General features: G+C 44.4%; 5 protein-coding genes, 1 long non-coding RNA gene and 9 other non-coding genes across 16 annotated transcripts; 11 read left to right on the forward strand and 4 right to left on the reverse strand.

The window, feature by feature from the left end:
- The first annotated feature begins 6339 nt into the window (after positions 1 to 6339).
- VSTM5 (V-set and transmembrane domain containing 5) lies at positions 6340 to 11658 on the forward strand. The gene is made up of 4 exons (XM_009906128.2): positions 6340 to 6542; positions 9456 to 9785; positions 9886 to 10026; positions 11615 to 11658. Exons 1-4 carry the CDS (start codon positions 6458 to 6460, stop codon positions 11656 to 11658), a joined length of 600 nt encoding a protein of 199 aa, XP_009904430.2. The 5' UTR covers positions 6340 to 6457.
- A 7502-nt stretch (positions 11659 to 19160) lies between these two features.
- MED17 (mediator complex subunit 17) lies at positions 19161 to 32079 on the reverse strand. The gene is made up of 12 exons (XM_009906130.2): positions 31819 to 32079; positions 31282 to 31448; positions 30673 to 30892; positions 28944 to 29080; positions 28759 to 28843; positions 27264 to 27416; positions 26389 to 26519; positions 25115 to 25299; positions 23778 to 23915; positions 22231 to 22348; positions 20195 to 20354; positions 19161 to 19411 (listed from the first exon to the last, which is right to left on the reverse strand). The coding sequence occupies exons 1-12, from the start codon at positions 32048 to 32050 to the stop codon at positions 19206 to 19208; spliced, it is 1932 nt and encodes a 643-aa protein (XP_009904432.2). The 5' UTR covers positions 32051 to 32079; the 3' UTR covers positions 19161 to 19205.
- A 552-nt stretch (positions 32080 to 32631) lies between these two features.
- Positions 32632 to 42522, reverse strand: C10H11orf54 (chromosome 10 C11orf54 homolog). Its single transcript, XM_009906131.2, has 9 exons — positions 42431 to 42522; positions 40710 to 40831; positions 39490 to 39588; positions 38302 to 38375; positions 37666 to 37767; positions 36584 to 36760; positions 35592 to 35741; positions 34879 to 34995; positions 32632 to 32980 (listed from the first exon to the last, which is right to left on the reverse strand). Exons 2-9 carry the CDS (start codon positions 40765 to 40767, stop codon positions 32807 to 32809), a joined length of 951 nt encoding a protein of 316 aa, XP_009904433.1. The 5' UTR covers positions 40768 to 40831; positions 42431 to 42522; the 3' UTR covers positions 32632 to 32806.
- A 2976-nt stretch (positions 42523 to 45498) lies between these two features.
- On the forward strand, positions 45499 to 48184 carry TAF1D (TATA-box binding protein associated factor, RNA polymerase I subunit D). The gene is made up of 5 exons (XM_009906148.2): positions 45499 to 45745; positions 45848 to 46307; positions 46731 to 46906; positions 47606 to 47663; positions 47976 to 48184. The coding sequence occupies exons 1-5, from the start codon at positions 45507 to 45509 to the stop codon at positions 48069 to 48071; spliced, it is 1029 nt and encodes a 342-aa protein (XP_009904450.1). The 5' UTR covers positions 45499 to 45506; the 3' UTR covers positions 48072 to 48184.
- A 1431-nt stretch (positions 48185 to 49615) lies between these two features.
- LOC128897507 (small nucleolar RNA SNORD5) lies at positions 49616 to 49687 on the forward strand. Its single transcript, XR_008462427.1, has one exon. It is a non-coding gene; the product is annotated as a small nucleolar RNA SNORD5 (small nucleolar RNA).
- A 1116-nt stretch (positions 49688 to 50803) lies between these two features.
- LOC128897506 (small nucleolar RNA SNORA40) lies at positions 50804 to 50930 on the forward strand. Its single transcript, XR_008462426.1, has one exon. It is a non-coding gene; the product is annotated as a small nucleolar RNA SNORA40 (small nucleolar RNA).
- A 336-nt stretch (positions 50931 to 51266) lies between these two features.
- On the forward strand, positions 51267 to 51406 carry LOC128897499 (small nucleolar RNA SNORA8). The gene has a single exon (XR_008462419.1). It is a non-coding gene; the product is annotated as a small nucleolar RNA SNORA8 (small nucleolar RNA).
- Positions 51407 to 51511: 105 nt separating this feature from the next.
- LOC128897463 (uncharacterized) lies at positions 51512 to 56215 on the forward strand. Of its 2 annotated transcripts, XR_008462399.1 has the most exons (6): positions 51512 to 51568; positions 52383 to 52420; positions 52764 to 52827; positions 53855 to 53909; positions 54815 to 54879; positions 55944 to 56215. It is a non-coding gene; the product is annotated as an uncharacterized LOC128897463 (long non-coding RNA). The 2 variants fall into 2 exon arrangements; XR_008462398.1 differs by lacking the exons at positions 54815 to 54879; positions 55944 to 56215 and having other exon boundaries at positions 53855 to 53995.
- On the forward strand, positions 51775 to 51906 carry LOC128897500 (small nucleolar RNA SNORA1). The gene has a single exon (XR_008462420.1). It is a non-coding gene; the product is annotated as a small nucleolar RNA SNORA1 (small nucleolar RNA).
- LOC128897497 (small nucleolar RNA Z40) lies at positions 52569 to 52639 on the forward strand. Its single transcript, XR_008462417.1, has one exon. It is a non-coding gene; the product is annotated as a small nucleolar RNA Z40 (small nucleolar RNA).
- LOC128897503 (small nucleolar RNA SNORA18) lies at positions 53674 to 53804 on the forward strand. Its single transcript, XR_008462423.1, has one exon. It is a non-coding gene; the product is annotated as a small nucleolar RNA SNORA18 (small nucleolar RNA).
- Positions 54574 to 54712, forward strand: LOC128897498 (small nucleolar RNA SNORA8). The gene has a single exon (XR_008462418.1). It is a non-coding gene; the product is annotated as a small nucleolar RNA SNORA8 (small nucleolar RNA).
- Positions 55547 to 55666, forward strand: LOC128897502 (small nucleolar RNA SNORA32). Its single transcript, XR_008462422.1, has one exon. It is a non-coding gene; the product is annotated as a small nucleolar RNA SNORA32 (small nucleolar RNA).
- Positions 56216 to 57158: 943 nt separating the features above from the next.
- On the reverse strand, positions 57159 to 103824 carry CEP295 (centrosomal protein 295). The gene is made up of 28 exons (XM_054164520.1): positions 103695 to 103824; positions 101580 to 101780; positions 100341 to 100465; positions 99300 to 99393; positions 95130 to 95231; positions 93187 to 93327; positions 91962 to 92145; positions 90913 to 91104; positions 89774 to 89995; positions 88325 to 88431; positions 86214 to 86426; positions 85357 to 85454; positions 84174 to 85251; positions 82814 to 82985; positions 82537 to 82689; positions 81811 to 82023; positions 72851 to 72957; positions 70759 to 70897; positions 67717 to 67950; positions 67169 to 67302; positions 66144 to 66306; positions 64804 to 65435; positions 63172 to 63342; positions 61920 to 62031; positions 60066 to 60266; positions 59491 to 59599; positions 58189 to 58288; positions 57159 to 57185 (listed from the first exon to the last, which is right to left on the reverse strand). Exons 1-28 carry the CDS (start codon positions 103800 to 103802, stop codon positions 57159 to 57161), a joined length of 5532 nt encoding a protein of 1843 aa, XP_054020495.1. The 5' UTR covers positions 103803 to 103824.
- On the reverse strand, positions 71140 to 71224 carry LOC128897505 (small nucleolar RNA U2-19). Its single transcript, XR_008462425.1, has one exon. It is a non-coding gene; the product is annotated as a small nucleolar RNA U2-19 (small nucleolar RNA).
- Positions 103825 to 121401: the final 17577 nt, after the last annotated feature.

Here is a 121401-nt window from a genome sequence, read left to right on the forward strand (position 1 = left end):
CTTCAAGTGCCACCCCCAATCCCCTCTTGAACACCTCCAGGGACGGGGACTCCACCACCTCCCTGGGCAGCACATCCCAATGGCCAATCTCTCTCTCTGGGAAGAACTTTCTCCTCACCTCCAGCCTAAACTTCCCCAGGTGAGTTTGAGACTGTATCCTCTTGATCTGGGGCTGGTTGCCTCCCTTCTAACAAGCCTCAGTGCATCCTCAGAGACACATTTCTGCACCTTTCAAGGTTGAATTTCACTTCATTCCATTTTTTCCTGCATGTTCCTAACCTCCAAAACCACAGGCCAAAATCACAAGGAGACTGAGGCAGTGCAGATAGCTTAAAGAGAGGAGGATTGCTGACAGCCTAGGGCTGCCCATGGCCTCTCGTCTTTCAGCCATTAATTGATTTGGGGTAAGAGAAGAGCTCTTTGTACTGTGCCTCTGCCAAAAAGAAACAAAAACAATCACTGACAAATAAAGTGCAGATTTGGCCAGTTTCAACTTCAGATGCTAAAAAAAAGACTTTTTTTCTTCTTATATGGCTCAAAGGAATGTTTTCAGACACCAAGCCCTCCCAATGGATGTTGCTTTTACTTCCAGGAGACCAGAATAAGGTAAGTCTGGACTACCAACTTAGACTAGACTAGACTAGACTAGAATTAACCAGGTTGGAAGAGAACTTTGAGATCATCGAGTCCAACCAATCACCCAACACCATCTAATCAACTAAACCATGGCACCAAGCACCCCATCCAGTCTCTAGCCTAAACACCTCCAGTGATGGTGACTCCACCACCTCCCTGGGCAGCACATTCCAATGGGCAATCTCTCTGGGAAGAACTTCTTCCTAACCTCCAGCCTAAACTTCCCCTGGCACAGCTTGAGTCTGTGTCCTCTTGTTCTGGTGAGGGTTGCCTGGGAGAAGAGACCAACTCCCACCTGGCTACAACCTCCCTTCAGGTAGTTGTAGAGAGCAAGGAGGTCTCCCCAGAGCCTCCTCTTCTCCAGGCTAAGCAACCCCAGCTCCCTCAGCCTCTCCTCACAGGGCTGTGCTCCAGACCCCTCCCCAGCTTTGTTGCCCTTCTCTGGACACCTTCCAGCAACTCAACATCTTTCCTAAACTGAGGGGCCAGAACCGGACACAGGACTCAAGGTGTGGCCTAACCAGTGCTGAGTACAGGAGCGCAATGACTTCCCATTCTCCACCACTCTCTGGGCTCAGCCCTCCAGCCCAACTTCATGTCAAAAAGGAGAGCCCAGCATGATGTTGCATAATTCTCTTCTGTAGCTGTGCCTGCTGTACATTTCTGTTACCATGTCAGAAGCCTTCAGCTCTTTCCTCTGCCAGCTGTTTGCCAGCTGACTGCACTGACCAAAAGCATCTCAAGGCAGTGGTGAGCTGCAGGTGAATTTTCTCCCACAGCTTCTCACAGGATGAAATTGCCTCTAAAGTGCAATTGCAGGTCTGGAAGCTCTGTGAATTTTGAACTCTGGGGTATTTTTTTCTTTTCTTCAGTAAAAGTTGAGTTCCAAAAGTCATAAAAGGAAAAGGCTGAAGGAAAAAAACAACAAAGCAAAACAAAAAGAAACCCTTCCCTATAAAGCGTTTCAGACTACTCATGCAGCATATTAGAGAGCAAAAAGGGCTTTCTGGCTCCTATCTGGCTGTTGTTGCAGTTGTTAATGTGGTTTTGTTACATTATTAATACACCAGAAAGAGAAATCAGGCCTTCCAGACAAACATGAGAGAATCTCAGCTGACAAAGAGAAGGAAGGGAATTTTAAAAGCTTAAAATAATGGGAATAAGCAAAGGAAAAGAAAACTGAAAATGCTGAGCCTGCAGCAGTAACAATCTGTGTATGCCTAGAGAATTGTAGGGGTGGTGAGCCAGATCTTTCACAAAGCTTGCAAATCATCCCCAGGCCCTGCTAGTTTAAGGGCACTTAGTAATTAAATAAGGAAAAACTGATTTCTTACAGCCTGGACTGTATTGCTGGATACATCTGTGTTTCCTAGAGCTGCTGTTTGACAAGCAGAAAGAAATCAAACTGGAAGAGCAGCATTAATGGACAAAATGTCTGCAACCCACAGCAGCATATCACTGGCCTCATCTGAATGTGGTTGGACAGGGTTTCAATAAAAACTTTGTAAGCAAAATGCATCATTAATATGTCACAGTGAGCAGTCTCAGGATTTACAGTGGGGGCTGGCTCTCCTGTAAAGTCACCCTGAGTTAGACACCAAATGAGCATCCCTGCAAAAGAGCCAGGCCAGGCACACCCATTGCTCCTGCTTGGCAGAAACAGGTCGACTGGTGAAGCCTTGCACTGTGATACTCAACCACTCAAGCCCAGGACCCACAACCAGCTTGTCCACAGCACCCTCTTCAAACACCATCCCAGCAGCATGATCAGTCTGCTTAAGTTCATTCCCCATTGCATTTGGGGGGCTGGGAGATGCTGGGGGGACTCAAGGAGGGCAAGCATAAAGGGTAAATTTGGTTACACTGGCTGCTAATTAATCATAGAATGATTTGGGTTGGAAGCAACCTTTAAAGGTCATCTAGTCCAACAATCCAACAGTGAGCAGGGACAACCTGGTTTATTCTATTCTATTCTATTCTATTCTATTCTATTCTATTCTATTCTATTCTATTCTATTCTATTCTATTCTATTCTATTCTCTTATCCTATCCTATCTATTCTATCTTATCCTATCTATTCTATTCTATTCTATTCTATTCTATTCTATTCTATTCTATTCTATTCTATTCTATTCTCAGAGCCCTGTCCAACCTGACCTTGAATATTTCCAGGGATGAGGCATACTCCACTTGTCTGGGCAATGTGTTCCAGTGTTTCACTACCCTTATTGTAAAAAACTTCTTCCTTATGCCTAGTCTGAGTCTTCTCCCTTTGAATTTAAACTGTTACCCCTTGTCACAACAGACCCTGATAAAATTACTATCCTCATAATAATTTATACAGCTATCACCTGTACTCCTTGAAGTCAAGATGAGGCTACACCCCATGATCTCCAACACCAGCCCCCAGGCTGCTAGCAGGGAGCCTGCCCCCAAGAGACCCCCCCGCCCCCTGCTGCCCTGCCAACAGGCTCCCAATCTACCTAAAGCACTCACCCAGTGCTGCTGTTTCACATCCCACTGCTGTTTTGCTCCTCTCTTGCAGAGGGGTTGTTTGCAGTGTGCTTTCAGGGAGAGTGGAACCAGCCAGCTTTCAGATAAACAGGGTTTACAAAACCCTGATGAAATACTTCCCTAACATTGTAGCTATTTCTTGAGATGTAAGTTTATACTAAAGGAAAAAAAGGAAAGGGAAAGGGAAAGGGAAAGGGAAAGGGAAAGGGAAAGGGAAAGGGAAAGGGAAAGGGAAAGGGAAAGGGAAAGGGGATGAAAAAGGGGATGAAAAAGGAGATGAAAAAGAAGAAGAAAAAGAGAAAAAGGAAAGTGAAAGAAAGAGAAAGAGAAAGAGAAAGAGAAAGAGAAAGAGAAAGAGAAAGAGAAAGAGAAAGAGAAAGAGAAAGAGAAAGAGAAAGAGAAAGAGAAAGAGAAAGAGAAAGAGAGAAAAAGAGAAAGAGAGAAGAAAGAGAAAGAGAAAGAGCAAGAGAAAGAGAGAAAGAGAAAGAGAAAGAGAAAGAGAAAGAGAAAGGGAAAGGGAAAGGGAAAGGGAAAGGGAAAGGGAAAGAGAGAAAGGGAAAGGAAAAAAAAAAGAAGAAGAAAAGGAAAGAAAAAGGAAAAAAAGAAAGAAAAAGAAAGAGAAAAAGAAAAAAAAAAGGAAAAGGAAAAGGAAAAGGAAAAGGAAAAGGAAAAGGAAAAGGAAAAGGAAAAGGAAAAGGAAAAGGAAAAGGAAAAAGGAAAATGAAAATGAAAATGAAAAGAAAAAATAAAAAGAAAAGAAAAGAAAAGAAAAGAAAAGAAAAGAAAAGAAAAGAAAAGAAAAGAAAAGAAAAGAGAAAAGAAAAGAAAAGAAAAGAAAAGAAAAGAAAAGAAAAGAAAAGAAAAGAAAAGAAAAGAAAAGAAAAGAAAAGAAAAGAAAAGAAAAGAAAAGAAAAGAAAAGAAAAGAGAAAAGCCTCTAGACATTTCATAACTTTTAATAAGAAGGGATCTGACATTAATTATTGATGATGAAAACAAACTCTTGTTTCTTATCCCTGGGCTGTACATCTGACCTATGCTGCAAAGCCCAAAGTGCCAGTGTTTGGGAAGAACTCCAGAGCTGGAGCTCAAGTTCATGACTCACGTATGGCTTTCGGACAGAGTGGATTAAATCAGTGCAAAGCCTGTGATACATTCTGAATTACTCAAAGATCAATTAGTTTTGTACGAGCCTATGCCTCATATGTTATGCTGCCAAAATAGGTCACTGGGCCAAGAGTCGAAATGAAGATTTAAATAGGTGAAAAGGGGAAAATTACATTAAGTTACACTACCATGAGACTTCCTTCAATGCTTTGAGGAATAAAACTAACATAAAGCAATGAGGCAGGAAGACATTTTGCCACTGTGGATCTCAGACACAATGTTGGGAGAGGGAGAGGGAGAGGGAGAGGGAGAGGGAGAGGGAGAGGGAGAGGGAGAGGGAGAGGGAGAGGGAGAGGGAGAGGGAGAGGGAGAGGGAGAGGGAGAGGGAGAGGGAGAAGAGAGGAGAGGGAGAGGGAGAGGGAGAGGGAGAAGAGAGGAGAGGGAGAGGAGAGGGAGAGGAGAGGGAGAAGAGAGGAGAGGGAGAGGAGAGGGAGAAGAGAGGAGAGGGAGAAGAGAGGAGAGGGAGAGGAGAGGGAGAGGGAGAGGAGAGGATTAACCAGGTTGGAAAAGACCTTTGAGGGGAATTAATGAAGCACCGGAGCCACTCAGACAGACAGGAGGGGTGGAGGGAAGCACTTCGTAGGATGCCTTTGCACTTGAAGTGCAATCATGCTTTCAGGAATTGCCAGCACCACAGCAGGCTGCAAAACCTACGTGAGATCAAGTAGTTTGCCCTATATTTACTGACCTCTCCTCCTGTGAAGCTTCAAGAAATGCACTGAAAGTCAGGGAAGCTGCAGATCTTATTGCATGCTGAATAAAAGATGCATGCTGGGGTTCATGGGGATTGCACCCTCTCTTGCCAAGGCCTGACCTGAGTCCTAGGGAGTCTCCCCTGAGGTATTCACAGAGGCTTCCACCTGCCTGCATGTGACAGTGTCACACTTGTTGAAAAGCCTGAGTGGGAGCTGGTCCCCCACAGCTGAACCCCGAGTAAGCCTAGCACCTGCTCATTCTCTGCCCCCTGCTCAGTGCTGTGCTTCAGTCACTCAGACCCCTGCAGGGCTCACTTGTCACCCTTGCAGACTTATCCTTGCAGAGAAGCAGTATGTAGAGAAACCTGCACTAGCCCAGAGAGTACAGTAAGACACATGGTTGTCCAGTAGCAGGCCCTGTGTGTCTCTCCTTGCCCTTTCCTCCCACCCATCCCCGAAGCCTGTGCTGATCAGCAGACTCAGACGCTTCTCTTTTATCCACACCTACTGAAGCAAACTTCAGGAGAGGGGAATACAAAGAAGGGGAAGGTGGAAGATTTGCAAAAGTACCACCCTGGTGTGTAACCCTTTCACCAGTCAGAGCAGTGGTTCTCCTGGGGGTACACATGGCCTCTGGCAGCATCTACTCCTGAGCAAAGGTGAGTTTTCAGGATTGGGACACCTGCACGTTTGTTAATCATGTTTCCTTCAGCTCACACGGTTTCATGCTTTCTGAAAGGACAGGAGTCTCTGGGTACTGTCTCTGGAAGACGATGGGAAATGAGAGGAGCTCTCAGTGCTTGTGCTGAGTACGGTGGGAAGGGAAACGGGCTCGTTTGCCTGCGTGGACGTCTGAGATGACCCCTGGGAACACCGAGATGCTGCTGCGCAGCCCCGCAATCTCACCAGCAGCATCACCAGACTCCTGTGGGCAATAAAGTTCTTTTTAACACCCCGAAGGCAAATTTCCCTTGAGGCTGCACGTTTCCTTAGCGATCACACGCACACAAAAAGCATTCTTTGGCCAGCGCCCCCATCCTTTGGCTCGGTTCCTCCGCTCCGGCGGGGGTCAGGGGGACACGGCTCATTATCCTGCTGGGGAGCGGCACCGCTGGGCAGGGCTGAGCGGCCCCCCCGGCTGGCCATTAGCGCTCATTTCCTGGCTGGGGCGATGGCAGACTGCCGGGCAGCGCCTTCTCTTCCCCAGCCAATTGCATCTTCGGTCCCTATCGGAGCTCCGATCGCGGGCTGCGAGGCGTGGGAGAGCCCGGGGCCGGTGCGGCGAGCACCGCGGGGGTGCTGAGACCAGCCCCGGAGCCGCGTCAGGAGGGGGAGAAAGAGAGGGGAAAGTAGTGAGGAAGAGCCTGGGGCGGCCGGCCTCGGGGTCAGGCCGCACTGGCCGGCCTCGCCGCTTAAATGCAATCCCCGGCGCATCGGATTCCGTCTGATGAGACCGCTCCAGGGCTGCCGAGGACGGGGTGTTGTCGTGGGGACTGTCACCCTCTGCTTGGCCGCCGGGTGGGCTCTGCAGAGTAAGTGTCCGCTTCTCCCCTCCGCTTCCTTCCTCGGCCCGTTCTTGCTCCTCGCCGCGATACCCGCAGCTATGCCCCAGCATCGCCCTCTGCGCGGGGCAGTGCGGAGCAGGGAGCCCGCCCGTCCTTCCACCGGTTCCGGCTGTTATGGAGGGGACGGGGAGGAGACATGCGGGGGATCACGGAATCACAGGCAGGCATCGCTGCTCCCTGCAGGCTGCAAATGGTCTGGGAAGGCTTGTCCCCGCCTCTGCTGCTCGGAGGATGCGGGGGAACGAAGCCGTGCCGGCCGGGGACCGCCACCGCCGTTCCTTTGCATTCCCAGCAACAGAGAAGGAAAAAAATCGCGGTTAACAAGCCCGAAAGGGAAGGTGGATTTCAATCCCGCCCGCGATGGGGCGAGTTGGGAGCGGGAAGCTCGCCGAGACCGGCCGGTGCTCTCCAAGCGAGAGCCAGAGAAAGCTGCAGCCAGCCCCGCGCCCGGGAACTGGGCTGGGCAGTGCCACCAGTGGGTTTGGTTCGGACACGCCGCACCTTCTCATTCATAAAGGTGACGCAGAACTGGGACACCGAAGGGTGTCTCCAGACTTACAGAGCTGTGTCCCGTTTTGGAGCTCCTGCGCCAAGGCTCCTGGCTGCCAGCCCTTTCCCACGTTGCCACAGCCGGGGCTGGTACACAGAGCCGTGCTCCCACCTCTGACTCTCGGCTAGGCAAATGCTTTGGAACGCAGTGGTGTGCCGGGGACAGCAAACTCACCACACCTCAGCGGCACCGGTACCCTCTTCTCGGTGCGTGTTTTACTGGGCGTGAAGAGTCTGGTTGTGCAAGCAGCAGAGCGCAGAGGCCCTGCGAAGGGCGCTGGGGTGGGTGTGATGTTTGCTCTTCAAGCCGATGTGGCTCTGCTCGGATTGAACCGGTTCAGGTGATCGAAGGGGAGGGTGTATTTGAAATGTTTTTAAATGGTTAGACACCCCACTGCCCTTTTTGGTCTGTGTGTGCTGGACAGGGGCAGAATGCGTTTGCAGATAATTTAATGGAAGGATTTTATTTAACTCTTTGCATTTACCTCGCAATCTGATATTCAAAACAAAACCTCTATCACAACATAAAAGGGTCACCGTGGTGAGACATTCAGCTCCTGTCTGGTCAAAAACAGTGCAAAATGCCTTTAAATAAACAGACGGAGCGGAAAACAATCAGAACAATTTGTAGCGATTACCAGAGGTTCCCGTCTGTTCTGTTTCTCTGGCTGGAACAACCTGCTTTTTCACAGCTCTGCTCAGTGTCTCCTGCACACAGGCTGAGCAGCAAACCGCAGCTTAGCTGGGGGGGCAGGCACTGGGCTACCCAGAAAGCGTGGTGCCTCTGCAAGGAGACTGGGCAGCACCAGAATGACGAGACAGCCACGAAGAGGGAATCCTGGAATTTTGTTATCTTGGGGGAAAAAAAATCTAGATCCTGTCTAGCTGGAGCAGGGGGAAGGCAAGAAAAGCAAGCGGGGGGAAGGCAAGAAAAGCAAGCAGGGGGGAAGGCAAGAAGAGAAAGCAGGGAGGAAGGAAAGGAAAGAAAAGAAAGTGGGGGGGGGAAGGAAAGAAAGCAGGGAGGGAGGAAAGAAAAGAAAGCAGGGGGAAGGAGACAAAGGGTATGTCCTCAACTTTGGGACTAGCATGGGAGAAAGCCCCTGGAATCTAACTGGCTTCAGGAGCTTCCTACCTTCCCTTGACCAGCAGAGTTGCTGAATTCTCCTTACAGAACCCACATGACTGATGTCAGCTTGGGGGGTTTAGCCATAGGGAGGTTCTTAACTTTTATAAGGTTTTAAAACCAATTTATTTCCCTTGGAGATTGGTTTTCTTTGCCTTTTGAAATAATGCTTTTCTCTGAAGACTGCAGAGCCTCCAAGAGCATCCCCAGGGGTCCTGCTTTACACTCCTTCAGTGCAGCTGAGGATCTTGTCCTCTCACCTCACCAGATTACAGACATTTGCAGCTCAACATTATTTCTCAGTACTGCTCTTGTAGTCAGGCTGTTGCCACAGGATGGGAGGAGAATGGGTGAGCAGCTCCAACCCCAACCAGGAAAAAGCACCCAGCAACGAGGCTTACTCTGTGCTTTACCTGATTTGATTTTTGAGGGTAGATAACAGGGTTTCAGTCTCAGGCCAAGTGTCCCAAACACACCCCTAATGATAAAACAGCATGCCACCCAAAACTCAGCTGTTTGGCTTCCATCCAAATCTTCATGCAGAACTACCCCCACGCAAGCAAAAGAATTCTTGCAGTTACACATTAAACTAAATGGTCAGTCCAGTTTCACACTGTTGTGAACAGCTCCATAACCACAGCAGCAGGAACTAGGCTAGAATTGTTGGAAAAGGCTCTTCCAAACTCTCTCCTCTTAGGTACCAAAACATATCCATGTATGGTGGAAACATTTCTCCTGACTTAGCATTGATTTAAAATGTGCATTTAGTCTTTAAGTATCTCTGTTCCTTTCGTGGTCAGCAGCAAGAGAAACTCCAAAGCATTATCCAAGAGGACACAGTCTCAAGCTGTGCCAGGGGAGGTTCGGACTGGATGTTAGGAAGAAATTCTTCACAGAGAGAGTGATTGGCCACTGGAATGTGCTGCCTGGGGAGGTGGTGGAGTCACCATCTCTGGAGGTGTTTAGGAGGAGACTCGATGGGGTGCTTGGTGCCATGGTTTAGTTGATTAGGTGGTGTTGGATGACAGGTTGGACACAATGATCTTGAAGGTCTCTTCCAACCTGGTTTATTCCATTCCATTCCATTCCACTCCACTCCACCCCACTCCACTCCATTCTCTCTTAAAACAAACCACTGGGAGTTCCTATCCTGCCCAGGACAGCTGGGGCAGCATCACCTCCACACTCATCACCCTCTTGTATTTCAGCTCCTGGAGGAGTGTCATTAGTTGTCCCACAACACAACATCAATGCGACAGTGGCACAAAACATACTGCTCTCCGTGGAATACTCTTGCAGAGGTGTTGCCACCGTTGAGTGGAAGCACGTGTCGAGCTGGGGCACCACCAAGATCGTCGAGTGGAGAAGTGGGAATTATGTCAACATCTCTGCAGCCTACAAGGACAGAGTGACTACATTTGAAAATGGCTCTATCCAGCTGCTGAATGTAGGCATGAGAGATGCTGGCTACTATTTTGTCACTGTGACGGAGGAGTATGGGACCAACACCTACGGCACCATCATAGTCAACATTTACGGTACAAACCAGATGGGAGCTCTTGGCTTTAGCCTGTGTTTAAACACTGCTCTGCTCATCATCAGTTTTATAATGCCAATGTTCTTCTCTCCTCCCTGCAGAGATCATCTACGAAGATCTACATTTTGTAGCAGTTCTCTTTGCCTTCCTCGCTGCAGTGTCTGCCATCTTGATCTGCTTCATGTGGCTGTGTAACAAATCTCTGCATCTGTTTCAGAAGAAGACAGCACACAAACTAACAGGTACCAGCTGGCTAAGAATGCAGTCAAGGCACAGGGTTTTCACACCTGAACTTTGAGCCTAAAATTCACTTTTGATACGAGCCATAAAGGTACCATGGCAAGGACAAGATGTTTCTCTGCTAAGAGAAACAAGACTGGGAAGTGCTGAGTTCAGTCATCCTGCTCAACTCTTTAGTAGCTGAGGGAACCGAGTAATAGGTATGTAGCTGCAGAACAATCCACGTGGCATCTGGTTTATACACTGTACTTCAGAAACCACAAAGCACTTCACAGCATTGCTGAATGCAGAATTTAGGGAGCTGCAATAATCCCCCCTCAGAGGGCAGGAGACAAAGTCAAGAGCATCAGCAGTGCTCTCAGGGACTGCACCAGAAGGATGTCTTTTATGGGAAACTACGCAAATGGGCCTTGGGAGTGGCCCCTACATCACTTGTTGAAGGACTGTGCCCATCCCTCTCCTCTCAAACCACCCCTTTATACTATCCTCATGTTTGATGTAGTTGTGGACTCAAAGGAACACTGACTGATATAAACCCCAGACTCCTACTATGTGCCAAAGACACCAGGCATGGAAAGCAGATCAAGGGAGCAAGAGGGCTATGCTGAACAGAGCATTCACATATTAGAGAAGAAATTTCCCAGCCACAGCCAAGAATATTTGACCTAGGCAGCAAGACAAGGTGCCACGCCACAGGCCTGGGCTCAAGCTCAGGGCACATCCTAACCTCTGCCCCAATTCCACCCTAGAAAAGCCTTCTTTTCAGAAGTCATGAAGAGAGATACAAGGACATAAGCTCCTATAAGGACTTTGGTTTTCATAGTGAGAATAGAACAGAATAGAACAGAATAGAGTAGAACAGAGTAGAACAGAACAAACCAGGTTGGAAGAGACCTTTGAGATCGAGTCCAACCTGTCACCCAACACCATCTAATCAACTAAACCATGGCACCAAGCACCCCATCAAGGCTCTTCCTAAACACCTCCAGTGAATCCACCACCTCCCTGGGCAGCACATTCCAATGGGCAATCTCTCTTTATAGGAAGAGCTTCTTCCTAACATCCAGCCTAAACCTCCCCTGCTGCAGCTTGAGACTGTGTCCTCTTGTTCTGGTGCTGGTTGCCTGGGAGAAGAGACCAACCCCCACCTGGCTACAACCTCCCTTCAGATAGTTGTAGAGAGCAAGAAGGTCTCCCCTGAGCCTCCTCTTCTCCAGGCTAAGCAACCCCAGCTCCCTCAGCCTCTCCTCACAGGGCTGTGCTCCAAACCCCTCCCCAGCTTTATTACCCTTCTCTGGACACGTTTCAGCAAGTCAACATCTTTCCTAAACTGAGGGACTCAGAACTGGACACAGGACTCAAGCTGTGGCCTGAGCAGTGCTATGAGCAGAAATCCCTGTAAAGGTCAAGAGGGACTCTTAAGGCAGCTCCATATTTTAAAAAGGTGTCTTTAAAATGTAACTGTAGATGAGTTAACTTGAGCTAATACTAAGTTCAGACTGTCTCACCCATTAACACAGCAATGTCTATTTTGGAACACTGGCCTTCTAATCCATTTGCCAATCAATACCAATATCCTTTTCTTTGCAGCAAGCACCACTGAAGAGATTGAACTGGAAACCATCGAGTGTTAGCCAAGGACTGTCTCATAACAGAAGTAACAATTCTACCTCAGGAGAAAGAAAGCAGGAAGCCTAAAAGGTAAAATGTGACTACTGTAGAAACATCCTGACTTGCACACTAACTGAACATTAAAGCAGCAGCATCTGATGGAGCTGTTTTGACCTGGGGTTGGCTCTGCTAGCCAAGGTGCAAGTGAAAATCGGTGTGCTTCCATGCTGAGCATGAACACATTTTTGTGGCTAATTAATATGAACCAAGCAAGCAAGCCTGCAAGATCAACCTGTAAAGAAAATGATGATGGCCTTGAAGGACACCTGTATTTTGGTTACAGCAAGTTTGCTATTACAGAGCAGCCATTAGCATCCTTCAACATAATAAAATCTAATGTCTAATTGCAGTATTACATTAAAAAATTAATTGCAAGAATTGAATCCTGTTTATTGCACCTAGGTTGCTACTTTTGGGTGTCAGTAGTTTCCTGAAGCTCTGAAGACAAACTGTAATTCTTCATGAATCATAGAACTGTTTCAGCTGGGAAAGACCTCTAAGATCATCAACACCAACCATTGACCTAACATCACCACAGCCATTAAACCATGTCCCAGTGTGCTGTGCCTACACTGTTTCTGAACACCTCCAGGGGTGGTGACTCCACCACCTCCCTGGGCAGCCTATTCCAATACCTGACCACTCTTGCAGGAAAGAAATTTTCCCTGCTATCCTACCCAAACCACCCCTGGCACAATTTCAGGTCATTTCTCATAGGTTCTTAGAATGGTTTGGGTTGGAACAGATCTTAAAGATCATCTAGTTCCAACCCCGCTGCCATGGGCAGGGACACTCTCCACTAGACCAGGTTGCTCAAGGCCTCATCCATCCTGGCCATCCATTTTCTTCTTGTTCTGCTGCTTAATACTAGGGAGAAAAGACCAAATCCCACCTCACTCCAACCCCCTTTCAGATAGTTGTAGCAAGCAATGAGGTCTCCCCTCAGCCTCTTCTCCAGGCTAAACAGCCTCAGTTCCTTCAGATGCTCCCCCTAAGACTTGCTCTCCATGCCCTTCACCAGATTCATTAGCCTTCCTTGGACATGCTCCAACAACTCCATGTCCTTCTTGTAGGGAGGGGCCCAGCCTCACCGCTGCCAAGCACAGGGGCATGATCACTCCCCTGGTCCCACTGGCCACACCAGCCCTGATACAGGCCAGAATGCAGCTCAGCACCTTTCCAGCCACAGCTCCCCAAGCCTTTTGTGGGGTTGTTGTAACCCAAGGGCAGGACCCAGCACTTGACTTTGTCAAACCTCATACAACTGACCACAGCCCATCAATTCAGCCTACCCAGGTCACTCTGCAGAGCCTTCCTACCCTGAGGCAGATCAACACTCCCACCCAGTTTAGTGTTGTCTGCACTGAATCCCCCCCAACAACGCACCGAATCCCCTCAGTCAGGTCACTGGTAAAGATACCAGAGAGAACTGGCCCCAGCAAACACCACTTGCAACCAGTCACCAACTGGCTTCAACTTCATTCACCACCACTCCTTGGGCTCAGCCATCCAGACTTCTTTTGAACCCAGTGGAGCATCCACCCATCCAAGCCACGAGCAGCCAGTTGCTCCATAGAATCGTAGAATCAATAAGGTTGGAAAAGGCCCCAGAGATCATCAAGTCCAACCTATCACCCAACACCTCAGGACTAGCTAAACCATGGCTCCAAGTGCCATGTCCAATCCCCTGTTGAACACCTCCAGGGATGGTGACTCCACCACCTCCCTGGGCAGCACATTCCAATGGCCAATTACTCTTCCTGGGAAGAACTTTCTCCTCACATTGAGCCTAAACTTCCCCTGGTGCAGCTTGAGACTGTGTCCTCTTGTTCTGGTGCTGGTTGCCTGGGAGAAGAGACCAACCCCCACCTGGCTACAACTTCCTTTCAGGTAGTTGTAGAGAGTGATAAGGTCTCCCCTGAGCCTCCTCTTCTCCAGGCTAAGCAACCCCAGCTCCCTCAGCCTCTCCTCACAGGGCTGTGCTCAAGGCCTCTCCCCAGCCTCGTTGCCCTTTTCTGGACACATTCAAGTGTCTCAATGTCCTTCTTAAGTTGAGAGGGATGATGTAGGAGTTCGTGCCGAATGCTTTACTAAAGGCCAGGTGAACAATATTCACAGCCTTTCCCTCACCCACTGCACAGATCACTCTGTCATAAAACTGACTTTGAAAGAATGCCATGCTGGTCAAAGTTCCCCCACTTAACCTCTCCAGTTGTTTACCCTGCCCCAGGATATCAATGCACATTTTATGACATTACCTGAGTAGATTGTTAAACAAGGAACCACACACAGGCACTGTGTTGTATACAGAGAGTCACCTCACACCACTGGGGTGGCAAAATACTGATGAGTTTCGTTGTGAAAGATGTGAGTCCTTTGCAAACAGCCCACTGACCAATCCTCTATCCAAGGGGGGAAGTTAAAACAGCATTACTTTGCAATGCAGTAATTACAAACACTGCAATTGCTCCTGTTGAGACACCACCTTTCCTATGTTGTAAAACACAAAGTGATCTAACTCATGTTTTCCTCAGTCTGCATATTGCACCTCCATTTTCCACCTGAGCTGGGAATTACTAAGCTAATCAAGATTCAGGTTATCCTCTCCTGCTTTTGTAACAAGAGGAGTTCTGCAGTGTGAAATACAGCATCAGAATTTAAGAGACCATGGACTAGCCTGTGTCTGCAGGTTGTCACGTAGCCAGACTGCTGCTGCTGGCTCATTCTCTTGCATGTCAGCTCCTGTTTTTACAGGACAAGCTGACAGAGCTTCCCCTCTGGTCAGGGATTCCAATGCTCAGGTGCAGAAGTAGTGTGGGTCAGATTTGGAAAAACAGAACCTCTCATCAACTGCCTAATGCAGGTAGATGCCAAACAGGCTTTTCCCAAAGCACCCTGTGCACACTACCTTTACAAAGTCCTCCCTGGATCGAACTGGCCCTTTGGGCTACAAAGTAGTAGGAAATAATCTTCAGTTTAAGAGGCATCATAGTATCAGGAAGAATTTTCTGACTAGCATAGTTCATAGATTCATAAAATGGTTTGGGTTGGAGGGGCCTTAAAGAACATCTAGCTCAAACCCTCCCTGCCATGAGCAGGGACTCCTTTCACTCTCTCAGATGGTTTGAGGCCTTATCCAATCCAGCTGTGAACACCTCCAGGGACAGGGCATCTGCTACCTTCCTGAGCAACCTGCTCCAGTGTCTCACCACCTTTACAGGAGAGAATTTCTTCCTAATGTTTAGTCTAATTCTGCTCTTCTCAACCTTCAGTCCATGCCCTCTGACCCTACCAAAACAAGCCCTTGTAAAAAGTCCCTTCCCAGCTTTCTTGAAGGCCTCTTCAAGAAGATCCTATAAAGTCTCCAGGAAGCTTTCTCTTCTCCAGGCTGAACAGCCACAATGCTCTCAACCTGTCCCTGTAAGGGAGGTGATCCAGCCCTCTGATCACCTTCATGGTCCTCCTCTGGACAAACTCCAGCAATGTCCTTCTTAGGCTGGAAGGCACCAGAACTGGATGCAGTACTCCAGGTGGGGTCTCAAAAGAGCAGAGCAGAGTGGGACCAGCCTCTCTGATCCTGCTGGTCCCACTTCTGATGCAGCCCAAGATACAGTTGCCTCCTGGTCTGCAAGCACACATTGCCAACTCATAATGAGTTTTTGTCAACTGACACCTCTAAAAGTTGTTTTACCCCTCTCAGCTTGGCCAAAGACACAGCAACTTCAGGCACCACTCTTGGCAGGTTATGCTGGTGACAACCCTGCTTTCAGGTGGCAATATTCTGTATCATGGAAATAATATTCAGTGTTGAGACAGAGTACAGTTAGCCTACATACTGCTTTCCTTTTAGACACTTCCACACCCACAAATTTTACCTGGAGCACCTCTCCTATGAGGACAGACTGAAGGAGTTGGGGCTGTTCAGTCTGGAGAAGAGAAGGCTCCAAGGTGACCTAATTGTGGCCTTCCAGTATCTGAAGGGGGCCTACAAGAAGGCTGGGGAGGGACTGCTCAGGATCTCAGGTAGTGATAGGACTAGGGGGAATGGAATGAAGCTGGAAGTGGGGAGATTTAGGCTGAAGGTGAGGAGGAAGTTCTTCCCCATGAGAGTGGTGAAGCCCTGGAATGGGTTGTCCAGGGAGGTGGTTGAGGCCCTGCCCCTGGAAGTGTTTAAGCCCAGGCTGGCTGAGGCTCTGGCCAGCCTGATCTAGTGTGGGGTGTCCCTGCCCATGGCAGGGGTGTTGGAACTAGATGATCCTTGTGGTCCCTTCCAACCCTGACTGATTCTATGATAAGTGTTTACTCTTCAGAGGAAGGGTCACTTATAAAATGCATTCTGAAAACATTAGCCACTATGGATCATTTGTGGCAGTAATATTGGATACACAGAATAGGAGGCTAAGCTCCTGTAGCAGTTTCTTGCTACACTGGAGATGCCTTAAGCATCTGAAGTCTTCACTAAGCTGCTCAAGTGGATGTTTAGAAACCAATAGCTCTTCCTACTGCATGTAAAAGAGCAGCTAATTTAATGCTTAGAGCATTCCTGGTGATCAAAGGGCTTAGGGCATCTTTTCATTTAAACTTTAATTAAAGATGTCCAATTTCAAAAGCTTGGTTTGGCAATCAATTGTAAAGGCCTTAATCATCTACTGGTATCTGTATTTCATGCTCAGGGGTGCACTACCAAGAACAGCAAAACTGTTAGAAGCCTAACCAGTCTGTCTGCCATTAAAATCAGGGACCCCTCTGTATTCAATACTAAAAATCAGACTCTCTGGCTCCCTAACAACTATTTTTTACCTTTTTTTATTGGTTTTTTTTGCAGGTAGACCTGGAAGCTTTGACAAATATCTTCACTGCTAATGTGCAGTGCTTATGCTTTCTCAACCCAAGGAAAAGTCCTCTTGCATCCATTGCTTCTTTTCAGAAGGGAAAAAATCCTGCAACCATGGGACCCTAGCTGCTCTGCAGTGATCCTGCTGCTCAGTAGTGAAGAGCTGAGGGAGCTGGGGTTGCTTAGCCTGGAGGAGGCTCAGGGGAGACCTTCTTGCTGTCTACAACTCCCTGAAGGGAGGTTGTAGACAGGTGGGGATTGGTCTCTTCTCCCAGGCAACCAGCACCAGAACAAGAGGACACAGTCTCAAGCTGCACCAGGGGAAGTTTAGGCTGGATGTTAGGAAGAAATTCTTCCCAGAAAGAGTGCCAAATTTTGTGCTGCCTTTTGATAACCTAGATTTAATTGGAATGTGCTGCCCAGGGAGGTGGTGGAGTCACCACCACTGGAAGTGTTTAAGAAGAGACTGGGTGGGGTGCTTGGTGCCATGGTTTAGTTGATTAGATGGTGTTGGGTGATAGGTTGGACTCTGACCTCAAGGGTCTTTTCCAACCTGGTGAATTCTGTATCCTGTATAAAAAGGCTGTCACTAGATGCAGACCTGTCAATTTAGGTCAAGGACAGTGAAGTGTAAAGGCAGCTGAAGTTTCATATATTGATCTTCTTATTAGCAAGAGATGTGTTGCAAGAAGTCAAATGAGACTTGTATAACTGGATGCACAGATGCATCAGGCTGTTGGCTGAACTGTTCACCAAAGAACAAAACCCTCTGCCTTATAATCACAGTGTCTGCTATCCAAGACCTGGCAGTACAGGAGGTGCTTAAGGTTGACCCATCTTTGAAGAAGATCAAGAAGCTATTCTCCACTAGTATTTTTTCATTTTTCTAAAGTGTTTTGGGTAGCTCATCATACCCTGAAAGGAAAACCTTGTCTCTCTCATAGTTAAGCTGCAAGAAGCAAGTACTTCAAGGAACCTGAAATAACAAGAGGCTCCATGCTGGCAAACACCAACTTAAGTACAATAGTTGCCTTTGGATACACACTGAGCAGCAGCTTGCCACAAGCAGTTGCTTAATAGACATTTCCTACAACTGTTCTTTATTGCTCAAGAACACAGCAAAACAACAACTCTCACCTTACAAGTATGATGTCCAATTCAAACATGTTCTGTGTGCAAGAAGTTCTCATACACACACACATATATACACACACACCCCTCCCTCATAACACAACATGGAATTAAGTCTAAACCAGTGCATAGAGACAGGTTTCAAAATGACCTTTAGCAAATTCATCACACAAAAGAAAGGCTTTGGGCAGCACCTTAGTAGAAGCTTCAAGGTTACAATTACAACAACAGCAAGACAAAAATCATGGCTTTAAAGAACTCAGAAGAGCTGAACATCAGGAAGGTAATTAAAGATTTCCTGGATGATAATCAGTGACAGTGTGGGGAAAAAGGAAAGGAAAAAAGGGGGCAAAAGGGGAAAAAGGAAAAAGAAAGAAAAACAAGGGGAAAAAAAAAAAGACAGTAAAAGAATAGGCCAAGTGTGAAGATCTAAGGTCCACTGTATGAGTTCCCTGCTTCTGTCCAGGCATGAATGTGTGTGCCCCATAAACTCAAGCTGTCAGGATTCTGCGAGCACAGCAAGAGCCTTTCTTTTACCTGCTTTGAAAAAAGGACAGAAAACACAAGCCAAGTAACCAACACACTATAGGCTGACCTGCAGTCATCAGAGAGGAAAGAGGATTGCCACAAGCTGTGCCTTTGGAAGGCTCTGACATTGCTAAGCAAACCTGTCAAAAAGCAATGGGTCACACAGAAACCACGTGGATGTGCAAAATGCACCTCAAGAATGCCACACAGTGAAGACTGTTGCTTGATATGTCACAGAGATGTGGCACTGCAAATGTGCTGTTTGAGCAAAGTCAAGGGCCACAAAAAGAACCACTTGTCTCTGCCTAAAATCTCAGCCCTTCTGTAAAGCAGCTCAAGCCCCTGCTAAGAAGCCTGGCCTCACTGGGAACACCATGCACAAGGTCAAGTCCAGGAGCACTTTTTCAGTCTCTGTTGGCTTCTTCTGAGCTTTTGCTTAGAACTTTTTTTTTTTAGCTACTGTTTGGTTTTCCACTATAGATTTAAGTATAACAAATAGTAGAGAGATTCTTGACAAGGGACCTCTCCTGTCTCACTTCTCAAGCCCACTAGCTTCCAACAAGGATAGCCATGCCCTGTGGTATAAGCCACCAACAGCTTCATCGACAGCAGCTGATAAAGGCAACAGAGTTAAACTCTGGTGATTTTCACTGTTCAGAAATACTTGCAAAGACCTACTGAGAAAAAAAGTAGTAGGGGTGCAAGGGGAAAGGGAATGACTGTGAGCGAAGACCCTTCACGGAGCAAAGAACTACTGAGTTTAATCTTAGAAAAGAAAAATACATGGATTACTCAGCTGTGTTACTCTGGCTAAAGCAATCTGCACAGACACAGAGGGTTTTATCCCAAAAGTTGCATTTTCTGTCATTAAAACCCCAGCTGTCTTACAAACACTACGATGCACATATCTGCAAGAGGAAATACCCCTGGGGCTGCTTTCTGGTGCTGCCGCACGGGTTCCATTCCCCCCCTGTTGCACGGGCAGTGATGATGCAGCACAGAGCTGATGAAGGAGGATCAGCAGGGAGTCAGGGCAGCCATGAGCAGTTCCATTTTGTACACAAAGTTACGCCCCTCCATTTTATTCCACTGCACCTCCTTGAAGGGCCCTCGCAGGTGGTTCCACTTGCTGTCCTGCAGCACGTCGCCCTTGGGGAGATCCTTGCACTGGCTCCGGGGAAACTGAACCATAACTTTGCTGCCGCTCTCTGGACCGTTGCGGACTGTGAGGAACAAGAGAGAGGTTTTTATGAGCAGTTTTACATTGCAGGAGTTTCTCATATTATTTTAAACAGCCTTCCTCGGGTGTGCTATACATTATTCTCATTACTACATGCTGAAAGCAAGGATGAGGGGGCTGGGGTTGCTTAGCCTGGAGAAGAGGAGGCTCAGAGGAGACCTTAATGCTCTCTACAACTACCTGAAGGGATGTTGTAGCCAGGTAGGGGTTGGTCTCTTCTCCCAGGCAGCCAGCATCAGAACAAGAGGACACAGTCTCAAGCTGCACCAGGGGAGGTTTAGGCTGGATGTCAGGAAGAAATTCTTCACAGAAGAATTTGGCCGTTGGAATGTGCTGCCCAGGCAGGTGGTGGAGTCACCATCATTGGAGGTGTTTAATGAGAGACTGGATGAGGCACTTGGTGCCATGGTTTAGTTGGACTTGATCTCAAAGGTCTTTTCCAACCTGGTTAATTCTATAGTTGTGATCCTGTTGTTTGCCTTGTTCCCCCCTCTCAAGATCTTAGTGGTTTCCATAATCTGTTTTTTCCTACTCTAATTCCAAGAAACAATTTTCAAGCCTGTGACACAAATCAGGTTTATACTAAGTGGCTTACTAGGCAAAGTATTGATTCTATTTAGGTGTCCATTCCATACAGGAAAGAGAGGGTTTATAGCAAAATATCCTAGAAACAAACATTACAAGTCTCTCTCAGAGACTTCCAAACCCTGTAGAACTCTCTTCAGAAGGCTAAGATTCTCCTTAGGTTGGCAATAGGAAACGCTACCTGAGATGGCGTAGTCTCCATTTGGTGATGCTACAGTTATTGCTGAGGCATTGCCAATGCTCTCCACTGGCCCCAGACCAACATGGTTACTGAAGCTCAGCACATGCCAGCCCATAACTTTAGCAAGCTGCTGAACTGCATGCACTTGGTGCTGTGACATCTGAAAGACAAGAGGTTGGTTTTCTGTTCAATACTTTCACGCCACACAAGGAACTGTTTATTGGTTTCACCAGGCAATTTTCTGCTGCTGCAGTTGTTCACAGAAGTGACTCTCTCAGTTCTCTAGTTGCACAGGAATCTTTGTAAGATATGTCAAGTGATAGCAGAGCTTTGTGGTATTTGAATTTAGACTAGCTCCTCTGCAGAAAGAAGACCACTGTATTAAGCATACCCCAGGCAGCTAGATGAATTTTTCATATGGGTATGGGTTTATGAGTTTAAGTAGTGCTTGCCAAGGACTTGGGGATACTGGTTGATACTAGGCTGAACATGAGCCAGCAGGGTGCCCAGGGGGACAAGAAGGCTAATGACATCCTGGCCTCCATCAGGAACGGTGTGGCCAGCAGAGCAGGGAGGTCATTGTGCCCCTGGACTCAGCACTGGTTAGGCCATGCCTTGAGTCCTGTGTCCAGTTCTGGGCCCCTCAGTTTAGGAAAGATGTTGAGTTGCTGGAAGGTGTCCAGAGAAGGGCAACAAAGCTGGGGAGGGGTTTGGAGCACAGCCCTGTGAGGAGAGGCTGAGGGAGCTGGGGTTGCTTAGCCTGGAGAAGAGGAGGCTCAGGGGAGACCTCCTTGCTCTCTACAACTACCTGAAGGGAGGTTGTAGCCAGGTCTGGGTTGGTCTCTTCTCCCAGGCAACCAGCACCAGAACAAGAGGACACAGTCTCAAGCTGTGCCAGGGGAGGCTTAGGCTGGATGCTAGGAAGAAATTCTACACAGAGAGGGTGATTGGCCATTAGAATGGGCTGCCCAGGTAGGTGGTGGAGTCACCATCACTGGAGGTGTTTAGGAAGAGCCTTGATGGGGTACTTGGTGCCATGGTTTAGTTGATTAGATGGTGTTGGGTGATAGGCTGCACTCGATCTTCGAGGTCTCTTCCAACCTGGTTAATTCTATTCTAACAAGTAATTTAAGTGGTACAAACCAGATCTTTAATCCTGTCTTTGAAATGAGATCACTGCTGTAGTAAAGTAGATAAAATCTTTGAGAGTTATTACCACAGCAAGGAAAAAAGGACTGAAGTTCTCAGATGCAGTATCATCTCCATTAACAGTCAAAGTGCAAGCAGGGAGCTTTAAGAACAGCTTGAAAGTTTGAGTGCTAATGGTTTTTGTTTAGCAAGACTTAACACTTGTGACAAGGAAGTGACAAGTACTGTTCAACAGCTCTCTGTGAAGAAGTCTTGAAAACACTTGACCAAAGGGAGGCACCCTCAGCAGAATCTGTTTCAGCTTGTTTTCTGTCTTGGGAGTTTAATGCAACTGCAACAGGCCAACTGCTGTTATTAAAGACCTCTATTCTGGCTATTTATATGCCTAGTAAGGAGCCTGTCACTTCTGACTATAACCAGGCAGCTTGCTCTAAGCAATTCAGAGAGCAAAATTCATTCAAATATCAGCTGATTTAGTAATGTCTGATGCAAAGTGGACAATGTTGAAATGGCAGTAATTGTGGACTCATTAAGATCCCCATTCTAGATAGGGCTTGGTTACAGCCAGTTTCATATACTGAATTCCTTATTGTCTGCAGTGACTCACACTGACTTGTTCTGAAGTAAGCAAAAATCTGAAGTGCTCTCATAATGAGGAGCATAAATATATTTTAAATGGAAGGGGGGAAAAAATAGTATGACTAACCCTAGTAAAAACTGGCATATTTTAGTTACAGTTACTACACATACTTAAAAATGCAGTCATCCTCCCTCCTATTTTCACTACCTTTACTTGAAGTTGTGTAATATTTTCTACATAAAAGGAGATTCTAACTGCTGTTTCTCAAACACCACAAGAAAGGGAAGAATAAGGTGCATGAATCTACCTGAGATAAGAGGAAATCCTGCAGTTCTTGCTCTTGATGGGATAATGTAATGACTCTTCCATCTCTATGCACAACTCTGATCTGTTCCACCCCGATGTTCAGCTGGAGCTGGATGGACCTTTGAAGACAAGACACTTATTTATTCAGAATGCATTGCAGCACTTGAGAAAAAAGGAAACCAAGAACACAATTCCTCTCATTCACTGACAAGAAGTCTAAGACAAGGATGGTGTGAAGTCTATGGAACACAGTGGTTGCTCCAAACATTTCAGTTTCATCACTCACCACAACTGCTTCCTCTATACATAGAATACATAGAATAAACCAGGTTGGAAGAGACCTTCAAGATCATCGCGTCCAACCCATCACCAATCCAACACCGCCCAAGCAACTAACCCACGGCACCAAGCACCCTGTCAAGTCTTCTCCTAAAAACCTCCAGTGATGGCGACTCCACCACCTCCCCAGGCAGCCCATTCCAATGTGCAATCACTCTTTCTGTATAGAACTTTTTTCTAACATCCAGCCTGAACCTCCCCTGGCGCAGCCTGAGACTGTGTCCTCTTGTTCTGGTACTGCTTGCCTGGGAGAAGAGACCAACATCTGTCTGTCTACAACCTCCCTTCAGGTAGTTGTAGAGAGTAATAAGGTCACCCCTGAGTCTCCTCTTCTCCAGGCTAAGCAACCCCAGCTCCCTCAGCCTCTCCTCGTAGGGCTTGTGTTCCAAACCCCTCACCAACCTTGTTGCCCTATACTGCAGGGGACATTCTGGGCCATGTCCCAGACCTGGTCTACTGCTTGTTCAGCTCAAGGAACCTTCTGAGATGCCTCACAGCTTCCCTGCCTACCACTGTACCCAAGCTTCCTCCCAGAGGTGCTGGTGGAAAATGGTGCATACTCAGGGCATGTTATATCTCATAGAGACAAGACTTGGGCAGCATCTGTACTTTGGAACCGAGGCTGCAAAGTGCACCTACTACCACAGCCTGCTCCACACTGTGGACACAAGGAGAGGACTGCTCAAAATGGAAAAAAACAGCTGTGTCATCCACTATCAACACAGTAGTTAATTCACTGCTGGTCAGCATGCAGAGAGTGTCATAAAACCAGGAGATTGTGTTCCAGAACAATGTGTATAACTAAGAGCATGAATCACAGAAGTTCCACATTTCTGCACCCATGCAACCAAGCTAGGACTGAGCACTGACCAGCTCTCCCTGACACTTTAGAATGGGTAGAAATACCTGAACATGAAGTGTCAAAGTAAATCCCCCACATTAAACGGCCCCTTTGACCTTCAATTCCTTCTCTGAATGGAGCTTCCCCTCGTTAATGACTCACTGAGTTTCTTCATTAAAGCGTGAAGTGGTTGAAGAGTGCTCTTAGAGTGGCTGTCCCACCCACATCTCAGGATAACAAACACACAGATATTGGGCTCCTCCTTGTCTCTCTGAAGGGAATCTAAACCTGTAAAAGGCCACTTGAACACACTCAGCCAGTGCTGCATGCTCCCACAACCAGAAAGACACATGCATTTTCACACTTACTTGCAGATCTGCTCGTATCCTTGAGAAGTTATTAGAACTTTAACACTGGATTCATAAACATCATTTATATTGGACCAGTGAGCCTGAATCTGGGGATCCTCGATACGACTGGCCAGACTGTCAATGGTTCGAGCAGTTCTAGAAGATAAAGACACATTCTAAGCACAGTAAGCTAGACGGTTTGTGCTGTTACATTGTTCAAAGGAAGCAAGGAGGTTATTAGTTTGGGTGGGGTTTTTTGTAGCACACACATAAAAAAGGCAAATGTGGATCAAAGTTCCATTTCAGCACAGCTGTGGTGCTAATGAAGCTTACTTTTTCACCCTGTGCCTTCAAAAAAGACCCACTTCAATACAGCTGCAGAATATATTACTCAATACCAGCTGCTGCACAGCAAAGGATACCCAAAAAAGAGTATGCTGTTTAAGAACAGTAGGGACAACTATTGACACCTTATGTCACAACTCTCACAGATATATGGAAGAACTAAGAGTTTAATTTTGTATTAGCTGTTTGCTCAGATTTCACAATAGTTTATCACTTACTAGTACTTATGAAATAGACTATTTTAAACATTAAGAAGAAGTTGCTAGTTTTAAGAACACTGAGAAAAGTTGAATTGTGTTAGAATAGAATGAACCAGGTTGGAAAAGACCTTTCAGATCATCAAGTCCAACCTATCATCCAACACCATCTAATCAACTAAACCATGGCACCAAGCACCCCATCAAGGCTCTTCCTGAACACCTCCAGTGATGGTGACTCCAGCACCTCCCTGGGCAGCACATTCCAGTGGCCAATCTCTCTTTATAGAAAGAACTTCCTCCTAATATCCAGCCTGAACCTTCCCTGGCACAGCTTGAGACTGTGTCCTCTTGTTCTGGTGCTGGTTGCCTGGCAAAAGAGACCAACCCCCACCTGGCTACAACTTCCCTTCAGGCAGTTGTAGACAGCAAGGTGGTCTCCCCTGAGCCTCCTCCTCTCCAGGCTAAACAACCCCAGCTCCCTCAGCCTCTCCTCATAGGGCTGTGCTCCAAACCCTGCCCCAGCAAGTCAACATCTTTCCTAAACTGAGGGGCCCAGAACTGGACACAGGACTCAAGGTGTGGCCTAACCAGTGCTGAGCCCAGGGGCACAATGACCTCCCTGCTCCTGCTGGCCACACTATTCCTGATCCAGGCCAGGATGCCATTGGCCTTCTTGTCCACCTGGGCACACTGCTGGCTCATGTTCAGCCTACTATCCACCAGTACTCCCAGGTCCCTTTCTGCCTGGCCTGGTGCTCTACATGATGGCTCCTTTTGCTGTAACTCCAACAAGAATAGCTTGTGACCTACCTGCGTCTCAAGAAGATGTGTTTTGCCTGCTTTATTATTTTTTCCAGAAGCCCTTCATTTGACTGCAAAGAACTGATCTCATTTTTATCAAAAGCTTGGGGCCCTGCAAGTCGCATTCTCTTATGGCCAAAAGGAGCACTAGCTGGATGTGGCATCACTGTTGAGCTCAGGGTTTGCTTGTGACACTGCAACAGGTATTAGAAAAGAGAATCACCAAACAATGCACCAGCAAGACATAAGAAGTGTACTGCAATATGCTGCTTCCTACCAGAGCTTTGAAAAGGACACACTCTCAAGAAGTGCAGCTTTTTTTACTGTATAAACTGGACAGCACTTTAAAGCCAGTTCTACACATACTTAGAATCAGTCAGGGTTGGAAGGGACCACAAGGATCATCTAGTTCCAACCCCCCTGCCATGGGCAGGGACACCTGCATCCCTCTGTTTATGCAAGTCTTTCAAGCTTTATGGAAAGTGCTTTTTCAAAGCAGGTGCTAGTTAAACATGTGGTAGTGTATCAGGAGCTCCTACTAACCAGCCTGCCTTGAAGACATCTCTGGGGACAGACAGAATGGTCAAACAAAACCAAAGGAAGGGCTTTAGGGATAAAAAAACCCCGAGATACAAAAAGATTTATCAACCTGTTAAAAGTCAAGAAATTAAGTTCCCAACAGAGCTGGGCACCAAGGCAAAGATTCATGAAACCCAGTGCATTGTTTAAAAGACTGGACTATTCCACATGGCTGTATGTGAGCAAAGCCATGCTCTAAGGAGATAAATTGGAGCGTGGTTTCACAACTGCTTGGACATCAAAGATTGTGCTGCTCTCCTAAAGAGACACAAACTCGACCTTCTGCTCCAGGTTGTTCTACTAGATTATACAAGAATCTGGAACAATGAAGCAGAGAAGTGGACCTCAAAAGCAGCAAAGTTCTTACAGTCAGGGATTGTTCTTTTTTCCTGGCAGTACAGTCTGAACAGACGCTCACTTAAAGTCGTTTTCAAGCACTAATTAGACACAAATAAAAAAGGGGACCGATGAGCTGTACTGGAAACACCTGGCATGGCTTTTTTGAAGTGAGCAGCCGGGCCTCAGGTTAAGTAAAGAGCAAGCATTCCATGAAAGCACCTCTGCACGGTAAAACTGAACGGTAGGCTGCCTTACGTGAACGGGTAGGAAGTGACTGGCCTCTAGCGGCACGCTGCTGTTACAACAGCGTGCAAACTACGGAAGCCCAAAAGCTCTTCACTACTTGACCACTACTAATGCATTACCTCTCTGATAAGCTGATGCAAATTATGTTCCAGAACATAGAGATGATCCTCTGGGTTCTGTTTCTCAGAAGCAGACTTCTGTGATTTCTTGTCATTGGAAGAGTGACACAGAGAAATGGACAACTGCAAGCCTGAACAGAGCAGATTAAACAAGAACAGCAAATGAGGACACAGACAAGCATCAAGGAGGCTACTGAGAACTTTTTCTGTGTGTTTTGTACTCAGTTAATTCTACAAACCAATATGCACCACATCAAAGAAAAGTCTAAGAATGAGGCCAGAGAGCACAGCAAGCAAGGCCTGCTACTCAGTGAAGTGTTGACAGGCTATTAACTCATTAGGTGCATTTCACACCAACTTCTCAGACAGAATCCCACAGAAAAAGAACAATCTACAAGATCAGACTCCTTCCCCGAAGAAGGAATAGTTTACCATCATATAAATGTTAAGCAATCAGAAACATATTCCTCATGTGATGCAACAAGCTGCGCACCCCGGTAAGAAGAGAGGCTTCATCAGCCAACCCTCAGTCATGCTCTTTAACTATCCTTACAGTAAAGCATGATCCTTCCTTCTTCTGAAGGCCCACTAACTCCAGGAGCAATGATTTATGCAATTGTACACAAAAACCACCACCAAAGAAAACCAAACCAAACCCCACACAATGAAACAGGAGCATTTTAAGGAAATCAAAACGTGCTAGTTGAATGCTTTTATAATTAGCAAGAAAAACTCCAACACTGGGAGATTCTGTTTATCAAAACCTTTGAAAAACAAGATTATTTTTTCTAAGAGCCTTAGAGAAGGTCACACAATCAGAATTTAACCTCACTTCAGTTCACCTTTCAACAAGTAAGCCTTTAAAAGCCTCCTACCTGGGAAAGGCTGCGAGATGATCTGATTCTTCACAACGATGTGAGGAATCTGGGATTTGATTTGAACAGCTTCTCGGGACAGCTGGGCAAAAATTTCTTTACACAGAAGAACATTCTGTGCAGTCTCCAACTTTGTCTGCCAGTGTGGAGAACCTGAAAAACATAAATCAGCATTTGTACAGTGGAAGAGTAAAGAGAAGCTGCCTTTTTGTTTGGATACCGGATACTGTGCGGCAGCCATGAGGAATCACTAAGGTCAGGTAGTCAGTAGCCTCCAGAGAAGGGCAACAAAGCTGGGGAGGGGTTTGGAGCACAGCCCTGTGAGGAGAGGCTGAGGGAGCTGGGGCTGCTTAGCCTGGAGAAGAGGAGGCTCAGGGGAGACCTTCTTGCTCTCTACAGCTAACTGAAGGGAGGTTGTAGCCAGGTGGGGGTTGGTCGCTTCTCCCAGGCAACCAGCACCAGAACATGAGGACACAGCCTCAAGCTGTGCCAGGGGAGGCTTAGGCTGGATGTTAGGAGGAAGTTCTTTATAGAAAGAGTGGTTGGCCATTGGAATGTGCTGCCCAGGGAGGTGGTGGAGTCACCATCACTGGAGGTGTTTAAGAAGAGACTGGATGAGGCACTTAGTGCCATGGTTTAGTTGATTAGATGGTGTTGGGTGATAGGTTGGACTTGATGATCTCAGTGGTCTTTTCCAACCTGGTTAATTCTATTCTATATAAGCTAAGCATTTTCAGAGTTGTATCTCTTAAGTGAGCACTTTAAAATAATACTAATGCATTTTACATATATGTGTATTGTGAACTGCAGCTCCCTGCCTATTACATTCTCAAGCCTTTTGTGCACTTTGCTTCTCAACTTCTGTTTAAGTTGCAATTTACTTTCAATGACACTTCTTGCTTTACTAAATTCACTTTAAAATGAACCAGTAGATAGTAGTAAGTTCACTTATGTGCTTCCAGAGCATTTGTAAGCCCAACAAGGTTGACAGCTTCACAAACAGGCATGTATCAAGTGAACCAATCCACTGTCTGCCAGGCAAGCTGTTGGTTACTAATGCACATACTGTCAACACAGTTTCAGGCTCAGAGGAAACATACAAGCCACAGAAACAAATTATGGATTTTGGGCAAAGTGAAGAGACTTTTGTTCAGTTGAATTAACCCAATACCTTGGGTTTGCTTTCACTTGCCTGCTCAAACTTCTCCTAACTAATAAAAGGTAGTCCAGAATACTTAAAAATACTCAAAATACTGAGATACAGGCCTGAGAACTCTGTTTCTGAAACTGAGTAAGCACATAAGAAAAACTAAAGGAGTGTGCTTTGAAAGCATCACATCTCCAAAGTCCAAGAGGTATCTAAAGAGAAAAATTCACTGAAATATAACTATTCTTATTCATACTCTTTTCTCAAGCTATATCCACTACAACTTTCAAGTAAGTATCATATGCAAACCCATTTCTTGAAACCATGCTCAAAAAACCAACACAATACCTGGTTTTGATTTTGGCATAGGTCTTTTAAAGAGGTTGACCGTCCCAATGTCACCGATGTCTGGAGCTTGTTTCTGAATAGAAACCTAGACAAAGAGAACATCATTTGATGATTGTTTTTTTATTGCAAGCATACAAATACAAAATCAAAACCCATGCCACATTATTCAAGTTTCTCTGGCAAACCTTGATATAGGCTGATCCCTCTAAGTCACTTGGGATTTGAACATCCAAAGGACAGTAATCCTCAGGTATCTTTTTATCCAGGTCGATGTCAGTGTTCTTGATCACCTCAAATGTGCCATGATGAGGAAAAAGGGAGCCTAAGAAAGGAAGGACAAAGACATACACACTATATAAAAAGCTTTTTCTGCAATTTATGAAGCTCCTATTTTTATTTCAGAAGAGCATCTAAGCCTAAAAACTTCCACAGCTGTGGTAACAACTTCTTGAAGCAATGGGCAAGTGAGAAAACTCGTTCCACCACATCAGCATCTCGGGCCTCTAGAGTGTGACGTGTAATATTTTACAGCAAGTTGGTAAGAAGTACTTGATAATTTTGTAAGAAAACCAACAGTGTTTTGAAATTGTATCCATAGATGCAGGAAAGTGAAGAAAAAAAAATTGGTTAAAACAATCAAAGCTCTGCACCCAAGTACCTTAAGGTGCAACACCTTCACCCATTTAAAGGAATGATGACGTTTGGCTTGCAGCCTTAGAACTGTCAATGTTGTGTCTGTAAAACACAACTGTACAGCCAGTCATTCAGGTGGGACTGATAAAAGCAGATGTCCACATCTGTCCTAGCTGCATTCCTTTTATATTCAGAGCACAGCTCATATAGTTTAGAACAAATAATCTAGAAGATGGCATGTCCTGGGTTACATCTTGTGTTCATGAAGAAGCTGTGGAATAACCCTAAATTCATCCTCCCTTTCCTTCTCTGATAACAAGAGTCTCACACAACCAGTGTAGATGCTTGCTTTGTATCTACATCTTAAGTTTTGTAAGACTCTGCATTCAGTCTTTTGCTCATAATAGGCTCTAAGGTTATCCTCTCTTACTACAATCCATAATGCATGTTCTCAGAATCCATTCTCACAAGTGTAGAAATAATAGGCGTAATAAACTTATGTTTGGCAAGACTCTGTAGCCATATGGTTAAGTTTTATGTAGTCACCCAAGGAGTTAGACATGGTGATCTTTAGGAGTCCCTTGATGCTGTGATCCTCACTTGGAAAAATACTACAGACTTCTCCATCTCAACAAAATGTTTTACACACCAAATGCAGATGAAAGTTGAAGATTTACAAGACCAAGCTGTCAACAGTGACCTAATTGTGGCCTTCCAGTATCTAAAGGGGGCCTACAAGAAGGCTGGGGAGGGACTTCTCAGGATCTCAGGTAGGGATAGGACTAGGGGGAATGGAATGAAGCTGGAGGTGGGGAGATTCAGGCTGGACGTGAGGAGGAAGTTCTGCACCATGAGAGTGGTGAAGCCCTGGAATGGGTTGTCCAGGGAGGTGGTTGGGGTGCCATCCCTGGGGGTGTTTAAGCCCAGGCTGGCTGAGGCTCTGGCCAGTCTGACCTAGTGTGGGGTGTCCCTGCCCATGGCAGGGGGGTTGGAACTAGATGATCCTTGTGGTCCCTTCCAACCCTGACTGATACTATGAGACTATCAATACACAATTGCTTCTGTACAGCATCCTACACAGTCAGCCTTGAAAATCACTTTCCAGATTGAATACAGTAATGTATTTTTCCTGATAACAAAATAAGTTTCCTCCTTTTAGAATCCTGTATCGTAATTAGAATAAAGTTTTATTATTACAGACTGATTTTCCAGCCATAAAAAATAAAGTTCATAAAATCTAAGTGTCCACTCCTGAGAAAAGCAGAAGGCCCTGTTGTTTACCTGCACTTCTGTAGCTCAGATCACCAAGAATTTTGTCTCCCACTTTTCTCAGCTTCCAGTGTTGTCTCAGCCTTAGCAGTTCAGAGTTGAAGTCTCTTTGCCGCTTATTCTCCTGGTTTTCTGCAACTGATTTGGATAATCTTTCTGCACCTTTCAACAGGATTTGAGCTGCCCCAGCTAAGGATTTCTTTTTTGAAATCAGCTGCAGAAACTGAGGATTCTGGCAACAAAAAAAAAAAAAGAGAAAAATAGATCTACAATCTCAAAAGAATATTATTAGTGGAAATTGACAGTGAGTGATTGACTTGGGTTTGCTGCATGTTCAGGGACTTACTTAGAATTACTTTCACACCAGCATTAAGAGTCACCAGTACTACTCTGACTTAAAGCTTCAGGAAAGTGGCCTTTCAGATCAGCCTCACCTCCCACTCTCAGTTTTAACCAGACCCCTATGACACTGCATTACACAGCACCAAGAACATTTTAGTACATCTTCTATGTACTGTACATTAAAAAAAACCCCAAACAGTGAAACAAAACTCTTAGTACTACCCTACATATTACACTTCACATTACGCCATATAAACTATTCAACTAAGTGCAATATACCTGTTTTGGAGGAAGGGGATCCTGCACGACTGGATCTAGAGTCATGAACTTTTTATCCTTAACAATACTGAGAACATCATACAGCACACACATCTCAGTCAAGGCGCTTCTTAGGTTGTTCCTCACTGAATCCCAAGGCCAGAGGGATGGCTGAAACTTTACCAATGCTAAAAACAAAACAGAATAAGGGGAAACAAAGGATTGTAAAAAACCTACTGTGTGAGGCTCATTCACAAGAGACATAGAGAAACCGTAACAGCATGAAATACAACATAACCGCTTGATACTCGATTTTTTTTTCACTCTGCCGCTGTAATTCGCTGTGAGTCGATCACGAATATCCTGACCTGATCCACGCCCGACCACGGGAATCCACGGGGGAAGAAGGCAGCCAGGGACAAGCCTCCGTGGGTCTGCAGGCCGGGCACCGCCACAGCTGCAGCAGGCCTCCATCAGCCGCAGGCCGGCGTGAGGACTCAGGCTCTGGGCCTACCCGCGGTCGGACTGACAGAGAGCCGCGAGCCAGCCGCTCCTCACCTTCCTCATCCTCCGCCTCGCCTGGCTCTGCCCAAGGGCGGCCCGCCGATCCCGGTTCGTCCTCCTCGGAGCCGGAGCCCTGACTGAAGTCGATCCGCTGCGCCAGGCGTGCCAGGTTCTGGGACATGGAGAGCGGCTGGAGGTAGGTCTCGCTGCCATCCAGCCCCACTTCCTGCACCTGCTTCTCGCACGCCGACTCGATGCTGATACGCACGGCCGGGCCACCCGCCATCTTGCCGCGACCTCCGACCGCCGCCGACTGACCGCACAAGCGGCCCCGCGCTAACTACGGGTGCCGGCCGGAGGCGTGGCCAGCCGGGGGCGTGGCCAGCGCCGGGCGGGCTCTGCTGTTTCCGGAGGGCGCTCAGGAGGAGGAGGAGGAGGCGGAGCCGGCTCTGTGGGGACGGGCGGGAACGGCACCAGCGCCCGCCAGGCTCCCTCGCTGCGCTGCTGAAAGTCATTCCCATGCCCGCTCAGCGGCCGCTTCCCTGCTCACTCACAGCCCCCGGAGGCGTTCAGGATAGATGTGGACATGGCACTTGGGGGCATGGTTTAATGGCCAAGGTGGTGTTAGGTTGACAAAGACCTCTTCCAACCAAAGCAATTCTATGATTCTATAGTAACTGCGTGATTCCATCACAAAGAAATTACCATTTTAATTCGGTTGTAACCATTGTAATTGCACATACACTCTGAATGTCCCGCTTTAACACAATTAGGAAGCTGGCAGTTTACTGCTGTTATATATTGTTCCTGACTCTGATAAATGTGCATAATTAAAAAGCATTATATCTATAAAAAAAACCCACATAATCAGCATTTTCATTTTAGAAAGATTAAATTGCTGCGCCTTCTGCAGAGCCTCCCTGTTCAAAAAGGGATTGGAGGTGGCACTTGAAGCCGTGGTTTAGTTGGTCACGAGGTGTTGGGTGAATAGGTTGGACTGGATGATCTCCGAGGTCTTTTCCAACCGTATTGGTTCTATGATTCAGTCCCTCCCGACGTGGTGTGTCTCCAGGGGTCTGTCGATGCGGAACAGCAGCTCAGCGGGCAGGAAGTACCCCAGGTACTGCACGCTGTCAGGGCTGGTGTCCTGGTGGTAGTGGCCTCCTTCCCCGTGGTGGCTGAAGCAATGGGTGTGCTCCACACGCAGATCAAAGCCCTGTCACCAGAGAAACACCTGTAACCTGTGTGTTCGTGTGAACAGTGGTTAGAAGTCCTGCGATGGTCTCTCCTTCATACTGCATATTTCCATATGCCTGCTCCAAACCATTAAGCAGTGAAAACTTGCAAGATGCTTGTGACAAAACCTTGTACAGCTCCTTTCTTAACATAGGACAATCTCCCAGAGATTTCCCTTTTTAAATCTTCTTTTCCCATTCTTTCCAATGGGATTAAGTAAAGCAGTCACACCAAGGAACCCTCACTGGAAATCAGAACCCCTTTGCAGTGAATGCCACAGACCCATGTGGTAAGTGGACAACCTATGCCCCAGTTCTGCAAGCTAGCTTACATGAAAATGGGAAGAGCAGCAAATAAAATAACAACTAGCATATTAAACCATGAGATCACACCCACTGGTTTCATGGAGTGTTTTGGACTGGAAGGGACCTTCAAAGATCATCTAGTCCAATCCTCTGACATGTGCTGGGATGCTTTCCACTAGGTCAAGTTACTCAAAGCCCCATCCAGCTGACCTCAAACACCTCCAATGATGGAGTATCCACAGCTTCTCTGGGCAACCTGTGCCACCACCCTCAGCCTTAAAAAAAAAAAAAGTCTTACTATCTACCAATCTAAATCTTCCCTCTTTTAGAATCATTGCCCCTTCTGCTGTCACCATAAGCCCTGGTAAAAAGTCTCTCCATCTTGAAGTACTGAAAGGCTGCAATAAGGTCTCCTAAGAACCTTTTCTCTTCAAGGCTGAAGAACCCCAAATGTCTCAGACTTTCTTCACAGAAAAAGCATTACAGCCCTCTGATCATATTTACGGCCTTCTTTGGACCTGCTCTAACAGGTCCATGTCCTTGGGGTCCCAGAGCTTAGAGGCAGCACTCTCGGTGGAGGTCTCATGAGGGTAGAATCACTTCCCTCAACCTGCTGGCCACATTATTTTCATTGCAGCCTAGGATACAGCTGGCTTTCTGGGCTGCAAGAGAATACTGTTATGGCACAGGAATGCCACTTTGCACTAACGTCTCTGCAAGGACACTCATTTACAAAAGCATAGGCTTAGCCAAGTGCTTTTGAGTTTGCAGCATAGACAGATGGGAGTAACCCATCTGCATTCACTACAGGTCGCATTGGTTCCGAGTGGAGCAGCTGTTGATGGCTGTTTTCAAAGTGCTTATCAGTTCTTTCTGGGACGATGCACACAATTTAGCCTTAGGCCAAAGGCTGACACACAATGACACAAAGTCACACCCTTGGAAATATCCAAGATTACAGCATGTCCCACTTAATGCTGGAAACAATGTTGGGTTTGGTTTCCTTTTCTTTATTTCACTTTACTTATAACTGTATTGTTGCTTGTTTCTTGTTTCCTTTTAAGAAAACAGTCTAATTATGAACATCTTAATGACTTTTGAAACCAAAAGGGTTTTTATCCTGAACTGTTTCCTTGACTTTAGTGCTTGTGAAAGATGCTAGATAACTTGCCAGCATGAGGCTTTGCGGACTTCAATTTGCATTGGCAGTTATGAGACCACATGCTTCAGGTATTTCAACACAGCATTAGCAGAGGCAGTTCTTATGGAAGTGAGCTACATGAAGATGGCTGAACAAACTTCCATGCTCTTGACATTTCTCCTGGTGTGGCCAGCAGTGAATGCAAACTGTGCTGCTGGGTTTGGGATGCAAACACTGCCACAGTTGCAACTGAAACTGACTTTGCCTCAATTCAAACCAGTGACAGAACCAAGAAGCTTCTATTTCATTATACCACCTCTGGAAGAGTTTAACACCATATATGCACTCTCCTGTTCTTAAAAAGACAATCACATCCAAGACAAACTTCTTTACAAGTCTCAGTTTACACTTAGAAATGAGAAAAAGACTCACTGGATCCCTGGAAACTATTACTGGCTGACAAATCAGCGGAGCCTTCATCTCAAAGAATTTGAGCCAGTTATTCACATCCTCGTCGGTATTCAGCGGGCAGGCAGAAAATTCTGGAGGCTAGAGCCAAAGTAAAAGCTTTCTAAGTGATAGAAAGACACTTTTATCAAGATACTTTTTCCTCTAGCAACTCTCCTTCACTTCTCCCCACACATTTCTTGCTGCCTAAAGGCAACTCACCACTGCCCATTACTGTGTTTCTGCCAGAAGCAGAAGTGACCAGAATATTCCATCTTTCATTGTGCAGGTAGTGGGAGAACTACTGAAGTGAGAATTCTCCTCCTGGTACCTTTTAGGAGATCAGCTATTTTGAGGAAGTCTGTTCTTGCAAGTAACATTTCAGTTCATGTATTTCATTTTAAATCATTTTACAATATTAATTTAAAATCATTTTACAATAGTTCTGTAGTTCTGTAGCTGCCCACAGATTTCAAAACAGAAGAAAAGGGTATTAAGGCCAAGTAATACAGCACCACTAGTTTTGTAATAAGAGTTTTGTAATGCCAGCTCCACACTTTAATACCCTGCTTATCCTATAAGTTTCTGCATACATTTGACAATATGAAACAAAGTCATGGCACAAAGATGTTGCACCCTGATCTACACTCCTCTTTTCAGAAGGATGAAGAAAGTCATATGAACTGAGAACAACTTACCATAATGTGGATCTTTGCTTTCCCCTTCTGAATGACAAATGTACCACCCATGCCAACTGGCTTTTCTCCATAGTGTTTCTCTAAAATTTGCCTCAGGCAAGACACAAAGTTAAGTTCCCCAGTTCTTCCATTGGCTTTCACTTCAATGACCTGGAGAATGAAGTTAATTTACTGCTGCTGTCTCTCACCACAACAGTCTGCAAAGGTCTGTGAAAGATGCTTTGAAATTCTCCCAAGCTTACAGCCCAAGATTACTTTTTGAAAAGGTGAGTTTCCCTGCAAGATCTGCTCCACTTGTGTCCCTGCAGTACCTGAACAGCTTCCTTCCTTTCTGTTCAACACTAGCTTTGCCTGTGAAGGATGCTGGGCAGCAAGTCATTTACTCATGTAAGAGACAATACATAGAATAAACCAGGTTGGAAGAGACCTTCAAGATCATCGCGTCCAACCCATCAACCAATCCAACCCACCTAAACAACTAACCCATGGCAGTAACAATGATATAAGCAAATCCCTTTCTGTCCACCAGCTGGCTTCCACTCTCTTACAAACTCACTCTTGGAAACAGAGAAGAATGCTCAGTTTCCACGCAGTAGGCATGTTTTGGACTGCTCTGCCAGCACCTTTGTGCTAGCTGCATCGGGGGAAGCAATTCTACAGAAAAACTAGACAAGTGCCCAGACCTGAATTACACAAGTACATTGTACCACTGTTACCCTGAATCACTGCTACTTTGGACTGCATTTGGATGGATGATTTATGATGGAAAAGTTTTAGTAAACCAATACTTATCCCTCAAAAATCCAAATTCCTCTGTTTCCACTAATTCTTCCCTTCATTTACTGCCATCAGTTCCTAATGTTTTGACATTACTTTCATGGAATTGCTGCTGTACTATTATCAAAGAAAACTGATGGGACAACATTGAAACCTGCATTTCCCTTCAGCCACAAAGCTTTACAAGCAAAGCCACCTTTCATCCAAGTACTTACCTTTCCAGGTTGGCCCTCACTGGCATAAAGGTTGGCCAACAGCCCAAACTCACAGTCAGAATATTTACTGCTGTACTTCTCAAGCAGGCACCCTTTATCTGCAGGATTTATCTGAGCAACATAGCTCCCATTTACAGCAGGCTTTTTTTCACTCTTTGTTTGGACAATAGGGATAAGCTGAGAAAAAGAGTAAGTCCTGTAAGTCAGTAAGGACAAGTAAGGCTCAGTTAAATGAACAGAACTCACATAAATGCAATTCAAGCTTGGGACCATGACCCTGAGAAATAATCCTCCTAAACACACAACTCTGTCTCTCAGGATGAGGACTATACTGGTGAAAAAATAATGCACTGATATTGTAATGCAATTCACAACTGCAGAGAATAGTTTCACTTTTTCTGGATGGTTAAATTTAATGTTAAGTGAAGATGATGCTAGTGTTTAAAAAGAAGAAAAAGTGCAGCCATTGAGACCTGAGGCCTGCATGCAACTATTGGAATTCTATGTAGTACTTTCACAGTGCACAGCAACAGCCACTGCTGGAGTGGCCTAAATTTCATGCTGAGATAGACTATCCCATTTGCCAGTAAAAGCATCAAAAGGAGATGGTAAGACCAGAGGTTTATGTATGAAAAGACTCTGACTAAGCAAAGCCTCCAGAGGCAGCAGCTTTCACCTCCTGCCTCTCCTGCAGGAGATCACCTCGTGTGGGGCACCTTTGGTAAGACAAAGCCTTAAGGCGCTTGCCAGCGGCTTTCACAAGCATTTCTAAACCCCATCATTAAAACCCCTGGTCGAGTCTTTGTCAATCAGTTTCAAAAACTCATGTTTCTTGCATGCTTCAAAGCAATCACATGCTTCCTGGAGAATTACAGGTTAAAAATTAATCTTCATTATTTCAATCGCATGCACGTCATTGGACAGCACTCCCGTGAATTCCTCCTGATGTGTTTAATGTGCTTTCAGCAGGAATGGTGTTTATTAAATGATACACTATAAAGGGGAAATACCCAGCAAGACACTGCTCTGCTATTATGGTACTTCCATGAATTCACTGGGAGCCATCACACTTGTTTACTGACCTCAGCATTTACTCCAAGAATCCTAGATGAAACCGCTCCAGCTCCAAGAATGAAAGCTCCAGGCAGCTCTATGTCTTTTGCAACTGTATTTAGATCATAAACCTGTCAAAAGAGAAACATCTTTTGGTTTTGGTGTGCTGCTCTGACTCAGAATTGTCACTCTGTTCCCTGTAACTGAAAGCCAACGAGGCTGGTGAGAGGCCTCAAGCACAAGCCCTATGAGGAGAGGCTGAGGGAGCTGGGGTTGTTTAGCCTGGAGAAGAGGAGGCTCAGGGGAGACCTCATTGCTCTCTACAACTACCTGAAGGGAGGTTGTAGCCAGGAGGGGATTGGTCTCTTCTCTTAGGTAACCAGCCCCAGAAAAAGAGGACACAGCCTCAAGCTGTGCCAGGGGAGGTTTAGACTCGAGGTGAGGAGAAAGTTCTTCACAGAGAGAGTTGTTAGCCATTGGAATGTGCTGCCCAGGGAGGTGGGGGAGTCCCCATCCCTGGAAGTGCTCAAGAGGGGACTGGATGTGGCACTTGGTGCCATGGTTTAGTCATGAGGTCTGTGATGACGGGCTGGACTTGATGATCTCAAAGGTCTCTTCCAACCTTGGTGATTCTGTAAAACTGCACAGCCACAGGAAAAACTCACTTTTTCTTTCTGTACAACGGGTATGAGGTAGGGAACACCTCCCACATCTGCTATTCTCGGCTTGCCACAGATTCCTGGAAGAATACAGCCAGTTAGCTTGGCAACATATTTTTTCCTAATAATCTTACATGAGCAAGCAGCCTACCCCACCAAAGAACTGGTTCCTTAAGCTTCTACAATGCTCTGAGAACACTGTCTCCCTAGCATGCTTAGATGAAGTGTTGCATTATTAAGAAGCCTGTTCTGAAGGGTCAAATCCCCAAACATGTCCTAGCCCAGACAATGGGCTAAGCACCTGCAAATGTGCTAACCTGGACATCTCCTTGCGTCCAGATGGCCAAGGCAAATGTACAGCATATGTAATTAACATTGTAAGCATCTGTGAATGTGCTAACCTGGACACTTCCTGGGGTCCAGATGGCCAAGGCAAATGTACAGCACGTGTAATTAACATTGTAAGCACCTGTGAACATGCAAACCTGGACACTTCCCAGATAAACATGTAGCACATGTAATTACCTTTGTAACACAGTTGTGTGAGCCCCTGGCCATGTTTGGATATGCCCCATCCCATGGGTCCAGTTATCAGGTTTCTGTGTTACCAAAGGGCATTAATTATCTTGGGACAGTATTTAAACCAGCCAAGAAGTCAGGCAACTTGCCTCGTATTTTAAGAAGTGATGAATCACCTTCCAGAGGTGTTTATTTCACCACACTGATGACAGAGGGAACTCAGATAAGTAGCACAGTGGACATGTTTGTTTTCCAGACAGTTTATGTCAAAGCAGATGAACCCCACTCATCTGAGTGGGCTGACATACACGAATGGTAGGAATTTTAAAGCAACGGGAGCACAACACCTTAGGTTCAGCCAGGGGGTGGCATAGATCTAAAGAATTTCTCCATCTGGAAGGTCACTTAATTACAAAACCTATTCAGTACAGTAGATAGAGCTTATGAAATAAGCGAGTATTGCAATGGTAGCTGACAAGAACATGGTTAAGACTTGTCCTTGTGTTCTCATATCAACTAGAAAGCCAGTCCAGAAGTAAAAAGTAGATCTCCTCTCACACATATTCTTTACCTGAAAAAAGAACAGTTTAAGCTCTCCCAACATCTTTAGAAGACCAAAAGCAAGTAGGGCCAGGTAGAAAGAACTGGAGGAGTCTTAGCAGAAGACCAGGTTACCTTTAGCAGGAAAGTTGAAGGGTTGCTGAGTTAGATCAGGACAGTCTACAACAGAGACTTGAGCATCAGCAAAGTTTTCCTTAAGCCCTTTCTGCAAAACTATAACAAAGAATGGCAGAGTTATCAAGAATGAAAAATTACCAACACTTTGACAAGTTAACAGCAACAAATTGGCTTAGGCTTTATTTCAACAAGATACATCAAAGGTCTTATGCTTACCCAAAGGAACTCCCTTGATTTGAATGCTGCTGTCTGTAGGCACTTGTTTCTGGAGTCAGAGCTTCAGAGAAGACCAAAGCTTGTTTGGAAAATGGTTAGCTACCACACTAATTCATTTAAAGAATTTTTTAAGCCTTTTAATTGAAGTACAGTAACTGCACTAGGAGCAGCACATTATGAAGTAACATCAGGAACCTTAAACCACATTCACCAGTGGCTTTGCTTCACCAGAGCAGCTAATTATGATCACGGCCAAGTATCATGTGAGAGCAAAGGAGGAAGTAAGTTTTAGCTGATGTGATAATCAGTTCTTTAAACATATAAAGGAAGGAAGCTCATGAGAGGTAGGTTGGACCACATCACTTAGCTTCCAACCTCAACCATTCCATTACTCTGAATGCATTTTGTGGAGGCTTTGGACAGAAACTAAATAAAATGTTCCCTGTGTCCTGGTCCCAAGGCAATCACCAACAGAGGAGCCAAGTAGGTTCAAGCAAGAGGACCTGCCATGCTGGACTGTATCTTGTATGCTGTGTTTTGAGTAGTCCCAAGGCAACCAGCAAAAGAGGAGCCAACTAGGTTCAAGCAAGAGGACCTGCCATGCTAGACTGTATCTTGTATGCTGTGTTTTGAGTAGTCCTGAAAATGTGAGAAATACTGGAGGGTGGAGAGTGACACATGATCCTGTATGTATGAGTTGTAAGTAATTTTGATCTGCAATTGTCACACTTCCACAACCCATGCACAGATCTGCAAATGCAGCACTTTTAGAGGGTTTGAGACCCTGTTTGTATGCTTAAATATCAGTGGGGTTTGGGGGAGGGAGTTGTTTGGTTTAAGGAAATAATCATATATAGAAAAATCATGCTTTTCATCTCAGCCTGCTAAGAGCAGGAACATTCTGCATGTAGGAGCTGTAGAAAGGTTTTGATAAGAGCTTTAATATAAGTTTAAAAGAGTACATGGTAAGTATGTAAAAAGTTACAAGCTGCATGACTTACCCCCAGCAAGCTCCTCCAGACTTGGCACATGAAAAGCAAACCTTTCGACTTTGGCCATTTCCTAACTGGTGCTGATTTCTTCAGGCAAGAAATGACAGTATCAGGCTGCAGGAGCCACTGATCTGTCGACAAGGGGAAGAGTTTAACAATCAAAACAGCCTCTTTTCAATATGCTACTTATTTTTCAGCTTCACTCAAAAATACAGAGGCAACAGAAGAACTGTAGTTCTGCCATCAAAGGAAAGACTAACAGCCTCAGTGTTCATATTTAATGTGCTTATGTGCTTTGGAAGCAGGGGTGTCTGTCAGCTCTACAGATGGCACAGAGTATTGCATATGCTAAGTCCTGAAGTTTACAACTGGGTGTAAGCAAAACACATCCTAGGCTGTAGGAATCCAGTTCAAGGGAAAGGTCAGGAGACTCATCTGTCCTTTGTAAGCCTGGAGTTGTAACATTTCTGAGAGAAAAAAGGGTTTTCCTGAGCACATTAGACTTCCCAGGTCTTCTCTACCTTGTTTACTTTTCCTGCATTGGCTATGGTGGACTTTCAACCTCAGCTGGGCATGCATTTTCTCTTCCAGAGGGGAACAAGTTACCAGCAAAATAGAATATAACAGCAGCAGGCTCTGCAGTTTCAGGCTTTGTATGGGAACAGAGCCTGGAACAAAAAGTTTTGTTTGAACTTAAGAACCCCTTTACAAATTAACTGTCAGCCTTGCAACAGCAAAGTCAGCTACTGGGGCAAACCACTAGCTCCAAGCAGAGCTGATTTTACACTGTCTATAAATCAGCCACAGCAATCATTAACTCCTTAGGCACGTGCTTGCTGCACACAGCAGGAAACCATAATGGGTTCCCCTTATCCAGATCTCAAGCCTTGGAAGTAAAAAAGCCAAAAATGTAATCCCAATCCCAGAGCTGACAGAGCTTTTGCTAGGAAGGACTATGATGTGAGCTATCTGTGCAGCTGTACTTTAAGTTTCTATTAAAAAAAATATCCCTAGCTTTTATGATTTTCAAAACTCAAAACTGTCCTTATACCATCATCAGCCTCTCAAATCTACATAAATGAAAAAATACTCAGAGGAAAAAAAAAACCCAGAAATAAAAAAAGCTGGGAGATCATAACAGTCACCCATCTGAAGTCTCTGAGCTCAAAGTTCAGCCACCCCTAATTACTGCTGCAGCAAGCAGTAAAGAAAGGGAGAAAGACAGCTACCTGTGTATATCAGTTCTGATCTTACTTGGCCTTACCCCTCTCCACAGGTGACTCCCTCTGTCCTCTGTCTGTGGAGGAGAAAGTAACAGGCTGGATTTGGTGCCTCTGATAGAAGCCTACTGTCAGATGGAGTGAATCATACCCCAAGACTTTAAGTGTGCACCAAACATAGGGGAGGGAGTAATTAGAGAAAGAAAATGAGAAGATGGCTTTGGCAGCATTGTTCCAGATGATACTCATCCCCTCAAGAACTTTTTGCTACATTCAGGATGAGGCTGTGCCAGCACTTAAGCTACCAGTTGAAAAAGTCCTGAAACAGACTGAGAAGACAGCCTAGAACTATTGTTGTACAAAAGGCAGAGGCACAAACACACAGTCCAAACAAGTAGGCTTAGATACAGCATCTAGACCATCACCTGCTGTTTAAAACACAGGAATCAGCTCCCCACAATCAAGAATGGAGAGAAAGACCTGATCTGATTGCTATACAGCAGTCCTTACCAGGAAGGACACAAAAGAGAAGTAGATCCTCAAATCACCACTGCATGGAGAGCATTCAAAGGGTTGTTTGCTGGTGTGGAACAGGGAGAATCTGAAAAGAGACAACAGACAATTAAAACCCATCACTGAGTGTTGGGGTGACATTGAGTTGCTACAAAAGACTTTCAAAGAAAGAGCACAAATGCTAAAAGGACAATAAAAATATTGGACCTGGGGACAGTGCAACGAGCATGGAGAGAACAAGCACCTGCCACAAGATTTCTAAAGTCTGTCTTCTTGAAGCAGGAGGAAAGCATCAGAAAGAGTAGTCAAGGGCCAGGAGAATGCAGATGAAATGCTATTAATGAGTCCATGTGTCTAGTACCAAAACCTGAATTGAACTAGTTTGGAAGGTAGAAGCCAGAAAGGAGAGGTTAGAGGCAGGCTGCGTCAAGGGGGGAAGAAAAAGGACGAGCAGGTAGTAACTGAAGATGGCAATCGGTGCAAGAAGAGCAGCAAGAGCAAAACATCCACAGGCGGGCACCCCCCGAGCTGGGGTAAAGTAAGGAGCTCCCGTACGTGACAGGACCGCTACAGCACAGCTGCTTGAGCGGCTGAGAAAGGATAGTCCACGGTAAGGCAAGCACAAGTCTCCTTAGGGAGCACATCCAGGCAGTCTAAGCTCACTGAAGCGACGGAACACGCCAAAGCTGACCCTGCGCTTGGCATGGCTGCGAGAGGAGAGCAGCGGAACCGCCAGCTCGGGGCAGACAGGGCAGCAGCGGGAAGGAGAGGCAGGACAGCGGCGAGAGGCCGATCGGGGCAAGGAGCAGCAGCTCGGAGTCTCACACCGAGTGGGAAGCACGGGAATTGCGCCCTGGAGGGGAGTCCGGACCCTCCGGAGGCAGCGGGAACTCCTCCGCACCACTGAAGCCCCTAAAAGCTCTGGTGAACGATCCCCTGCCCCGCAGCGAACAGCCGCTAGAGTCGAACCTGTCCCGCACCTACCTGTCTCGCCGTCAGGGCTGCACGGCAGCACTGCCCGCCCCCGCCGCGGGCCAGCCCCGGGTACCGCCCGCCCAGCCCCAGCACACACAGCATGGCAGCGGCGAGCCGCCGGCTGCCACCCTCTTTCCCTCCCTTCCGTCAGCCCTTGCGCCTCTCGCGAGAGCCCAGCCCTACTTAAGCTCTCGGGCGGCCCTTTTCTGCCCTTTGTGCGCCGCCGGGGAGAAGCGGAGTGAGGTGTGGAGGGGGCGCTGGCTATCCGTCGCCATCCGCGGTTCTGGGGGGGTGGGAGCGAGGGGCCCGTGTGATGGGAGAGGAATCGCGGCGGCATCGAGCCGTGCCCGCTCGCCAGGGAGCCCGTCTGCGGGGAAGGGCCTGGGGCAGGCCGGTGGCTTGGCCTAGCCTTTCACGGTGCAGTTGTCCTCGGGCACTGTCTGCGTGGCCGCCGTTGTTGCGGGCCGCCTCGGGAGTGGTGCCGGTGGGGTGCGCTTGATCTGTGGTACCTGGGTGAGCGCCCACGTACAAAACGTCTGCTGTGGCAGCCGAGCTCGGCCGGCGTGGTAGGGCGAGCGGTGCCTCCAGCGACTTCCGACTTGAGATAAATGTTAGCGAGGTAATAGATGGCCCTTGAGGGAGGAGAGAAGTTTGTGTGAAATAATAGTTACATATTAGTTACTTTTTCTTCTTTTTTTCTTTCCTTAAGGGATCTGTGGTTCCACCGGTGAAGGGCAGAGCTGCAGAAGTGGCGGTGAGTGATGCTGAGCTGGTAACTGTAAGCCGCAGCCTGTGTAGCTGGTGTCGTTAATGTGTGCCTTCCTACTTGCATGTTCGGCTGCTCCGTTTCTGGGCCTGGGGTACACCCGTGCTAGCGCTGTGCCTGTGGTTAGTCCAGGGCATGGGTGCAGTTTGCCTTCAAAAAGTAACTTTCCTCACAACGAAGGGCAGAGCGGGCCCCTGTGCTGCTATTTTAAGGTCTTTTGTACCTCTAAGCCCGCATTTAATGCGTTTGGAATGAGATATTTTCTTCAAGGATGTAACGGGCTTGTGTCTGCTTTGGAACAGTTACATGATGCAAAGAGTCGTCTAAATGTAGACCGGTTAAAAATCCAGCACCGATACACGGCTGCGGCAGATGCATACTTTAGTTGCCTTTGCTCTGAGAACAACTTCGAGGTCACTGTAGCTGTATGGGTTAAAGGAATGCGTCTTCATCTTGTGAGCAATCCCAGACAATGGGAGATAACCCGAGGCCATGAATTCTGCTGTTGTCTCTTCAGATGCTAAATTGTGTAACTTACAGCAAGTGTGTAAACATTAATGGGCGTAAAGAAGGGTTTGCAAAATTAAAAAGCACAGCAAAATGAAAAAGAGAACATCTGCAGGGCTACTAAAGGGCTGGTAAAGAGGTAAAATTACATAGGAAGGCCCTTTTGCGTGGACTTGGGCAGCTGAAGGGGTGGATTGGATTGTCTGGTAGATTCAACCCAAAATCGAAACTTTATTTATGGGGCTAGTCTCCGTGTTGATTACTAACCAGTGAATAAAGGCGTTGATAAACTGTTCAAGGCAGGAGGCATTAGGTGTTGTGCAGCTAGGAACTGAACAGGGAAGCTGACGTTGTTTCTGGTGGTGACACTGTCCTGGATTACTTGAAAAAGAAAGTAAACCACAGTGAAGACTTAAAACTGCAGTATCCTTGAAAGTATGAGAAGCTTTTGGCTACATGGATGTTTATTTAAAGGAAAAATTACTGCTAGTAGGAAGAGGGTTAAAAACCATTCAGAATTCGTCTCTACAGGTTTCTAAACTGATGCAACTCTGAAGCTAGCCTTGCTTTAAGCAGGAGTTGGACCAAAAGAACTGTAAAAATCCTTTCTAACCTAAACTACGCTGTGAGTATCTTGAGATACCTCAAGCAGCTGCAAGTTTACCGTTAGTAGGTTTGCTTGTGGTTTATAGGAAAATCTGTTGGATTTTGCTCAAGATTCTTCACGTTTAGCCTGTCAGGTGAAGGGGGGGCAAGGCTCGTTACCTGGTGAACAGTTTGCTTCAGTTTCTTGTATTTTCATTGATTTTTAGGGCAAACTGAAACATGACTGATGCAGTTGAATCCCAGTCTTCTGACTCTGATTACCCTGATGCCCAAGAGCTAATCGGCAGTCAGCAGAAAGGCCCGCGCAAGGCACATACACGTGAAGCGAATGCACGGGTGGAGCGTTCGTGTTCAAGGCAGAAGAATGCTGCTGCTGAGGAGTCTTCAGCTGAGCCCAGCAGTATACACCAATCAGCTGCTTCAGCCGAAGTTTTGCTGGTCAGCAGTGATTCAGAAATGTGAGTTCTTGTCTGTAGTTCAGAATGATTCATAGGAAGAACCTGTGTCATATGTTATAGAAGTATACATGTTTTGAAAGCAAGTACTTTTCTCTTCTTCAGGGATCTCTCTGCTACTAGTGACAGTGAGTATCATCCTGAGTGCTACACTGCACCCTCGAAGCACAAAATGAGACTGCGGTCTTCAAGGCAACAAACAGAATCTGTTGCGGAAGTGTCTGACAGTGAAAGCTCTTCAGATTCGTCTCCGCCCCCTGCGGTGCAATCATCAGAAACTTCCCAGAAGCAGAAGTCAAAACTAAATGTGAAAGCCATTTTGGCCTATCACTTCAGAGGAAAGAAGTTTAGGGCTGCTGCACACCGCAAGTACAGGGTTAGCTCATGGAAGAAGAAGAAAAAGCATGAGAGGACACCTAGGGAGGCGCCTCTGGTGCGGCGACGGCTGACAGCCTCCCCTCAGGAACAGAGGAGAAGGCTTCTACACAGAGGCTTTCAATTCCCTTTTGTCCAAGAACATTATGGGAAGAAACACATTCCCTTAAAGATGGTTCTTGACTATGAGGTGAGTCTTCTATTTTGTGAGATAAGTGCAGTCATTTTTTAATTCAGTCTAAAATTGGTGAATTTAAACCGGCTACCTTGTGCTTCCATTTGATGTGCTCCAATGAAACAGTGAAACCCTTTTTACTTCTGCTAAAGAGGACTCTGGATGTTGTCTAGTTCCTTTAAGACAAAACTGGCTAAGATGGGATTGCCAGTGTAATATTACAGTTTAGTAGATGGTGGAGTCGCCATCACTGGAGGTTTTCAGGAGGAGACTTGATGGGGTGCTTGGTGCCGTGGGTTAGTTGTTTGGGTGGTGTTTGATTGGTTGATGGGTTGGACGCGATGATCTTGAAGGTCTCTCCCAACCTGGTTTATTCTATGTATAATGTTCCTTACACTGGTATTTTTAAGATCTCAACTGAGCTCTTTTTTTCTTCAGCAAGCAGCTGCCAAGGGGTATTTCCAGTACATTGAAATGCTTAAATATGAAGACCATCTTAAAAGAGCTTTAAAAACCCTTCAGGCCAGTGAAGACTTGGAAAAACAGTGCCTGTCAGTACGGAAACACAAATACTTAGATGATGAAGGTCCCATTTCCCCTATTCAGGAGACAAAGTAAGTTCATATTGATGTTTTACAATGGTATATAACTTAATCTCTCTCTCAACTAAAACAAAAACCTGTGTGTGTACAGGTAGATGCATGGCGCCCTGTAAAGACTAAAAGATACATATTATTTTGGTTTTTTTGAAGCATCATCTTAGATCTTTCTCTATGATCAAACAGTTCATTTAGTTGAAATCAAGGGATTGGTAAATCAGCAAGAATACTTAATGTTGTAGATGTACTCAACACCTTAAAGTTAGCCTAAGAAACAATGTAAAGGTACAAAGCTGTCTTTCGCCATCCCTGGAGGTGTTCCAAGAGGGGACTGGATGTGGCACTTGGTGCCATGGTTTAGTCATGAGGTCTGTGGTGACAGGTTGGAGTTGATGATCTTTGAGGTCTCTTCCAACCTTGGTCATTCTTCTCTTCACGTTATTAATCACTTACACTGCTAATTTAAGTGTGGCTTTGTTCTGATGCTGAGCACTGCTGCTGTCCTGACAGTGGTGTTAGTTCAGATGTAATTCTCTTGTCAGCAACTATTGTTTGACACCAACCTTAGGGAGCCAGTGGTCTTCGCTTACAACTGTAAGCTGTAGCACTTCTGTTTATAGTAAGAGGAGATAAGATGACATGGTAGAAATAATTTACACATTTTAGGCTACTACAGAAGTACAAAGCTCTATTTTGTTTTTTTTTGTATTACAGCAGTGATGATGACAACTTGAATTCTGATAATCCAGAACAATTTGATGCCAGAGTAGTGGTGAGTAAATATCCCTCAAGTTCAAAAACTCACCATTCTGTTGTGGGTTTCAAGAATTAGGAAATAATGTCTTGAATACTTAATGCTTGAGCTTGGATCCAGCATTCACTGCACAATGCCTGTGAATCTTGGTCTGTAATGTAGGTAGAAGTTGTTTAGAGAGTCTGCACTCTCCTCAGAAACAAGCTGGAATGCATAGGGATTCTGGAGTTCACTGCAGAGTTCTTGCAGTTTGCAAAGCTGCTGTCAAGATCTTGTCTGTTAAGTATTTCAGAAGCAGACTTGTGAATACTTGTCTTCTGTTTTTCTCAGGAGAACAGCTCTTTCATTATAAGCAGCAAAATTCCCAGCAAGAAAAAATCAAAACGTGCAAAATCAACTGAAGTGATTGAAATAGAAGATGATTGACTGTGCTGCTGAGAGCTCTGGGTTTCTGCAAGGCGTTTGCCTCTGAAGTGGCAGTGCTTGCTCTTCAGATACCCTTTGTCATGGCCTCTGTAGTTTAAAATACTGTAAAGACAGTGAGCTATCAACCAAGCAACTTCATTAGATTTGTTTTAAGGTGAGTATGTTGGGCTTGTCTGAGACCGCTACAAAACAAGTATAACCTGTGGCTTTGATAAGCTAAATGCCCTCTGTGCTGTCCTGTATCAAGTGTGTAACAGCCTTGGTTCAGTGGCTGGTGATCTTGCTGAAATGCTGGTGTGTGCTGCCTGACTTCAATGGATCATGGAATTTGTCATTAAAATAGGGAAACAGGATCCAAATACTGCATCATAGGAGCAGCACAGTATAGAGAAGGGCATGCACTTGCATGCACGTATGTGTGCAAGGCTAATTTGGATGTCTTTTCATAGCTGACTTTTTTGTGAGTGGCACTGGGGAGACTTTTTTGTCTTAAGGAAATGGAGGTTATGCTTTGAGTACCTTGAGAGTTAAGCAAGGGCTCAAGACAGACTTAAAGCTTGATGCAAATCAAGTGCAAACAGTGAAAATGGTGAAGTGGTTAGCTTGGATAAAAGCACATAGCAAAACATGGTTAATGCATTTGAAGGCTAATAAAATCTGTGTGATTCAAGTTGTTTGTTCAGAATTCTTCAGAAAACTAATTCTCTGCTCTTGAATCTAATACAATAATCTGAAGTTGAGTTGTCTTAAATGACTGCAGCAGCATAGTGAATCTTGCATTAAAGGATTTGTTTTTCCCTCTTGCGTTTTCTCTGTCCAGAATGGACTTTAATATGAACATTAGTAAGCAGAAGATGAAAGCTCGTTATAGTGGCAGTACTCAAGAAGTATTTCCTCAGTGCAAATTCCTTCCTCAAAGGTGCTTCTGGTAGTTGGAAGCATGACTAATGACTGTTTAGAAGGGTCTGAATATGGCTGATTCCTAGGTGGCACAGTCTTGGTAGCAGTAGAAATTAAAAATTGCTTTAAAAGTTTAATTTTAAATCAAGACTTTCAAAACCAAAGGGTGATCTGCATCACTCAAATACTCTTTAATTACCAAGTCACTGTCAGCAACAAACAGCTGCTCAGCAGGTCAGAGTAATCTGTGCTGAACAGGGGTGTTGTCAGAAAAAGACTTCATAGATACTGGTTTAATTTCCTTCAAAATGTAGTTGGGAGTCTAAGGAGATGTGCAGTAGGTGAGAGCAGGTCAAGTTGCATTCTTTGTATGCTTGAATTAAGGTCCTAAATCTTTGTAAAGGAAGTTTGGGTTTTTCCCAGTTGCAATTTGGTAGTTCTAGGGAGTAAGACTGCAAAAATTACTCTTCAGTAGTTGAAGATGACATCCAGTGCTGGTTCAAAATTAATGGCTAAATGTAACTCTTCCAGGCATCTACCTGAGAAATACTGTATGGCTTGAAAGACTCATCCTGGATCTAGGAGTGGGGTTCTTGATTGGTAAGGCGTAGTGAGGTGGTGTGTGGAGTCCTGCTCATTCTGCAGTTCATGTGATGAATTTTTCTGTTCAACTGCTGAGTGACTCAGAAATGAACTAAATTTCAATTCTGATTAGAACTGAATAAATACACATGAAAATCAGGCCTACTAGAACTGCTAAACTGCTGAAACCTAGCTTTTGTGCTTTAGAAATCTTCAGTTATTTGGCTATATCTCATCATCACTTTTTTTCCTTCTAGTTTGATGCTTTTCGAAGATGTACTGCTCAGATGTCTTGATATGCCAGGTAAGCTGTTACTTGCTTTGCAGTTATGCTTTCTTAAGGTAGCTTTTTTTGCTTCATTTCACAATGTTTTGAAAAGTGTTCCATGGTGCAGGTGAGTACATTACAGTGCTCCACACCTGTGTGAAGCTTCCAAGGTCTTGAGTGCAGTGCAACATCTTCTGTCAAGCATGACCAAAATGAGAGACTGTAGCCTCTGCTTGGATGAAAACTAAAGCTTTGGGTTCTTGAATACTTGTGTACTAACTGCAGCTGTTGTTAGTTTGTGTAGAAGTACTTTGTTTTCACTTGATACTGCTGGGCAACTTCAGTCTGTTTGATTTAGTGTGAATGCAGTCTCTTTGGAGATGGTGGAGAACTTCTGCACACTTAGTCTCCTGGTGGTACCCCACCCATATTTTCTGTAGCAGGGTGTATTGTGCAGCTGCAGCTTCATGTCCCTGTTGTAAAAGTTCATCTTAACGTGTGTCCCATGTAGGAAGTGTGCCCAGCAGAAAGAAGCTTGGTAGCCTTGCATGTGTACATTGCTTGAGCTGTGAAACTTGCTGCAGGATGTTATCAAGTTCACGTGGCTGCAGTCTGAGGAAATGGCATGGAAGACAGTGCCATGTAAGGATACTGGTTAGGAAACCATCTTTAAATTCAGCAGCCCTAAGCTCTAAACTGGGCAAGTAAGGAAACTTCAGAAACATGCTCAAGAGGACAGGATCAAGGAATCTGCTTTGGCTGTTGCTGCAGTAAAGGGCACTGGACAAAAAGGCAGTTTGACACAGTACATATGATACTGAACTGTGCTACACTTCCCTTACTCTATAACCAGAAAACAGTGGTGGAAGGTGACAGTTACTGTAAATATTTCATAGTCTGAGAAATGACTTTTGTGTACTGTTCAAACACTGTTTCAAAAACAGTGGGAAATAAGAGAGAAGCTGCTGCAGTCCTATGTTCCAGCACGTGTTCAGTTTTTGTCTGGTGCTGTAGACAAAAACCTGGAACCTGGTGCTTAGAAAAAGCCCTTCTTTTGCAACCCACAGCCGATGAACGTATTGGTTGTGTTACTTATATGAAGGGACAACACTTGCATGTATTCCAGCAGCATTTCATTCATGTGCTGGTCAATGTAGGGCATGAGCTTCACGTTGCAGTTTGCAGAAGTGTAGTTCAGTTCCTGATTTCTTTCCTGACTCTGCAGATGACCACATCAGCTCTACAGAGTGAGCAGCTCTAACTCCTGGAGTGTGGGATTTTTAAATGTTGTTTGTTGGCCTTCTGATGTACAAGTCTATTACTTGGACTTCTGTGGAACACAGCAGCAAAAGAGGTAAGCTCTGTGTTTCTTCTACACTCCAGTAGAAGAGTATTTGACTTCTTCAGAGAATTAGTGTTTACACAGGAATTTGTCAGACTAGTTGTGCACTGTATGGTATCTGCACCCAGCAGTGTCTTTCCTGCTGGGCTGTTCAAAAAGCAGTGCTACAGCATCTCAGCAGCTGGCATCGTTGGTTTGCCAGCAGATGTGCTGGTTAAACTTGGTATTTCTGTTGAAACAAGTAGACTGAAAAGTTCTTTTCTTGGGGAGCTTGTCAGATAAACATTGAACTGTAGAACTGTTGTGAGACGAAAGTATAGTTAAGTGAATGATCTTGTTCCAAATTATTTCTTAAAGGGGCATTCCTGTGACTTCTGGGACCCAGTGGGAAGCCTCTACTTGAGGGTAAGTGAGGAAGCAATTGTTTTTCCTAGGTGGAGGTACTTGGATTGCTAAAGCTCAGTTTATTAGTTTTTATTTAGTTGCCTTTTAGAAAGCAGTATTTTACTTTGAAGCTAAGCAGCTGATAGTAGCTAGTGGCATGTTTCTTTTAAAGTGAACTGGCTAGACTGCAGAAGCTGTTCTGCAGACAGTGGAAGAGCTGATTGTTATGCCTCGTTATTCAGCAGCTAGGCACAGCTCACTGTGTGTCTGAATTGAAGAACGTGGCTAGAGAACCAACAGGTTATGCTTTCCTCACTGCACACTTAGTTGCAGTGGTGACAATGAGGCCTGTAACAGATTCACTTAGTGGGACAGCTTTGCAAACAGTTCAGACTGCAGCTGCTGCTGAATGCCAAGGATGAGCTTGTGTTGATGTTCTTGAACTCTGCATCCTGCTTACTGAAGGAAGTGGAATTAGGTAGAGAAGAACACTTGTGCTTCTGCTTTCTTCTAGATGGTTTAGTAGAGCTTGTTTGTAAGCTTTCTTGGAGTGGCATGCCATACTTGTTTGAGGTGACTCCCTCAGCTGTACCTTCAAGGCTATGGTTCTCCACTTTCTTAAGCTGCAGGTAGGTTTTGTTGATAGTTGTGACAGACAGGGCCATGGCTCTGATTTCAGGAGAAATGCCTTGGTTTGGCATTAGCATTCAGACAGTGTAACTGCAGTGCAGCCTGCTTCCTGTTCAGTAGAAGAGTACCAAAGTCTTACTAAATTGCTGAAATACTGAAGAAACTTGGATCTACCACTCAGATACAACAATTTCCTTCCTTTTAGGAGGTCCCCATCGTAGTCCAGTTGGAACTAGCATCTTGGTAAGTTAATGTGACAAAGTGGTTTTTTAACCTTTACTTGTGGGTGAGCTGGTTATATTGCTGTGCTTTCTTACTGAGAAGATGCAGTGTTTTAGGAAACAGGAGCTTCATTTTCCCCCAGGGTTGAGGGCTGCTGTGAGAAAACAAACTGTCGTGATGATTGGCAAAATGTTCAACTGCTCTGAAGAGAGTGAGTGAGAATAGCCTTTCTGAACAAATGCACTACCTGGGTGTCTTTCCCATGTCACTTCATTCTGGGCAGCTGGGTATTGAACACTGAGAATAAGCTTGACTCTGGTTTGTATGCACACCTGTGTCAGTTCATGACCTTATTTTTTTTCAGGTGGTGTGTGTAATTAGAATGTGAGAAGAAATGCAGGATGGTGTTTCACAGAAGCCCCTCCTAGGTTAGTGTGATGTCTGAGGTTCTGCATAGTCCTTAATGATTTTGGCTTTGGTTTTCAGTGGCTGGAACTCTAAAAATCAGGCTTACAGACTTGTGGAGGGTTTTAGGGTCTTGTTTTGACTCTACATCACTGTTTTAATGTGGCTTTCACTCTGTTGAAGTGAAGACTTCATTTCAAGTTTGATTTGTCCAATTCATACAAATCTGTCAAAAAGGAGGCTATCAGCTTAAACTGATAGCTTTGCTTCTACAAGCAACTCGTACTCAGAATTTTCTCTCTAACTTTCTTGCTGAGCCTAATTTTGTACTTAAAAGGCAAACAACAAAGGGAAGGTTGTAGCCAGGAGGGGGCTGGTCTCCTCTTCTCCCAGCCAACCAGCACCAGAACAAGAGGACACAGTCTCAGGCTGCACCAGGGGAGGTTTAGGCTGGAGGTTAGGAGGAAGTTCTACACAGAGAGTGATTGGCCACTGGAATGGGCTGCCCAGGGAGGTGGTGGAGTCACTATCACTGGAGGTGTTCAGGAAGAGACTTGATAGGGTGCTTGGTTGCATGGTTTAGTTGATTAGGTGGTTGGGTGATAGGTTGGGACATGATGATCTTGAGGGTCTCTTCCAACCTGGTTTATTCTATTCTAATGAGGAAACATTAACTTCCAACATAAAACTTGTTGCTAATATGAAGGAATTGGTTTCTTTGTCTTACCCAAAAGTTAGTGTATCATTTAACCTTCTTCCTTCCCCCAAAAGCCCTTAAACAAGTTGTAAAGATAATTGGTAGGATGTCTAGAAGGGACCTTTCCGGGCTGCTTGATGTTTGTGTTGTGCTAGTTGATGGCACCGGAGTTGCTGAGGTCTATCCCGATAGGATCTCCTCCGTAGGTTCGTGTCGTTGGAAACGCCTCACAGAATAAACTTGCGGTTTCGCTTACCCACTCAACTACCTGTTAGCTCTGTGGGATAAAGCTGCAAGACAGATCTTGATGTAGCATCCTAGGAGCTGTATTAATGCAGTATGTTCTCCTGCAGGCACAGAATTACGCTTTTGATACAGATGAAAGTGGTGCTCACGTGGAAAACCTTGGTAAGAGTCGAAAGCTGGTGTGTTCTGGGACTTCAGGTGTAACCAACCTGTCAAAGGAGCTAAACTTACTTGTCAGCCAGGTGTTTCTCTAGCTACCTGATTCCTAACAGCTCCTTGTGGTTTGAGTTTTCCAGATGGCTTGAAACAGTATTTCCATTTTATCTCAACCTACCACAGGAGTGATGGTTTTTCTTTGTTTTGGTGGCTGTAGCTAAGAGACAGCACTGTGGTGTTTGAAGCTATTGTAAACATGCTGCATTGTTGTTCTGTGTCCAGAGATGCTCGATAACCATACTGAGCAGCAGTATTGGGTTAAATCTTACATTTGGGGTTTTAAAGAGGCAATTTTTTAATAGCTCAGCCACTTTACTACTATGCAATTACATTTCCTGATATTCTGTTCTAAAGAATGCAGAGCTTAAAGTAAACCAAGGTAAATGTACTGGAATTAAGTGTAATTCCTTTATGGAGATCTTTAGTGGTAGGAATACATAAAAACTTGGAGTGCTGAAGCTGCTGTTCTCATTAGGTGAAATTGATGGAGTCTGTTTTCCCTCATAGCTGCAGTGGTACCTTTTGTGAAATAAGAGTATCTTGCTGCAGCTTAGCATCAGGCACCAAGGGCTGCATACAAAAAGCTTGAATGAGGATCTCCTGCAGCTCTTGCACTGTGTGGTATCTGCACCCAGCAGCATTCTCCTGATGGGATGTTCATAAAACAGTGCTACAGTAGTTCAGCGTTTGGCATCGTTGGTTTTCTTTCTGCTGTGTCTGTTAAACCTGGTATTTTTGCTGATACAGTTTGTCCTCTGGGCATCTGAGTCAACATACAGCTCTCGTGTCCCAGCATGAGAACTGGGTGCTGGGCTCTGGAACTCAGTATGTGGTGTGTTTTTTCTGCACAGGTGCTTTAGGACACAGAACAAAGCGAACTTTGTGTTAAAAGCCACGGAAAATAACGATCTGACAGGTGAGCACTGAACGACTAGGCAGTTCAGAGGGTTTCACACAGCTTCAGAGGTTTGTGTGTTAACTTGGTGTGACTCCAGAACACTGAAACTTCAGTGAACTGTTAGAAAAGTATAGAAATAGTTTTGCAGTAGCAGGCTGCTGGACAGTGATCGCCCCAGAGTTTGAGCGTCAGAGGTTGCTTTCTGTGAGTCATTCCTGTGCGCATGTCAGTTGCACAGCAGTTCGTCATACTGGCTTCGGCATCAAGGCTGCTACTGGTTGACAGGAGTCATGGAATCATAGACTCAACCAGGTTGGAAAAGACCTCAGAGATCAAGTCCAACTTATCACCCAACACCTCATGACTAACTAAACCATGGCTTCAAGTGCCACCTCCAATCCTTTCTTGAACACCTCCAGGGACAGTGACTCCACCACCTCCCTGGGCAGCACGTCCCAATGGCCAATTACTCTTTCTGGGAAGGACATTCTCCTCACCTCCACACTAAACTTCCCCTGGTGCAGTTTGAGACTGTCCTTTTGTACTGAGAGTTTCTAACATGTTGTAGGCTTGTTGGTGTAGACAGCTTGGCAGGACTGATTGGTCCTTATCAGGAAAGGATAGAAAATGTGAATATTTATACCAGTCACAGACTTAAGTTCATGGTAACAGCAGTGGGAGTACCTGGTCATTACCAAGGCTGCTAGGATGTTGTTCCTAGTGAGTTGTGGACATGGCCATAAAGCAAGTCCATTAGATTCTTGAATTGCCACATAATGTGGCACCGAGTCTGATGGAATAAAGCTTTAGATTGGAGAGAGAATGCTCCCTTCTGCTGTGGAGAAAAGAGCAGGTTCCTGCCAAGGGAGGTGTGTGTGGCTGTCATTGGGTAGCTCCAGCACTTCTTCTATAAAGTAACAGAAGTTCTAGTTAGAACCTTAGTAACTTGGCCAACGGAAGCTGTTGATGAGAGGAGGGTGGTAGTGCACACGGGGGAAAATGGGAGTAAAAAAGGCTGCTCCTTACAGTGGGCACCAACTTCACTCTTGTACACTAACCAAATCTGACTCTCTAACCTATAGTATCTGCTACCAACCTGCTGCATGTCAGAGGATGAGAACCACCCAAGTGCCACCAAAGCAAGTCTGAAGGTAAGAGTGTTCAGCAACATGGCTGGTACTGAAACTGGTCACTTCAAAGAGGGTTTGCATGGGTGAAAAACCATCAGCTCTTAACGCGGTGACCGCACATTGAAATCCTCTGCAGGATGCCGCAGCCACTTGGTGTGTGCTGTGGTCTATTGACGAGGAGATACAGCTTACAGAGTGAGGCCCACTGCGGGGGGAGAGGATGTTTAGCTCTACTGCCCTTGGGTTCTGAGGTGCTGATGGAGGTTTCATTATAAAACCAGTTGACTCTGGCAGCACAGAAAGCTGGAGAGCAACAGGTTGATGGAGTTGAGGCACGGTCTTGCAACTTGATTGCCGCTGCTTTTTCACTTGGTAGTGCAATGCATCCTGGAGGTGCATGAAAGTGTTTGGTAATCCTGGGAAAAACAGGTGGGGAGAAGGGCAGAGTGGGAATTTTCTGGACATGGTGAGTAGTTACAGGAATTGTGACACTTGGGAATTGCCCTTGAACAGTTTGGTAAGGGGAGTATGCACACATTCCACGTGCTGCTGCTTCTATACCAGCTCTGTCCTGATGTGACATCGCTGTAGCCTAGGGAGGCAACAGATGACTTCCTTTGTTGAGTACAAGTGCTAATAGCTGTTTTTCCTCTGTCAGGTCCTGGTGCCCCTGCTGCTGGTCTGCTGCCTAGAACTACACAGCTCTTCCAATAAACTACTCTAGCTACTCTGTCTTGAAGTAATTTAGAATTCAATACTGCAGCTTCCCTTACTGCTTTGTGAATTGAAATAGTGCAGCTTCTTTGGGAGCCTTTGTCCTTACCCTTTCACTGTTCAGTCTGGAGAAGAGAAGGCTCTGAGGAGACCTTCCAGTATCAAGAAAGCTGGGGAGGGACTTGGTAGGGTGTCAGGGAGGGATAGGACTAGGGGGGGTGGAAGCCTCATCCCTGGAGGATTTTAGGGCCAGTCTGGATGTGGCTCTGGACAACCTGCTCTGGAATGCTTGGGAGTTAGATGATTTTTGAGGTCCCTTCTAACCCTAACACTAGTATAATGCTGTGAGAGACACTACATTCTCACCTTTGCATTGCAGAAAGCTCTTCCTCACATAAGTCCACAGTATGAGAAGCTGGCTTTGTCTTCTGCTCAATGAATGGCTTCAGATGGCTACAGTCCATGCAACTCTACCACACGCTGTAGAAAAACAGCGAGGTGGAGCTCAGGAATCTTAGACAGAAAAACTACACTGGAAGTAAGAGCAGTATAAAGCTTTTCTTTACTTCATACCTTAAGGTACTTTAAGTACATCTTGAATGCAGGAAAGCCAGGCTTTCCTCTTTTCACTTACACTATACACTGTAGAGGTATTCTTAAAAGAAGCTTTTATTTGAAACCATTGTATACACATTTAAAGAGTTGTGTGATCTCCCTTCAGCAATACTGCACATGCAGAAAGGCTTTTCACTGTCAGTCCACTTAGCCTAAGGCAAACCATGTACACTTGTGTTGAGCTGCTGTAGTGGTCTCTGGAACAGGAGGGTCCTACCCAGGTTTTGTTAGCACTTCCCCATCTTAAAGCTAAGGATGCCCAGTGGCTCCACAACTTCATGAAGTCCTTGCTCCCAGTCATGGTGCTTTCCAAGTCCTCTTGGCCCGTAGCTTATCCAGCACTTTCTGCAAATACAACAAACCATGAGCTACCCTAGCACAGCTCAAGTGCCTGCTGACAGCAGCCTAGCTGAAGGGTGCCCAACTGAGACACTGCTGCTGTGTAACCTGAGCATCAGTAATAGTGCAAGTCTGGACAGGAGGCAGGGAGTTCAGGTACTGTTTACTGTTCCAAAAAGCTGACAGATCTCAGGGCCAAGGTGTGCTGATCTAGCTTCTGTAAAGCAAGTGATTTATTCTACCTGAAGACAGACAAGAGGCAGGCCCCACTAGCAGTCCTGACCTGTTTGGATTAGCAAGCACAGTGTCTGGTTACACCCAGCCCCCAGGTGGACAAAGAAAATCCAGCCTAAAGCAGAGAATTTCAGCTCAGTTGTACTGTTGACAAGGAAATTCTCCTGTGGGACATACCACCACTTAAAATCCAGACTGGTTTGATAGTCTCTTAACACCACAAAACTGTTTCGGTCTGAGTAGAAGCTTGGTGAAATCAGACCCAAGGTAAGAGGACAGCACAGCAGACTATTACCTTCTGAAACTCTTTAGCCTTTTCTCTGTTTCTGGCATAAGTTTCCTGTCTTGTTTTCTCTTCCTTTCTGGTTTTCACTTCTGCAAGTTGATTACAAACTCTGTCAAAACAGAGGGGGGGGGGTGGAAAAAGCAACAGTAAGAAAGTGGCAAAGCTGGAAGAAGCCTCAACTGCTAGAAATGACAAAGGGGTATTTTGAGGCAGGTCTCCAGTGATCAAAAATCACTTCAAATTGCTCTGGCTACATCCAACAGAGATGCTGCTCAGGAGCTGTACCTGCTGCACACCACCAAGCACCCATTGCTTCAGATTGGAGCTGCTTTCTTGCATGAACTGGCACAGCTGCCTCCACACAATGAAATGAGCAGGCTGCCAGTCAGGTCTTGCTGCCAGCTCCCCAACAGGCACTTGTGGGAAACACTTGGCTCCTCTCTCCTAACTCTTGTGTGTGAAGCAGTACTGTGTCCAACTGGGAAATGACAAACTGACTGACTGGTAGCTTTCATAAGACACTGATTTTAGAATCAGTAAAGGTTGGAAAAGACCTCAGATACCATCAAGTCCAACCTATCACCCAACAACTCATGACTACCAAACCATGGCCTGAAGGGCTATGTCCAATCCCCTCTTGAACTCCTCCAGGGATGGTGACTCCACCACCTCCCTGGGCAGCACATTCCAATGGCCAATTACTCTTTCTGGGAAGAACTTTCTCCTCACCTCAAGCCTAAACTTCCCTTGGCACAGCTTGAGACTGTGTCTTCTTGTTCTGGTGCTGGTTGCCTGGGAGAGGAGACCAACCCCCACCTAGCTATACCCTCCCTTCAGGTAGTTGTAGAGAGTGATAAGGTCACCCCTGAGTCTCCTCCAGGCTAAGCAACCCCAGCACCCTCAGCCTCTCCTCACACGGCTGTGCTCCAGACCCCTCCCCAGCCTTGTTGCCCTTCTGTGGACACATTCAAGTGTTTCAATATCTTTCTTAAACTGAGGGGCCCAGAACTGGACACAGGACTCAAGGTGTGGCCTAAGCAGTGCTGAGTACAGGGGCACAATGACTTCCCTGCTCCTGCTGGCCACACTGTTCCTGATGCAGGCCAGGATGCCATTGGTCTTCTTGTCTACCTGGGCACACTGCTGGCTCATGTTCAGCCTACTGTCAACCAGTACCCCCAGGTCCCTCTCTGCCTGGCTGCTCTCCAGGCACTCTGACCCCAGCCTGTAGCACTGCATGGGGTTGCTGTGGCCAAAGTGCAGCAACTACATTTTTAACCCAAGCTCGTCCCACTTGTGTTCATGCAGTACCTTGAGGTATGCTGGTGCTTTTCAGTTTCTCCAGACTTCCTGCCCTCTGGAGAAGACACTTTCACCACTTCTACTTTCTTCAACTGATTGGCAACTGCACCCTTTTCCCCTTAAAAAAAGGAAGAGCAAAAGCCCATCACACCTTACATGCAAAGCTCTACTCCAGCTCACTCAGCAGCATGAGTGGTTTGCAAAGATTTCTAACTGATGTCAGAAGAAAGAATCTAAGAGAACTGACACAATGGAGATGACATCATGTTGGAGAGTCAATCCTCACTCCTTGGGCTGCTTCCTAGACTTCAAGCAAGCCTGGCTTCTCCACAGCCAGCTTCCAGCTCCACATGAGATGCATCAGCTCCCTGCATCCCTGAGAACTAAAGAATATCCCAGTCTGCTACAGCAAAGATGCAGTGAACATGAAATCTCTTCTTTGACATAAAACAGCAACTACAAGGATCCCTAACTGTGGTGGGTTGAAGTTTCGCCCCCCAGCATTAGCTTTGCCAGACCAACTCAGTTAGGAGCAAATGAAGCTAACCACACTAATGCCATGTCTTGTGCCCAGATAAACCTACCAGGGATAAGAACAGCCTCCTTTGGCCTGTTTGATGTCTCAGACTTCCCTCTTTGAAACTGCCTGGCTTCTGGCTGGTTTTCTCTCTCTCTGTTTTTAATTCCTTCAACTCTTTTCAGAGATTTCTGGATGAAATTCTTCTTTCTTTCCAAAAAAGCTGCTTGCAGGCTTCCAGGTGTAGCTGCAAACTCCAGCAGCATCACTGAAAGGAAACACAGAGAGAGTGTTTCTCACTTGCAGCAGTGGAAGTCAGGCTTGTCAGTGCACTCTCCCAAAATGCCAAGCTGCTGACTTCTGCAGCCAAGAGTGACACTGGGCAAGGAGGGAGCTCACAAGACAAGCAGCAGTTCAGACCTGTGGCTCTAACAGCTGTACACAGGGCTGTCATGACACACACCATGATATATGCTGCATTGAAAGCACCTCTGTGCCTCAAAACACAAAGGCATGAGAAGTCCCTGACATGGTGAGGTTCTGTCACTTCCTGTCTTTCATGTTACTGATGTTCATCTTTGTGGGGGGTTGAATTTCCCCCAGCATTAACTTCAGCCAGACTAACTCACTCAGAAGCAAATGAAGCTGTGTTTACAAGCAAAAACTACACTCTGCAATGGAATGCAATGAATGTGTACAAAATATACAGGAGCTACAGTATTATACAGGTATTTACAGTTAGCAGATAACACAAAATCCTCCCTGGTCAGAGACCAGGGAAGCTGCTCCACTGCCCTCCCCCAAACCTCTCAGACCCCCTGTACCGAGAGAGACAGCTGGAGAGAAAGCAGTGTTAGTCAAGGTCAGCCAGAAGGGTTATCTTCTCCCAGGCAAAGCAGAACAGCCAAGATCAGAGGAGAAGACACAAGGAATGAAAAGGGAAGTGAAATGTGAAGAATTGTTATGATACAGCTTCTCTTATCCCAGACATTTATCCAATTAATTTGTATAGAATAGAATAGAGTAGAATAAGCCAGGTTGGAAGAGACCTTCAAGATCATCGTGTCCAACCTATCAACCAATTCAACACCACCTAAACAACTAACCCATGGCACCAAGCACCCCATCAAGTCTCCTCCTGAACGCCTCCAATGACAGTGACTCCACCACCTCCCCATCCCATAACCTTTTGTTTTCCTTTTTACACCCATCAGCAATCTATTTATACTTTTCTACTTTTCTGCTCAAGCTCTGCAGCTAAATTTTCAAGGCATAGCCTAAAACTCCCACAATCTTGGACAGCAAAGTATTGCAGCGTTTCACTGATGTTCCACATGATCATCAGATGGAAAACAAAGAAAGAAAAAAGGCTCCTTGGCTACAGAGATTGAGGCCCAACAGGAAATTCTTCCCAGCAAGAGAGACTGGCCATTGGAATGTGCTGCCCAGGGAGCTGGTGGAGTCACCATCACTGGAGGTGTTTAAAAAGAGACTGGATGAAGCACTTGGTGCCATGGTTTAGTTGATTAGATGGTGTTGGGTGATAGGTTGGACTTGATGATCTCAAAGGTCTTTTCCAACCTGGTTAATCCTGTATCCCTGTAAAGAGAGAACTACAACATGACAAACACCACCACCAAGTTTTTCACAATTAAGTAGCTAGCACACAACCCCCCATGGCATTGTAAATAAGAACTCCCATGAAAGTCAGCTCAGCGCAGAAAGAGACAAGCCAATGCTTCTTCAAGACAGATTAAACCTGGGCCACACTACTCCAAGCCAAAGCTGAACAGCAAGATGCACTTGCCTAAGCAAAAGCAGCACCTTGTTTTCCAAAGGAGAGGAGGATTTCATCACTGATTTTAATGCTATAAAGACTTTCTCTCTTAACTTCAGCATTTTGAAGCTATACAATAACTACCTGCAGTCTGATGTGTTGGGAAGGGACTGGCACTCTGGGCTGTGGAAGAACCGTCAGGCCTTACAAGCACTGAGTCACCTGCATCTGGAACTAGTGGTGAAAATTCTTGCTCCTGTTTTAAAAGGAATCAGTGATTGAAAATGCTTAAAATATACCACAAATGAAAGTGAAGTGGTAGTGCTGCCCACCAGCATAGAGCCAAAGACATTACCTGCCTTTACAGAGCTGCAATAAAAATATCAGAACTGAATCTTGGTACTAAGTATTAAAATTCTACTTCCTAAAACCACCCTAAACTTAAGTAAAAATCCATTAAAGATCAGATTTCCCTTGCATGTTCATAATACAGGGCTGCAACACTTCATCTCACTAGATGTGGGGGTTTTTTCCCTCTTCTCTTTCTGTAGCTCTCCTCCATCACCCTTTCATTCCTCTGTCTTCTTTCCCCATTCTCAGCTGGAAGGCAACACCCACTGCAGAAGTACAGCCTCCAGCTGCCAGCCTCTGCCTTACCCCCACCTCCATTGCTTTATAAAGATCCATCCTTAGGCACATTTAAGATCTTCTCTAGATGCCTCCTGCAACTGAAACATGACTTCATCCAGTCTCTAATCTACTGATCTAACACACACACATTACTTGGTTCTACATTACTGCTTCAGCACACGAACTACTCTCTCATTACAAACCAGTCCCTCTACAATTTACAGCCTTTGCTTTATATAAGCAACGAGCAAGAAGCGTACAGCATACCACAGGCACATTAAGCATGGCAGTATGACAAGCTGATCACACTTTCCCCCATAAACCTCATCCTGCTGTGAGGACCTAGCATAAATCCATTCCCTAGGTTGGGCTGGTTTTATCCTGTTTAGCTTGTAGCTTTTTTTGCCTCACCCTATCCTCACATTCAAGTCTTCAACTGAAAGGCTACAATTTAGTCTTGCAAGAACCAGTGAGATGATTCTGTTTCCCAGCAGAAGTCTTCCCAAACTCTCATATACATTGGCAGGACTACTGTGGTGGTTAATGCTGGGGTGGAAACTTCAACCCACCACAACTAGGCAGTGATTTTGTGGAATAGCCCACATTTAAGTCTGTTCAGAGAAGTAACATCAGCCAGGATATTAAAACAATTACTAGGCTTGGGTGGTCCTCACAGTCTCTTGTTCTGCAACAGTGGATTAACTACAAGAGTGAGGCCACTCCGTGTCATCAGACTGAATGAAAAGTATATTAGGTAAAGACTCACCTTAGTAAAAATATTAAGCTCAGACTGATCCACATGTGCTGGGTTACTGATTTTATCCTTCTTTTTCTCTTGGTTAGTGTGTTCAATGTCTGACTCTGCAATACTGACATCATTTGAGCTCATCAGAGTGAGCTCAGGTTCTTCCATAATACCATGCCCTGACTCGGTCTCCTTCAAAATAAAATTACAGAAGACATCAGTGTGACATAGAGCTAAAAGCAAAAGCAAATAAATCACTACTTCATAGAATCAATAAGGTTGGAAAAGACCTCAGAGATCATCAAAGCCAACCTATCACCCAATACCTTAGGACTACTAAACTATGGCTTCAAGTGCCACATCCAGTCCCCTCGTGAACACCTCCAGGGACGGTGACTCCACCACCTCCCTGGGCAGCACATTCCAATGACCAATCTCTCTTTCTGTGAAGAACTCCTTCCTAACATTCAGCCTGAACTTCCCCTGGCACAGCTTGAGACTGTGTCCTCTTGTTCTGGTGCTGGTTACCTAAGAGAAGAGACCAACCCCTTCCTGGCTACAACCTCCCTTCAGTTAGTTGTAGAGAGCAAGAAGGTCTCCCCTGATTCTCTTCTTCTCCAGGCTAAGCAACCCCAGCTCCCTCAGCCTCTCCTCACAGGGCTGTGCTCCAGACCTCTCCCCAGCCTCGTTGCCCTTCTCTGGACACATTCAAGTGTTTCAATATCTTTCTTAAACTGAGGGGCCCAGAATTGGACACAGGACTCAAGGTGTGGCCTAAGCAGTGCTGAGTCCAGGGGCACAATGACTTCCCTGCTCTTGCTGGCCACAGCGTTCCTGATGCAGGCCAGGAGGCCATTGGCCTTCTTGGCCACCTGGGCACACTGCTGGCTCATGTTCAACTTAGTATCAACCAGTACCCCCAGGTCCCTTTCTGCCTGGCTGCTCTCCAGCCACTCCAAGCCCAGCAATAGCAACAGCTGTTACCTTGACAGAAAGAGGAGGCTCCTTCAACATGCAAAAGAAATCCTGCCCCCAGGCAGCAAATGAAACACAGAAAGCACATTTTGCCTGAGGCTTTATGGAAATGAAGCCCAATGCTAAGTGTTTCACACATCAGTGCTAAAAATAACAAACCACCCAAAGCAACTTGCCAATAAATCCATCTCTCTCCTCTACTCACCTCAAGTTTAAATGAGTTCAGTTTTTGAGCAAACTCTGATAATTATTTTTTTCAAGCTACTCCACCAAAGCTATGTCCTTAGGTGTCTTATACTTTGGCTACATTGTTCACATCCTTCAGGCTTCTAAATGGGGATGGGGCTGCTCAGCAGGGTAACACAGATGCATACACTGCCCCCACTGAGGCTGAGAAGGGGATGCAACAGAAGCGCCAGAGCTCCTCCAGCAAGCCTGGGAGCTCCAGCTCATGTCAGCTACTGCTAGTGAATTCATGCTACAATCTGAAAGAAGAGTAGGGCAGAAGTCCAGGAAGTGTGCAAGCTTTCAACTAGAACTGTAAAAATCAATGTTTGCTAAGCTTTCAGATACTAAAGGTCTGAAAGAACTTGGTGCAGCAACAGAAAAACCCCCCAACAACAAAGCAAAGAAAAAAGCCTGCACAAATTCCTGCTCTTGGAAATCTGTTTCACTCACCCAGACTGGAATGTGACATGAGCTTCTGGGCACAGAATTAGAATGTTTATGCTGGGTTTCCAGGAGAGAACCATTCTGCTCCATGGCAGCCTGTGAATGGATGTCTGAGGCTTCCAAATGGATTTCTCTGGGGATTTGCCAAGATTTCTGTACTTCTGAAAAGCTTTGGACAGGCTCCTTCACCTTTGTAGTGCACTGCAAATCCAGCTCTACAGCTTTATGTGCTTCATGTCCATGAACTGATTTTTCAGGAAGCTTCACATACTTATCAAATGCCTCCACAGGTAATTTTTCAGAGGACACTGTCTCTTTTAGTAAGTGCTGAGAGAAAGTTTCTTGCACTGGAACTGGTGTGGTATTTAGCTGATAAAATGATTTTTGCTCTTCCAGTGGATTCAGACTTTCATTTCGCAGCTCTTCCATCGAACACTGGAGATCAATATATTCCATTTTGCTGGAGAGTTCTTCATATTCTCTGGCAGAGGAAGCACAGTTCCCATTGCCCCATTTTTTAGTTCCAGGGGTTTGTTCAAAAGACCTCTGTAACACACCATCATGCTCCTGATCACTACTCTGATGGTCATCACTCAGAGTCGTCTCTAATTGCAGTGGGTGAAAAGATTCTTCGGCTCCTGTTCCAAAGAATTATCATCAAGAGTTAAAACTGGAGAGAATAGAATAGAATAGAATAGAATAGAATAGAATAGAATAGAATAGAATAGAATAGAATAGAATAGAATAGAATAGAATAGAATAGAATAGAATAGAATAGAATAGAATAGGTTGGAAAAGACCCTCAAGATCATCGAGTCCAACCTATCACCCAACACCATCTAATCAACCAAACCATGGCACCAAGTCTCTTCTTAAACACCTCCAGTGATGGTGACTCCACCACCTCCCTGGGCAGCACATTCCAATGGCCAATCTCTCTTTCTGTGAAGAACTTCTTCCTAACATCCAGCCTAAACCTCCCCTGGCACAGCTTGAGACCGTGTCCTCTTGTTCTGGTTGCCTGGGATGAGAGACCAAGCCCCACCTGGCTACAACCTCCCTTCAGGTAGTTGTAGAGAGCAATTAGGTCTCCCCTGAGCCTCCACTTCTTCAGGCTCAGCAGCCCCTTGTACAAGAAGTACAACTGCTGAGAAAATCCAAGAACTTGACCAAATTTAAGAGTTCAGTGGAGAAGACAGAGACAGCAGCAGCAGAGGTTTGACATTTCAAATTAGGGCTGACAGAAGTGTTCATTCCCACTTGTGACACAGCACAGCCACCTTAAGGGTTGGTATTTTCATGTTGGCTGCAGGTTGAAAGTCTGGATCTGACAGGACTGTACATACCTGCAGCCATGTTTTCTTTAGCAGTTTCTCCTCCTGATGCAACGTTGTTTGGCCTGGTTTTTAAAAGGCTCAAAGGCAGACTGCTTCTTTGGACCTCCAGAGTGCAACCACCCATGGCTGGAGTTGCAGGCATGTGTTGACTCCTTGTTGAAAATGTTGAAGTCTAGTGTCAAGAAAAAAAGCTTTTAACTTAACAAACAATCTGACTTAAGATTTAATTAAGACTTAAATCCTAAGAGTTAAGATTTTCACACAAATCCGAAGGACAAAAAAGTAAAGGTAATACTTGATCTTTTGGCTCACTTTTCTGCATACCACCAGTAAAACACAGACTCAAGAAGGCTGGAAAAGACCCTTCCAGTTCTGTCAAAAACTATTATTGTGTTTCTTCTGGAAAGCTGTCAGTATAGGGTTTATGCACTTAAATTCCACAGAAATCTTAAAGCATAGAATAGAATTAACCAGGTTGGAAAAGACCTTTGAGATCACCAAGGCCAACCTATCACCCAACACCATCTGATCAACTAAACCATGGCACCAAGCACCCCATCCAGTCTCTTCCTAAACACCTCCTGTGATGGTGACTCCACCACCTCCCTGGGCAGCACATTCCAATGGCCAATCTCTCTTTCTATGAAGGACTACTTCCTAACATCCAGCCTAAACCTCCCCTGGTGCAGTTTGAGACTGTAGTGAAAGAAAGTTTACAGTTGCACCCAAGAGCATACAGTGGCCATTTGGCTGGCCACCTGGTTGAAAATAATGGCTGGTTACCTGGAAGAAGAGACCAACCCCCACCTGGCTACAACCTCCCTTCAGGTAGTTGTGGATGGCAATAAGGTCTCCCCTGAGCCTCCTCCTCTCCAGGCTAAGCAACCCCAGCTCCCTCAGCCTCTCCTCACAGGGCTGTGCTCCAAACCCCTCCCCAGCTTCGTTGCCCTTCTCTGGACACCTTCCAGCAACTCCACAAAGTATTTCCTCCATCAGGCATTTTCCTCTCGTACCTTAATAAATTCTCTACTCACTTGTGCAACTCTGTACTGAGAACAGGATGATGAAGTATCAGAGTCAAGACTTGGTTCCAAAGGCTGAAACAGCTGCTGATGGAAGCTTGGCAAATGTCTCTCCATTTCAGAAAAATCAACTTCAGCTGTTAGAGCTGTAAGAAAAAGAAGAGGTTATCTAAAAATGAAACCCCTGAAAACCACCACCCCTCAAACAGCCAACAGATACAGCACACTGCTTACTGGCTACAACCTCCCTTCAGGTAGTTGTAGAGAGCAATAAGGTCTCCCCTCTCCCTCTCCTGTTCTCCAGGCTAAGCAACCCCAGCTCCCTCAGCCTCTCTTCATAGAGCTTGTGCTCCAGACCTCTCCCCAGCCTCATTGTCCTTCTCTGGACACGTTCAAGAGTAAAAGACATCAAAGAGCACATCAAAACAAGAAAGTTCTCAGAGTTAGAATCCTTACTGACATTAAAATGTCAGCTGAATACAAACCATACAGATTGACACACGACACTGAGTGAACTCCTTCCATGTGACTGCACAAAAATGCTTTAAAATGGCAAGCACCTTTGAAACCTGTATTGTTCTCTGAGCAAGTGTTCAGGTCTCCAGGATGTTTCCCCAAGATCTGCTGTATCCGACTTCTTTCATCAAGGGACATCTCTCCTTCAGACAACGGAGTTTCAGACGCTCCAGCCAAATTCTCTCGCCTCGGCTGGAAGGTAAAAGGCAGCCAGGAGGTCCAAGGGCTGCTTGCTGCTTCTCTCAAAATTCCATCTTCTATACTATCAGAAGACAATCCTGAAACAGTAAGCTGGACATTCACAATCTGGCATCTAAACCACTTGCATGAAATCCAAGAGACACCTGCTTAATATTAGTGAAGTGCTCTGGGGTTTGGTTCTTTAATTGCTTCCTTGATGGTAGGAAGAAGTTCTTCATAGAAAGAGAGATTGGCCATTGGAATGTGCTGCCCAGGGAGGTGGTGGAGTCACCAGGGAGGTAGTGGAGTCACCATCACTGGAGGTGTTTAGGAAGAGACTGGATGAGGCACTTGGTGCCATGGTTTAGTTGATTAGATGGTGTTGGGTGACAGGTTGGACTTGATGATCTCAAAGGTCTGTTCCAACCTGGTTGATTCTGTTCTATTCTATTCCTGCCAACCCTGCCACAAACCTTACCAGAAGTTTCCACCTATTTAAGTTGATGCAGTAATCATGACACCCTAGCACTTTTAGAGTATGTGGACTTAGGAAACACTGAAACCATAAAATCAGAAAGAGGATGAATGCTTTTATTTTATGCTAGCTAGCACATATTTGCCTCCTATGGCATATTACGGTGATCTTTGTGACATCAAGTTTTATTGAGGCTTAAACAGAAAGTACCTAGCACCCACACAAGAAATCTGAGAGAATCAAGGCAACCAAAATAGTATCACAGTATCAGTCAGGGTTGGAAGGGACCACAAGGATCATCTAGTTCCAACCCCCCTGCCATGGGCAGGGACACCCCACACTAGATCAGCCTGGCCACAGCCTCAGCCAGCCTGCTCTTAAACACCTCCAGGGACGGGGCCTCAACCACCTCCCTGGACAACCCATTCCAGGGCTTCACCACTCTCATGGTGAAGAACTTCCTCCTCACATCCAGCCTGAATCTCTAGTGTTTCCAGCGAGGGCACCAGCCCCTCTGTCTTTGTGCTTACAGAAGAACTGCACTAAGCTGTCAGGAAAGGTCATTACTAAACACCTGGCATACAACGAAGGTGCAGCTACTCTTGGAAAATGTATTCATGCAGCTGAGTAACCAAAACCTTTGGTGTTTTAATTCCACAACTGAAGAACAACAGTACAGAAAAGCTACAAATGATCCTAGAATTTGCTTTAGCTTTGTGTCAACGAAACACGGATTTGTCACACGAGTTATGAAGTGCATTACCCAAAATAACACTCAGCACTTTAGAGCATTAGGTTTAAGATGAGCCACTGAAATATCAGGCTGTAAAAACTGTGGTCTTCAAGAATGGATTTATAAATGTGAGGTAACTCATACACACATGCTGTGCATGAGATCAGATGTATATCAAATTAAGACAATATTAAGCCTTAAGGTAAGTGAATCCACAGGGACACTAATCACTTTCAAACTCACTTCCCATGTTCAGAGGTGATAATGTCAGGAAGGAGAACAACAATTATTTCTTTTATAAAGGAGTTGAATTCTATGAAAAGCCAACAAGATAAAGAGGCAGAATAGTATATGAATAGGTGTTGCCTGGAAAACTATTACAAGTCAATATGGCATTCAATGTTTTCAAAAATCACAGAATCATAGATCAGTAAGGTTGGAAAAGACCTCAGAGATCATCAAGTCCAACCTGTCACCCCACACCTCAGAACTAACTAAACCATGGCTTCAAGTGCCACGTCCAATCCCCTCATGAACACCTCCAGGGATGGTGACTCCACCACCTCCCTGGGCAGCACATTCCAAGGGCCAATTACTCTTTCTGGGAAGAACTTTCTCCTCACCTCCAGCCTAAACTTCCCCTGGCACAGCTTGAGACTGTGTCCTCTTGTTCTGGTGCTGGTTGCCTGAGAGAAGAGACCAACCCCCACCTGGCTGCAACCTGCCTTCAGGTAGTTGTAGAGAGCAATGAGGTCCCCCCTGAGCCTCCTCTTCTCCAGGCTAAACAACTCCAGCTCCCTCAGCCTCCCCTCATAAATTAGTAAGAATTACTATGGTGACAAGCATATAGTGGAACAATTCCCTCAACAGTAAGACAATCATCTCTCTTTAACAATCCATGAGATATATTGATTAGAAAGCAATTACACTGTCAGTGGGGGATTGGGGAGGGGGGGTTTGGGGGTTGGTTTGTTTTCAATTTTGACACTTGAAAATTCATACCCTTAATATCCTGTGCCCTATAAATCTATCTGAAAGTCATTCTCTTCCTCTTTCTTCCCTCTCTGCTCCCATGGGAGATGCTCCCTATTGGGTAACAGTGGGGGAGTACCTCAAGGCCTCTTAGGCCTGGCTAGACCTAATGCCAGGAGGAGAAGGGAAGAGGCAGACTTAGACCTGGCCAGCCTGAGACCAGCCTAGCAGCAGCACAGGGTGGGGGTGTGTCAGAAAAAGAGCCCTGGGAGTTTTGGGTATATCCTCAGGTGGGGAGATGGGAAAGGTTGGGGACCTTTGGGTGTGCTGGAAGGGACTCTGTATGCTTTGGGATTCTTTTGTCACTGTGCTTGAAGTTTCTGTAAAGCACTTGCTGCTTTTCCATTTAAACTTTCCATCATTCTCCAATCCATTTGTATGACTCACTCTTATGCTCCTCTCAGGGGCAAGAGAGGACCTGCCTGGCCTCAAACCAGGACAGATTTACATCTGCTTAACAACATTCAAAACATCCTTAGCCAGAGCATGCAAGTTAGAAGGTTAGATTTTTACAAACCAATCATGAGCACAGAATCACTGTGCACAGTGAAGTGCCACATTAGGCGAGGTCAGGAGAACAGAGGTTTGGTGAGTTAGGCCCACCCTGCTACAAAACAGAAAGAACACACAATTTTCCTTTTACAAGAACAAAATCCAAACACTTACCAGTGTCAACAAGGCTTACATCTGAAATTTCACTAGCCAAAAAGCTTCCAGTGGAAATTGTTGAAGACAAGTCACAGGGTGCTCCTCGCATGAAAGGCTCTGACCCCGAGTTCAGGGATGCTGCTTCAGAAAGTACTTCCTAGGATGAAACAACATTACCATGTATTCAGATTTAAAACACCATTCATGCTTTTAAACCACACATTTTATTCTGAGCTCAGTTCAAGTGTAGAGGCCTTCATATTTTGCACAGTCAGGCAAACACAGATTCATCACTGCTCAGTACAAAACACTCGCAGCCAATGTCAGACACCACTCCCCACCAGCACCCCCCACTCCCAACACACACACACAGAGGCACACACACAGTATCAGAAAGCTTCTCAGAACTGCACATAAATCATGACACCTGGAAGATTATTTTAACCTTCTGGTGGTCAGATTTGGCTAATTCTCATCACAGATCCACTTCCATAGAACTGTAGATCTCAGAGGAACAGAGGTGCAATCCCTGAACACCCTCAGGAATTTTACAAGCACTTGCAGCCTTTTCTACATAGGAAACTGCCTCAGAATTCTAATTATATTAAATTAAGCTGAAAACATACAAATTATCCTAAGATATTACCTTCCTTAACTACCTTAATAGGCAAGCTCTATAAAAAGTGACAAAACAGAGAATGAGGGCTCTTGTAAGGAGCACCTCTCCTATGAGGACAGAGTGAAGGAGTTGGGGTTGTTCAGTCTGGAGAAGAGAAGGCTCCAAGGTGACCTAACTGTGGCCTTCCAGTATCTGAAGGGGGCCTACAAGAAGGCTGGGGAGGGACTTCTCAGGATCTCAGGTAGTGATAGGAGTAGGGGCAAAGGAATGAAGCTGGAGGTGGGGAGATTCAGGCTGGAGGTGAGGAAGAAGTTCCTCACCATGAGGGTGGTGAAGCCCTGGAATGGGTTGTCCAGGGAGGTGGTTGAGGCCCCATCCCTGGAGGTGTTTAAGCCCAGGCTGGCTGAGGCTCTGGCCAGCCTGATCTAGTGTGAGGTGTCCCTGCCCAGGGCAGGGGCGTTGGAACTAGATGATCCTTGTGGTCCCTTCCAACCCTGACTGACACTATGATTCTGTGACTCCATATGTTAAAGAATTAGACATGAACATGTCTTCCTCAAACTCTGAATTCAAATGTGCATGAAGACAGACAAAAAAAATAATCTAAGAAACTCTTCCCCTACAGTTTTCCTTGTATACTACCTTACAAAAATAGATTTAGCATGCACATTACACAAAAGCACTTCTAAAGGTTATTTTGCATGCACATATGACACAGCATTTTTTAAACACTGGGTTTATCTCCTGACAAAAGAAAGCAATCTTTGGGTAAGGGAAAAGCAGGTGGTATCACTGGTGTTCATTTTGGTAGGGCTTTGAATACTCTCACTATATCCTTATATCCATTCGAATGCCACAACCCACAACAAAAACAAGGGCAGGATAACCTAGTCAGAGGACAGGGATTAAAGCATTAGACTCTACCTGAAGGTGAGGAACAAATGGAGTACTACAGGGCTCTGTCCTAAGACCTTTCCTCTTGATCATCTTTGGCAATGACCCAGAGGACATGTCATACTCCTGTCAAGTTTGCAGACAACACTAATTGTTGAGGACCATTCAATACACTAACTGGCAGGGCTGACATCTAGAAGGACTTCTTGAGGCTGCCTCTACAGGAACGGCATGAAACTCAGCATGAGCAAATGAAAAGTCCAGCACCTGGAAAGGAAGAACCTTACCCATGAGCCCAAGCTGGGGCCTCTCTGGGGTGCAGCCCAGTGAAAAAGGACCCAGGAGTCTCACAGACAGCAAGCAGAGCATAAGCCCATGGTGTGCCCTGGCAGCAAAAAGGGCAACTGCATCCTGCACGGTCTGAACAGGACACAGCTAGCAGCTCCATCACAGTAATTACTTCTCTTTACTTGGTGCTTGCTGTACTACTGTATCCAGAATCCTGCACCCAGTCTTAGCACCTCAATAGGAGGCAGAAATATTTTATCACAAAATACTGAGCAAGTTGTGTTACATGGTTATTGTGACATGACTTACTGTATCAGCAAGCCTGAATGATGGTCCAGAATAGGTTGTAACTCCCCCTCCAACTCCTGCAGCGAGAACTGGTGAATCTTGAGCCACCTGAGAATCCCCAGACTGGCCTGAACACAAAGGCAATAGGACCAAGTGAGGAAGAGAAGGCAGCTTTTCAGTTCCTAGACAGCAACTCTTTTGTGCACAGCAGATGGCAGTACTGCTCTGCTGCTGCCTCCTCACTACTGGGGCACTGATTTTGCCCACACTTGTCACTTCTCACCTACAGTGGCATACTTTCTGCTCTGTTGTACCACCAACTTAATTAGCAACCAGTGCTTCTCCTTGACCAACCTTCCTAAAATTAGCATGACTGCTCCCCACAGAGCATGCAGGAGCTAGAAATTCATGTTTCATCTCTGCAGAAGGAAACATGGCTTTGGTAGTGCTACTGTGACTATTTGTTTAATTGGGGGGGGGGAATCTTTTGTCCTCTACCATTACAATGATTACAAACAGACATTTCATATCCTCAGCATTTGTAAAGCTCTATAATTAGACAGATCTCGTGGTAGAGAGTGATTGCCCATTGGAATGGGCTGCCCGAGGAGGTGGTGGGGTCACTGTCGCTGGGGGTGTTCAGGGCGAGGCTTGACAGGATGCTTGGTTGCATGGTTTAGTGGATTAGGTGGTGTTGGATGAGAGGTTGGACACGATGATCCTGAAGGTCTCTTTGAACCTGGTTTATTCTATTCTATAGTATTTTGTGAATCCTAACACTAGCATGTACCTTATGGCCATTGGAATGTGCTGCCCAGGGTGGTGGTGGAGTCACCATCGCTGGAAGTGTTTAAAAAGAGACTGGATGAGGCACTTGGTGCCATGGTTGAGTTGATTAGATGGTGTTGGGTGATGGGCTGGACTCAGTGATCTCAAAGATCTTTTCCAACCTGGTTAATTCTATTCTATAAGCTAAAACTCAATTCCTTACTGGAAAGTGAAGTATAGTTCTGGTTTTCCTAGTATTCAAAACAGAAGAGGAGAGGTTCGTTCTGTGAGGCAACACCAGTGAAGTACCTACATGATGTGATACTTCTGTATCACAATCAAAATGAAACTCAGAGGAGGCAAAATCATAACAGAGTTTTAGGTTTTCTATTTTCCATTCTGACTCAGTAATCTTCTAAGAAAAAGTGCAAGACATGAAAGTCAGTACACCTAAAAAAATACATTTATTTCAATTAAAAGAGAAGTTAACCTAGAAACTCAACTAAGAATAGGTTATTACCTTAAATGCTAACTGACCTGAAAATGAAAGGTAAAGAAATTCTCCAATGGCTTTTTTTTTTCCCCCCTTCACTCACAATTTCTTCAGAAAGTTCTAGCAGGCTCGATGCTGCTCATTTGTGACATTTTGAACAGTAACCAAACAGAGCCACTGGCAATGGAATTTGCAAATATAAAGAATGGAAGAGTAGTAAAGAAATGCAGTAGCACTGTGACAGTAATTAGTACCTCAGCCTCCTGCAAAGCTTTGCCTGTTAACAACACTGTTCCAGTACAGATAAAATTCTAAGCCTAAGAGCACAGAACACTAGTTTCTGATCTCTTTTCTACAGGTATGTGAGAAATGCCCTCTGGTTCACAGGAAAGAGAATTTTTAAGGTCTGAGTAGAATGAAACAGCAAAAAACTCCTTGGTTGGCTGTGGCAGAAGTGGTGTGACTGAGTTATATACATGGTGGAAGTCTGCTTGTCTTCTTTGGAGCAGAACATAAGGGACAGAGGACCTTGAAAACGCACAAGGCCTTGAAGAAAATTCCTTGAATCAACATCATCTCTTGGTATTTCAATATCTTCACTGGAGAAAAAGCAGCACAAGACAAAAAGATTTCTACCCTCAAAGTAAGAGCAAGCAGCAGTGGTGAGGAATGGCTGTCAGACAGTCACAAACCATTTATTTTGTAACTTGATAAAAGCAAATGCTGCAAAAAGCCACCAAAAAAAAAAATCTCCATTATCCCAATACCTTTACCTCACAATTAGATATTTTTCTGAAAGAAATGATTTTATTATCTAAAAGATGTCAGTGACAGGTAGTAATTTAGGATGTGTGAGAGATGAGATTCAAGCCTTTAATCTTCTCCTGCACATAAATTCTACAGAGAGCTGTGCTACAAATGTTTCATTACTGTATTGTAGTATCTTGCATTGTTCTTGTGATATTAACACAAGGGATGAGCAGTAGCAATTTCATGTTATAAACCAAATAGTTTAATTAAAAATTCAACATGCTTCTCTCTCATGACTTTATTACATTAGCATCCTTTGAAAACTCTGGTTAGTCATAAAGGAAGGGGTTTGATTCCTCTGTCATCCCTCCAAAGCAAGGTTCTTGCTCCTTACAGGCTGGATGCTAGGAAGTTCTTCCCAGAAAGAGTGATTGGTGTGCTGCCCAGGGAGGTGGTGGAGTCACCATCACTGGAGGTGTTTAGAAGGAGACTGGATGGGGTGCTTGGTGCCATGGTTTAGTTGATTAGATGGTGTTGGGTGATAGGATGGACTTGATGATCTCAAAGGTCTTTTCCAAGCTGGTTAATTCTATTCTATTCTACAGATTGCTGCTATTGACGTAGGACTTCCACATTTTAAACTCCTAGGCACCACAGTATGATGAACAATTTGTATTTAAAACTGAGTGCAATATCCAGAATGCACTTTTTTCCCCCCCCAACAGAAACTGCACTGAAATAGCAGCAATTACTTCAGGGTGTAATTTGAAAGACAACAGACTGAATGACACACCACTCTGAAGACAATATAAAAACCCAGAGATTAGTCCAAAGCCAATCATGATGCAGAAAAACAAGACCAAAAGTTGTACTCCAAAGTGATTTGGCTAATTTGCTGCTGGACAAGGCAGTCTGCCACAATAATGACTTCTGGATAAACATTTTGGGATTACTAAAAAGAAATGGAAATCTTAGGTTATCTTGGATCTCACACACACAAAAAATTGTGCTTGTAATAACATCTGGATAGAGGGTAGCAATATATGAAGATAATCACACCTGGAGCACTGCTCAACAGGACCAGTGAGGATAAAGATGTGTCCAGTTCTGGGCAGTTTAAGAAGGATATTGAGATGCTTGAACATGTCCAGAGAAGGGCAATGAGGCTGGGGACAGGTCAGGAGCACAGCCCTGTGAGGAGAGGCTGAGGGAGCTGGGGTTGTTTAGCCTGGAAGAGGCTCAGGGGAGACCTTCTTGCTCTCTACAACTACCTGAAGGGAGGTTGTAGCCAGGTGGGGGTTGGTCTCTTCTCCCAGGCAACCAGCATCAGAACAAGAGGACACAGACTCAAGCTGCACCAGGGGAAGTTTAGGCTGGAGGTGAGGAGAAAGTTCTTCCCAGAAAGAGTAATTGGCCATTGGAATGTGCTGCCCAGGGAGGTGGAGTCCCCATCCCTGGAGGTGTTCAAGAGGGGATTGGATGTGGCACTTGGAGCCATGGTTCGGTTAGTTATGAGGTGTTGGGTGATAGGTTGGACTTGATGATCTCTGAGGTCTTTTCCAACCTTATTGATTCTATGATTCTATAAAGAGAGACAAGCCTAATGACACTTAATGAAGGAGAACTGTGAAAGATCTATGTATCAAGTCTAGTCATTTTCAGGCTGGCTTCCTAAGGAAGTTTATGCCATCAAACTGCCTGCTTCATCTGTAGGGTTACTCTGCAATGCCATATTAACAGCTTGCATACTATTAGCCCATTTTACCCAAACTGGATTGGGAATAATAAATGCCAACTATCCAAAGTTTCTAACTCATCTTGCCATATATTAGTGACATGCTAAGGGAGCAAACCTTATCACAGCCTGTCTGAGGCACCTACTGCAACATCACTTCAACAGTTACCTGCCAACCAGCTGATTAATTTCTTCGGTATTTGCAAGCACTCAATTACAGGCATAGGGATTCATCCTCTCCTAACCAGAAACAGTCCTTATGACCCATTTTACATTCAGACATGCCTGCTTCTTAATTTGACAGGGTTAAGGTTATTTTTCTTCTTGCAATAACTGAAGGAAAGAAACAGCTAATCATAGCAAGAAAAAATAAAATTATTGCCTTCCACCCAAGGACAACTCTCAAATCAAAGGAAACTCACCTCTGTTGATAAAGTATCCAAGCAGATTTGCCAAGTTATCTTTTTAAGAACCCATATAACTTTTGCCCTTTTATCTTGAATGCTTTATTTGGAACAAGCATCTAAGTAGGGATTAATAGGATTTGTGCACATCTAGTGGTTCTGTAATAATGCAAGCAATACAACTCCTGAGTTGTGAAGCTTTACATTATTTAATCAAAGGCAGAAACCACCAAGAGCTTCAAAGGATAAGGTCAAAGCTCACATGTACAAAGCACTCCTTTGCTCTCGCTTTTAGAGATACAATTACATCTTGAAAACACAGGAAAACTGCACACACATGCATCAAGAATAGAATAAACCAGGTTGGAAGAGACCTTCAAATTCATCACGTCCAACCTGTCATCCAACACCACCTAATCAACTAAACCATGCAACCAAGCACCCTATCAAGTCTCCTCCTAAACACCTCCAATGATGGCAACTCCACCACCACCCTGGGCAGCCCATTCCAATGGGCAATCACTCTCTCTGGGAAGAATTTCTTCCTAACATCCAGTCCGAACTTCCCCTGGCATAGCTTGGGACTGTGTCCTCTTGTTCTGGTGCTGGTTGCCTGGGAGAAGAGACCAACCCCCACCTGGCTACAACTTCCCTTCAGGTAGTTGTGGAGAGCAATAAGGTCTCCCTTGAGCATCCTCTTCTCCAGGCTAAGTAACCCCAGCTCCCTCAGCCTCTCCTCACAGGGCTGTTCTCCAAACCCCTCACTAACTTTGTTGCCCTTCTCTGGACACCTTCCAGCAACTCAACATCTTTCCTAAACTGAGGGGCCCAGAACTGGATACAGGACTCAAAGTGTGGCCTAACTAGTGCTGAGTACAGAGGCAGAGTGAATTCCCTGCTCCTGCTGGCCACACTATTCCTGATACAGGCCAGGATGCCATTGGCCCTCTTGGCTGCCTGGGCACACTGCAGGCTCATGTTCAGCCTACCATCAACCAGTATCCCCAGGTCCCTCTCTGCCTGGCTGCTCTCCAGCCACTCTGACCCCAGCCTGTAGCACTGCATGGGGTTGCTGTGGCCAATGTGCAGAACCCAGCACTTGGATGTGTTAAATCAAGTAGTATCAAGTAGAATCAAGTAGTAAAAAGAGAATTTAACAATCACCAATTAAATAATGATAAAAAACCCACCCACTATTCAAAGCTACAACCAAAAGTAACAACTTCAAATGCACCAAGAATTTCCCCTTCAGAAATTCTGTATTTAACCCAGACTACAGATGCTCTTGCTCAAGGTACTGCACTAGTTAGCAGAATGTGCTTTACAGCCTTCAAATGACAAAAATCCTGTTGACAGTTTTGGTAGCTGAACTGCTCAGGAAGACAATCCTCTTAACTACATAATAGAAGAGGAAGGCAAATCTTTCTGGTTTTTTTTTTTTTAATAAATATGGATGTTCACATGAAGTTTTCTAATCCTCTTACAAAACCCATTGTACTGTTCATGTATAATACCCCCTAGTATAAAAAAGACACGACATGAAGGTATTCCATATGAATTTGGCAATGGCTGATCTAGCAATGCTTCTACAACCTACTCAGAACAAAAATACAAGCTTTTTCCTTCAAGCATTTTAAAACAGGCAAAATTCTTCAGTGACAATTTTAAGTTGAGATTGAACACATCCAAGTGCCGGGTTCTGCACATTGGCCACAGCAACCCCATGCAGAGCTACAGGCTGGGGTCAGAGTGGCTGGAGAGCAGCCAGGGAGAAAGGGGGCAGAAAGGGTACTGGTCAATGGTAGGCTGAACGTGAGCCTGCAGTGTGGCCAGGCAGCCAGGAGGGCCAATGGCATCCTGGCCTGCATCAGGAACAGTGACCTCCCTGTTCCTGCTGGCCACATTCTCCCCCTGTATGCTGCACTGGTTAGGCCGCACCTTGAGTCCTGTGTCCAGTTCTGGGCCCCTCAGTTTAGGAAGGATGTTGACTTGCTGGAATGAGTCCAAAGAAGGGTAACAAAGTTGGGGAGGGGTTTGGAACACAAGCCCTATGAGGAGAGGCTGAGGGAGCTGAGGTTGCTTAGCCTGGAGAAGAGAAGACTCAGGGGTGACCTTATTGCTGTCTACAACTACCTGAAGGGAGGTTGTGGACAGGTGGGGGTTGGTCTCTTCTCCCAGGCAACCAGCACCAGAACAAGAGGACACAGTCTCAGGCTGCACCAGGGGAGGTTTAGGCTTCAGGTTAGGAAGAAGTTCTATACAGAGAGCCCATTGGAATGGGCTGCCCGGGACGTGGTGGAGTCACCATCATTGGAGGTGTTCAGGAGGAGACTTGATGGGGTGCTTGGTGCCATGGGTTAGTTGATTAGGTGGTGTTGGATTGGTTGATAGGTTGGACACAATGATCTTGAAGGTCTCTTCCAACCTGGTTTATTCTATTCTATGCTATTCTAAGTGGAAGAATATTTTTCAAAAAGCATATTCTAAGAACCAGAGGAAGCAGTTGAAAGGCAATGAGTTTATGGACTTACTCCTAGCAAATCCTGACTGGATTGAAAAGGAGGTCTCACAAACTAAATAAAAAGTGATCTTAAGATCTGGGACAGTGGTGAAGTTTCCAGCAAAACCAGGAGTTGCACACCACACAGCTGGATGGCTCACGAAGATGTACATATAAAGTAGCTGAAGTGCTGCAAACTTTGCAGCTGAAGTGCATTTATTTTAGATGGGTAATGAAAACTACTGGACCATGAGATGCTGTCATCTTGCAATAAGCTTCAAACTGCTTCAGTCAAGGTTTTCCAAATTTTATGTAATAGTTTTCAGCAAGTCACAGGCACAGTGTTTCTTAGCTAGAGAGATGATGAGCTGCATTTCATCTGCAGGACATTTGAAGAGGAGCCAGTGCATTGGAAGTGAAAGTACTGGAGACCTGAAGTTGACCTTACTCCACAAGAGGAGAGACAAGCAAAGTTTGTACAGGCAGAGAAAAGAAGTAGGAATTAAAACATCTACTTGTTAGTCTAATCTCTTGAAAGACTTCTTAGTGGCTCATTTTCTTTGTTAACCTTAAGACTGGTCACCTTTGACCTTTCATAAGCCAGTCCATCTACCCATAACATGCTTCATAGGCTCCAACCACCTTGTAAGGAAGTTATTTTGAGCATTTAGAAACCACTTTTTAACAAAGGCAAAATTTTAAATCAAACCAATATGGTTTAATTTATGGAATAATCAGATACAACTATCAGATAATAACTACCAGATACAAACACAGACCCTCCTCAAAGCTGTAATCTCTTAATAAAAGCTCCTCACAGATGAGCAGATGGGAAATAAAATAATCCTTATATTATTGCACTATTTCTGGCATAACTAACAGCTGATTCTTTTGAAGTTGTTTCCCCAAGCTAAGGAAAACACTCAGGTTTGGGTGGGGGGTTTTGTGGTTTGGGTTTTGTTTGTTTGTTTTCCTTCAATAATATTTTACAGCAATTTCCTCATAAAATTGTCTGGGTTGAAGAAACCTCCAAAGGCCATCTAGTCCAACCCCCCCTGCAGTCTGCAAGGGCATCCTCAACTAGATCAAGTTGCCCAGAGCCCTGTCAAGCCTGACCTTAAATATCTCCAGGGATAGGGTCCCAATCACCTCCCCAGGCAACCTGTTCCAGTGTTCCACCACCCTCATGGTAAAGAACCTGTTCCTAACATCCAATCTAAATCTGCTCTTCTCTAGTTTGAAGCCATTGCCCCTTGTCCTATCACTACAGGCCTTTGTAAACTCTCTCTCCATCCTTCTTGTAGGCCCCCTTCAGGTACTGGAAGGCTGTTACTAGGTCTCCCTGGAGCCTTCTCTTCTCCAGGCTGAAGAAACCCAGCTCCCTCAGCCTGTCTTTGCAAGAGAGGTGCTCCAACCCCTGATCATCTTTGTGGGCCTCCTTTGGACCCACTCCATCAGGTCCATATTCTTCTTGTATTGAGGGCTCCAGACCTGGACACAGTACTCCAAGTGACATTTATTCTTATACACACTGATCTTCCAGTGAACACATTAAAACACTTTTAATGTTCTTTTTAAGCATTAATTTCCTTTGTGTCAATACAAGGAATCACTGAGTACTGAATTGGACACACCACTGGTCTGCTCAAAACAGGTTCCCACCTGGTAAAGCTGCAAAGCAGAACATCCCACAGTCTTGGCAGAAGGTATGTCCCTTGGGAGGAAGACACACTTGAGGCTTTCTACAGCTGTTTGCTCCTTATGCATGTGTGGGATTCCATTGGTAAGGGGAAGGCAATCAAGTAGCATAGAATGGGTTTTTTTTGTTGTTGTGGGTTTTTTTTTTTATGGTTTTGGGGGGTGGTTCTTGGGTTTGTTTTTTTTACAGACAGTTCTGCAAGGTACAGATACAAAGCACATGGATGAGAGACTGTTGACTAGTAATAAAGCTTACTTGCTCTATCATTCTGAGACACATGCTTATTAGAAGACCCTTCTGTACACTTAAACAGTATTTAAATACACTGCATGTTCTTTAACAAATCAGGTCATACAGCACAAGTAACAGCAAGATTATCAGTGCTGAATGGCATTCAGATGATTAGAATAGAATTAACCAGGTTGGAAAAGACCTTTGAGATCATTGAGTCCAACCTATCACCCAACACCATCTCATCAACTAAACCATGGCACCAAGTGCCTCATCCAGTCTCTTAAACACCTCCAGGGATGGTGACTCCACCACCTCCCCGGGCAGCACATTCCAATGGCCAATCTCTCTTTCTGTGAACAACTTCTTCCTAATTCTTCAAACAAAGAGGATTTCCTTACCTGAATCATATGAATTTTCAGCAGTCAGCAGCAGCACCTCTTGTAATAATCTACTTGACTGATTACTCTGCTGTGGACTTCCATTACAGATTTGTTCTTGGTGGCTTGGTAAGCTGCCTTCTTCGGCAGGAGCACGACCGTAACGTTTCACACATGCAAACTCCCCAGTGGTTGTGACAGGAGAAGATTCTCTTCCAACATAATCTCTTTTATCTGAATTTAAAACATCTATAATCAGTGTAGGTGCAGGAAATGCAGTGATTTTCAGCATTGGTTAGGCCTCACCTTGAGTCCTGCATCCAGTTCTGGGGCCCTCAATTTAAGAAGGACATTGAGACTCTTGAGGGTGTCCTCACAGAGCTGTGCTCCAAACCCCTCCCCAGCTTTGTTGCCCTTCTCTGGACACCTTCCAGCAACTCAACATCTTTCCTAAACTGAGGGGCCCTGAACTGGACAGAGGACTCAAGGTGTGGCCTAAGCAGTGCTGAGTACAAGGGCAGAATGACTTCCCTGCTCCTGTTGGCCACACTATTCCTGATCCAGGCCAGGATAAGCTTTTGTCAACTATAATTCACTTTGATAACGTTGCCTTTTTCAAGATACATATATTGGCAACCATTCAATGATCCTTCTGAGAAGACTGATTTCCTCCAATCTGTATTTCTCAGGAAGAGAAGCATTTATTCCATATTTGATATCCAGATAGGTAGTTATGACATACATTACCTGCAAAAGAAATGTTGCAACTCTTTGGTGTGTCTACTTCTGGTATAACACTAAGTTCATGCTGTTCCAAATCAAGTCCTAACTTGACTTTTGTCACAGGTGGTTTGGAAGATTTCCATTTCTGTTCTCTACATAGACCTCTCTCAGATTGTTCTGTAAAACAACATTGAGTGTTGCAATAATATAACTATATCAAAGTAACTTGGGAAATGGAAGAGAACTCATTTCCCAGCTGAGATGGAGAAAACTTACAATGAAAAATACTGTACAGCCTTACCAGTCTGCTCAGCTGAACCAATGCACTGTGAAATCATTTCACTTCTGTGAAATTTACTCCTGCCACAATTGTCTTGCTGCTGGTTTCCTGAGACTTGGGAAAAGTCAGTCCTGTTAATCCAGTCAGGCTTTCGTGCCTCTGCCATTTCTTCACTTGCACTCAGACGTGTCACCTTAGAAAGTGGGGAGAGAAGAGAGAGGAAGCAGCTGCATGTCAGTTGGTATTCATACTCCTTCATCAAACCAGCATTTTGTCATGTGTGTATTCTATGCAGGACAACATTGAGCACTTTGAGAAAGTAGTTCAAGTATGCATGAATTCAAGACTTCCTTAGATTACAAAATCATTTGGACATAGAGGTATTTATTAGAGGTATATATTGGAGACCTTATTGCTGTCTACAACTACCTGAAAGGTGGTAATAGCCAGGAGGGGGTTGGTCTCTTCTCTCAAGCAACCAGCACCAGAACAAGAGGACACAGTCTCAAGCTGTGCCAGGGGAAGTTTAGGCTGGAGGTGAGGAGAAAGTTCTTCACTGAGAGAGTCATTGGCCATTGGAATGTGCTGCCCAGGGAGGTGGTGGAGTCACCATCTCTGGAGGTGTTCAAGAGGGGATTGGACGTGGCACTTCAAGCCATGGTTTGGTTAGTCATGAAGTGTTGGGTAATAGGTTGGACTTGATGATCTTTGAGGTCTCTTCCAACCTTGGTGATTCTGTGAGTCTGTATTTCCCTTAGCTCTGTAAAACTCATGTACTAAAATGATTATTTGCATTTTCAATCCCTTGTTAGCTTGGATCAGAATACTCTATTTTTAACAGGGCTTTAGAAGGATTTTTAAAGGTGCTTCTTCAGAAATTCAAATGTACATTTGGATTTTTGTTCTGTTACCCACAGAGAAGGAAAATTGCAAGTCAAAAGTGCAGCTGCCACATCAGCTTCCTAATGGGTACACATAAAAAGATAAGCTTTACAAAAATCACCTATTCAAAATGCTTAAAATATCCTTTGAGGTACTGCTGAAGTGTTTGTAATGTGTTTTGCACATATGGCTGCAGTTCTAGAGCTGAAGAAAACTACAGCTGCAGATATTTCAGACAACACAACTCTTTCAACAGGCATTATGTTCAGCCACCAAGCAGAGAAGTTCAGCCTACTTCTGCTGGAACAAAACGGTGCTCTTGGGGCTTACAGAGAAGCAGCACTGATTACAAATCACAAGTCTCAATCGAAACTTTTATGATAGTAAATCACAGAAAGCAATCAACACTCCATGGGATACTCTGCTAATTGGGAGCACTCGCTCTTAAGTTCGATCACCTACTAGATGTCTCCCCATGCAAAGCATTTAGAAGACTTACCTGCTTGTTCAGAAACTCTTTCAAAGCCTCTTGCTGTCTTTGCATCCGCTCCTTCAGTTTGTCTTGCTTCTGCAAAAGAAGTAGTTCTTGCATTTTCTGTCTAGAAAGAAGAGCTTCTCTTTTTGCATCCAGCTGCTCTTGCAACGCTTTCAAATAGTTTTGCTGAGCTTGGATGCTTTCTGCTGAGGCCAATACTCTGTCCCTTAAATTCACTATACCAGAATAATTTAACAAAGACGCATCTCTCCTTTTTGATATCAAAAATTCTTCAACACTCTGAACTTCAGATTCTTCAGAAGATAAGGTCATGGGTTCAGAAAGATTGAGGGCTTGTTCAAAGCTTGTTTTGACAGTGCTCTCTGCAGATGCCTGCTGACACAACAAAGAATCAACTGAGGCTGCTTGAACTAGATGAGGTCCTTTCGATGCTGGCATGAGGGATGTCTTAAGCGGAGGCTCTTCTCCAGCTTCTGTCTCTGTCTGATTGTTGGACATCTTCTGAGCTGACTCTTTAAAGTGCACTGTTTCCAAAGGCTCAGAAGTATCTTCTGCAGGCAAAGCCGATCTAGTGTGCTGCATGAGTGCTTCCGGTTGCGTTCTCACCGCAGCAACATCTTTTGTAACTAAGCCTGATGGTAACTGGAAGTGAGATGGTTCTCTGCTGTGATCGTTTGAGGTTTCCAACATTCCCACTTGTTCCTGGGAAGGACAGTCACGTGGCAATCCAAACTCTCCATGCTTCAGTTTTGGTGCTTCTACGAACTGCACACGCCTGCCAGGACGAGCATGCATTAGCTCTGCTTGTTTTGAAGCTGGCTCCTCCAACGTGCGCAGTGTTCCTGAAAACTGAGGCAGTGACCGGGCATACTCTTGTGCATGAACTTGTCCAGATGACTGGTGGTGTACTGGCTGCACTCCTTGCCTCTGCAGAAGTGCTTCTGAGGCAGGCTTTAAGCTAGCTGATCTTGTTTCCACAGAGCTCAGAGGTGTTGCAGATGGAGACACATATCTTTGCTTCAATTTGTTCTGATACTCCTGCAGATGCCTTCTAGCTTCTTCAATGGTTTGTTTGTGCACCCTGAAGAGAGAAAAATATGAATCTTTCCAGAGTAAAAATACACATTGAGGAATCCAAGTTGTTTTGAAAGAGGCAATGAGAACCCCATTACCTAAAGGAATTTACCTGTTTTGCTGTAGAAGGCGCTGCTGATAATCACGGATCACCTGTAAATGGCTGTCTTCTCTAGGACTCCCAGGTTCTAATCCAGCAATATTGCCAGCCTAATGGAATACAATTATTTGAAATGCCACATATACAGAGAAGTCCAAGAAAAGTATTAAAGCAACAACCTTAAGGTATATGCTTTTTCTCATAGGTTTACAAAAGCCACTCCTCTACTGCTGTTTGAAGTCAGTGAGATTTCACCCTGAGGCCATGAAGCTAAATTAGTTTCTGGAACAGATGGCCTACAGCCACAGTGTCTCTTGGCAAGTCAAGCATACACCATCAATGATGCTTTACAGCAGCTTAGCTCAAAGGTAAATGTACCCAGCAAGTAGAGAGCAATGATCCAACACAGATGCATTTTCAAGGCAATGAGATTCTCAGAAGGTTGTGCAAATGATTCCAGGATTGGCTTTTTTGGGGGTGGGGGGTTTAATAGTACTTTTCTTCTACATCCTCAATAAATTCCTATCCTTTAAGTAGCTATTTGAGATGTGGAGGGACAAAAAGATGGAGGATGTGTACAGGCATAACTATGATATGACTCTAATAAGATTTTACTACCAGGTATTGTAAACACGTTGTCCTTGGGACCATGCAAAGTCAATGCAATATTCAAGGTCCAGTGATACTGTGCAAAACACAAGCTTCTACACTGGACAAAAGGAAGCTTTTATATGTACAAACTCCTGACTCATAACCTAAGAAAGACTGATTCTCTTGATTGGTGTACTTTAAAACTGTTAATTGGCAAATGGTATCAAGGATGGCTAAAAAGCCTACACAACAGTTTTCGACACAACAGAAATCTTCACCTCATGTTCCACTTCGTTCTGCTGGTCTGTGGAAGGAACACTGTGGCTTTCTATTAGCTGACCTGGCTCCTCCTCCTCCCTCTTTTTCTTAGCTGCTTCCAAGCAGGTTTGCATTTGGATCTTCAGAAGATCAGCCTCCAGACGTGCTTTCTCCTCTTCAATTTGTTTAAGCAAGGCCAGCTGTTCCTGTTTCTGTTGCTCTATTTGCTGGTACTATCGAGAAAAATCAGGGTAAAACTCAAGAACTGAATGACAAATAATTCAGTGACCCCTCCCACCCCCCCACTCTGTCCCAACTTACAGCAGCAATTTTATTAGTTGTGACAGACACTTCTGAATTGAAAGAGGCCTTTAAAAATAGTTCCAAAGTTAACAATAATTGTTCTACCAGCTAGATAATTCTAATAGTCCCTGAATCCATTTATTCTTGCACTATTATTTGTTCTCAAACTAACAGAACACATAAAACTCAGAATCTAGCCATTCAAGGTACATTATAGTCTCCCAGAGACTGTAAAAGAAGTTCTGTTCTTAAATTGAATTCAGAAATCTACTTTGCATTTTGTAGAGCTTCTCATTTAGAGTTCACCACATCAAAATGGTAATTCAAGCTGTACAAAACTTCAGAAATAGCTTCTGTATAACCACTTTAAGAGCACTCCATAAATCCCTGAAGTGGTTTGTTTACTTTTATTCTCTTTCCATGTACCTGTCAGCTACCAATCACTTAGATCCACATGTAGCAACATCATATCTACTTTTAGAAAGGGAATGAAGCCAAGTTTCCAGGTAGTGGCAAACAACAGCCTTTAATGAGAGAGTCTGAGTGTGGATGCCAGGAAGAGCAACCCAAGACACAGCCAGACCTGAGAACACTTAAATGTGGACGTGGAAATATATACACCCTGCCAAGTACTAAGTAGGAGAAAATTAAAGTAACCACACTTTCAGAAGAGCTGCTGCCTTTTTTAACTAAAAAAGTACTGTTTAGCCACCTTGGTGTCTGAAATTTCTGAACTGTAACTCTATCATTTAAAGCTCCACTAAGGAAAAAATAAAAAGAAAGTTGGAATTCAATTCTATTTGACAAAGCATCACATAATAGCTGCTATGAAAGCATAATGAAACATACAGAATCAACCAACCAGACTGGAAGAGACCTCCAAGATCAACAAGTCCAAACAATCACTTAACCCTAACTAATAACTAAACTATGGCACCGTGACAGATCCATAGACTGAGCTGGGGTTGCTTAGCCTGGAGAAGAGGAGGCTCAGGGGAGACCTTATGCCATCTACAACTACCTGAAGGCAGATTGTAGCCAGGTGGGGGTTGGTCTTTTCTCTCCTAGGCAACCAGCACCAGAACAAGAGGACACAGTCTCAAGCTGTGCCAGGGGAGGTTTAGGCTGGATGTCAGGAAGAAACTCTTCCCAGAAAGAGTGATTGCCCATTGGAATGTGCTGCCCAGGGAGGTGGTGGAGTCACCAGCACTGGAAGTGTTTAAAGAGACTGGATGAGGCACTTGGTGCCATGGTTTAGTTGATTAGATGGTGTTAGGTGATAGGTTGGACTCAATCTCAAAGGTTTTTTCCAACCTGGTTAATTCTGTATTCCATGTTATTATTTTCTAAATAAGAGATGTAGCATTCTCATAAATACAAAAATGCCTTAAACCACACCAAACAACAATAAAACACACAACCAACTGAAATACTCAAGCCTTGCAACCTTTCCTGACCCTCTAAATACATTCCCCCAGTTTCCTATGCTATTAGACAGGGTTAGCAAAGTTTTCAGAGTTGTGTATTGTTGACTACATCCTCCCTAAAGCAAAGATACTGATCTACAAAGAGGATTCTCATTTAGTCATATGGTGGCATCCCTTGCCTGTTAGACTTTAATTGGGTATTCTGAACACCAGCTGGAGCTCAGTCATTTAAAAAAGCTAATACACAGATGCTAGGTACAGAAATGTTACAGTAACAGTTTATTTGAAGTGTTACAAGCATGTCAAAAGGGTCTACAGCTGCTGTATAACCTGAAGCATGTTAAAGTCTTCTGTAAATCGCTTTTGCACCATAACTGAGATACAAGTACACACACACTTACCCATTTTTGTCTCTCCTTTTCCATTCTAATTTTAGCAGCTTGTTCTTGAGGATGGATTAGAATTGAATTTTCAGCTGCAACTGTATTTTCCAAGACTTTCACAGACTCTAAAACACACACATCATTTAACTGTAACTGCAGTCAGAAAGTGGCGTGGATCTTCTTCACACCTTGCTTCACAGCTCCCCAACTCTCTAAACAGGATGTATAAGCTGTTCTTGAAAAGATTACCATCTTCATCCCAATGAACTGGGAAAATCTCATCCCACTACTCTGCCTGTCCCAATGAACTGGGAAAATCTCCTCCCACTACTCTGCCTGTCCCAATGAACTGGGAAAATCTTTTCTTTTTGTTGTTGTTGCTTTGTTGTGGTTTTTTATCATTATTTAAGCCCTTAATGGCCCATTATCACCCAAATCTAACAGGACATGATTGCTTCTTGGTATTAGGCTACCAAGTAATCAGGGTAGATCATCTGAGGGAATAAAGTGCCACATGTTGACCTCTTGGAGGAAAAAAGGTCTGAAAATGGCACACTCTGGCCCAATGATCTAACATTTGGCTACTGCAGAAAAAAGCAAGTTTTAATCCTGTATTACCAGTTTGAAATAGCAGCACATTTTCTCTAGAAGCATGTTTTGCTATCCTCTCCAATCCCCAGGAATTATGCTGGTGTATCCATGTACATGATTGAACTAAATCACTTAACCTCTTCAAAACAAAACAACAAGAAACCCCCAGCAACAAACAAGCCTCCTACAAAAATAAAAAGAAGCAAACAAAAAAACCCCAAACCCATCACAACTTGATCATGTTACTACTTCAGAGATTCCACTTAGCATACACACCAACTTCAGCACTAGCATAACCAAAAGAGCACAAAGGATAGGAATGGGAAGCAATCCCAAAATCTGGCTACAAGTCAAAACTGAATGCCTAACTGCTATGAATTCCAGTTTTACAAAAGGTTTTCTAGAATGGTGCCAAGAAGCAGAAAAAAAAACCCAACCCCATGAATCCAGACACATCAGCTCATGCTTGTCTGGTGCATCTCCAGCTGTGACTCTCAAGCATCTGGCTTTTCCAGTTCAACAGGCATAGAGCTTCAATGCCAAAGTTTGCACTGAGAATTCTACTCCTGGAGGCAAACACCTGTTAAAGCACAGCAACACCAACTCTGACAACCATTTGGGGAAGATTTAAAAGATATAAAGGTATTCTGAACACCTTTTCTCCACAGGATCTTAATGGGCAAGTTGGAAACAGAAGCAAAGATGTCTCCTGTATGTGATCCACAATGCACTGTGGGCAAAGAGAGGAGAACTGTCCTTTCTGGCAACAAGACAAAACAGCACCACTGAAAATTGATTAAGCAGTTTTGTTACAGTCCACCATTCACAAGCCTTTTTCTCCCACACAGAAGATTGACACACCTATGCATCACGTACCTTTGGCTTCACATACTGTATTTTTCAGGGGCTCATCATTAGGTTCTAAACCAGACAGTGGTCCTTCACTAGCAATTGTGCCTGACTCAATTGTCTCAACTTCACTTTGACTCTCCTTCACACTTTTTGATGCCCACTCTTCTTTCTGGCTTCTAATCTTGTTCAGCAATTTCCTTAAGGCAAGTTTTGACTGAGGTTGGTGAGACTTTGCTTCTTTGTGACCTATAAAGAGCACATGCATTAGATATTATTAGATATTCATTAGCTTTGGCTAATGAACACCTTTGCATCAAAAAAATCTACTTTTTTTTAAATTGCTTACACAGTTGGACAAATTTATCTTACCAAGTCTTAAAAGCTTAACAATACCTTTTCTTACCTGCAAGAGAAGCAGCAATTTATCTTTGTATGCTATAAAAGGAGGGTTAAGCTAGTTGTAGTGTTTGACAGTCAGACTACTTAGGCTGTACTGTTGCAGATATAAGTGGGACTATCCCCACAATTGCCTGAATGCTCCTGCCCTCCTTTGCATTAATAGTAGCAACACAATGCACCACAAACCAGAAAACTGATGTGGCAGAAATGCTTGGGCAAGCAGTAAAGCTCACTAACACACTCTTGTTCACATCATGTTATCCTGTACACGCCACATGCAAAGAGTACACGCACACACACCCCTCCTGCAGACTACTCACAATATGGAGCAACTCAATCCCAAACCTGAACAGAAAGGACATACAGCAAGTAGATTTTGATATAAAGTCAAGTTTCAGCATGGAAAAAAACGTATTTAAGTTCACATACCAGCATTACCCCATAATCTACAAAGATTGTATAAGAGTAAGTGTTGCTACTAACAGGGTAGTTCTTACAACAATTAAAAGTTATTCTTGGCATACTAATGAACTGAAGCACATTAGAAAAAGGAGTCACATTTTATAATTCAGCAGCATCAGAGATTATCCATGATAGACACCATAAACCACTTGCTACTGATATACAGACTTTAAGAAATGGTAGCAGCTAAAACATTTTAGTTAATACTAGTTTTATCTATTATATGATCTGATATAGTAGTTTAAAAACTTTTACTATAAACCCTAAAAGCTTTGATTAAATGTAAAGTTTAAAAGCTTTACTTTCTGCTTCACTGGGGACCTCCTCTTCAACAATCTGCCCCAATTCTTGTTGAGTATCACAAGCAGATTCTGGCTGAGTGTCACAAGCAGATTCTTGCTCCAAAGAGAGATCAAGATCCTTATCTTGACACCTGTCAGAAGGGGCTGGCCAAGGTTGTGGCTCAAACTGCAAAATCAGGTCTCCTTTCATTTCTGATGAAAAGTACACAAGCACATAAAATGATCAATTGAATAAAAAGCAAACAACATTGCAAGACTATATTGACTACAGAAATCCCCAAGCAGTTCAAATATCAATAGCTTGTTTCACCATAGTTTTAATCAACTTCTCCAAAATAATTTGTTTAGCACATCAGCCCTCTGTTAATTCAGAAATTCTACAGGGTTTCCCACTAGAACAGGCTTTGTTTTTCCAAATAGAACTTTGTCTGATAAACAGCACATCTTTACACCAAACACAGCACATACTAACAATTACACACAGGTGAGCCCAGTAACTTAACTGGGGAAAAGATGCATCTTGACCTGGCTGCTCACAAGGTGTGATGTATGCACTTGACCTCCCCTAACCAAACAAGCAGCAGCTTGGTACAGGCTCCAAGGGAGGTAATGTCCTGAGCTGCAGCCAGGCCAACAACTTCACCAAGAAACCCAAAGGAGCAGAGAACAGTGAGCATCAATGTACATGAGTTCGGAGCAAAGGTAAGTTGGGGTACCAGGAGTCTCACACACACTTATTCTGCTGTGTGTGATTTGTGTGACTATAAACCAACCACTTTATCCAGATGTATATCCCACTAACAGGCCTTCATCCTGATCAGGCAGAACAGTGAACAGGATGAGACCATTTATGCTTCTTGTGCCCAATTTGAGTGCTGGGTTTCTTGTGCTGGCCTACACTGCTAGCTGTATGAAGGTGTACTGAAAGCCTATTTGTGTGTGTGCCTACTGCAAATACACAGAGCCATGCTACCAGCTGGAACAGACGGTGGCAGCAGCCTCTCCCCTACTAGGATATCAGATCCACCAGCCTCCAACAAATTACTTACTCCTGTCTTCATTGCACATATCTTCAAATGCAAACTCCAACTCTCTCTGCCATTCTTCTTTCCTTTCCATGCGTTTGTATGCAGGCACAAAAAGCTGAGGCGGGCACTGCGCTGCGATCTGTCTTCTGCGCATCCGATCCATACGCTGCATTTGCTCAAGTTCCTTCAGTAGCTTTTCCCTGTCCTTCAAGCAAGAAGATGGGATAACAAACATTTGGTGCTCACATTCAGACAGCTATACCTAAGGACTGACAAAATACTTCCATTTAGTTACCATGAAGTTTGTCTAACCATAGAATAATGCTTAATGTTTGAAGTTAATTTTACTGTTGGGAGAGGGTTGTATCTAATCTTTAAACATAAGAGCCATTAACACTAGCTACAAGAGCTGATGTTAAATACAAGATCAGACCACACACCCCTAAGCCAGCTCTCCTCAACAGAATGAAACCTTCCATTTTATGAGGTAAATGAGTACTTCCTTTGGTAAGTTATTTTGTTACTATGCACTTCAACAACTGCTGCTTTTCTAAGATGTGAATTAAATAATCTTGGCACACTACCATTCTATACAAAAATTGCTTAAAACCCCCACAACTTGGTTGGGATTTTTATCTGTTACCTTAAGGAGCATCACTAATATTTCAACAGGGTCTTGTTTTAGTTAGGTTACTCACTCAGGGCAAATCATCTCAATTGGAAGTCAGAAAGCTTTTATTACTTCTAGCCTCCAACAATATTTGTTAAGGTTAAAGACAATATAATGAATTTCAGAGTCTCTCTCTAGTCAAAGGCCTTTCTTTATAGTAGCTTTTACTTCTTAAAGGAAACAATACATTATTTCCAGGCTTACATACTAACAGAATCTCAGTTGTTAAGTGAAAACTTTGAGAAGTTTCCCAAAATAAGCTGCTGCCTCCTTATTGGTTTTTTTTCCTGATGAAGCACAGAATAATCAACTCCAAATAAAGCTGATGTGGAAAAGTGGAGCCCACGATCAGTTTTAAAAGTTCAGCTTGATTGTTACTGTTGGCTAATAGCTGGTCCAACAAAAGATAACAAAAATTAAAGGAAGTTCTTTCACTCTGCCTCCTTCTAGCAAACCTAAATAAACAGCCTGATGGTTTCTGAACACACTCTGAAAAATCCACTTAAGTAATCGATAATTCCTTTACTAATCACTGATAATTTTGACATTGAAAACAGGCATGGCTACTTTGCCTACCTGAGCCAAATGGACCTTCTTCAAGGCATGACTTCCTCTGAGATGTGCCTTTTCAAGCTGCTCTCTCCTCTCCCTCTCCATCTCTCTGCGCAGTTCCTCCGAACGTTTCCCTTCTTCTTCCGCAGCTAACTGAGCATCTGGCTGGCAGCCAATCAATAGTTTAGGCCACGAAGTTTCAACTACCACCACGTGGTAGCTTAGAGCACATGTAACAATAATTGAGTAATTCTGCAGCAAAAGCACTTTAGGACAAGACATATGCTGCCATATGAACGCCTTTGAAGGTTTGTTAACTCAAGAGTGCAGGCAGGACCAAACTTGGAAAGGAAAAATCATGCTTCTTCACACATCCCATAAGGCAAAGTGTCAAAGGGTTCTAGTTTCAAGCTGTACTAGGGACAATTACTTGTATGATTTATCTGTTACAGCAGAGTGGTTATTTTTCCTACAATACAAGTGAATAATACAGGCAGTAATGACAACTGACTAGTTCTGGCCTCAGTTTTGTTTTAAATAACAGGGGGAGAAATAATCCAGAAGCATTTTCATTCAGGAAAGCAGAAATAACCTGCAACTTTTAAGTAAGGAAACACTTACACACACAAAAAAAGTAATTTTCTAATTTTAACCATTGCACATAAGTAAGGCTGCAAAGATTAACATGTTGGAATTTTCCATGACAAAGCTGAGCAAACTACAGAATCTCCTCTTCCTGTGCAGGCCTAACCCTACAAATGAATGAAATCTTCATGAGTGCACTGAAAGAGCTTATTGAGAGAGCTTTTCTAGTCTAAAAGAGGCTGCTCCAGAACAGGAATGTACCTTGTGGTCTCCTATCATAAATAAAACAAACTATTGGGTTCAATTTTCAATAGCATGACCTTAATTCAATGATCAGCTCCAAAAGCTAACCTTTTGCTCCACCTTTCACTTTTACAGGTCCTCTGCTTCTCCCGATCTGAGTTTGGCCTTAGTCTGAGTGTGCTGTAAAATGGAGTAAACTTTTCCTTTTGGCAAAAATATAGTCATCATTCTTTTTCCCAAATTAGACCTCTGACACTTTGGCAGGCTGAAACTATTGACTGCATGCAGAGATTAACACAAATATGAGGTAAAGACTGGGAGTATGTAGCTAAAAAGATGGGAAGAGAAAAAAGAATGGCAACTGCAGCTATTAATTTAGCCTAGGACAGAAGATGTGAGTGTTCTGACATTATGCCTGTTTGATAAACTCCCTTACAGAGGTCTGTTCACGTGGGATTGTCAGGCATGACATGACTGAGCACATAACAAGTTTCCCCATCTTAAATCTTTATCAGTAAATTGTATAAGGCAGCCATTACACAAATTCCTATTTTTTAAACAAGTTCTGGAAAACTGAATTGCTGATATTCAGACACTTATGCAATATTGTGTCCAGTTTTGGGCACCTCAGTACAAGAGGGATGTGGAGGTGGTGGAGCGAGTGAAGAGGAGGGCAACAAAGCTGGTAAAGGGCCTGGAGACTAAAACTTTTATGGAGCAACTGAAGGAGCTGGGGATGCTTAGTTTGGAAAAGAGAAGGCTGAGGGGAGACCTCATTGCTCTGTACAACCACCTGAAAGGATGTAGGGAGACTGGTGCTGGTCTCTTCTCACAAGAAATTGGTGACAGAACAAAAAGGAATGACCTCAAGCTATGACTGGGTAGGTTTAGACTGGACATTAGGAAAAACATTTCCAGGGAAAGAGCGGTCAGGAACGTGCTGCCCAGGGAGGTGGTTGAGTCACCAACCCTGGATGTGTTTAAAGGTCGTTTGGATGTGGTGCTTGGGGATATGGTTTAAGGGGTGAACTTTGTAGGGTAGGGTTAGCAGTTGGACTTGGTGATCCTGAGGGGTTTTTCCAACCTGAATGTTCTGTGACATACTGGAGCATGTATAACAGGCACTAGCAGCCAATCACCTGCTCTCCGTCCACTGCTCTGTCCACGTAAGGGTCAGAAATATGATAACGTGTCACAGAAAAGTTGGGCTTCACTGCAGGACTCTTTTTCACTTCAAAATTCTAGGAGGCAAAAATAAAAGTACAGTTTTACCAGAGTATCTCTAGGAAAGCAATTAAACAGAACATAAGTGATCAGTACACTTCAGTTTATATTACTAGTATGCACCAGTATAACAGAAAGCCCTCTCCCCCTGCAAATTCTCTCCTAATAACACTGTTAAAAACTTCACATACATTTAATAATTAATGACATCAGCACAAGACAGATCTAGATGGCTTAACAACTGAGAGCATCTAACAACACCCTAAGGCAAATTCCTCTATGTGAATTGACATTCATCAGAGAGCTCTACCTTCATGTTACAAAAGCATAACCTTAATTTAAAAGCACTTGAGTTTAATGCACTAATATAAATCCCACTTACAACAGCTGTCACACTCAGCTCAAAGCAGGGCAACCACAGAGCCACAATATAATAATGCCTAATAGCAACATAGCATTTCTCAAAAAGAGACTTTCTTTGTGAAATTACTCCAATTTATCATTTCACCAGAGAATTTTCCATAGCTTCACTCAAAAGTGTCTGTTCATATAACACAAAGTATTGGTTTTTTTAAAGCTTTGGGTATACCACCACCTTTCAACACCTGCCCAAAACAGTTTTGAACACTGGGACTAGACCCTGCCTCTTCTTGGGCTCAGCCTGGTGTTCTCAGTAGTGAGGTATCCAGGTTGGGTAACTCAGCACTCTGCAGGATCTGCTCTTATACTCCTAACATTTTCTCCATTTATTTTCTCTCACCTGCCTCTCCCCTGGACTTTCTCCTAAGAAAGGATTCTTATCCACGTTAACTAAAACAGCAAGTTTCATAGCCCAAACAGTGCAAGACTAACATGACTGTAAAGAAATGAACAGGAGCCAGCAGTGTGCGCAAGTGGCCAAGAAGGCCAATGGCATCCTGGCCTGCATCAGGAATAGTGTGGCCAGCAGGAACTGGGAAGTCATTCCGCCCCTGTACTCAGCACTACTTAGGTCACACCTTGAGTACTGTGTCCAGTTCTGGGCCCCTCAATTTAAGAAGGACATTGAGACACTTGAACGTGTCCAGAGAAGGGCAATGAGGCTGGGGAGAGGTCTTGAGCACAAGCCCTATGAGGAGAGGCTGAGGGAGCTGGGATTGTTTATCCTGGAGGAGGTGGCTCAGGGCAGACCTTCTTGCTCTCTAAAACTAACTGAAGGGAGGTTGTAGCCAGGTGGGGATTGGTCTCTTCTCCCAGGCAACCAGCACCAGAACAAGAGGACACAGTCTCAAGCTGTGCCAGGGGAGGTTTAGGTTGGATGTTAGGAAGAAGTTCTTCATAGAAAGAGAGACTGGCCATTGGAATGTGCTGCCCAGGGAGGTGGTGGAGTCACCATCACTGGAAGTGTTAAGGAAGAAACTGGATGGGGCACTTAGTGCCATGGTTTAGTTGGTGTTGGGTGATAGGTTGGACTCGATCTCGAGGGTCTTTTCCAACCTGGCTAATTCTATTCTATCTTACAGACCATATAAAAAAACCCATTAAGTTCACAAGAACTCAGTGACACATCACTAGAATGGTGTTTACTTAAATTAACAGTTGATCTAACAAAATTAGGTACCAATATTTTAAAGCCATCCTTTAGAGAACTAAGCTTGATTGGGACAATGTATTTTGAAGAAAAACACTTCTTTTGTAACTGGGTAAAGTAATAATAATAGGAGCATCCTCAGAAAATGTTTCTTATAGTCTAAGTAATTCTGCAATGAACAAGACTGCCCTAGCCCCATTTTATGAAATTTTATTCAATTGTTATAGTAACAGAGCATCAACTTATTACTACAGTTATGTTTAATAAGCTCTTTACATAAATTGATTCAAGAAAATAAGCATACTTATGCAGATGACCTTGTAATTTGCTGTAATTCCCAGGATTTGAAGTTAAGCAATTCAAATTAACTGCCTTTTGAGTAATGCACTTGCAAGACAAAGCCCCAGGTTTTTTTCCCCCTATAATTGTCAGTGAACACATTTTACTTTCTCCCTCCATACAGAATAAGGAATAAGACACAGCTCTAATCACCTCTGAGCTTTCAATTACTAAGCTTTTATCCCATGCAGGACACAGCACCCTGTCACTCTTCTGAGAAAAACATTCCTCAGTCTGGACCCTCCCAGTAACACAGTCCTGTGACTAAAGGATTGACATCCATACAGATAAGAAGACTCTGAAAAAGGCTCAAAGGCAGCTAGTCTTTACATGAATCAAACTGACATGCTGTGTTATTTTTAAACAATGCAATTGCTTTCCTGAGCAATAACCCACCATGTCTGCAGAACTGTTGGTTCGATTTGCCATTATCAGAGCATGAACTTCTTAAAAGAAACAGACTCCATGTACTGCAGAAAATCTAGATATGTGCACACTCTTTGTTGAAGTTTGTGAATGAAAGGCATTTGTTAAGGTGTGGAAATAAACTGAACTGCAGGATTTCAAGGAAGGAAGTAATGATTCTGCAACACAAACAGCATCCTGAGCCAGATCTGTCATTCAGTTGCACCAGAACCTGGAGAATCCTGAACAAAGTCTTTATGCTTGCTCTGGTTGCAAAGGCCACAAAACAAGCAAGAAAATTCTGCATTTGTAAAATGGAAAGAGTTGCTAAATGAGAACTATTACACAGTAGTGTCCTTTTAGCCATTGTGACACCTGCATGTCAACTGCAGTTGACTTTCACCAATTAGAAATTGTTTTTAATAGAAGCAACATAAAGCACATTCTAAACTGCAAAAGTAACTGAAAAGCATTGCTGCACTCTCTCACATTTCTTCCTACAACATCAAGCTCAGCAACACAACCTTCTGAAAACCAGGAAAGACAAAATTTTAACTGGTAACAGCAGAAACACTGTGAACACATGGAACAATATTGACAACAGCAGTGTGAAAGGCTGAAATTACCTGACCCTGTATTATAGGTCCTCATTCCATCTGTTCTAAATTCCAATATGGCACATGCTTCACCAGAAATAACCACAAACTTTAGCACTCCCTTACAACACTTGTTTTAAATTTTACTCATATTCAGCTTCCACAATAAGAAAACCCTTGGGCAGCCAGAGAGGAGACCTACAGAGAAACATCCAACAGATACAGAAGTTGCCTACATCCTCACATCTAACTACTCTGAAAACTGTGAGGATGAAACATTACTCATTTTTTTTTCAAGATACATCAGTACCAAACTCTTATCACCCAACACAACCTATACCTATGTGCTGAATGTAGCTGGGAAAAGCTCCAAGAAGGACTAGTACACTTCAATCCTTTACTCTCCTGCCAGTGGTCTGAATATCCCTGAACCAGAGGGTCTGAAAAAGCACCACACTACAAAAGGCAACTTAAACTCTGCATTAATGACGTTCTGCTAGATTTAACTTACTGCAGGTTAACTGCAAGGTAAAAATGCACATAATGCTCCATGCCCACACAGAACCTCTTCAAAATCAAAGAGGCATGACGTACAAAGTTACCCTCTACAAAGGGTACAACACAGAATTCAAACCATGTTTTTACCTACTCTCCTCTCCAATAAGATCAAGTATTGTTTTCCTATCAAAATTAAACAGCTTACCCTACAAAACAAAAACAACAAAGGGCAAGCCAAAAATCCAACCACTTCCCACTCCAGAACTAAAAAGGCAGAACTTCCTTATTGCAGAACTCAACACAATGCTACTACTGCACCATTATGACAGAAGGCTGAGGTGGTATGTACCTGCTGAGAATGAGCACTGTGGAGTTTAATACCACCATGGGTATTAAATGAAAATGAGGTAATGGTAACAGGCACATTAACCACAAAAATAGGGTCTCAGATGACAAATAAAAGCCTCACATAACAAGAGGTCAGAAAAGAAAACCAAAGCTTAGTAAGAATTCCGCTAACTCAGAACTCATTCATTTTCTTTATTTCTGCTGACCCACTCTCCTTATAGGATGCAAACAGCCATTTTGGGTATCTTGTTGTGAGCAGTCATACCAACAAATCATTACATGACATGGTACCCTGAAATTGTGATCACTATCACATCATGAATACAAACCTCAAGAGGGTGCGGTGGAGGAGGTGGCAGGCTTGCAACTTTGGCTGCTCTCTGTCTTTCCACTTCCAGAGCGTGTTTACGAGCATCTGTTCGTCTTGGGGGAAAACAAACAACCAAAACACAACAGCAACACACCAACCAAAAAAACCACACAAACACCACCAAAAACCCCCAAACAAAAACCAAAACCCAGAAACAAACAAACCATACCCACACACAAAACAACACAACAAAAAAGAGACAAGGAAAATTATTCAAGCAACAACAACAGCAGTGCATAAAATAAAAGGCAAACCTAAAAATAAACGGATTCAGATGTACCTGAATTGAATGCTTGGAAGCTAGGAATGGGCAAGCACACTGAAAAGCCCACAGAACCTATGCCAGAAGGCTGCACTGGGAAATTAACTTCTTGAAGTAACACAAGAAATGTTGATATGCACAAGCTTCTAAAGAAGAAACCAAAATCTCTGCTTTACACTTCAGTTTTCAGAAAGCCCTGCATCACTTCAATATATTTCAATTGTTCAAATGTGGACAAAACTAAGTATTTAATCTACATGGTTCAGCTTTACTCAAGCACAACTATCCCCAAGAGTACACAATTCATTTTTCATGCCAGCTCAAGTTTGGTCCCATCAGCTTAAGGAAAAAATAAATGAAGGAAGACCAGGACAAATATGATATGCTCTTTTTTCAAAGGGGTAAGTCTCCAACAGAAACTGGCCTGGGAACACTTCATATGTCACTGAAGAGCTGTCAGCCAACAATCTAGACTGAACAGAATGATATAGAGATGAAAGATGCCCCCTCTGTTGAGTCTTTGAGGACACCCCATACACTTGACATTTTTTGCCTTGGTTTTAAAACCCCAGTTCTTATAACCCATAAGCTTTGTCCACAACAATTCCCTAAACCCATAACACTTCAAGATTAAAAAAAAAATCCCATCAAAAAAAGCATCAAGACTTTTTTGCCTTTCACCTTGTGGCACTGTTAAATTCAGTATAGAATGCATTTTGCTAGGTAACTATTACATACCGGGCTTGCTCGTGAAGCAATTTTTCTTTTTGATGCTTCTGCTCTTTCAAGGCTTTCCTATGTCTCTTCTCTGCCTTCTGTTTCCTTTCCTCTGCTTGCTTTGCCAGAGCTTCCAAGTCAGGTTCCTTAACAATAAAAATATTGCAAGCACATATTAAGGATTTTACTCACTTTTCACGCTATTTGGGTGATAGTTCACGTTAACATTCACTCTGAACTTTTCCTTCTTTGCCATCTTCCTTATTCCCTTATCTTTACAAACAGCAGCAGCAAACTTGTCACATTCCTCATCCAGTGTAACCAAATACTGATGTGGAAACCTTAGCTTCTCCCTGCACCTCTCTGACAAAGAGAGTAATAAAAATAGACTTCATTTTAGCAAATGCTGACTACACTGCACAGAGAAAGCACGCCACTACCTTTTGGTCATGAACTACAACAATCATGTACGAACAGACCATTAGGTCTCTGTTCCTGTGACACTGGTACCACAGTTTTCCACAAACTCATCCATCCCAGCACAGGAAAGGACTTTACCAAGAAGCTGATTTAAAGACACTGAGATATGGAGAAGTATAACACACTTTCCCTTGGGTTAAAAACCTCACTAATCCAGAAAGTGGGCTAGTCTGCAAAACTCATGCAAGAAAGCTGCGGCATGGCCCATTTCTGTAAACCTGGTTCGGAGTCAAATCTATGGTGAAGTTCTACCCAGCAACATCAATGAGCCCTGCAATTAGAGTCTACATAAGTCATAGGATTTTAAAGAAAGAGAAAATAGTTTACAGCTGCAGAATTAAGAAGTGACACCAGTTTGCAGTCTAGGCAAAGGCCTCTGGAGCCTTCACCAAGTCTTTCCCTGTCACTTGAGCACTCAAGGGGAAAAAAGGTGTATTTTATTAACCATGAAAAAGATACTGTTACATGATAGAAGTAAAAAGTTACTGTATTACTAGCACCACATGAGACAATGATTCACCATGTGCAATGTAACACAGTGTAAGCATATGCTACCATGTATGTGTGCAATCTAACATAAGAGTCTGCAAAGCAAAAGCCTTAGCAGATAGACCTTCATGAAAGTGTATAAACATTTCTAAGTTGCTAGTCTTCAAAAAGCATGTTGGTTTAGGTACCAGGACTTCAAGATCAAGAATATTTAAAAAACCAAACTGCTATCTCTGTATTTCTAGGGCATCAAGAGCTTCTCTGACACCACTATTAATCTGTTTCACTTACGTTCTCCTTGGCTTGCTGGTGGCCCACACCAATTGCTCTCAAACTTGATAAATAGAATTTTTCCAAGGCTTTCATTTTTTGATCCTGTGCTTTCTGCCATTCATCTCTCAGTGCCTCCTCTAACTGATGCAGTTGTTCTTCTCTCCTCTGCTTTACTTTCTGTCTTATCTCCAAGGCAATATACTTCTGTTGCTCTCTAACCTGTAGAAATAGTATTTGTTTTGTCAGCAACTTTAAAAAGCACAATATTTTTTGCATCAAGTCTTTCCATAACATACTCTACCCTTCTCTCAGCTCTCCATCTCATTTACTACACCATTAACAATCTGTCCAGAAAATGAAGTTGCAGTTGCCTTTTTCCCCAAATTAATGTATCAAACAATGATTTTTAAAAGTCCAAAACTGAGAAACAACATGCAAAACCTGCTTGGAATACCCTTCACCCCAAAAATACAACACTGCTTAAGGACAATACAATTCAACGCTGTTTAAAGAAAATCAGCAACTATATGGATAAATTAAAGTCTGTTTACTAAGTTTTTCTCTTCTACTTTGCCAGCAACATTCTCTTCACTAAAGGGAAAAATATATCAAGAAAAAAGCCCAAGAGAGGTGAAAGATTAGTGCATAGCAAATGTCTTGAAGATGTGAAAAATCTGAACATTTCACCTACACCAAAGTAGAGGAAGGCTAAGAAATGAGCAAGAGAAATGCAGAAATAGCCCCATGGTTTAAAAGCAGGAGATAAAAACAGAAGTGCAAGGAAGAGGAGATGATCAATAGATATCTACTGGACAGACTTTTAACACAGAGCTACCAGGATGATTAGGGGACTAGAACATTTCTCACAAGGAAATACTGAGACACCCATGGCTGTTTAGTGTGGAGAAGAGAAGGCTGAGAGGGGACCTTATCAATGCCTACAAATATCTGAAGGGGGGCTGCCAGGTGGATGGAGCCAGTCTCTTTTCAGTGACAGGACAAGGGGCAGTAGACTAAATTCAATCACAGGAAATTGCATCTCAATGTCAGAAAAAACATTTACTGTAAGAGTGTTGGAGCACTGCAACAGGCTGCCCAGAGAGGTTGTGGTGTCCTCCTCCAGAGATCTGCAAAACCTGCCTGGACGAATTCCTGTGTGACCTGCCCTAAGTGATCCAGCTTTGCAGGGCAGTTGGACTTGAGCTCTGGAGGTCCCTTCCAACTCCTAGCATTCTATGACATATGTTCTGAAGAACATAAAGGCACTCTGCTCAGATATTCTAAAAGGAGCATCACTTAAAGGGTTTAGACCTATGACATATTGTGCCAATTCAGACTGTTTAGTGGAAAGCTGTGATGTTTGGTATTAGCAGCAGTTGTCTCAAGAGATACTTTAAGAGGTATCGATCTTTACACAAGTGACACATCAGCAGGAAAAAAAGACAACTGCATGTTCACAGCTAAATAAAAATGGTGAACACCAGGAAGCTGGCAAGAAAGCGAGATGAGATAGAATAGAATAAACTGGGTTGGAAAAGACCTTTGAGATCATTGAGTCCAACCTACCACCCAACACCACCTAATCAACTAAACCATGGCACCAAGTGCCTCATCCAGTCTCCTCTTGAACACCTCCAGGGATGGTGACTCCACCACCTCCCTGAGCAGCACATTCCAATGGCCAATCACTCTTTCTGGAAAGAACTTCTTCCTAACATCCAGTGTAAACCTCCCCTGGCACAGCTTGAGACTGTGTCCTCTTGTTCTGGTGCTGGTTGCCTGGGGGAAAAGACCAACCCCCACCTGGCTACAACCTCCCTTCAGGTAGTTGTAGAGAGCAAGAAGGTCTCCCCTGAGCCTCTTCTCCAGGCTAAGCAACCCCAGCTCCCTCAGCCTCTACTGAAATTCTGAATAGGATGCCAAAGTGACTCTAACAGAGAAGGCATCACAAACAAAACATGAACTTTGTAGTACACAATCATGAGAAAATGAAAGTAATTCACAAACTAAATAGAAAGATAATATAAATCATGAAGAATCTAAAATTCAGTTAACACAAAATAAAATTTTCAATTCATTTTCCTAAATGATCTCATTAAATGAAATACACAGCATGAAAATATACAGGCATACTTGCTGCAGCCTCAGTTTTCTTCTTCTTTCATATTCATCTTTCAGAAGCATGGTTTCTTCATTAGGGCTAAGCCTCAGTCTCCCAACTTTTGCAACTTTTCTCTTCATCTCTGAATAACTGAAGAATCAACTTCTGTGAGAGCAACATGAAAAACAGAAAATGTGCATAAATCAGATGGATAAGCCAACTATGAAGAAGATATTGCCATGATAGAATAAACCAGGTTGGAAGAGACCCTCAAGATCATCATGTCCAACACCACCTAATCAAGTAAACCACGCAACCAAGCACCCTATCAAGTCTCCTCCTGAACACCTCCAGCAATGGCGACTCCACCACCTCCTCGGGCAGCAAATCACTAAGGTTGGAAGAGACCTCAAAGGTCATCTATCATAGTAACTAGGAATGTGAGCTACAACTGTTCACCCCGACTTGAGCTGTTCTCAACAACTCTTTGTCACACTCACATGTACTGCTTTTGAACTGTTATGCTATGCAACAAACTGCAACATTATTACAACCATATTGTACGCTGTGGTCCAGACAGGCACACCTGGACTACATGGTGTTTCGAGGTCCCTTCCAGCCCCTAACATTCTGTGATCTGCAAAACAAATGCTGAACAGCATTCCACTCCTAGGAATTTTATTTCTTTCTTTTAGTCCTACTGAGAACAACACTACACAGTAAAGCAGGCTGGTCACTTTTGCTAGCTGGTTTGTACTGAAATATTCACATAACACTCGCAAGATACTGAATTTGACAACGTTTTGGCTGCAGTCCAAGGTTTTGTGCCTTGAAGGCTGTGAAACTCCAACAACAGCCTGCATGCCAAGCATCTCATTTGAATGGTAAAATTGCTCATTGACAATTTTTTATTCAAGTTTTCTTAAGCAACCCTTTCAAATGACCTTTCCCTGTAGATTTTACTGTGGAACCAGAATCTGTTGGTTCTACAGACCATTTCCTCTTTTCCTTGCAATTATAATTTTCACCTCCACAACAAACAAACAAAAACCAACCAAACAAAAACAACCACAAACTAAACCCAAAAACCAACCAAACTTTTTCAGCCTATTCCAAAACTGCCCCCCCTCTAAATCTTTATACCCCTCAAAATACTCTCCCAAAACAAACCAAAGGCTTTGAAAAGACAGTTTAGTTCTAATAAAACAAAAGCTTATTACCAGCCAGCAATCCACACAGCACTAACAATTTACCCAACACGTTTCACCTGGAAAGCTTTCTTTGCAGTATCATAAACTTAAACAAACAAACCCAACCCACCAAACAATCGAAAGAAATCAGGTGAGGTGTTAAAACTAAATAATTATGCATGAGATATTTTTGGCACAGCTATTCAGCAAATGAATCCCAAGTTCATTACAGCATAAACAGGGACAGAATATCACGGTTCCTGCTGGCTTTCCCATATGCGGCTGATGATAGACAAAAGTTTACCAAAATAGATCACGAGGAAAAGGGAAAAGAAGGGGAAAGAATGGAAAAGAAAGAAAAGAGGGTGAACAAAACGAAGACTAGATCTACCAGCTAAAGTACAAGAGCAAAAGCCGATCGCACAAATGCCACAGTAAAGTAGCCAACATAAGCACTGATTCAGTTGCCACACAAAGTAATCAGCAAACACGACCGCCCTCCCCGGGGGGCACTGCACTGGAGGTTCCTGGAAGCAGCGTTAACACCCCTGAGCGCCCAGCAGAGCCAACAAAAAGCGCTTCTCCGGAGCCGGGAAGAGAAGCAGCAGCGTTTAAAAACTGAGCAGCACAGAGCACCAGCCGGCGGCTCAGCCCTGAGGCAGGTGGCTCGGGGCGCAGCTGCCTGGGGGGCAGTGCGGAGGACGGAGTACGCAGAGGCACATGCGGGCCCGCGGGGAGAACCCCGCCGCCAGCGAGCTCTGCACTGAAGGCCGCGGGCCCACCTGGCCGCTCACCAATTAGTCTCTAGGGCCGCAGCCGCTCAACCAGCCCAAGAAGAGGACGGACAACGAAAAGAGAAAGTGCGCGGTAGACCAGTCCCATGGCGGAAAGCCGGGAGAAAGGGCAAGAGAAGCAACCCCACGGCGAGGCTGCATACACCTACCCGCCGCTTCTCCCGCCGCCAGACGAACCCTCCCGGCTGCCGTCGCCGCCAACGGCTGCTTCCTCTCGCTGCTGCGTCACCTCAACGCTCAGCCCGAGCGGCCAATGGCTGCGGGCGCAGCGGGAAAGCGAAAACCACGGCGGCACTGGCCCTCAGCGAATTCGGAGCGAGCCGTCCGCCACCACGCCTCCGCTGCTCACGACAGTGCGCATGCGCCAACCACCGCCCTTCCCTCCCTGGCCGGTCCCCGCCCCTCACTATTGATGGCCAATGGGAACTGAGGATAGCTGTGACTGGCAGCCCGCGGTGGCGATGAAATAGGCGGCGGAGCTAGGTGTACTTCCGTCAAGTATTCCAGCGGCGTTAATGCTTTGCTCGGTTAGGAGGGGAGTCTTACTCTGGTTTTCCCACGACCCGATGCCAGCAGGCCTCGGTGGGGAGGTTCCAACTAATAAAGCTCCTGTGAGAGGGGTATCGCCTCAACAGGGAATGGTGAGGAAGCAGAGGTGTTTAGGAAGAGACTGGATGAAGTGCTTGGTGCCATGGTTTAGTTGATTAAATGGTGTTGGATGATAGGTTGGACTCGATGATCTCAAAGGTCTCTTCCAACCTGGTCTGTTCTATTCTATTCTATTCAACACTGCTAGTGTTACCATACTGGTTTTACTTCCATGTGACTTTCTCGTCCAACACCCTTTTTGGGTCCACTTTATGAGCAGAAGGAGTAAATTTAGATGGGACCTGAAGTGCTGGCTCTCTCTTCTGGGCTTGTGTGTGGCTGGCTAAGTCACTTTTACAATGAGTGCATCTGTGCTGCTACCTCACCCTCAGAACTCGTGCTCATCTTTCTTTTATAAACATCTTAATTAACTAATGTCTGCTCCTCACAAGTCTGATGCAGCACTTGTTTGCTTCTTTATTTTCATCCTCCCGTTGTAGTTTTCTTTCTAAAAGGCACCATATGTAATACGTATGAGACTTGAAGCAGCTGGGATTTGAAAGTGAAATTGTTCCATAATGTTGATTTATGAGGAACATAAACCAGAGCAAAACCTTTTTATTCATGTTGAGAGAAACAATTCTGCACCTAAGGATGAAGCAAGACAAGCTGTGCCCAACTGTTTCTTTGCACTGAGTTATGTTCCTAAGGTCTGAACTGCTACTGCAAAAATAAATCGAAGACACACTTGTGACTTATAATCCACCAAGCACAAAGGAGATAATGGGTTGTCTCACATTGAAACGTGACTGCAGAACATATCTACATTCCATGACAGTTTCTTCTGGAAAAAGGAATAAACAATTCTGTACTAGGAGCTGCGTGTCATAGGAGCCCACCATATTGTGCCCTGCACGACTGAAACAAGAAGGGCTGAGACTGCTTAGTGGTTTGGTGTGTGCAGGTGCATGGCCACACAGGAAACACACTTAAAAAACAGGATTGCAAGACAAAAGACATGAGCACAGGAAGATCTAACGTAGCAGCTGAATGTGCTTTTGTTCTTGCCTTCTTCATTTTACTGCTACACTGCTTTCTTATTCACAGACTTCTGTGCTATGGGATCAGTTAGGGAGATAATTTGCTTTCTGTCAAGTGCTTACAACTTGCTGCAAACTGCTGATTGTAATAGCTACTACCAAGTTAATACCTGATTGTACATTAAAGACACCCAGATGTTTCATAGTATGCATACTGAATAAATTAAATGTGAGCAGTTTGCTTCCAAATGCATTTCCCAGTCTCCTTATTGGATTTTTTTGTCCTTCAGCATTTTCATTATGGCAGTGCTCTCCACAATAGCATCTCTCCTAAATAGCTTTATCCAGCAGGTCAACAGGTAAGAAATAAAATGAAGACAGTCTATTAAGAGAGTAATTGAGATTATAGATTTCAGAATCCTCTACTCATAAGAAGTGAAAGAGGTCAAATATATGCTCCTCAATTATGCTATTGCAAATAAGGGGTATTATTAAACTGACACATACTGGGTAAGAATTTTGTTTCAAGGGTGCTTTCTAGTCAATGTACTACAGGATCATTTCTGCTACCCCTTAGTTTACAGACATGCACTGAAAGCCAGGGATTTACCAAATGGTCATTTTAATACCATCATGCTTTCTACTTTTTGCTGTGCCTATTAGAATTCCAGTATTACAGGCCTACATTAATTCTTCCCCCCTGTGAAGGTGGTCTTTTTCAGAAGGTGAATGCTGATGCAGCAGTATCGGTACAACTAGCCAGGCTGTATGAAGTCCACTGCTGAAGTGGCCTGCAGCACATGGTCAGGAGCTCAAATCACCTTCCGCTGTCCCAGAAAATGGCTTTTGAGAGTGGGACTGTCAGTATTTCCCTATCACCAGTGGATGAACCACTGCAAAAGATGTTGGCACAGGTACCTTGCCTTCCTGTGCTCTGTAGGATTGTTAAGAATGGATAGAAGATCAGTAAGACTGGGGCTGCCTCTGTGTGCCCTGAATGAACAGATTCCTGGTTTCATTGGTAGGTTTAGCAGACCAACATATGCAACCTATCCCTCTTCCTACCACACAGAAGCACTTGCTCCTTTCCTCATTAGCAATTCTTAAATGGCCACTCATGTCTCTCACTCTCACAAGGGAAGGATGACCTTGCAGGGTTTTCTGCACCTTCAGCAGGGTAGCTCTGGTTTTATAGGTTTTCTGAGATCCAGTAATGCATCCATTACAACTACCTGGCAGTCCACCCAAAAGGGTGCAAGGCTTGGCACCCTGCAAGAATTAAGTATTCTCATTAAAAACCTGTGGAAGAAGAGCTTTAAAGGAAGTGTCACAGTCAGACTCTAACCCCCCCACCCTGAGTGCTCTAACTCCTCATTAGACAGTAATGCAGTTTTCTGTTTCTTGTCTCCTTGCTGAAGTATTGGAATGAAATGAGAACTTCTCTCAGTTTGAACTGGCCCTTCTCTGCAGTCAGAATTCCTCTGTGTCACATACCCTGTTACCATACGGTCTTAAATGTTTCCCTCTGGTTCATTTTGTTTCGATCTGTGATGACTTCTCTCATGCTGTTTTATCTCTTTTAGCACCTGACACTGGATGTCTAATTATCTAACAAGATATGATTTGGATTTGTAATCCTACAGTTCAAACAGTTTCAAAGCTGCAGAGTGCTTCTGTTAAATAGTGCCATTTTGTAATGTATAAGCTTTGCAAATATAGATGGAATTTTCATTACAAGGAAAAAGGGCTAATCTTTATTTCTGAGACTGACTAATCTACTATGGTCAGCCTCTGCAAGCGCAGCCTGTAACAGTCTCTGCCTGAGACTGATCTGGGGATAAATTTTCTTGACAGATGTGGAAGGGTAGCTTTTGTTATTATGCTCTGTGTTGTGCACGAGAAAGCTGGAAAGCTATGCTTTCCAGTAAAGACCAACTGTATCCAGAGCTGTGCCTGTATACTTGCTGAATAGAATAGAATAGAATAGAATAGAATAGAATAGAATAGAATAGAATAGAATAGAATAGAATAGAATAGACCAGACCAGACCAGATTGGAAGAGACCTTTGAGATCATCGAGTCCAACCTATCATCCAACACCATCTAATCAACTAAACCATGGCACCAAGAACCCCATCCAGTCTTTTCCTAAACACCTCCAGGGATGGTGACTCCACCACCTCCCTGGGCAGCACATTCCAATGGCCAATCACTCTTTCTATGAAGAACTTCTTCCTAACCTCCAGCCTAAACCTCCCCTGGAGCAGCTTGAGACTGTATCCTCTTGTTCTGGTGCTGGTTGCCTGGGAGAAGAGACCATTCCTCACCTGGCTACAACCTCCCTTCAGGTATTTGTAGACAGCAATAAGGTCTCCCCTGAGCCTCCTCTTCTCCAGGCTAAGCAACCCCAGCTCCCTCAGCCTCTCCTCATAGGGTTTGTGCTCCAAACCCCTCCCCAGCTTTGTTGCCCTTCTCTGGACACATTCTAGCAAGTCAACATCTTTCCTGAACTGAGGGGCCCAGAACTGGACACATGACTCAAGTTGTGGCCTAACCAGTGCTGAGTAACAGGGGCAGAATGACTTCCCTGCTCCTGCTGGCCACACTGTTCCTGATACAGGTCAGGATGCCATTGGCCTTCTTGGCCACCTAAATGTGCTGATTCTACTAAAAAACAAATAAGCAAAGAAAGCAACAAAATTATGAGGCATAAAAAGGTAAAGAGTAAAAGGATAATTACCTGTAATTAAATTAAACACAATGTACATCCTCAAGTTCTTGTCATGGAAAGACAAAGAAATGTCTATAAATTCAGATCTGGTTACAGATACAAATGCTGTCATCTTACAGGGGAAAAAACACCCCAAAGCATGTTTTTTTCTTTATGACATTGTTTCAGAAGCTCTTATTAGGAAGCCAACAGCAACCTTAAGCAATGCCCATTCTCTGTCACAAATGCCCTTGGGACTTCACCCAGTGTCTTTAGCCCAGCTTAATGGTTTGGGTCTCTGGAAAACAACCAGCCTTGGGATGGTAAGAGCAGCACCAAGTGCTTAAGAACATGTTATTATTCATGCATGAGCCAAGGTACTGCATAAGGTCATTTTAAAACGGGCTCTCAAACATATTGACTCTCCTAAAGCTTGAAGCCAACAGAACTGAGCTGGATTCAGGTTTTTACAGACAAAAGGGAGCCTTGTGTAGTGACACTGCTGCATGTCCTCAGAACCAGTCTGCTTAATTAGTCAGTGATGCCAGGGTGCCATGAATTCTGCAACACAGGCTTGGTGTGCATGCATTCATTTACTAGAATTCTGGTAAACTGTGTTCAACCTCCTAAAATACACTGGAACCATAGAAAGAATTTTCTCCAATTGTTATAATATACATAGTAACTATGTGCACAGATAGGCCAATTATGCACAGCCCAGTGAGTTTACAGCTGGCCTTTGCCAGTTTTTTCTCAGCTCCCATGCCATATCTTGTTTGGCTAACCTTCCTGTGTTTCTTTCTGTAATATCTACTCTTATCCAATTTCAGAAACTATACAGAATATTACTTGCTTTATTGGGGGTAGTTTCAAGCAGAAAATAGAACAGTGCTGAATTTCCTGATATTTCCTTTAAAATAACAGATTCTACACTCCAGCAAGATCTCTTGAATAGCTTAAAGTCTTACCTTGTAGAAAAAAAGACTTCTTTATGTGATTAAAAATGCTTTATTAAGTTTAGCTCTACATTAGCAGTAAGCATCATATTTTCAGCATGTAGTACAGATGAAACTGGGAGAAAAACATTTTTTTCACCCAATTTTAAAGTGATTACTTTTTCTCCAACCTAAATTGCCTTGTTTCAAGCTGCTTGCCTCCTCCTTTCCATTGCTTATGTTTATTACATTGCATGAAGGATAAGGTGGAGTTTTCACAAGCTTCAGTTTCTCTCAGATGTGCAACAAAATGCCATGCTGTAAGCAGTAAAATTAAGTACGTCTCAAAGAATAGCTGAAGGTTTTAAGTCTACAAACTGCCAAAGAAGAAGTTACAGGTTCTGCATGAAATCATAAAGAAGAAAAAAATAGTCTGGTCCTGCCAACTTAATGACTGATTCAGTCAGAATCCCTTTTGATGTCTTAATAGTAATTTGTTCATAAAGCAACAAAAAAATGTGTTCTAGATACTTCCTCACTGCTGGCTTCTGCTGTTTCTGGCAGCTTCTGCATTAGATGACATACAGGATAGGATACTGAATGCACATCTCACAGTATCACAGTATCACAAAGGTTGGAAGAGACCTCAAAGATCATCAAATCCAACCTGTCACCACAGACCTCATGACTAGACCATGGCACCAAGTGCCACGTCCAATCCCCTCTTGAACACCTCCAGGGATGGTGACTCCACCACCTCCCTGGGCAGCACATTCCAATGATGAACGACTCGCTCGGTGAAGAATTTTCTCCTCACCTTGAGTCTAAACCTCCCCTGGTGCAGCTTGAGACTGTGTCCCCTTGTTCTGGTGCTGGTTGCCTGGGAGAAGAGACCAAAACCCTTCCTGGCTACAACCACTTTTCAGGTAGTTGTAGAGAGCAATGAGGTCACCCCTGAGCCTCCTCTTCTCCAGGCTAAACTACCCCAGCTCCCTCAGCCTCTCCTCACAGGGCTGTGCTCAAGGCCTCTCCCCAGCCTTGTTGCCCTTCTCTGGACACATTCAAGTGTCTTGATGTCGTTCTTAAACTGAGGGGCCCAGAACTGGACACAGGACTCAAGGTGTGGCCTAACCAATGCAGAGTACAGGGGCACAATGACTTCCCTGCTCCTGCTGGCCACACTATTCCTAATGCAGGCCAGGATGCCACCTGGGCACACTGCTGGCTCATGTTTAGGTGGCTGTCAACCAGCACCCCCAGGTCCCTCTCTGTTTGGGAGCTCTCCAACCACTAAAATCTCCTTTCAGAAAGGACATGTCATTATCTTTGGATATCTGTTATAATACCTTAATATTGTTTATGAAATGACAGCAAAATGTTCATAATGTGAAAGAGTACATCCTGGTTTGATCAAGACTTTCACAGTCTGAATCAAACAGACTATATGATCAGACAAACCTGTGATACGCCGGATTATGCTTCTACAGCAAATTAACTTTGATGTTTTCTTCAGTAGGAAGAAGCTGACTATATCAATAGAGTCATTAAAAGGCTTTGTGGAAGAAATATGTTTCAAAGAAAACCTTACAAAAGGAGTGAATGGTGAAGAAAAATTTACAAGGAGCATGAATATCCACCAAGAGGAAGAATTTGGGAAAAGCTGCAGAGTGAAAAAACCTGTGTTTAGAATAGAATAGAATAGAATAGTGTAGAACAGAATAGGAATTAACCAGGTTGGAAAAGACCTTTGAGATCATCAAGTCCAACTTATCACCCAACACCATCTAATCAACTAAACCATGGCACCAAGCGCCCCATCCAGTCTCTTCCTAAACACCTCCAATGATGGTGACTCCACCTCCTCCCTGGGCAGCACATTCCAATGGCAAATCACTCTTTCTATGAAGAACTTCTTCCTAACATCCAGCTTAAACCTCCCCTGGTGCAGCTTGAGACTGTGTCCTCTTGTTCTGGTGCTGGTTGCCTGGGAGAAGAGACCAAGCTCCACCTGGCTACAACCTCCCTTCAGGTTGTTGTAGACAGCAATAAGAAAGCACCCGAGCAGTGATACACTAGTTCATGTTGTTCCCACTCTACCATTTAGAAACCAATTTCTCTATAGACATGGAGACATTTTGTGTCATAATTTTGCTAAATATTGTGAAAAATAGAGTGATGGAAGAACAAAGGGTCATTAGTGATTGCAAAGCTATAAATTTAGAATCAAGCCTGAGAGAAGACAATTTGAAAGTGAAGCTGATTAATGACTTGGATACTAGCTTGGTAAACTGACCTCTGAGCTTCAGTTTTCTGCAAGAACATTGATTTTTGTGCATGTGATCTTGGCTTAGTCTTTTTGGGGATGCTTCTGATAAATGAAACTAAGTTGCAGTATCCTGATCCTAAAAGTCTTTGCTAAACTACTGAAGTCTAGAAGAAGTTAGGATTTTTTAAGTTGAAAGATCCTTGAGCTTCTAGAATTGCTGAATTTTAGATGCTCAAGCTGTTCTAACATTGACAGGACTAAGTAGCTCTGGATCTAAATGATGAGAATACAGTAGAGTAGAGTAGAGTAGAGTAGAGTAGAGTAGAGTAGAGTAGAGTAGAATAGAATAGAATAGAATAGAATAGAATAGAATAGAATAGAATAGAATAGAATAGAATAGAATAGACCAGGTTGGAAGAGACCTTTGAGATCATTGAGTCCAACCTATCACCCAACACCATCTAATCAACTAAACCATGGCACCAAGCACCCTATCAAGTCTCTTCCTAAACACCTCCAGTGATGGTGACTCCATCACCTCCCCAGGCAGCCCACTCCAATGGCCAATCACTCTCTCTATGAAGAATTTCTTCCTCACATCCAGCATAAACCTCCCCTGGAGCAGCTTGAGACTGTGTCCTCTTGTTTTGGTGCTGCTTGCCTGGGAGAAGAGACCAGCCCCAGACCTTTAAAGTTCTGACCCCCTTGCAGTAAGCAGAGACACCTTCAACTAGATCAGGTTGCTCAGAGCCCCATCCAGCCTGACCTTGGATGTTTCCATGGATGGGGTACCCACCACTTCTCTGGGCAACTTGTTCTGGTATTTCACCATCCTCACTGCAAAACTTCTTCCTTCTATCTAGTCCAAACCTACCCTCCTTTAGTTTAAAATCATTAGCCCTTGTCCTGTCACAACAGACCCTACTAGAAAGACTGTCCCCCATCTTTAATATAGGCCCCTTTTAAATACTGAAAGGCTGTAATAAGGAGTCTCTCTCCGCAGAGCTTTCTCTTCTCCAGGCTGACCAACTCCAACTCTCTTTCTCAGCCTTTCTTCATCTAAATCTGAACAAGATTCAGGAGCTGCTTTTTTTTTTATATATAGGTCAACATCTAATGTGCTCCAAGTACATGCAACACAACAACTGCACGGGGTTCTGCACAAAACACACTACTATTCCCTTTTGTAATTGAAGAGAAGAGGCAGTTGGAGAGCAGGCCTCCTGTCTCCCATGGTTTTACCTGAACACCCTGCTAAATCTGCTTACTTTATGGCCTAATAAATAGAGAATTATGTTTTGTACAGCATCATGGCTTCACCTGAAGAGGCAGATGATCCCCTTTTCCTAGAAAGATCTATGCCTGGTGGTTAGAACATCTCTGTAGGTGTTGACTCTAATGAAAAAAACATTGAATCTTTCCCACTTCCTCCACAAGTGCTGTGACCACCAGGCTACTGTTAAGTTGATACAGCTCCTACCACCCACTCCTGTTGGAAGGGGGGAAAAAAGAGAGGTTTGCTCTGCTTTTTCTCTGTCCCCCTCCCCCCCCCCCCCCCCCCCAAATGTGTGTTCCTATAGTTAGAAGAGGTTATTCTAAAAAACATATCCCCACTGGTTTGAGAGGTGAAATTGGGGATATAGTCCTTTTCTCAGTGCTCCCTATAAACTAGTACTAGATAGATGCATCCTTGAATAAAGGGGTTCCCTAATGATGTGCTCACATCCTTAGATCATACCTTGAGGTTTCAAAAATTCCCAGGTGATGTACCCACCAGTATGAAGCCACATCAACTCCACAGGAGGCTCAGAGGAGACCTTATTGCTGTCTACAGCTACCTGAAGGCAGGTTGTAGCCAGGTGGGGGTTGGTCTCCTCTCCCAGGCAACCAGAACAAGAGGACACAGTCTCAGGCTGCTCCAGGGGAAGTTTAAGCTTGGGTGAGGAGAATGTTCTTCACAGAAAGAGTTATGGGCCACTGGAATGTGCTGCCCAGGGAGGTGGTGGAGTCACCAACACTGGAGGTGTTTAAGAAGAGACTGGATGGGGTGCTTAGTGCCATGGTTTAGTTGATGGTGATAGGTTGGACTTGATGATCTCAAAGGTCTTTTCCAACCTGGTTAATTCTATTCTATTCTATTCTATTCTATTCTATTCTATTCTATTCTATTCTATTCTATTCTATTCTATTCTATTCTATTCTATTCTAAAACCAGAGTAATCTCTTTAACCTGGCCCTTTGTTTCAGACATTAAAGTAATCCTGCTGTCAGTGAAGGGGACAGCAGCAGTAGTGGAGAAAGACAGGGACAGCAGTATCATCTGCCCCAGTAATGTCCTTGGTAAAGCAAACCCATTTTTTTCCCCCCGCTGGCCCAGTAAAATTGCCTCAATCTGCTTCCTTGGGTGATCAATGCTCATCTGGAATTTTATCACTGTCCTTTTTAGAGGATAATTTAATTGTTTTACATTTATAGAGGCAAGGTAATAACCTCAGATTTACATAGAGCTAATCTCTTTCTTTGTGAGTGGGTTCTGCAGGATGTGAGCAATTAAGCTTCTGTGGGAGGATACAGGAAACATGATTAATGGATCAAAGAGACACCATCTAAGGGAAATGGGTATAATACCAAGGAAGATAATGCTCCATTTCATAATAGTTATGCAAATATGCCAAATGTTGGAGAATTCAATTAATATTTGACAAACAGATTTTCTGTGATGCAGAGTAAACACAGACTGGGGGGGTGTGTGTGGGGGGAAACCCACATTATCTGTTAGCTTCCTCATTCACAGGCTGGGTTGGCTGGTCAGGCATCTCATTCCACTGCAGGTGGCAAAGAACAGCTAGGCACGAAAAGGTGCCAGACAGTATGATATTGTTTGGATGAAAAGAACTGACCAAGGCTGAGTTCTATGCACATGAGGCAAATCAGCATTTGTCAGTGTGCTGAGCTCTAGTGCTCAGTCCTCCTCTAAGAATGAAATTTTATTCCCTGTACATGAAAAGTGGTTTAAGAATAAAGGAGACAGACAACATTTATGTTCTTGAGTTGTTTGGGTTTTTTTTAAACTTTTCCTATCTGTAAAAGATAAGTAGAAAAAAAAAATCAATAATTAAGAACAAAATGGAAGACACTGGGCTGGGACTCAAAAAACCTGAGCCTCTGTTACCCCATACTGGATGCAGTGTTTTAATCTCTATTCTGAAATAGTCCATGAGCCTGCAGTGTGCCCAGGCAGCCAAGAGGGCCAATGGCATCCTGGCCTGCATCAGGAACAGTGTGGCCAGCAGGAGCAGGGAGGTCATTCTGCCCCTGTACACTGCACTGGTTAGGCCGCACCTTGAGTCCTGTGTCCAGTTCTGGGCCCCTCAGTTTAGGAAGGAGGTTGACTTGCTGGAATGAGTCCAGAGAAGGGCAACAAAGTTGGTGAGGGGTTTGGAGAACAGCCCTATGAGGAGAGGCTGAGGGAGCTGGGGTTGCTTAGCCTGGAGAGGAGGAGACTCAGGGGAGACCTTATTGCTGTCTACAACTATCTGAAGGGAGGTTGTAGACAGACGGATGTTGGTCTCTTCTCCCAGGCAGTCAGTACCAGAACAAGAGGACACAGTCACAGGCTGTTCCAGGGGAGGTTTAGGTTGGATGTTAGGAAGAAGTTGTACACAGAGAGTGATTGCCCATTGGAATGGGCTGCTGGGGGAGGTGGTGGAGTTGCTGTCATTGGAGGTTTTCAGGAGAAGACTTGATGGGGTGCTTGGTGCCATGAGTTAGTTGTTTAGGTGGTGTTGGATTGGTTGATGGGTTGGACGTGATGATCTTGAGGGTCTCTTCCAACCTGGTCTATTCTATTCTATTCTATTCTATTCTATTCTATTCTATTCTATTCTATTCTATTCTATTCTATTCTATTCTAATATGAGGCTTTGTTCTGAGAGACATCCTGATCCGAAGAAGGAAGGCATTTGAGAAGCATACCGAAGAACACACATACAGACTGGGCCCTGAGCTAATGAAATGTAGCAAGAGTTATGGAGCTAAAGTTTTAAGTACACAACTCAGTTTTTGTTGCAACTGTGCTATAACTGGGTATGCACACACAGAGCCCTTGTGCTCCTCAGGTATCCTATTCTTGGAGATAGCATGCTCCTACTTGATTTGCTTTGAAATGAATCACAGAATCACAGAGCTGACCAGGTTGGAAAAGACCTTCAAGATCATCAAGTCCAACTTATCACCCAACACCATTTAATCAGCTAAACTATGGCACTAAGTGCTTCATCCAGTCCTATTTTAAATGCCTCCAAGGATGTTTTTTAGAATCACAGAACCATAGAATTGTTGGGGTTGGAGGGGACCTCAAGGATCATCCAGTTCCAACCCCCCTGCCATGGGCAGGGACACCTGTGTGTGTCAACCCACCACAACACCTCACACTACATCAGGTTGCCCAGAGCCACATCCAGCCTGGCTTTAAAAACTCCTGGGGAGGAGGCTTCTACCACCTCCCTGGGCAAACCCTTTCAGTGTCTCACCACCCTCATGGGGAAGAATTTCTTCCTGACATCTAATCTGAATCTACCCACTTCTATTTTTTTCCATTCCCCCTAGTCCTATCATTCCCTGACACCCTAAAGTCCCTCACCTGTCCCAATTCCCCCCTTTTCCCCCACAAATCCCAGAGCACCTGGGCTGTGTTTGAGTCTCCTCCCACCCCAGGTGTGGCCACTTGGCCCTCCCCACCCACTGCCCTATTTAATCCCCCCCAGGAAGGGCAGCAGCCCCAAGCTGAGCCCATCTGGGCTGAGGATCCTCCTCTCATCCCTGGTGAGTGCCCCTGGTGCACACTGGGTGTTGGTGGTGGTGACAACAAAGGCCGGGGGGCCTGGTGGCCCCCCGGTTGTTAGGGCCATGCTTGATGACTCCAGTATCACCCATGGGTGCTGGCTGGGCTTCCTCACTGGGACTGAGCTCCTCTGGTAGTATCTTGGCTGGTAAGGGTCTTGCCCCCAGCTCTGGAATGGGTGCAAGAATGGTGGTGGTGGAGCAGCAGCTGTTTAACCATAAGATATTATGCTAATTACAGAATACAGAATTAACCAGGTTGGAAGAGACCTCGGGAACCTCTCCAGTACTTCAAATGAGTTTATTATTCCTTCTGCTTATTGCTATTTTCTGTGAAAGTAGATTTCCTACTCTGTGAAAACAGAAGTCCATTGTGATTCAACCAGGAATGATTAGGTGAGCCATAAACTCATCAAAGGACTGTATTTTCCCAGTGTAAAGCATGACAACCAAGCTGCCTTATTTAGAAGTGATGCTACTGCTGCTTCTTCATTGTTGTTGCTTGGTGGTCAGAGCAGTTACCCGGGGCAGTGGAGATTTGTGCTTGATCCTTATCCTGCAAATGTCTTGCTTCAGGCTAGGAAGGTCTCTTTGGGGCATGTCCTGTTCCAGCTGGGCTGCTGTGCATCCAAGAATGAGACTGGAAAGAAAGCAGTGTCAGACTCTCAAAGCATAGAGAGAAAGATGAGGGATCCTGGAAGTCAGGCAAAGATTGAATTCTTTTTGCTGTGCTCTGAACTATCAATGCACTTTATATTAGGTAATCATGTGATGAAGCTAAGGAGGGAGTTGAGACCCCAGGTTAGTCTTGTCCTTCAGCAATTACACTCCTCTAGAAAGAAAGAGCAGTGCTCAGTTACACCACTAACAGTGGGGGGAAGGTTCTGTGCTGTGTACCTTGAGAGAGCAGAAGCTCCAAAGTCCAGGAGAAGTGCTCAGACACATTATCCTTGGGATTTCATATTGGGCTGCCACCAACTCCTTGTGTGGCATTCTGGGCTACCTTGGGAAGCATCTAATTATTTTCTTTGGAGATACTGTCATTACATGTGTAATTTCAGTTCTTGGATTCACCCTGCTGAGACCAGACTTTGTGATGCCTATAAGAAGTGCACAAATAGGCACTCAGGATCTCATCTGTGCATCACTTAAGTATGCATTTCCCTTTGCTTTTGACTGTAAGATATGAGCTCTGCTTGCTACTTGCAAGGCATGTGTTCATTCATTTTGATTCACTGTGGTCAGGTCACAAGATCTTAAGGAAAGTCCCATGCCTTCTACTAAAGCTCTGTTTAAATCAGAGATACCGCACCTTGAGTCCTGTGTCCAGTTCTGGGCTCATCAGTTTAGGAAGGATGTTGACTTGCTGGAGTGTGCCCAGAGAAGGGCAACAAAGTTGGTGAGGGGCTTGGAACACAAGCCCTATGAGGAGAGACTGAGGGAGCTGGGGTTGCTTAGCCTGGAGAAGAGGAGGCTCAGGGGTGACCTTATTGCTGTCTACAACTACCTGAAGGGAGGTTGTGGCCAGCTGGGGCTTGGTCTCTTCTCCCAGACAAGCAGCACCAGAACAAGAGGACACAGGCTCAAGCTGTGCCAGGGGAAGTTTAGGCTGGAGGTTAGGAGGAAGTTTTACACAGAGAGAGTGATTGCCCATTAGAATGGGCTGCCTAGGAAGATGGTGGGGTTACCATCGCTGGGGCTGTTCAGGATGAGGCTTGACAGGATGCTTGGTGCCATGGTTATTTGATTAGATGGTGTTGGATGATAGGTTGGACACAATGATCTTGAAGGTCTATTCTGGTTTATTCTATTCTATAATACATTTTAATAAACAGTGATATTTTCCCAAGTTTATGATTTCTTTCAACAGGCAATTTTGCTGTGATCTCAGAGTTACTGCCTCTAACCCAATCAGCCCTGATAACAGGGAAGTGATCTAGCTCAAAATGCATTACTGGAACCCACTTGTATGTTTAACTAAAATGTATCTTGGCAGGCATCCACCACTGGAATCAGTGCTGAATACTACAGAGTATTTTTCCAATTAGACATAAAAGTCATACTCTTATCCTGTGATTCTTTGCTATACATGATCCAATTGGATTTAATGAGCTCATTTTCAGGACAACTTGGCCAAACCAGTGCTACTGCCAATTTACAGAGGCTACAGAAAAAGTGACTTTATTAGTTTCTTTCCTAAATTAAAACTTTCCAGGAGAAATTGTTGCTTCTCTTTCTTTTAGCATGTTAATGTACAAAAGCCTTACTTTGCAAATGTTTTTCCCAGTGTGTAGTTTGCAGTGGTTGTTGTAATACCCTTGTTTCTTCTTGCAAGTGTCTTGGCAACAAAGATAGGCCTGCCACATTCTTATATTGTGTTAATAAACCCAAGATAAGTAGCACAATGACTGAGGAGCCAGTAGCAATGCAGCTATCGTAGCATGAATTGAACAAGCCAGCTTGAAATCCTGTGTAAACACTTGGCAGCTGGTGCCCAAGCTACTGCAGCTACGCTGCCAGCTCAAGAGTTCAGTGTGAAAACATTCTTGGTTAATGCAGAACTGGTTTGACAATGTTTTCCTCTGGAAAACTTCTCTTGCTGGCCACAGTCCTGCAGAGGAGGACAAAGAGAAGCTTTAAGTGTTACTGTCTGAATTCACCAGGCATTGCAAGCAGCACACATCTGAGCTGATCCACATTAGAAAGCTGTGTACTACAGCTCTAATTCAAGAGACCTTAGTTGAACCCCTGGAATGATGACAGCATGGAAAACAACACAGAGGAAGACATTTACATGGCCTCCTTGTCGCTGCAGCACTGGCAGAGAGGAGAACAAAGCAGACTGGTAAGTTGTTAGTTGAAGATGCAGCACAAAATATTAGTGTTAACACACAGTTGAGAATAATGGTATCTGGAAAAAAGGGAGATCCAAACACTTGAGACAGCTTCACAAAGAAGCATTCTCTAATAAGCTGATGTTTCATGTGGTAACTTGCTGTCTTCTACTTTTCATCTAATGTCAGTGGATAGCTGATGGAAGCTGGTAAGTCAAGGTTCTCTTTCCAATCATGAGTGAGGATGGGAGCAGCTCTGTGGGATGGCTGCTGCTGGAAATGGCAGCCCCACTCCAAATTTCTTTTCCCCTGCACTCAGCTGCATGGATTCCTCCCACCTCATTCACCAGCTGATTTGTATTTGCACTTGGCCTAGTGGCATCACTTTCCAAAGGTGCAAAATGGGACTAATACCCATGTTTGAAAAATGCATTGAGAACCACCATCATGAACCTCGGGAGCTCTGAATTATAGGCCAGTCAGTCTCGCCTCTCTGCCTGGTGATCCTCCTGAAGGCTTTGCTAGGCATACAGGAAATGA

This window comes from Dryobates pubescens, chromosome 10 (genome assembly GCF_014839835.1).
Source record: "Dryobates pubescens isolate bDryPub1 chromosome 10, bDryPub1.pri, whole genome shotgun sequence".
Classification (NCBI taxonomy): Eukaryota; Metazoa; Chordata; class Aves; order Piciformes; family Picidae; genus Dryobates; species Dryobates pubescens.

Excerpts from the sequence above, each read along its gene's own strand:
- TAF1D (XM_009906148.2), top strand. The coding sequence starts at position 45,507 with ATGACTGATGCAGTTGAATCCCAGTCTTCTGACTCTGATTACCCTGAT. Across the intron at positions 45,746-45,847 it reads GTCAGCAGTGATTCAGAAAT|GGATCTCTCTGCTACTAGTG; the intron begins GTGAGTTCTTGT and ends TCTCTTCTTCAG. Across the intron at positions 46,308-46,730 it reads AGATGGTTCTTGACTATGAG|CAAGCAGCTGCCAAGGGGTA; the intron begins GTGAGTCTTCTA and ends TTTTTTCTTCAG.
- VSTM5 (XM_009906128.2), top strand. The coding sequence starts at position 6,458 with ATGAGACCGCTCCAGGGCTGCCGAGGACGGGGTGTTGTCGTGGGGACT. Across the intron at positions 9,786-9,885 it reads CATCATAGTCAACATTTACG|AGATCATCTACGAAGATCTA; the intron begins GTACAAACCAGA and ends TCCTCCCTGCAG. Across the intron at positions 10,027-11,614 it reads GACAGCACACAAACTAACAG|CAAGCACCACTGAAGAGATT; the intron begins GTACCAGCTGGC and ends TTTTCTTTGCAG.
- C10H11orf54 (XM_009906131.2), bottom strand. The coding sequence starts at position 40,767 with ATGGCCAAAGTCGAAAGGTTTGCTTTTCATGTGCCAAGTCTGGAGGAG. Across the intron at positions 38,376-39,489 it reads CTTCAACTTTCCTGCTAAAG|GAATCTGTGGCAAGCCGAGA; the intron begins GTAACCTGGTCT and ends GTATTCTTCCAG. Across the intron at positions 35,742-36,583 it reads GTGAGGGCCAACCTGGAAAG|GTCATTGAAGTGAAAGCCAA; the intron begins GTAAGTACTTGG and ends TTCATTCTCCAG.
- CEP295 (XM_054164520.1), bottom strand. The coding sequence starts at position 103,802 with ATGAAGAGAAAAGTTGCAAAAGTTGGGAGACTGAGGCTTAGCCCTAAT. Across the intron at positions 89,996-90,912 it reads GGTCCCCAGTGAAGCAGAAA|GTCACAAAGAAGCAAAGTCT; the intron begins GTAAAGCTTTTA and ends TGCTCTTTATAG. Across the intron at positions 82,690-82,813 it reads TGGTTCAGCTGAGCAGACTG|AACAATCTGAGAGAGGTCTA; the intron begins GTAAGGCTGTAC and ends GTTGTTTTACAG.
- MED17 (XM_009906130.2), bottom strand. The coding sequence starts at position 32,050 with ATGGCGGGTGGCCCGGCCGTGCGTATCAGCATCGAGTCGGCGTGCGAG. Across the intron at positions 31,449-31,818 it reads CGAGGCGGAGGATGAGGAAG|CATTGGTAAAGTTTCAGCCA; the intron begins GTGAGGAGCGGC and ends TTTTGTTTTTAG. Across the intron at positions 23,916-25,114 it reads CACATCTTCTTGAGACGCAG|AACTGCTCGAACCATTGACA; the intron begins GTAGGTCACAAG and ends TTTATCTTCTAG.